General features: G+C 35.0%; 2 protein-coding genes across 2 annotated transcripts; both read right to left on the bottom strand.

Annotated features, from left to right (window-relative positions):
- Positions 1-8,889: 8,889 nt before the first annotated feature.
- On the bottom strand, positions 8,890-37,137 carry LOC124368158 (NADH dehydrogenase [ubiquinone] 1 beta subcomplex subunit 3). Its single transcript, XM_046825437.1, has 3 exons — positions 36,965-37,137; positions 16,553-16,687; positions 8,890-9,133 (listed from the first exon to the last, which is right to left on the bottom strand). Exons 2-3 carry the CDS (start codon positions 16,684-16,686, stop codon positions 8,959-8,961), a joined length of 309 nt encoding a protein of 102 aa, XP_046681393.1. The 5' UTR covers position 16,687; positions 36,965-37,137; the 3' UTR covers positions 8,890-8,958.
- A 23,558-nt stretch (positions 37,138-60,695) lies between these two features.
- On the bottom strand, positions 60,696-131,313 carry LOC124368152 (protein Rae1). The gene is made up of 9 exons (XM_046825429.1): positions 131,183-131,313; positions 113,084-113,246; positions 100,502-100,594; positions 98,991-99,164; positions 80,082-80,153; positions 68,138-68,291; positions 62,424-62,554; positions 62,007-62,201; positions 60,696-60,875 (listed from the first exon to the last, which is right to left on the bottom strand). The coding sequence occupies exons 2-9, from the start codon at positions 113,237-113,239 to the stop codon at positions 60,789-60,791; spliced, it is 1,062 nt and encodes a 353-aa protein (XP_046681385.1). The 5' UTR covers positions 113,240-113,246; positions 131,183-131,313; the 3' UTR covers positions 60,696-60,788.
- Positions 131,314-144,179: the final 12,866 nt, after the last annotated feature.

The following is a 144,179-nucleotide window of genomic DNA, read 5'->3' as shown; positions in this document are numbered from 1 at the left end:
CTCTGTAGAATGTGTGACGAGCAGGAGGAAACTGCTGGACAACTGCTCTTTGACTACCCTAGCAATTAGCAAGGAAGCGGTACGCCATATGTGGTAGGTTGGACAAGGATGGCGAATTTCCTCAGTAGGACCTAATCGGTTGTTTCTGCGGTTTGTAGAACTGCTGACACCGTAGACTGGTCGGCCTCACGTTTTGCTTCCAGGGTACGCAAAACAATAATGAATTGTTTGCATGAACAATAATACTAATATATTGTTTGCAGTATATTCTGTAATATTGTTATAATATACGTATATCACACCTTATTGCTGTAAGTAAAATGTAATTTAATTTCAAGAAAGATTATGTAGCCAAATACTGAACTTATACAAGTCAGCATTATTGGTAAAAATTAAGATTTCTATAAAACTCAACAAACTTTCCATTAGATAAAGCAGGATTACAATTAATTTGCAGAATTTTTGTGTGAATGCTAATTGAAGGTAAAGAGAAGGTAATAATAGTAAATAATTTTTTTGTTCCTATGTGCTATCTTTTGTACAGAGAACAGAGGTGATTCTTAACATTAAAAAAATATTCATATGTATGAGTTAGATAATAAATAACTCATAAAGTTAGAAAACTTTTTAAAAATGTGTGACGGACAAGGTGTTTTAAGTTTATGAGGATGTATTACAACACATTTTATATTAAGCTGGACAATCATTTGGTAAGTGATCAAATTAATTGAATCTGTGTATATTATATATGTAAAAGCTTAATTATTAAAAACTCAATACGGTAATATAATGTTAAGCAAGTTGTAACTATAATAAAACATATCAAATGACAAAACATTTAGGCTACTATAAAACGTGTTACAAATATTGAGATATGAAAAAGTATTTGGGTTTCTACTGTAAGAATGGTCATCCATTCTCAATATGAATAACTGCACTGCTAGTAATCAAAACCGTCGTTTTATTAAAGGGCAATATGATTGTCATCAACAAAGCAGGAAAAAAATGAGTTGGCTGTAATCAACTTACATTTATAAATATATTTAGGGTGACTTAAATAAAAAGACATGAACAATTAAATTAACGTAAGGTAAACAAACTACTGAGGAAAGTAGTTATACAACATATTTTTTTAAATTAAATGTCTTGATGCAGCCACTTGTATAATGCTACAAACGTTTTGGCTGTACCAAATTACTAAATTACCGTACCCAATTAGAAGAAAATAAGTAACTTAATCTACTACACACAAGATTAATAATTAATGCAGTCGTTGTTATCTTTGAATTTTTGAAAAATGAATGAACCACTTCTTGCCGGTTTATCAGATGAGTTACAATTTCACGCTACACATCTCTATACCTTTGAATGGCATTTTGAAATGTTAGCAAGACGGCCTATTGTAATTGTTTTTGTTCTTACGGTAAACATTTAGTTTATTTATGAATTGTTTAGATACGTTTTGCTTACTACTGTGGGCAAAATTATCAATATATTTAATAAAAGTAAAGTAATGATTAAATATAAAATTTTGACATTTTAGCAATGTAAATATAAACAACTATAAAATGATATACAAATAGCAGTTTACAGGTTTCTCGCGCAATTATGTAGCCTTTGCATGTGTTTGAGCACTTCCAGTTCTAGTGAATTATATTTCCGACGTCAATGTTTAAGATTGATTGATCAAGAAAATGCGTGAAAAATTTTATATTTATAGCCATTGTAACTTATCCAGGTCTTGGCATTTTGTTGACATTGTTGCTTTGTCTCTCTGACCAATATATATATATATATATATATTAATACATATATATATAATATATATATATATATTAATACATATATATATATATATGTATTACAATATATATACAAATATATATATGTAATAATGCAATATGTTTTGCAAAACTGTGTGGCAGTAAATGTGCCCTATTTAAAACCTAGAAGTAATGTCCAAGTGAAAAGCTACATTACATCATGTAAAGATTTGACAGAACCCAAATAGCCTTCATAACGAAGAAGATATTAATTGTGGCATCAGTCTCCATGTACGAATTTTGGGCCTGGCTGTCATTTGATTTTCTAATTTAACACCATATGTTTGCATTCTTCAATGTTGATATCACTCTGTAAAGGTTTATTTTTGTTTCGCTTCAAATAAAGTTAATTATTTTTCATTTGTGCATTCAAGCCTAAACCTGTATTATATATTTTTAACCTCTTTTCAATTATTAGCATTCTTTTCTAGCTCGTTTTTCTCTTGTACAACTATTATTAGTAAAGTTTCTTGCAAAAAGTGATGGAAGATCAATATCAGTCTTCTACAACTGATAAAGTACTATATAAGAATTTACAGATCTATAAATACACTAATACAGTTATCACATTAACATCAAGGTAACCCAAAATCTTCTGATACAAATAGTTCAATGAATGTTACATTTGAACATTTTGATAGTAGTGTTGAAAATATTACTTCATACATCCAAGGTCTCAAGAATTATTTAGAATTAAGGACAGTAGACAAAACCTGAATATGGAGAGGAAAAATAATTGCAAACATTTATCTTGAAACAAAAATTAATTTGAATCATCAATGTTTGGCGACTCATATCAATTATTCCCATTCCGTTCTACATCACTAGTCATTGGTTTAGAGTCTGTTGTAATATTGAGTTTCCATTTTTGATTGAAATATCTTTAGACCGTGGCAAAGTAGAATGATTTAATGCTTCAGTCCTTTTCTCCTGAAGAATTGTGATTAGAAGTTTGTCATTGAAGTATAAAATAAGGGGCATTTTGAAATTCACTAATACTATACTCAGGTGATGTGAGTAACATAGTGTTATAAATTCATGGAATAAGGTTATAGTATCTTATTTGGTTCACATGTCCTTCAACTTAATTCCAGTAATAAAGTGACCCAGTCAAGCACGTTACAATAATGTTTTGTACACTACTGTATTCCAATGTACTTTTTCAAACAAAACTTGTTATTGAGGATTGATCCAAAATGCACTTATTATAAAACGTATTTTAAATAAACTAATGTGATCTCGGTAATACAACTTAAGTCTACACAGCCTTGATAGCACGAACTTACATTTACTAAAACTAAAACAAGGATTACTTCTGTAAACTAAAACATGTTTTCCAAATTACCTTGAGACTTTTTCTATTCTACTGTGTACATATTTTATATGTGAGTAAATAAATAATATGATGAGTCTAGCACACTTTGAGAGCCAACATAAAATCTCTGTCCAAGCACAATAAATGAACAGAAAATTTTACTTTTCACATCTGTGCTACAAAAACAAAAAAGATGTCAATTTAAAATTTTATAAAAGAAATTAATGTAAAATATGTAAAAAAACCAAATATAAAATAAATTTCTACTTTATAAACATACTATCCTCTAAAACATTTCAAATATATTAGGGAAACCCATTTATTACCTTCTAATTCTGCAGTAAATGTTAAACCAAATTTAATTGAATTTTCTCACAATTTTATACACACACACACACTCATATATTTATAATATATGTATACAGGGTGAGTCAGAAATATGGTAAAATATTTTAAGAGGTGATAGTAGAGCTAAAAATAAGAAAAAAAAATTATATAAAGGTAAGTCCGGAAACGCTCCATTAGTGAGTAATGGCTGGCGAAAGATTTTGCTTTGTTTTCAGTTTACCTGGTGAAATTAAGTGATTCTGAAATGTTTTGATCTTACTTTTTAACTAAAATAAGGTGGATTTATAAGGAAAATCACCTGAAAAATCAAATAAAACCACTCTAGAGGTTGTAGTGTGAACAGTTTTTGAGAAAAGGTATGAAATTTGCCAAAAATCTAATAACAAAAATGCCGTCTTAAATGTTTGATGTCCAATAACATTGTTAAATGACCAGTAAACAAATTGTTTTTCCAAATACAGATTGTAGAGAACCATTCTGAAAACAACCATAATAATCAAAGTTAACTAAATGTGTAAAAAAGTTATGAAATTTACTCCATAGGTATTACACTACACAGCAAACTTTTGCTGTTTTATAATAAGGAATGAGTATCTGATTGGTAACAGGTGGTGAAAAACAAATATATTTTTGGTTAAGGATTTTATTTTGAAATACAATAAACATATCTACAATCGCTTTAAGTCTCACCGGAGGATTAAAGATTATGCTCAAAATGACCTCCGTTGTTCAAAATGCACGCGTTCGAGTGTCGGACCTGTTCAAAAACTCCATGTGTCTGCTTAATGGTTTCTATTTTATTAGAAATGTTTAATCGGAGTTCTTCAATGGTATCTATTTGGGGAAGAGTAAACTAATGTCCCGAAAGGTAAACGTCCAATTTAAGTCCGGTGATCTTGCTGGCCATGAAACTGGTCCACCTCGGCCTATCCATTGATTTGTGAAACTCTCATTTAGGTGCCCACGAACAGCCAGAGAGTAGTGCTCAGGTGCCCCATCATGCATAAACCATATGTTTTGTCGCAAATATATATATACAGGGTGTATATTATGTCTGGAAACACCCCAAATTATATCCTTTAATAATTTAAATATAAATTTGAAACCTCTTACAATCGTGATAGAGATTGGGCATCTACTTTTTGGAACAATGTTTTGTTATGTCACACCAACGGGGGGACGTCCTGCCGAGGGTATCGTGAATATTCTTAATGGAAGCCTATACCTTGTGATACATAATTTTAAAGGTAATAGCTTACTGAAATTGAATGCCACAAACCGCATCTCAAGGGGAATTATTCTATCAGAAAATAGAGCATTTTTAGTATTGAAAATTTACTGATGTTCAACAATGTAATTTTAACATGGTTCTTGCCACAAAATGTGTTACACTAATTTTTAGCATTTTTTTAAATGTTCAATTAAATAAAACAAAAATTTCATTTTAAGCTGGTTCTATTAGCACAAATTTGCCAGTTTTTATTACAGTACAATTATGGAAATACTTATGTTATTGATTTCTTATTACAAATAACAAATAATGTATGCTGTTAGAAAAGTCTTACAACAAACGTTTTTACCTGCATTTGGTGTCAAAGCAATTGTTCGAAACTGTGTTCCTTCTACGGTTTGACAATGAGGCCAATCTTGTGTAAAAATGATTCGACAGAGTTGCCTAACATTTCTTCAGTTATCAAAGCAATCTCCTCTATAATCCTGTTTCTTAGGTCTTCCAAATTATGAGGCTTTCTTCTATAAACATTGGATTTTAAATGACCCCATAGGAAATAATCGATTGGTGACAAATCCGGAGATCTTGGAGGCCATTCGATTTCTCCTCTTCGGCCAATCCATTTATGAGGAAACCTTAAATCCAAATACTCTCTTACCTGTCTCCCATAATGGGGTGGAGCACCATCCTGCTGAAAACCATACATTATCAAAGTATTCTCTTGATGCAATTCGTATAGCTGGGATTATTTCATTTTGGAGCATATTGTAGTAAAGTTCGGCATTTAAATTTCCATTGATGAAAAAGGGTCCAACAATTTTGTTACCTAAAATTCCACACCATACGTTCAGTTTTTTGTGGTTGCTGTGAATGGGACTCAGTAATCCAATGTGGGTTTTCACTAGCCCAGTAAAGGCAATTGTGCCTGTTAACATTGCCATTTAGGAAAAAAGTTGCCTCATCAGAAAATAGTTTGTTGGTCAGAAAATCTCTATTGTCATCACATTTGCGCATCACAAGTTCACAAAACTCAACTCTTCTGTCGTAATCATCCTCACTTAACTGTTGGACTAAATGAACTTTAAATGGTTTGTATTTATTAATTTTCAAAATCTTACTCACAGACATAGGGTGCATATCATGTTGCTGTGCAGCTTTTCTGAGCGATGTATGTGGGTCTTCAATAAATGTTTGCAAAACATCTAGTGCATGTTCTTCATCTGTTGCAGATTGTATCCTACCCGACTTTGGCCGATTACGTACACTCCCTGTCATTTCAAAACGCTCAATAGTTTTTGATATTGTTGAAACACTTATGGGATTCCTTTCTGGGAAAGTGTCATTAAACAAATTACAAAACTTCCCGATAAGATCTTTGACGATCGCCATATCCTCGCATCATCAACAGAGTAATTCGTTCTCTTTCAGACAATTCCATTAAAATGCCAAATAAAAAACTGAACTACTGTAATTAGATAACTTGTTGACAGCAATGCTTCAGAGACACTGATTAACTCGACAGGAATGATATGACCTTTGTCCATTTGTAATTCCCAAGCTTAGACCTGTCTAGTGAAAGCTCCATGCGTCAACAAACTGAAACCTGTAGGACCAGATGATTAATAACACAATAATGTTTCTCATAGGCTAGTGACCTTTGTCTCTTTAAAACCTTCCTGCTGACTGGAAAACACCAAGTACAGATTCATAAGTAATCAGAGAAAGTGACTCATAAGTTTTATTTCATTGTAATAAAAACTGGTAAATTTGTACCAGCTTAAAAATAAATTGTTTATTTTATTTTAATTGAACATTTAAAAAAAATGCTAAAAAATTAGTGTAACACATTTTTGTGGCAAGAACCATGTTAAAATTACATTGTTGAACATCAGTAAAATTTTCAATACTAAAATATGCTCTATTTTCTGATAGAATAATTCCTTGAGATGCGGTTTGTGGCATTCAATTCAGTAAGCTATTACCTTTAAAATTATGTATCACAAGGTATAGGCTTCCATTAAGAATATTCACGATACCCTCGGCAGGACGTCCCCCGTTGGTGTGACATAACAAACATTGTTCCAAAAAGTAGATGCCCAATCTCTATCACGATTGTAAGAAGGTTTCAAATTTATATTTAAATTATTAAAGGATATATTTGGGTGTTTCCAGACATAATATACACCCTGTATATATACATACAAAATCCAATTAACTCTTTATATTATTAAATATTAATTCCACAACTTGGTTTTTATTCTTTTAAGTCCATCTAATTCGAAAATATTTTAACATACAGATATCATTTCAAAAGGAGCAATTCCAAATTTGTATAGTTCAAGTTATTACCACTATTTCGGATGTTACGTTTATGATTATAAAGATTATTGTGGAAGACAGAGTCTTTTTTATTGCTAAAGAATAATTTTTGAAGATTTAGATAGTATGGAAAAAATATGTTATAAATGATTGAATTTCTGCAATTTGATTTTTAATCACCTCATACGAATAACATTTTCAGAAACAACATAAAAGGTTGAATTTGTTACAGCATTTAAAAAATTATATCATTCTTTGAACTAGAAATATTTATTATACTTTTCGTTGTATCCATGACATAAATTGGTTGATCATCTATAAATTATTTTGGATTTTAATAAATTTCCATATTTAATTATAATATATATATATATATATATACTCTTCGAAGTACTTTATAGTGTACACAAAAACAGATATATATATATATATAAAAATACAGGGCTGTTGAAACGGTCTAATATCTTCTGTACTCAAATATACGAACATAAAACTTTGTATGGTGATATAGGGCATAAAATTTAACTTTTTGATGCAGTCAGCTCTCCACCACCTCAGGAGGATCGCCCGTAAGGAACCGGTAGAAAATCTTAAATGTAAGCATACGTCGATGTGCATACCAATTTACAGGTCTTAAAAAGTTGAACATCATGCCACAAATTAGACCTCATAAGATTAATCCTAAACAAAATGGCGGCGCTCAAATTTTAAATACAGATTTTATGTGAAAGTTCAAAAACTGCTGTTTTAAAACACATTCAATTTGTATGTTTATTTTCTATTTTTTTTTAATTTACTTGGTTCTGAATAGTAGTCTATTTAATTAATACATTACAATAAGTTATATTCAATATGTAACAATGAACATAGCTGCAATTACTCGTAAAATATGTATTATGAGTTGCAATTAGCAGTGAAAGGAAACCCCTGTAGTCATTTCTAAGTCAAGGTTGCTGTTGAGGGTAGCAGCGCAGCGTGGCGGCAGACAGACAAGCAGTACTTAGTAGTGGAACTAGGTTTACTCCACTACCACATAACAATTTTATTAAATGAGATCCAGGGTGGATAGTCTACGTAGTTCCTGCCACAACCAATATGTCCACAGAGAAACAAAGTAACTTGCTCCTTTAACCCCCTCTTAACCCAACTCAAATAAAAACTTTGTGTAATTTCAATTCTTAAAATAAATATGAACAACAATTTTGACATAGGATTGGTAGATTGTTATTGGTTACTTCTACCCATCGATAAAAACAAAGACGAAATCATTGAAATAGTTCCGATCAGTTTAGTGGTCGATAGTTTCTTATTCAACATCATGACAATTAACAATTTTATAGTAAACCCATTTAAAATCATGCACAATTGCTTGAATAGGGTCTCTTTACATTTCATTACAAACATGACAATACATGCCTACTTGGTTAACATATCAATTGTAGCTGAAAACTTAAAGGAATACCCAGACAGAACTCATATAAGATCACAATAAGTAGATGCTTCCTTGTTCATTTCAATTTTTACAGCCTAATATACAGAGAAATATAGTCATGTGCATTACTAAGTAAATGGCAGAAATGCATAATGGTAGAAAACCCCCATTTTAATGCAGTCCGTTTAGCCATTTTTCAAAGTTTTGATTCTCCTTCTTGTGACATTCTGAATCTTCATTACTTGCTATTTAAAAAGAGTTTGATCTATGCCTTTCATATGCAATGATAAGATGTTTGGGTCCAAACTTGAAATCCTGAATACAATGGAAATGCCACTTGTTGATAGGGATATGACAGCTCGTAGGAGTACACTTTACAAACATACAACCCTCTACGATTTAAAGGAATATTTAAATAATGTAAACAATAACTAAAGTACTTTATTTTACAACAGTTAAAGAGCATTCTAGCAAGCATGGGCTTTTTAAATTAGTGATGGTCGTGTCCATGGGGCATTTCAGGACTCATCATGTCAGACACAGTTTCAACAGCCAGAGTCACAGCGAACGCAATCAACCCAAACCTGGCACCCCGAGCAAACATTGAAGACACTCTGGATGAGTAAGTCCCATACTCCTTGGTGTTGAATCTCCACACTTCATTTCTAGAAAATAACATTTTATTAGTAATGTTTGTTGAACAATAAATCTAAAGACATTCAAGCCAGTTCACTAAAAGTTTTCTGCTGTACCAGTTACAACATAATAGCACAGAGCTTTGTTTGTATACATTAGGAAGAGAGAAGAGAAAATAAAAAGGTCAATGTATATTTATTTTCATATAACAAATAAACACAGTTTATTTCATTCACCAGGAACTGGCAGTTTAGTTTAGCAAATCCCGCACTTTACTTGAACTGTCTCTAAAATGTTCTCAATATGTAAATAAATAAAAAGCGATGGTAAAATATCTAACAAGAAGTGGTTATTTACACCAACCTAGGCCTATTTCAAAACATGAGTTAGGTTCAAAACAAGTCATTGATAGGTTATGGGCAAAACACCAACACTTCTGTCTCAAAAATTTCAAACATGCAGTAAATACAACTAATACTGAAAAGTGATGACAGATTTTGAAGACCAACTTATTTTACACCATCGTATTTGAACACACAGCTGATTAATGAGATAGACTTTGATACGCTTACCGGCAAGACACCAACACTTACATAAAGTTTAAATTAAAATAAACAATTACATAATTATATTTATGTTACACAATCAAACTGAACAATATATCGTTCTTGAAGTAATAAGTAAATCAAATTCAATCACCGCAATACATGTTTTACTGCATGAAAATAAAAACACAGTAATTGTACACTCAGTTAGCAGACAAGAATGATAACTCTATAGTAACAAACCGATACTATTATAAATAATAGCAGTTAAGACGAAAGAATAAAAACAAAAAGTTTTGTTCTGATAAAACAACTCTTTGTCGTTTCAATGGTACTAAATGTCGTTGCTATAAACTTGATTTAAAATCATTTGATGACATGACGTTCAATTTTGAATGACTGTCACTAAAGTGGCGGTCTGTGTCGTTCAATAATAAACAAATTTAAACTTAAAAATTAATCAATCTCCTTAAAAATCAGCTTTATTCCAAGAGAAAAATTCTAACTGAGCAAATACATTTTTCAGATTTAGATTCCTTTATTTGTCATTACACATTACAGAATGCAAGACAAGTGTCAACAACAACAACAATAAATTAATAAGTTACAACAATACTGAAGAAAGTTTATGTCATATTACTCTTGAACACTGTACAGACATTCATCCAATAAAAATAAGCTTAATACAATTCTTAAATTTATTTACAGGCAGCACCTTAAGATGTTATGGTAAACTATTGTACATTTTAATCCCTTGTTAGACAAAACTATTTTGAGTGAGAGTATAACAACACCTCTTTTTCACCAAATGTTGCCTGTATCTTGTGTTGTGTTCATGTACTGAGGTATAATCCTCAAGAGTGGACAAATTGTTTCTTATATACATTAAAACAGACAATACATAAATAGATGGCAGAGAAAGAATTCTTGATTTATGAAAATGACTTTTTTGCAACACAAAAAGTCTCTGAGCCCCATGATAATTGCCCCAGAGGGAAGTGCCATAGGACAATAGGCTGTGAATGTATGCATAATAAACACATAATAAGGTATCTGTGCCTACACTATCTTTTAGTATCCTAAGTACAAATATACTCTTGCTAACATGAGTAGATGTTTATATGATTTTCCCATTTTAAATTAGATTGAATATTAATTCCAAGAAATGTTAAACTACTGGTAACATCAAAGTGACTTAAACTAACAGGTAAGTCAACAACCTTCTCCATGTTAATACAAAGCTTGTTAGCAGCGCACCAATCATTTATTACTCTGGTTTGCTGGCTTAAGACTGATCTCATGACTTCAAGGCTCTTTTTTTAACATACACACCCAAATCATCAGCAAACAGGTAACTACTAACACCAACAGAACTTAAATTAAAAGGCAGGTCATTTATGTACAAAATAAACAGTGTCGGACCCAGAATTGAGCCCTGTGGTACGCCATGTTAAACATTTAAAGACGGAGAAAATGAACCATTTAGAAACACTGATTGATATCTATTTGTTAAGTAGGATCTAATAAAACTTCACAGTAACATCATTAAAGGCATAAAAAACCAACTTATCAACTAGAATGCTATGTACAACAGTATCAAAAGCTTTAGACATGTCAAATGATCTAAACATTGAGCAGTCTTTATTTTAAACTCCATTTAGACAATCATTTATTAATGTTTGAACTGCATCAATAGTACTACGTTTCGCTCTGAAGCCAAACTGTTTAGCAGATAACAGACAGTTTCCTTCTACATATTTTACAAGTTGAGTATGCACTAAGGATTCCAGTATTTTAGACAAGGTACAAACTAGTGGTGGGAATGTAATAGATTTCTTCCCTGCCTTTGAGTAATTTGCAAAAACATCCGAATTAATATCATGCTCATAACTTGGAATTCATATGTGGCAATTACAATTGCTCATTATCTATGGTGAATCTACTTTTACTTTTTAATTAGGAATATTTTGGATACAGATATCCATGGTATAAGATTTTGCTAAGGGGGAAGAAGAAGAAGAAGAATAGTGCTTTATTAAAGTTTTACAGGGTACGCAGATGATATTGTGATTCTTGTGAGTGGCAAGTTCAACACAACAATCACGGAACTGACCAATGCTGCTCTGAACAAGGTGGGAAACTGGTGTGATAAGGTTGGTCTCACCGTCAACCCCACCAAGGCTGCCGTGGTTGCCTTTACCAGGAGGCGACAGATGGAGGGCATTGGTCCCTTTCTATTTAAAGGCTCACCCGTTGAGCTGAAGCCTGAGGTCAAGTACCTGGGCGTGATCCTAGATAGGGTTCTAAACTGGGGACCTCATCTAGAAAGGGTCATTGCCAGGGGTAAGTGGTCTCTAATGCAATGCAGACGTGTGATAGGTGGGCCCTGGGGACTGAAGCCGAGGCTCTTGTACTGGCTTTATGTTTCCGTTGTCAGACTTGCACTAATGTACGGAGCTGTCGTATGGTGGCCAAAAACGGAAACCAAGACTGTGGTAGCACGTCTGGCAGGTATCCAAAGGATGGCCAGCCTTGCTATCACGGGGGCCTTTCCTAGTGCGCCAGGCGCGGCTCTGGACTGTTGTCTTAATCTCGCCCCCCTGGACATTGTCATTCGAGCTATGGCCAGGAAGAGTGCCTACTGTCTTCAGCAGACGGGATTCTGGTCGGGCTGCAGAGGTGGGCACTGCAGAATTGGCACTCTGATACAGGAGGATGTTTTGCACATGATCTCTGATCAGATGCCACAAAAGTTTTCCTTTGACAAACCCTTTAGGATAATTTTGCCCTCAAGGGATGATTGGTCAGAGGGGAAGCAACCTCTTCCACCAGCGGAGCTCAAATGGTACACAGACGGCTCTAAAACAAAAAGCGGCACGGGCGCTGGAATTCTGGGAGTGAGACCATGTAGGGAGCTGGTGGTTCCTATGGGTCCGTATCCGACAGTCTTTCAAGCGGAGGTCGCAGCCATTATGGAATGTGCTCGTGAGAATCTTCGTCTGCGATATATGGGCAAGACGATTAACATTTTCACAGACAGTCAGGCAGCACTGAAGGCGCTGGATTCCTGTGCAATCAAATCCAAACTGGTTTGGGATTGCTATCAGACCGTTTCCTCCCTTGCCAGAATCAACAATGTAACCGTCTGTTGGGTTCCTGGTCATGAGGGGATTCTTGGGAACGAAAGAGCTGATGCCCTGGCCAACCAGGGCTCAGCAACAATTATGACGGGCCCTCAACCATTCTGCGGTGTTCCAAGGTGTGAATCCTCTAGGGTTGTCTCGAAATGGATTCGCGCGGAGCATGGGAGAAGGTGGAGGTTGCATCCGGGTTTGAGAGTGAGTAGAATGGTATTACAGTCACCTTCCTCCAAGGTGGCCTCGGACCTTCTCTCATTAAACAGATCAATGTCTTCTAAGGTCATTGGTCTCATTACGGGGCATGGTCACCTGAAGAAGCATCTACACAGAGTTGGCGTCCTTCAGGAGGATCCGCTCTGTGGAAGGTGTAATGAGCAGGAGGAGACTGCTGAGCACCTGCTCTTTGATTGCCCAGCAATAGCAAGAGAGCGGTATGCCATCTTTGGTAGCTTGAACAGGGGTGGCGAGTTTTCCCAGGAGGACTTGATAGGTTGTTTTCGGCGGTTTGTTGAACTGCTGAAGTTGTAGACTGGAAGTCCTCATGGTGTTTCCGGGGTGCGCAAAAGGCCCTTGAGGCTTAAGTGCATGGCAGTAGGCCGCCCCAGGGAAAAAAAAAAAAAAAAAGTTTTACAGCATCTGGAGTCTGCGTAGAGCAGAGGTTCCCAAATGGTGTGCCGTGAGGCCGGCCAAGTGTCCTGCGGAACTCAAGGAAAATAAATTAAATTAAATTTAAACGGTCCAACAAAATAATGTCTAGCCGATGGCTGAGAAATTGGGCTGACGAGATGGATTTTGTTTATAGAACTGATTGTACACGTCAGCTGTGTGCACAGCTGAGTCGTGCCGGCGCTGTGGCTACTTGCTACTACCAAACTCTTCTTCTTCTATGGGGCGGCCTATTGCCATGTACTAGTAGAATGTGTAATAAGCAGGATGAAACTGCCAAACACTTGCTCTTTGATTGTCCTACAATAGCAAGGGAGCGGTATGGTTCCTCATTCACAAAATGTTGACCATCTATGTCAATTAATTGTTAGGACTTGTCATGTACTACTCAAGTTTATTCCAGATGCTAGACATTTCTCAACCCTATGAATTTTCTTCTTCTAACAAAAATGTACAATTTAAGTGGACTGAATGTGAAACTTTCACATTCATAAAAGTTAGAAGAAAAATAAGTAGTAACAGATTTTTTCCACTCCCTACAACCAAGAACTACCATTGCTTCTAGCCAAAGACCCCAGTCCAGTGGGCTTAACTGGAGTATTAACTCATGCCAAACCTAAGGGTGGTGAAAGACCCATAGCTTTCATTTCAACATTACTACTAACTAGTGCTGAATGCAGTCAGTTAGACAAAGAAGCAACTGCCGTTTTTAGGGCATGTAAAAAGTTTGTTGGCTAAATATATGGCAGAAAGTTTAAATTAGTGATTGATAATAAACAAATGATATCCATTCTACAGCTAGGAAAAAAGCTTCCTTCTCTGACAGCATCTAGAAAGATGTGGTATACTATGTTCTTGTCTTGTTTCAACTATAATATTACATGTCAAGATCTAATAATCATAGCAATGTAGATACTTTTCAAGAAGTTCATTGCCATTACAAAGAAATGAACTTCAATAAGTTGATGAAGAATACATTCTTGTGAATAGATCATATATGAGATTTCATCCTTGAACATTAATTCAAAGGACAATCAATCTGAAACTTCCAAAGATACGAAAGTCTTCTGATAAAAAACGAACCTCTCAATTGTAAACAAAAAATGTGTACATTGTGCAGGGTTTGAATCCCTGAGAATATGGTAGTGATCAATGACAGATGTCAGACTGGTCACTGACTCTATTGTTGCTGTTACATGTGTCCTTCTTGCTGCTGCAGCACCTGGTTTGTCACATGTCATGTCCATGGACAGTTGGCCACCCAGGTTACTCATGGTCGTGTTCGATCCCTCGGATTCAGCTGAGGGATTACCAAATGCCTAAATTCAAGCTCAAATGACATGAGCGCTCACTAACTTTTTGTATTTATAATATGTACTTATCTATTTTTATAGCCTACTAGCCGTTACCCAAGGCTTTGCATGCAATTTTTAGAGCCGAAGTCCTTATATTACTTAGTAAAAGCAATTATGATGAAATATGATGGGAGTCCTAAAAAAATTTTAACATACATCAGGTAGATATTATTTAAGTTCATGGTAAATAGTATCAGAGTTTAACTTAATTATTATATCATGTTTGGCACGTGTAGGAGCATTTCTGGTTCTAATTAATTATGTACATAACGTCACAGCTGAATTTGCCTTGTCATCCCGATCAAGAAAACACAAATCTCGGATCACACGTTTCGGAAACTTACTTCGATCAAAAAGCATATATTTCCAGTCCATGTCATATATTTCAGGTCTAAGATATTTCCAGTACCATAGGAAAGTTTGCCTTGTTGTTCTGACAAAAAAAAAAAAAAAAATATTTACTTAGGTAGGACAGAGATGCCTACTTCGGTTAAAAAGTGCCTACTTAAGACCGTTTAAATTCACCTACCTACTATGTCACAGTTTAGCTTGCCATATTGCCTCGAACAAAATACTATATACGTTCGATTATCTAGTTCTCAGAAATCTCTTTTGGTCAAAATCGTGTTGACATAGTTGAATTTGCCTTGTCCTGATGAAGAAAATACACACATCAGTAGGACTGAAGAGTCTATTACGACCTAGGGGAAGTCCTACCTACTTCTTATGTACTTTCAGTATAAGAGGGAAATCCTTATTAAGGTTATGCAACATTCCAAAATAATCGTTATTAAAGTTTTGCGTTACACTTGATTTTTTTACTGTAGCCAGGGAAATAATGAATTGTTGAGGCATGTTAGTATTCATTTCTCTGTTTTTCCATAAGCCATTGTTAAAATGTAATATCATAATGTCAAGGAAGCCCACCAGTTTAAATTAACTTATGTGAAAACATTCATAACTTTGTTCATTAAGGTTAGTTTTATAACAGTATTTAATGCAATAGATGATTTTTATTTGTCACTGGTGCAATATGGAGTAAAATTTATATATTAATGTTTTATTTACTATCTGCATTACACTACCGATCAAACACTGTTTACTTATTATTGATAAAATTTAAATGTAAACAGAAGTTTCAGAAAGTTTGTCGAACTACAGTTGTCAACAGCTGTTTAGTGCCAGTCTAAAATAGTGGCCTCCGGATAATACCAAAGTATCGTCCTATTTTTTCTGATGGATTTGGATTTTAAATATAAATCTAAGACTTTTTATTCTGGGTGTTATTTTAATTTATTTCCCTGTTTAGTCACTAGAAATGCAGAATAATCATTCAATAATTATTAAAGAGACAAGTTTTATCATTTGCAAACAATAAAAGTGATTAAATACATTTTTTTATATAAATATAAGTGTTTTTTTTAACATTTTATGAATATAAATAGCTTACATAGTTTTTATTTATCATTAATATATTAATGTTTAAGATGTAAAACCAGTAGAATTACATTGCTATTTGAAATATCTATTACATAATTTGGTTCAACATTTTGTTTTCAGTATTATTAAATAGTCACAAATATCAAGGATTTGAAAATAATTAATATTTATGATTCAATAATCATAATTTGATTGTGATGGTGGCCGTTTATTACACTGTAGCCAATCTAACTTCATATGCTTACGTCAAGTCTAATTATGACACAAGCTAGTGCTTGCTAAAAAGGCCACTGGTAACTAACCTGAGCCAGGGATCCTTCAGACCTTTCCTCGCCAATTCTTGTTGTACTCTAACCAATTCAGGACAATCTTCCACTTTGTATATTCTGTAGTCTGGAACTTCCACCTTGTGATGATGATGGTGATCTCCACCCATCCTAAAATGATAAATTTGGTTCAAAATTCAAAATACAACACTTAATTTATATCACATTGTTAGTATAGTGGGAGCCTTTAGTCCCTCTAATTAAATGTATGCATAAATTAAACTTAACTCGCAGGAGAGGTCTTTTGAATCAGAGCCAATTGTCTTGTACATGTTTGCCACATCGAACGGCTGGTCACTGATGTCAAAATATGTTCAAAACAATTAATTCAGACACAATAACTATCGGAATATAAGACCTGAAAACTCACTGAGCTGAGCTCATGTGGTGTTTTGACTTAACATTGGGATCAGTTTGCTGCAATCATTACATTTTAATCTTGGTCAATAATAATAAACTTCAGATTTTTAAATAAATTCAATGAAACATGTTCCACTTAAGACTATTACCTGGTTTACTGTTCAAACGGCTTGTATCATTACTAACATGATTCAAATCTTGAGTTATTTTATGATATCATCTTTTTATAAGGCGTAAACCAGAAAAAAATAAATGATGTATGAAATACCATTTTAGTCCATGCATTTTCTTAATTTCCTTGTAAATGTCATATTCCTAATTACTAATGATACCACAACCTATATTATTCACTAACACCATTACATAATAACGTTTTATGCTGTTATTGTACAGTTTTATTGCACAACTCTAAGCTGTTTCTTACTGGCATGAAAGGCTGTTTCTGTCAAGATTGAAAGATAAGAGTTTATGTCATTTGTTAGAAGCTTATAGATCATTTAAAGATCAACTTCAAACCAGTAAAGTGAGTTCTTCAAAACTGAGCGTAGGCCCAAAAACTTTGTCCTTTCAACTAACAGAAAGTTATCTTTCTACATACATTACTTTACAAGAGTACTATTGAAACCCACTTCTATTGATTGCAATTTGAGGAAGTGCCCATCCCGTCCTAGAAACAAAGAAAAAACTATTTTAGTCCTTTGACCGCCATGAGCCACTACAGTGGCTCTGTTAACGTCGCATCATCATCGTTTTATTTTTAACGTGTTATACATAAACTATATATTGGATTACTCAGAGAAGAACACTTTATAATGTGATATGCCTTTAATCATTATAATACGCACTACAACATTTTATTATGCTATGGAAATGAAGTAATTTGTAGGCCTGTGGAATCAGCTGTTCTAAATGTGTATATAGTAAAATATATAGTGTAGTTCTATGTATGTATATATATATATATATATATATAAGTTTGTTATATTTTAACACGTTCATGACGACGGCAATTTTACGTGTTGTTACATATTGAGCATTCATATTATATAACACAAAATCTTCAAAATAGGCGTGTTAAACGTTGTTTTCCATAAAACCATTCTATAATGCATAAATAATGCATTTTTGGTTGAAAAACAATGATAGAATGTATATGAATAAGTTAAAACCAGTGTGTCACCGATGGCACACGACGCCTATACATTGCCCTTCGCTTCAATGGGCGTCGTGTTGTCACCGGTGACACACTGTTTTACTGAACCTAAACCTACTCTATGCTACGATCAGCTGGCGGGTGGCGAGCCACATCACTACTTTCCCGCGTTTTTACTTGTTGTTGTTCTCTCCGCGCAATCATCCAAGCTAACCTAGTCAATCGCTTGCGGCTGCTCTGTTCTCTTACGTCTTCACGACAGCTTGTGTTCTGTTTATCACAATTAGCTCAGTGCTACTGTTGTGGTGTTTTATATATTAGTTGTTATTGTGCAATTTGAATCTTAGCTTGGGAGATGGATGACAGTGACATTGAGAACGCTTTGGACGATTTTGATATAAGTGAACTAAGTGATTTTGAGTACTCAGGAAGCGAATATGTACCTTCGTCTATCTGCTCTGACGACAGCAGGGCAGAATCTGTAGGTGATATGAGTGTTGTGGAAGATAACCGCTACCTGTAAGTAATTCAACAGCTTGTAAACATTGACTTGTAGCTAATCCTCAGGCCCCCCCACCAGATTGTAAATAATTTACATGCTGAAAATAATCTACAAAATGATCATCACCCCAATAATAGGCCTCAACGACAAACTGAGATTGTAAGAGTTTGGGGAGAATGCACAGAAAAAACTGTTAGGCAGTTTCCATTTACTGGAATATCTGGCTTACAGCTCAATGTTGATGTTTCTGATCCTATGTTGGTTTTTGAACAGTTTTTAAATAACGATGTACTGGACCTTATTGTGGACGGAAACAAAACAAGTTTGCAGATCAGTTTTTGACCAATAAACGATGTAAGCCGAAGGTCTATGATGCGTCACTGGCTTCCAGTTGACAGACACCAAATAAGGCAGTTCTTAGGTATTGTTATGATAATGGGTATGTGTCCTTTACCCCACATGAGATTATACTGGTCATGTAAAGATATTTACAAAAAAGACCTGATCAAAAATACAATGAACAGGGACAGGTTCGAGAGTATTTTAAAGTGCCTTCATTTTAACAACAATGATGTTGTTGATACAGTTGAACCTAGGCTCTCTAAAATAAAGGAGCTAACCAATTTACTGAAAACACTTTGTTCAAAAACATATATGTTCCTGGGGAAGAAGTCGTCATTGACGAGTCGATGGTGCCTTGGAGGGGAAAGACTGATCTACCGCCAGTATAACCCTCAAAAATCCCATAAATATGGAATAAAACTTTATAAAATATGCACAACATCTGGCTACACACAAAAAGTCAAAGTATATGCAGGAAAAAAGTGATGATACGGCCAAACGTTGGTCATGCACAAAAAGTTGTAATACATTTGATGGAAGATTTGCTGTGAATAGTGGCCGTACCTTATTTTGCGATAATTTCTACAACAGTGTTCCTCTTGCTGAACAATTACTAAGCAAGAAAACCTATGTATGTGGAACACTGAGACAATATCGACGAGGTAATCCCAAAGAGTTGTGTGCTGAAAAAAATGAGGAAAGGGAATGTGCATGCGAAAAGAGAATGAGTTTGGGGTTAAAGTAATTAGTTGGAAAGACAAACGAAGAGTTCTGATGGTGAGCACTCGTCCAGAAGATGTCGATAACCTTATACCAACAGGAAGGCGCAACCGAAGAGGTGAGGAAGTACGGAAACCATCAGCTGTACTTGCTTATAATGCTGCAAAGAAAGGTGTAGATTATTCTGACCAAATGTCTGCATACTACACGTCTCTAAGAAAAAGTACAAAATGGTACAAGAAGGTAGCAATCGAGCTTCTGTTGGGTACATGTGTGGTCAACGCTTATGTAATATTCAACGAACATCGGCAGAAAAAAAATTAGAAATGTTACATTTCAGAGAATCACTGGGTAAAGTCACTTATAGCACCAGCCGCAGCACCTCAGCAACCTGTTCGGAGGAGACCATCACAGAACCACAAATTTTTGCAGAGACCAGGACCAGCACGATCATCACGAAAACGATGCCTGCCGTGCTACGAGAAAATGAGCAGTGAAAGGGGAGCAAAAGAAGCACGAAAAAAAAACTCTAAGCGGGTTGTAACTTATTGCAGTGGGTGCCCAAATGAACCTACCATGTGCTTGAATGTTACAATGCGAAAACATATGTAATTTTTATATATCAAACATAAAATGTTGTAGTTGTTTTCTTCATAGTTTTGTCAACAGTGTGATTGGTTATTTTTAAATACACATTTTTATTAATACTACTGAGACTTTACGTATTTTTTACCTCCCAACCACAATCACTTTATATATGAGAAAAACACCAAGCTAACTTTTATTTTTAACCGTATTTATTAAAACAAACATTATTATGATAGGCGTTGAACATTAAAACATGGCCTCAAACTCTGGCGTAAGTTAACAATTCATCATAACAACGTTTTTATAGCGATAGTGTGTCACCGTTGCCACACTCCGCACCAGTTGTAACCTATAGAGTGTGTCACGGTGACACACGCCGGCATTCTGAACGAAGCAGCGTGTGTCACCGGTGACGCACGTCGTCGTGAACGTGTTAACAATGTTTTTTAATATTATGTTTTACAATAATAACAGAACTGGATCAGATGTGTTTCCAATAACCAAACAAATTTTCTCAGTCGATTTGAATTATCTTCCAAGGTTGTACATATCTTAAAAATTTAAAAAAATTATACAAGGACCAAACTAATAAAAATTAATAATTTCATTAGTCTTATGCATAATTACAACAATAACATATTAGATATTTACTTGTTTCCATAATAATGTGAGTTTTCATTCTAAAGTTATTATGAAAACAAAGAGTTTTAATTGTTTATGTAGAATATACGTTTGTAACTTTTGTTACATGCTCAAACCAATGTATACATTTAGTTAAAAATATACCATTTAGATCAAACTTATTGTTTGAGATTGTTTTTGCACCTAATACTTAGTTTTTCAAAAATGTTTAAAATCATAACAATGCATAAACACAACTAAAAAAATCTCTTACAATTAAATCTAACAGCAATTTGATACATCAATATAAAGTAAATTTAATTCTCTAAAAAACAAAAATTAAGGTGCTAGCACAATATTTACAAAAATTATGTAATTTGATAAGTAAGCAAGTAAAATCAGGTTTTTTCATTGCGGCAGTCACAGTACCTTACAGCAACAAAGTGGTTAGAAGATTTTGAGGAAAGTTTGATTTAAAAACTAACTTTTTGCCAGTGTATTTTTGCTAACAATTGCAACTTAGAAACATTAGTTAATAAATTTCTGATTTTATTCATCTGTTTTATGAAAATCTTTGGTCTTTAGTTAGACATGATTTCATGATGAATGAAGCAGCAAAGCTTCTTCATGAACAACGTCAAGGAAAATCTAAAGGACTCAGATTTTTTCATGGTTTGTTACAGTTTTCTTCTTCAAAATTAACCCCTGCTTCCAAAGAATACAGATAGTCTCCATTAAAAATAAGTTTGTCACCAATAAAATATGATAATACTTTAATGGGATGACAGGTTAGAAAAAAATTTACAACCTAGCAACTTAGTGTTGTTATAAAAACTGTTTTAACAGTAGCGTAGCCAGAAATTTCGTTCGGGGGGTGGGGTCCGAAAATTTGGGTCTGAAACCGGGGGACGTTTTGTGTGTTATTTGCCAATGAGTTCACTGGTAAAAGGTAAATACCAAAAATATGGAGCTTTAGTAACTACGCCATGTAGAAAGTGGAAAGATGTAATAAGTAAATTCAACTTTCACAGCAACTCTAGTACCACAAATTTTCTTGTATAGCTACAGAAACTTTACGAAGTTTGATTCTGGCCGAGTAGAAGGCACCAAAGTGATGTTGGATTCACTGGATAAGAAAGAAAAAGAACATAACAGAGCTTCACTCAAGCGTATAATTGACACAACTATATTCTGTGGAGAAAATGAAATACCCCTTCAGGGACATTGGGCCACTGACGGCCGAAAACCCTTTACAAAAGGAGGGCAATTTTCGAGTGTTGCTCGGGTACAGGTCAAACTAACGGTCAGAAAATGCACCGGAAAAACTCTACTGATTAGAAGTTCGGCTACTTTGGATTTCACTGATTGAAGTATTTATGAATGAGTTATAATGACGATTTTTTGTATCATTACACTGTAGACGAGTATATAATTATCGGAAAAAAATCACTTTCGGTCGGAAATAAAATACACCTGAAAAACTCTAATGATTAGAACTTCAACTACTTCGGACTTCAGTTATTGAGGTAAAGCATTTTTTATTGAGTTAGGACGACGATTTTTTGTTATCATTAAACTGTACTCAACTACCTATATAATTATCGAGAAAAAATCACTTTCGGTCGGTAAATACCGAAGAAAAGCTTTCTGCAGATTCAAGTTTTGACGATTTTGGATTTCACTGGTTGAGTGGTTGAGGTAAAAGTGGTACTTATAATTATGTTAGGACATTGATTTTAGGTACGGTATTAATTCAACACCGACTAATAAATGTATAATTATCGAGAAAAAAAACAAAAATAATCACTTCCGATCGGAATATACTAAGGAAAATGAAATAATACCTCAGTCAGTGAAATCAAAAGTAGTCGGACTTCTTTGGAAAATCAGTCGGACTTCTTATCAGTAGAGTTTTTCCGGTGTATTATCCGACCGGAAGTGATTTTTTTCAATTTTTCTTCGATAATTATATAGGTATTAGTCGGCGTTCAATTGATACCTAAAATCGATGTTCTTACTTAACCCTCCATCAGGCGCTTAAAATTAGAAACACCATCAGGCGCTCACGGAGGTTTCCTCCAGGTTAGCGAATAATGGATATCATAGCCGTTTAAACTGTTTTTATTTGTTTAAATATTCATAATGATTTAATTGCAATGTAATATATTAATTTTTAGAAATTAAATAAAAATTACTCTCTTATGTAATGAATTTTCCAAATAAGAAATTCAAAATTAAAAAAAATTGTATTGTATAATAACAACTAATAATGATTTATTTTAAGGAATAATGCAATTAATTGTAAAAATGTTTAACCTAATGTAATAATATAAGGAATTTAACTCAGTGTTTAACTTCTTAAAAAAAAAACTTACTTCAATTCTTGAGATATTATACAATTGTAATGTCAATTATTACTCTAAAATCAAAATTTATTATTTACTAAAAATTTGTTTAAACACTACACAAAGTTTCAAAACATTTTCCTTCTGGTTCTTATAACGACAATGTTTACTCCATAAACAGTACTGAAATGTTCCCTAGCACACGGGTACTGTACTGACAAGTCTCTCGTCTTCATTCTCCATTTCACAAAATTCAAATAAAATATATTGTAAAACTTAAAAAGAAACCATCACAGGTCACACATTTAGGCGCACACGGATTATTACTCCATAAAAACTAAACACTATAAGGCGCTCACGGAGATTTCGTCCAAGCACTACAAACACAACATCGGGCGCTCACGGAGGAATCGTCCAGTCTCGCACGGAAGTAGACCTCATACTGACAGATTTTGACAAAGATAAGCGGGAGGCTATTGTTTCGCTTCCCCGAAAGATGCTCGTGAAGTACACTGTGGGAAACGACTGCCAACATCAGAAAAGTAGTACTATTTTTAATAATACAAAATACACGGAGGAAAACTCCGTTTAGCGCCCGATGTAGGGTTAATTCTAAGTACCACTTTTATCTCAACGACTCAACCAGTGAAATCCAATATCGTCAAAACTTGAATCTGTAGAGAGCTTTTCTTCGGTATTTACCGACCGCAAGTGATTTTTTTTTCTCGATAATCATATAGGTACATTGTTCAGTTTAATGATAACAAAAATCGTCGTCCTAACTCAATCGAAAACACCAAATTTACCTTAATTACTGAAGTCTAAATTAGTTGAAGTTCTAATTAGTAGAGTTTTTCAAGTGTATTTTCCGACTGAAAGTGATTTTTTATATTTTTTTTCGATAATTATATACACGTCTACAGTTTAATGACACCTAAAATCAACGTCGTAACTTAATTCTAAGCAGTCATTTTACGTCTTCAAGACGAATTTGAACGAAGTGGTCGCTAATTTAAACTGTTCGCCGTGTTACGGTTCAGGTTACTTTGCGACGTCACGTGACCGCACCCTATAGAAATATAGTGATTACACTACACTATCCGAAAGGCCGAGCCCAAAAGTATCGTTTGATACCTTATGATTTAAGCGAAAGGACAATTATATTTTTAAACGGTCACTTTAATCAATTAAATCAATCAATTTAATGTTTGTAGACAAGAGTAATGATAACTCTCCTTTTTTCTCCTGCTCCATGCTTTATTTTTTAATGTCTTAAAATTTCGGGGGGGGGGGTTCAGACCCCCTGGACCCCCCCTTTGCTACGCCACTGTGCTTTAACATCAATGCTGTGGAATTTTTCTGACACTGAATACGAAATGGGGCCATTTGATGGCAATGATAGAAAAGTGAAAGGTTAGCTGCCCAACCCAATTTATAGCGATACTGAAACAAATCAAATTAAAACACACCATTCAGTTTTACGAGTTAGCAATACAGAATATCTTCACGGCAAATTTCATATATGAAAGTCAAGAAGAATGTGTATAAATACAGACATTTTTAAAACTAAACTAAACAAATCTCAAAAAATACAAAATACATAGCTGCAATGTTTATTCCCATTTCATTGAGTAACTCCAAAATAAATGTGGTGTTTTCAGAATCACATGAATTAACTATTGAGAAAGTAACAAGTGTAGAAGACAGACTACACCTAATGGGTATTAGTGGATATTTAAACCATAATATATGAAAACAATACCATAATAACTCATATATGAAAACAATTTATGGCTACCATAGAGAAGAAAAAGGAGATGAAGTTAAATGATCTTTCTTACATCCAGCTTATCTTCAAAAAGATATGCTGTGGTTTCATATAAATCATGTATTATGTAAAGTTGATCCAGTAATTAAGACAGGAAGAATATACAATTTTATAGAAAAAATTATCATCTCAATAAGCATTACTGTAGCTTTAAGTATGACTACATTCAGGATATACTGACTATCTGATATTGCTGTGACTATCCTTAAAAACAGTTTTTGTGGGTTTTATATAAGTTACATTTTAAATATCTTAAATATGAGTAGTAAACACTGCAGTTATGTCTTAAACGTATTGATATTGTTTTTTATAACCAAGTTTTACCAACAAAACTGTTAACAGGCTTATTATGAATTTAGATTTTTATAACACTATATGTTCATATTATAAGGATATTTTGTTATTAAATTATACAGGACAACCGTTTTAAAATGTGTTTAAAATTTGTTTGAAGCAAATTACAAAATAAAGATTTTGAGTTTGATTTCAAATAAATACTTCCTCATAAAATTTACATTGTTGTATTTTAAATTAAAGGTCTTCCAAAGTGCTTCAAACTATCTCAGAACTATCTTGAGCCATTATTTGAATTATTAAATGGTGAGTAAGGCATGGTGCTATACATGAACTGCAGATTAATATAATTTAATAAAATTTGTTATTTTTCTTAGTCTATTCATGCCAAGTTTTATTGAAATCTGATTGGGTGAGGTAAAAATTTTAAATAAATTTGTACTGAGTCATAAAGAAACCCATACTTGAGGACCAAGCAACCAAACCGAGAGCAAATCAGCCTACCCAAGAGCCTAATCGCCTAACTGAAAACACACCAGGTAACCAACTGCCACAATTTCTTCATTTTTTTATTTTAATGTTTCCTCATCCTAAATGTTCCCTTTCAACATTAACAACCTACTTGCTACAGGATGTGTTCAGGACATTCCATTTCAAATCATCCAGTCAGGTCGTCCATTTGTTCTGAAGATTGTAATGACTCATTTCATACGCCCATCTCACATTCATTTCAATACTTAGGCCTAATATAATTTAGAAATTTGTTAGTAATAATAATTAAGGAATAATTATTTATAAATTGTCTCAAATTTTAATACAAACAATAATAAATACAAAATTAAATATATCAAAATTAATCAAAATTCACCTTATTACATATAAAATTCAAAAGTTATAAAGTGAACTAAAGTCAGTGATACAGTGTGCAGGGATGATTGTCGAAGAGAGACAGAGCAGATATTTGAAAGGTGGAGAGGAGAGAGGGATCTGGAAGAAGTGAAGCAAGATTATTATTATAAAGAAACTGGTTACATTTATTCAGCAGTATTTGAAAGGTTACTTTATTAAATTCTTATTATCACTGAAGTACAAAGAAGCAGAAGACAGACATTGGGTGAGAAAATTCCTTTTAAGTTTAATAGTGATTCATTGGAAGAACATAAAACCCAGGAACATTCGATTTGGCTAATAATTCAAAATTAATATAATTAAAATTTAACAACAATTATTTTTCAAAATTACAATATCTTTTATAAAAAAAAACCCAATATTTCTATTTCATTAAGCCAGCACGACCACCCTGCCCTAAAAATTAAGAATTGTATTTAAAAATTTACCATTATTGTATCCTCCATCTTGTTTCAAAATTCAAACTTGTATGTCAATTAATTTATCATCATTAAAGTTCACATTATATCATACTGAGTTATTTGTTATTTCTAACTATAATCAGAATACAAATTAAGTTTAACCATTTATTTAAAGTAATAATAGAAGTAGGATATTACAAAATTGGCGCCCAACGTGGGGCTTAATGAAATATTAATAGTCTTTGATTTGAGACAATTTTCTAGATCGTAAGAATAGCCTAGACATAAGTACTGTACAGTACGCGCGCTGAAGGTTCGGCCCTGTCGTTGCCCTACTAACCAAATAAAAACATTGAATGATCCGTCACGGACGGCAATGTTTAATTCTCGCTCGACAATCAACTTATGGTTAGACCAACTTCCTGTACAAATAAAATTCTGAAACTTCGCAGATCTATTTTCCTGTTTATTCCAATGCTAATGGATGTATTAAGTTTCAATGTTTTATTACTTTTCTTCAATAAAATATATTTTAAAATTAACTGTGCCAAAATTGCGATACAAAAAAGTTTGTATGTGAGGATTTTTTTTATTATTTGGTCAGGAAACTTTCACCAACGGGAAAGTTTTTCTGAATGAACTGAAGTTAATTTTAGATTTAACTTTTTTCAGATACATAGTTTAGGTTAGCCGTAACTTAGTCTGAAGTGGAATGTATCACCAACACCGCTGCCCTACAGTTTATGGCCCATTCACGTAAATGCAAAACGGCAATACCATTTAAAAGTTTAACATTGAATCACTTTGCAATAGTTTATTTCTGAAAAAAACAAAACACTTTAGCCATAGTGGTGATCTGTGATAAACTAAAAGTTTAAACTTTAATGAAATTATGTTGAATTTCATTGTATTATATTCGAATAGAAAGTGTTTTGGGGTGTATTGTTTATACACTAATTTTATGACAGATGAATGAATACGAAACACTGATGTATAAAGAATCCTGAGAACAGGGACAATAAATATTCAGACTGCAGCGGGCCAAACATTGGCGGATGTCTGCAGAACAGTTGTTATATGAGCCAATCCACCTGTCCCCCGCCATAAGTCTGCTCGGTTGACTCGGAGCCGAACCTTCAGCGCGCGTACTGTACGTAGTTGTCATTTATTCATATTGTCTGTCAATAGGCTGTAGGTTATTTAATAACTCACCGTATAAACATTTAATTAACAAGACATTAGTCCTGTAATATTATTCATATCTTTTATCACAATTAATGTCCCGTGATTTTAATTTAAGATACCCTAAACGGTATCCATTTCCAACAGATAATATGGAAAATAACCAAGTGCTAAACGTAAACAAAGACGCCATTAATCCCGGTATCGAAGATGAAAACGGACAGAGAGAAGAAGCAGAACAAACTCCCACAATTCCTCGCGCTAACCAAGTCAACATTCGCACAGCGGTCGACAACCAATCACGGATGAATGAAAACAGTACTACCAACACGTACGCGGTAAATTTCCCTGATTCCCTGCAGAGACGTGAATATGGATATACTGCGCCTTCCACACTAAACGTTGTAGTTGAACATTCTCATTATACTCAATCAGTTGATGCCATTGGCAGTGACATGTCAAATAAACAAACCGCTGACGAATCCCAATCGACAGCTCTTCATGCTATCATGAACGGTTTAAAACAACTTAATGAAAATTAACACTATTTATCTGAGTTAAACGAAAACCTAAACGCAAAAATAAACGAAATAAGTGATTGTATTTCTAAAACTAAAATCGAACTTAGCCATGAAATCAAATCTTGTAGGGAGACACTCGAGACACAAATTAATGAACTGCAGCATAATCAAACTGAATTCCGCAATGAATTGAACGCTATAAGGGACAATCAAGATCAATTCCGTGAAAAAATAGACCTGAAAATTAAAGAAACCACTGACAGCATTAGAGGAGAATTAAATCATAGTTTTGAAGAACATAAGGCATTTGTAAACCAACAGATGAATAACCAACAATCCAAGATATTAGAATCGGTACAAAACAAAAATCAAACTCTAGAAAATAAAATTGCTTTTGAAATAAAAAATGCTATAGACCAAGTACGACATGAAAACGCGGAAACAAATAAAATACAAATTAAAACCATCATAAATGAAATTCAACCACAAATCCAAAACAATCATGATAGAATAAACAATCTAGCCGAGTGTATTAATAAATATGAATGTGAATTAGAAAATATAAAATCTAAATCTCAAATTGAGACGAAATCATGTGGACCATTGCAAGTCATTTGTACCGGAGGAGATTCTGTAGACAGACAAGTGCCAAAATTCAACGGACGTTCTACCAGTCCAATGGAATTTTTACAAAAAATTAGAAGGTATTAAGAAAAAAATATAGATCGTGTGCAACTCACACACACATCTAACACTGAACATCTCATTGACATATTAGAAAGTAGTCTCGAAGGTCACGCGTCACGATGGTTCCAATTAATAAAACACGATATTAAAAACTGGGAGGATTTTGCACAAGAATTTACTACGAAATATTGGAGTAGTGATGTGCAACGCGGCATACGTGCAAAAATAGAATCAGAACATTACAAGAATAATGGAACATTGACTCGTGCTGAATACTTCACCGAGCGTGTTATCACACTACAATCGATTACCCCACTAATAACCGAAGAAGAAATCGTCACCATTTTATCGGAACGGTTTGAACAAATTATTCAGGATAGCCGGAGCGTTCAAAACATTAACACCATTAAAGAGTTCGAACGATTACTACAACGAGAAGACATCCGAGACGGCCCAAAACGGAACAAAATAATTTCATCCCAAAATCACAATTCATCTGGTTATAAGCCAATACACCAGAAACCTCACCAATCCCCAGTCACACCACATAATAACATTGAACAAAGAGCATATCAGCCAAGGAATCAATATCACGGACAAAATCAACATTATAATGATCGAAACCAACATAACAAGAACTATTACCACCCATACAACAGTCGTAATGATAATGAATTCAAGAGTAAGACACAACCATACAAAGACCACTACCAAAATCGACAGAATACCCATTACTACCCAGGAAACGACAGACATCACCCCACCACAGAACAGGCACAAGTATGCACTATCGTGCGGCAGGGAGAAAATGCTCGAAATCCACCTTCTAGTACCGGCAACGACCGCAGCGAAGACTTCCCAGTGGCGGGAAACGGCTGCGCGCTGTAGAACGGAACCGAGGAAACATAGCACCAGGAATAAAATACGAAACTACAGCGCTAGGAAATAACGACCTCGGATATTTAAATCAGAATTATTCTTCGAACTATAACCCTAGTAGTGAATTTCAAGTTAATAACATAATATGTGATAAAGATTTCCTTTTTGATGAAAAAAATAGAACATCCACTAATAAATAATCCTATACAAATAAGATGTCCAGAAATTAACATCAGAATTAATAATGTAGAAACTAATGCCTTAATTGATTCTGGATCATCTATTACTTGTTTGTCAGAGTCTTGGTTTATGGACAACCAACAATCATTAAAGCCATTTGAAGAACTGCCCCTAGCCAATACTACCATTAAAACTGCTATTGGAAACATTTCAAAACGAATCAACAGAGTCATATATGTACCTGTCACAGTAGCTGACGAGACTACTCACATACAATTCCTTATAGTACCGCATCTTGTCAAACCAGTGATTTTAGGAATGGATATGATAGTATTATGGAAAGCAGAGCTAAACTTTAATAATAATACAATAAATATGAAAATAAACAATACAAATGTTATAATGAAGTTTGTAATGGCAATAAATGAAGGGCACTTGTGTGAAATCACCACTCAACAAGGCGTTATGCTTAGGGAAGACTTTAATGACTCAATGTCAACATTTAATGAGTATGGCACTATAAAACAATGGGAAGATAACAAGATTAATAATGAGAATAATGATTACATTGATGCACAACACAATATATCATCCAAAGATAATATGTCGGTGGAAGATATAATGAAAACTCTAAGCCCTAATAACTACATAAATGAAGAACAAAAACAATGTTTGATCAATCTACTATACCGATATAGGGACGTTTTCTCAGACAAACCCGGATGTTGCACTAAATATGAACACGAATTAAATATAGAAAATCCTAAACATTTTAAATCATTAACCTATCCAGTACCTCAAGCATACCAAGACGCTGTACAAGTTGAGATTCAATGCATGGAGAACCTTAACATAATCGAGAGAAGCAAAAGTACCTACGTAAATGCTATCATCCCAGTAATTAAAAAGTCTGGAGAAATTCGATTGTGTTTAGATGCCCGCAAAGTAAACGCAATAATTAAACCAGATTTCGAATGTAACCGCAGTGTTAGCGAAATTCTGAGTAAATGTAGAAACGCAAAATTTATAAGCAGTGTAGACTTAACGGCTTCATATTGGCAAATCCCACTTACTAAAAATTCGCGTCAATACACCGCATTCCAATTTAGAGGCAAGACCTACCAGTACAAAGTCACACCATTTGGAATTTCTACCTCCCAAGCTGCTTTAGTAAGAGCTCTTGATAACGTGTTTGATGATGAGATAGAAGCTTTCACAGCAATTTACGTTGATGACATATGTATCATTTCCCCCGATTTCAATACACATCTACAAAACACAGAATACATATTCAAAAAGCTAGCTGAAGCCAACATGACAATAAACTTTGAAAAATCTCAATTCTGTAAAGATTCTGTACCATTCCTAGGTTTTACTCTAACAAATGAAGGTCTTTGTTTGGATAACAGTAAGATTGATCCAATTCTAAATTTCCCAACTCCCAGAAGTCGTACACAATTAAAAGCATTCCTCGGATGTATAAATTATTACAATAAATTTATTCATAAATTCTCTGAAACAGTCCAGCCACTATTACGACTAACGTCAAAGAAGGTTAAATTTCATTGGACTAGAGATGATGATACAACATTCAACAAAATTAAACAGCTGTTCATAAAAACTAACACTCTAACACACCCCGATCCATCCAAAGAATTCTACTTACAGACCGATGCGTCCGAATTTGCAATTGGCGAACATCTATATCAAATAAAAGAAAATAAGGAAAAAGCTGCAATTATGTTCATATCACGCACATTACAACCAGCAGAACAGCGTTTCACCACAACCGAAAAGGAATTATTGGCTATAATCCACTGCCTACAGAAGTGTCGATACATTGTTATGGGCGTTAAGTTAACAGTAATTACAGATAACCACGCCTTAACCTTTTTGAAAACCTGCCGTTTGCTAAACAATAGATTAGCAAGATGGATATTGGCTATACAAGAGTACGACTTTAAAATAATCCATTGCAAAGGGACGGACAACATTACTGCTGACACTCTCAGTCGTATATCCCCACAACACATGTCTAGCGATGCAAACAACCTCACTGAGTTATCTATTCATTACATCGAGAGAATTCCCGACCAACATCTACAAGATCAACTCCGAAACTTACCTCAGCTTCAACATCAAGACCCTAAACTACAACCACTTATAGAAATCTTACAGTCACCTATGGAAACAAATGAATTTCAACAATTATATACTAATTATCGTTTATATACACTTTACTACAAAAATTTAAGGGCAAATGGTTTATAGTCATCCCAGTATCAGTAATTAAACCACTAATACTAGAATGCCATCTCTACTATCTACACTGCGGTGCAAAAAAATGTTTCCTGTTACTGCGTGAAAATTTTATTTTCAAGAACATGCATCGAACAATCAGGCAACTGTTATCATCATGTGATAAATGTCAGCGCTGCAAAATCAACAACCATCCACTCAACAGTCAAGCCAAAGGAGTTAAATGCAGAGAGAAGAATGACCAGTTAGCAGTTGACATCATAGGTCCCTTACCGACTAGTGTAGGAAATACAAAATATATGTTAATTGTTATTGACATATTTACCAAATTCGTTAAACTTTATCCACTGCAAAGAGCAACAACCAGAAGTATATTACATAAATTATTTCACCATCACTTTCCTAATTACGGTTTTCCTAAACGAATTCAATCAGATAACGGAACCCAATTTAAAAGTAACGAATGGATCAGGAAATTTGAATCCCACAGCATACAATTAATATACAGTCCAGTGTATCACCCCAGTTTTAATTTGGCAGAATGGCCAATTAGAGAAATAAAGCGCTGTCTTAGAACATATTGTTCACAGAATCATAAGAGATGGGTGAAATATGTACCTGTTATAAATGAATGTCTTAATGAAATTTACCATGAATCAACTGGATTCACACCAAACGAACTACAGTTTGGAACAAGAAATATCAGATTTTGGGAAAAATATGTATCAAACCCTCTAGCTGAAGAAGTACCAATCGAACACAAACTACTGATTGCAAGGCGTAAACTTGAAGAAAGTAGAAAGAAGAGATCTGATAAGATAAATGAAAAGAGAAAACCAGTTTCTCTCCAAATTAATGACCAAGTATTGGTAAAGTCCCATCACCTTTCTAAAGCTATAGCTGGTGAAACATCAAAATTATTTGAAGTGTACGAAGGACCATTCATAATTCAAGAAATCCTCGGGAAATCGACCTACCAAATTTCTGATTTATCCCAAGAGCATGTATATGGACCTTATCATATATCCTCTTTGAAGCCATATAAAAACTCGGTCAACAACGCTACAGAAGATACTGAAGTTGACGCGTTGGGACGTGTATGAAATTAATACTATTTCCCCAAATAAACAGTGCAACTATACACCCAGTGACATAGACACTTTTAATCAATACTATATAAACATTTTCCTATCAGGAGGGGATAATAATTTGTTAGTGGAAAGTATACCGCTATTCGGTACACAATTCATTAAATGTGTATTTCCAAAACTAAACTATGTCCTTTGACATTGAGTAAATATTTGCCATTGATCTAATGTTTCTCTATTGTTTGTTTATTGTATACTAAGAAACTTGTAACTTTGTTCGTTGGCTTAGCTTAAATACTACCTAACCCTAATGTTAATTTTGTTCTCTTTTTCCCTATTGTTTGTTTGTTAATTCAATTTATTAAATAGTATGTAAGATCATCAATTAATTCACTCATTTAATGTGGTTCATCCTTCTCTTTAAGTATCACAAATCTATATGTATCATTTGCTATTCATTCGTCATTGTATCGAAACCATGTTCATTTATGCGGACAGACAGACATAAACAAAATTTTTCCAGGTTCTTTAGTGTAACATTTGCTAACACTGAGTCAACTAGTTTACTATAGCTTTTATTTGCGACAAAAAGTCTCAAATGTTTTAACGTTTTGCTTCAAAGTTTTAAAAGCTTCAGTTTTGTTACTGGAAAATAACAACTAAGATGTGGGAGGAAAGGGTTCTAGCTACTTTCATAGTAACACCAGGCCTAATAATAATTTAAATACATATAAAAGATTTGGCTGCAGTATAACTTAATAAGCGGCCTCACCATGCCTCTGCCAAATCTCTCCATCATAATTGGTGAGTACCAATTTTTCATATCAGCATGGCTGTCCCTTACATCGTCGCACGGTTTTTTATAAATAAGCATTTCCGCTGCTTAAACAAGCATTTCCTGTTTGTTCATCATCAGTGTCTGGGCGGATGTGCGTATCCACTTACATCCGGAGGATGTTTGTCTCGAATTGTAATACAAGACTTCCTTTCCACCAACTATCTGTACATCGATTCTATGAATTTTATTTTACTAATAATTACGTATGTCTTACAAGGCGCTAAGCTTTGATGTATATTTGTCTTTAAAATACATTTCTGGTTGAACTTAAAGCTTGCGTGTTAGACCACTTTACAATAAAGTACATTTACGTAGACAATGGCTATAAACATACACGTTTGACAGATTTTCTTGATCGTGAACAATACAAACTCTTCATCGTCGTTGGAAATATAATTCACTTGAACCAGAAGTGCACATACACGGGCAAAGCTTACGAGAAGCGTGAGAAGCCGCGGGAAACAGGTAGTTCTAAATAAATATAAGTATAATATATTTGTATTTGGCATTTTATGGGTTTATAACTATAATTGGATACCCTGATTTGAATGTGGTGGTGGCCGCTTACTATCCTGCAGCACCTAACCTTTGAACTTGAGCACTGTCTCAAGTATATTTCTTGTTCATTTCAATAACCTTTTCCATAAATTTCCCAAGGTTTAACTTACACCAAAATGGGTTTATTTAATTAAAACTCAAAATACTCTGCTATTTATCAAAATTCAGAGTATTTAACCTCGGTATTTATCCCAATTAATAAATGCCTAAGTATTTTGCAGGCTGCAGTATAATTAGCACCCAACACTAGAGTGATCAACAATATTGAATCATTGATATTCATGAGTAAAGAATCCTCGCTACAACTACTTATACCAAAGTGTAGCGTACGATAAGCAGACCCTATGTATATGTAGGATATGTATTATTAAAATATAATAAGCAAAAAACAGTTTACATTTACATGGCGAAAAGGCGTGTAGTGAGGAGACAGGTAGTCTGTTATAAAATGTTACAGTACACTGTACTGTACAGTACATATGGTTTTTTGCCAACATTCTGATTGATAATCTTTTGTACGTAACATACATACAGTACTGGGTAAAAGCAGGAAAAGAAAGCATTTATTTTTGGATGTTTATTTAAGCAATTTCTTTCAGAGGAAACAGAAACAAGGGAATTTAACAGTGATGACCAAGAACATGAAACAGAAGAAACAGAGCCAACTCATTCTGAAGCGTATGTAGCAGCGGAGACACTGATGTCATGGCTAAAGAAACAAAACAAGAGCTCACCCACTCAACTGATTCTTTTAAAATTAATTAAGGACTTTGCTGCGAAAAAAAAAACGAACCACTACTGCAGTTCAAAAACATATTACACTTTTTTTTTAATCTCAAATAGTGTTTGATGTTTTTACTGTACACATGTTGCTACTAACAAATTACAATACAGTGTTTGAACATAAAAGATGTTTTTGATTAATTACACCTCTAAACCCTTAACTGAATAAGAGGAAATATAAAATTTTAAAATGTTTGTGTACTTAAATAGTGTATACTAGCATTTTATAAGGTTATTTCGGTAATCCGGATAATTTGATAATCTGGATGGGGTCCAGTCCCAATTAATCTGGATTATTGACGAACCACTGCACTTGCTGCTGCTATTACAGATCTGCAGTATTAGTGTCATTAACAGGTAATTCAGTGGCACTAATACCTATTACTGGGATACTTTTGTTACAGTAACAGCTGCTGAGTGATTTGTTTTCATACAGATTTGTTTGGTTTTGGGTTACTCAGTAGCCTGCAACAGCTCAAGCCATTACATGCAAATCAGTAAGGCATATATTAGCAATGGATATATTATTACTACAGTATGCAATGTACAACGTGATATAATAGGTTTAGATTAGGTTATCATAAATATGTTACTAGTAGTAGCAAAATTAAACATAACCTTTACAAGTGCTTGTGTGATCTGAGCTTGAATTTGGGTACCATCTAGAGGGATGTTTTTCGTAATTCGCTAGCATTGTAGGGCGGGCTCTGTAGCACACACTGATGGTCAGAAGCATTTCCAATCAGTACTTTCCCGATCTTAGATTATGTCTTACATCTTACGTGATCTGAGGTTGGAGAAGTTGGGACAGTCTGGGACATGATCTGAGGTCAGGAAAATACAGATCAGAAATGCTCCAGGCCATCAGTGCAGGCTCTGGTGGCACCACCCCGCACTTCTGGCAAGATAAGTAAAACATCTCTCGAGATAGTACCCAAATTCCAAGCTCAGATCATGCGAGTGCTTTTTATGGTTATCTTTAACTTTTTTGATTTATAATACATATGTATTAATAGCCTAGTAACAAATAGTAGATAAGGACTTAGTAGTATCCAATAATTGTTTTGTATAGAGATATTTTGGACCCGGTTTTTGGTTTTTTTCTTATCGTACCCTACCCGAAAATATTAACTTTGAGTACACACCTTAACCCACTTTAACAATCTGTCTGTATCATATACTTTCATTTCCAGAAAGAACACTAGAAATTATAATTATTAAAACACACAAAATGGGCAGGTAGTTAACAGCAAACAGAATAGTAATATCAACTACCGTCTTGTAAGGGTAGGCATAATTAATAAATATTGTATTTTAGAATTACAATGTGAAGATCAATAACATTCTTACCTCACGAATTAGATTTCAGAAAATTGTTACAGAAAAGCAGCAACTACAAATACAGCGGTGTTGAAGTATCACTGAGACTACTAATATAAATTTGTGAAGTCCCTGAAATAATTGAAAGGTGAAACTGACGACAGATAATCAGATGTCAGATCACAGACATCCAGCTTTTGTTAAAAAAACTACTTTGGAAAAAAAGGTAAATAGTTAGCCATCGTAGAGACTCGCGTATCGCCAATTATACTATAAAGTGAACTATAGTGTAAGTTGTATCTTTATTAAGAAGTGGAAGTAGTGAAAAAATCTATCCATCAGGTACCGAAAAGTGTGTGTGTGTTGGTGCGAGCGCATGACAGCCAAATAGGCAAAACATATTATAACTTACTGTCCAAACATTTCTTAATAAGAACATTAGATTTCTCATTATGAGGTCCTCAGAAATGATATACTGTATACTTATTTATATTGCATGAGGGTATGGCCTTCATAGTATTCGTACATCAAATTAATATGTAAAAATTACTTAAGTTTTAATGTGTAAATAAACTATTATTTTACAGTTACAAATTATATTACGCCAAGGGTAGATTCGGATGTCTGCAATTTTGTAGAAACACTGTTTGTCACGTGTACCTTCCTTCTGTCCCCTAATTGTGTCATTCCTACTTTCCCCCTTAGTAATTTCATGTCGACATCAGTTTAGTAGCTAAAGATATATTCAAGCGAACAGAGATCTCGTCTCTACAACCTTTTATCGCCTTTGATTTCATATTTCAGTTCAAATGTGCATGTATTTTTCGGTCTTTTATGAAATGTTTAAATTTAAAAATATAATTTGGTAGGTCCTGATGAAACGGTGGTTGTAAATAGTTTTTTTTTATAAAATGAAAAGTTAGGGATCTCCTTTCAGTATCCTGAATAGTTAAGTAAACAAAGTGAGCTTTCCTTAGAATCCTCAAGGATTGTCAGTTAAACACAATGAAACGGCTCACCCTCACACCTCAACCTGTTATTGCTTGCTGCTCTTTCTTTACCTCTGACACATGCAATTACTGAAGATCAGTTGCGGACGTCACTAAAGCAGGGCGACCACTGCGACCGGAAAAGCCTAGCCCGGATTTTGTAGGATGTCAAGATACACTTAATCAAATTGACACCCGACCAGGCCCGGGCGGACTCGACCCAAGCGGCACCGGCTAAGTCGCTTCAAGGGTCGACCGAGACCGGATAGTCCGTATCGGGCTGGGCCGGGCCGGTCGCAGTGGGCAGGTGTCCATTTGATTGCATGCATTTCGACATCTCGTGAAAGGCCGAAAAGGTGGTAATAGTATGGTGGGTTGGGGAGATACACTTCTACAAAGTTTCCTTTATCTGTTCAGAGATTTTTGCCACTCTCAGAAAGAATCTACAACAGTGCAGATCGTTGTATTTGGCGTTTTGAGTAAAATGGCTAGTTGCCTGTATTCAGACGAAAAACTTATTGAAACAGTGCACCTTTAAGAAATTATAGTAAAATATAACTAATATTATAGTCATTCGTATTTGAAATACACTACTATTCTCGAAATGCTAAGATGTTGCATGCCAGGAAGACTGCGTTGTGATGACTAAGGTAACCATCACCACCACTACTCAGTTGAAACAACCTACATATTTATAGCAATAAAACTGTATTCTAGTGCCCACCAATCTTATAACTAGTACTTAAATAATCGGATTTCAGACATTTGCTATTTTTACGTGTTACAAAATGTAAAACACAACGTTGCGAGGATTGGAATCTATCCTCTTCGCCAAGTGGGGAAGGTATTAGTAGGTACATATAAAAATAAAGCACAGAAAGAAGAAGATATATTCCCATCCTCGAAACGTTCTGTTGTACATTTGGTAACATATAACGATGGCAAATGTCCGAAATCCTGTTATCGTGTCAACCATTGATTGCTGAACCGGGAAGGGTATTTCTTAAGTAATAGAGTTTCCCAGATACAGCTTTTAATCTTTTTACCAATTTGTTTATATGTAATTCCCATTTCAATTTGTGGTCTATAGTGATGCCAAAATAATTTGTTTCCGTAGCCACTTACTTTTAAAATTTGACACAAACAACTGTTTTCATTATAGTTATACAGGGTGATTCAAAACTAAACGGCAATCTCTCGAGAGCTTATTCTATAGCTAAAAACAAGTAAAAAAGTTCATATAACCATATGCCCGGAAACGCTTCGTTAGCGAGTTACGCCTAGCGAAAGATTTCGCCCGGATTTCAGAACCCTTGGTGAAGTCAGGCCGTATAAAAATGGTAAAGGTAGTTACAAAGATACAAATACGATTGTTTTTTATGTTTTTATATCTGACAAATTTATTAAAATTCGTCCCAGAGCTGTAAATGCAATACTTTCATAGATATCTTACGTAAAACACAAGAATTGGTGCAAAGAAATAACACATTTTTGTGTTTAACGTAAGATTACTTCCATAAATGTTAAATAAAGGTCATTTTTTCTTAAACAGATTTGTAGAACATTTAATTCTGAAAAGATTCATGTGAATTACTTAGGAAAAAAATTAATAATAGGTATTGAAATTTAGCTTTATTTAAAAATAAAACAGACGCACAAAAATGCATATTCTTATCTGCATAAAATATTAACTAATGTTTAGGTTGTGAGTAACAGCTGATCATTTATTCAACACTTTTTATCGTCATATTTTCTTTGCAAAGGTTGGCAATATCAGCTGATCAACAATTAAGTTCATGAAGTAATATTTGAATAACCTTTATGGAGGTTTTTGTATTGTGGCGTGTGAAGATTGTATTTTGTGAGATCCTGTGATTATTTGGAAATATTTTATACAAGTGTATAAAATATTTTATAAAATATTTATTTTTAAAATATTTTATTAAATATTTTTATAAAAGTGTATGTAATTATCTTAGTAAATAATGGCAGATAATGTAAATGGTATGTATTCGTTTGAAGAGTATACGGACATGATACTGATTTACGGCAAAGTTAACAAGAATGGTTTAGCTGCAGTTCAGGAATATCGTGATACTTTTCCACATCGAAGAACACCTGATCGCAAAACGTTTGAAGCTGTGGAGAGACGACTTAGAGAAACTGGTAGCTTTAAACCGAAGCGAATAGATACTGGTCGTCAACGTAGCGCAAGGAACTATAATAATGAACAAGCAATAATAAATGCTGTAGAATTATCACCAACCACAAGCACCAGACGATTATCACGTCAGTTAAATATTTGCCAGTCAAGCGTATGGCGGACACTTCATGAAGCACAGTTGTACCCATTCCATATAACACGTGTTCAAGACTTATTACCGCAAGATCTTAATAAACGGAAGATGTTCTGCCGCTGGTTAAGAAGAAATTGTTTACGACATCAGTATTTTCTTCGGCGTATTCTCGTTACTGATGAATCATGTTTTACTAGAAATGGAATTGTAAATTTTCGTAATACCCATACTTGGGCGTACGACAACCCACATGAAACTGCGACGAGGCATTTTCAACATACATTTTCAGTCAATGTATGGCTTGGTGTTCTGGGTGATAATTTGATTGGTCCATTTTTCCTCCCTAATCGACTTAATGTAGTAGCGTACTTAAATTTTTTAAGAACAAACCTGCCTACCCTCTTGGAAGATATTCCTGTTCAAAACAGAATAAATGCATGGTTTATGCACGACGGAGCACCTCCACATTTTTCTAATGATGTGAAAAACTATTTAAATGATACATACGGTAGACAATGGATTGGTCGAAATGGACCAGTAAAATGGCCACCACGTTCTCCTGACCTCACGCCAGCAGACTTTTTCTTATGGGGTTGGATGAAGTCAATTGTTTATTCAAAACGGATTAACACCATAGAGGAGTTACGTAATCGCATTACAGAGGCGGCAGAAACTATCAAGAATGCTCCAAACGTTATGAAACGCGCTAGAAAAGAGTGGATTCGTCGTGCGAAAACGTGCATTGCTAACAACGGAGGACACTTTCAGCAACTATTATAGGTGATTATTACAGTTTTATAAAGGTAAATACATTTTATATTAATGTTCAGTCTAGAATAAATGATCAGCTGTTACTCACAACCTAAACATTAGTTAATATTTTATGCAGATAAGAATATGCATTTTTGTGCGTCTGTTTTATTTTTAAATAAAGCTAAATTTCAATACCTATTATTAATTTTTTTCCTAAGTAATTCACATGAATCTTTTCAGAATTAAATGTTCTACAAATCTGTTTAAGAAAAAATGACCTTTATTTAACATTTATGGAAGTAATCTTACGTTAAACACAAAAATGTGTTATTTCTTTGCACCAATTCTTGTGTTTTACGTAAGATATCTATGAAAGTATTGCATTTACAGCTCTGGGACGAATTTTAATAAATTTGTCAGATATAAAAACATAAAAAACAATCGTATTTGTATCTTTGTAACTACCTTTACCATTTTTATACGGCCTGACTTCACCAAGGGTTCTGAAATCCGGGCGAAATCTTTCGCTAGGCGTAACTCGCTAACGAAGCGTTTCCGGGCATATGGTTATATGAACTTTTTTACTTGTTTTTAGCTATAGAATAAGCTCTCGAGAGATTGCCGTTTAGTTTTGAATCACCCTGTATAAACAAACACAGTCATGGCTTTTAACTATTGGAGGTTGATCAGGAGTATTATGAGAGGAATGAAAGTTTATTACCAGGTTTTTTTTAGAATTTATAATTAGTATTCTGTCGTGTGCCCATCTAAGCATTACATTATAATCAGAAGAGATGAGGGACTCCTTGGTTAGCTACTCTGTATGAACTATATTCATTGGAAATTTTAACAGAAAATGGTCTATTTTCCAGGTAACTTGCGAACCACTTCAAGATGTAGGATTCAATTCCAATATGTTTTAATTCATCCAGAAGTATTGTTAGATCCGGTCAGAAGGACCCAAAGGTTATGTAGGAGATCCGGCTTGGCGGACCGCAATTATATTCGAAGGACCAGTAAAATGTCTAATATTTAAAAACTCATACTTCGATAGCTGAGCAGGTGGAGCCCATACGTTGATTTTCTAAGAATAACTATTAGTCGAATGGGAAAAATAAAAATACGAAATGAGATCACAAAACATAGTATTAGAAAAAGGCACACAATTAAAGAAAAAATACAGGTGTTAAAATGATTTTCGTTTTCTATTAAAATGTCCAAAAATGTCCGAATTAGTTGAGGATTTTTAAATCTTGGTTGAGAAGAGAATTGTCTTTAGTTGGAAGGGATAAGAATGATGAAACACTGTTACCTTGCACCGTCCATTGTCTGACACCTCGACACACATGAAGTTGGGTTGATTGTAGTTCGACCTGGGTTGCTTCCAAGGAACGTTGAGCAGGGAGAGTCCTTGTTGATGGATGAAGATTCTACCATGAAGATTCCACCTTCACTTGACACTGTTTTCGGTTCACTCACGAACGTTGAGACAAAGTTACTTTTGGCTCGTTAACCAAATAATGTCCGACAAAGGACTGTTAATTGCCATAGAACGGCTTACGGTTCACAAGAGACAAGACAAGGGGGCACGGCCCGAACTTGGTTAAAGCTGGTGTTGACGTACAACCTAGCGAGACGGAGTCTTTAGAAGAACTGGAGAGATGCCTAGGGGAGCTTTTCTTGTCCGGCGTCCTGGACGCCTGATTGGTCGACAGAAGTCACCTCATACCACGTGACAATCGGACCACTATAGATTTGGAATGCAGGTGTGTGTGTGTGTGTGTGTGTGTGTGTGTGTGTGTGTGTGTGTGTGTGTGTGTGTGTGTGTGTGTGTGTGTGTTCAAAGATAAGTGGAAATAGATGGCTTATAATAAAAATGGTATCGAACAATGGTGGGCAAAGAGCAGTTCTAAATAACATACAATTCTGGTTATTAGTAAAAAGACTATATTAATGCGTAAAATTTTATTAATTATTATAAGTAAATATGAAAACCTAACAAGTGTGGCATGGTCAAGTGTATCGAATGCTTTTGAGTAATCGACAAAAATGGCTAAAACCTGCTTTCTGGAATTTAAATGATAATTAATTTATAAAATTTGTAAAATCAAGCAACAAAGTTTCTGTCCCTTTATTTTTTCTGAAACCATGCTGGTTTTCACAAATTATTTTATTTTCTTCCAAATATTGATTTAAATAGTGTGCAACATATTTCTCAAATATTTTATCCATGGCCGATAAAATAGCTACAGGCCGGTAATTTGAGGTTAAGCTTCTAGATCCTGACTTAAAAATTGGTCTTATAATAGCAACTTTAAGATTGTCTGGGAAGATTCCTGATTTAAGTGATAATCTTATAAGGCTGCATATTACATCACAAATCCTTTCCTGCGCCATTTGAATGTCCTTTACTCTTATTCTATCAATTCCTGGGGATGTTTTATCGCTTAGTGACTGGATAATTTTACGTATAAATATATTATTTGGCTTAGGTATGTAAAAGTTTTGAGTAGGTCTAAAAGAGCTAGTTGAATGTTTTAGCTTTGCTGGGGAAACATGATTGAGATCCTTAACACTTAAAAAAAATTGTAAATTGGTTTTGTATGGTATCCGGAGTGTCAACGTTCAAAAAAGCTCGTGATATGTTATCGTCTAGATTTTCACGGGATTTATTTCCAAGCATAGGATTTATACAATTCAATTTGCTTTTTCATATCATTTCGGACGTTATAAAATTTGCTAAAAACGTAATCTCTTTTTGTTGTAAAAATCAATCTATTTATTTTATTTCGAAAATTTTCGCAGTCACTACGATATTTTAAATTCCTTGGAGAATGCTTCCATTTTTTAAACATCCTATCTCGTTTCTTTATTTTCTTAAAAAGGAAGTCAGTCATCCAAGGTTTTTTTAACTCTGAAGCGAGATGTTTCTGAAGACTTTGTTATTATTACAATTCTTTTTACTCCTGTCATAGACATTTAAAAAAATTTTTAACACCTTTTCGTAATATGAATTTGGATCATTATCTGTATGTACAGTTGGCCAGGTTACCTTAGTCAAAAGCCTATAAACAGAAACATTACTTAGAATAGTTTGCTTCGAAACATCATGACCTCCAGAACCGTGGTCGTTAACCATAGCGCATCCTATAAGATAGTGGTCTGCTAATTTATAGGTAATAACTGCTGGAAATATCCTCCAAGGATCGGATCTAATGTAAATATGATCGATGCAAGATTTAACTAAAACGTTATTTCGAATTTCTTCTCTTGTAACGGGTGACACAAAATAACGGGAATTTTTGTAACGCGTCGTGGCAGCCGTGAGCAGGTGGCAGCACTGCGGGACAGTGACAGTGACCAAGTAAACAAGCCGCCATTACAGTAGCTATGGACCAGTGGAACGGGCAACAGTGTGCGTTAGCTATAAAAATGTTTTATAAAAACGGTGATAATTTGAAAGCTGCCCAGATTGAGTTCCGACGTTTTTACAACTTAGGACGTCATGATTCTGTTTCATCAAAACATGCCATTAGAAGTTGGATTAATAATTTTGAGGAGAGTGGATCAGCTTTAAAGAAGATACCAACGGGATGACCAAGAAGTGCTCGTACTGCACAGAACATTGATGTTGTACGCCGATCTGTATTGAGGGGTCCACGCCGTTCGATTCGTAAGCAAGCAGCTGCGGTTGAAATGTCCCGTGAGAGTGTTCGCAGAATTCTTCATTTAGAATTAAAATTTCACCCCTACAAGCTGCAGATAGTGCAACAGTTGAAGGAAAATGATTACCACCGATTGCAATTCTGCCAACAAATGTTAACACACATAAACAATGAAGATGAATTTCTAAGCAAGTTGTGGATAAGGCCCACTTTCATCTCACAGGTTATGTTAACAAGCAGAACTACCGATACTGGGCAGACAGAAATCCTAATTTTCCTAAGTTTCCTGGCCCCCTAGATCGCCAGATTTGACCGTGTGCGATTTCCTTTTGTGGGGCTACCTCAAAACTAAAGTGCTCACAAATCGACCAAGAACTGTAAATGAGTTAAAACAGAATTCGGGATGAAATTAACAGTATTCCAGTTGAGATGTTGCAGCGGTCAATGAGGAATCTCCACCGCAGATTTCAAGAATGCATTCGTAGACGAGGACGCCACCTAAAGGATGTTGTTTAAAAAATCATAAATTCCATCAGTGTTTCATAAATGGCAAGTTTTGACATTTCATTTAATACAAATAAAACCATTTTCTTCCATCACTCTTAGTTTTAGAATTTTATTTTAAAAATTCCCGTTATTCTGTATCACCCTGTATTAATATCGATGCAATTCACGAGACCATAAGAGGTTAAAATCGATTCATATTGAACTATACGAGATGATGCAGCATGATTTAAATTAAGATTAATGTCACCGACTAATATAAGTCTCTCCTTGCTATTACATTGACTCAACAACATATCTAGCTCATCCAAAAACGACCTTTCATTGGTGATTGGTGGTCTGTAAATGTGTAAAATTTGTATGCATTGGTTTTTAAAAATGTTTACATTAAACGCCATGAACTCACATTCAGTTATTCTGACATCAGACAAAATCGGAGAAACAGACAATGTTTTATGAATATACACCGCCAGACCCTCTCCCCTTCTTGACTCTCTGCATCTAAACCAACAGTTATAATCTGGTATTTGGAAGATAGCAGTTAGCGATGAATCGATATCTATTTCTGATATTAATAACACATCAAAGTTACACCCACCTAAGAAAACCATTAGGTCGTCAAAATGCTTCCGAATAGAATATTTATGTGTAATATTAGTGGAGAATCAATGAGCGCTTAGTTAGTTGATAAGAACGAATCAATATCATGGTAATAACGGCATTTATCTATGTTTATATCAGAGAGTTCATCGTCGGTAAGTATGTGGCGTCTGTCTGTCGTGTAATTTAGTTATCTACCGACCTTAGACGTGATCGTGTCTCTGGTGCCTGTAAGTGAAACATACATATATACGAGTACCTACTCATTTGAATCTTGGCAACCTTTCCTATTACACACATAATTACAGCAATACATTAGGTATGGTATAAACTATTTTAACGATAAACCTTTATCATACATTACACTAAAAACAAATATACATTTTCTTGTTATTATTTGGACAAATTCCTACATAAATAGCATGAATACATTACTAATATTCGTCCTAATTTGATTCGTACTTGAATTTCAGTAATAAAGGAGATCAATCTGCAAATAATCATTAGACTATAATTTACAGCATCGTACAATTGTAAGCCGCCTAATTGAGAAAAGGCAAAACTTCCTCTATTAGTTACAATAATACTAAGACATATACACCAACCCAGACATAACACTGAGTAACACCTCACAATCAAGCCATCTGCATAAGTACTACCTGAGCTAATTGTAAACATTAAAGGTAAAAGAATAAAAATAAAAAAACATATGATTCAAATGTATAAATAGTTCTAACTTATACAAGTTTGTCCAGGTCGCTTTTAGATTTAATATGTATAATTGAAGCATTTTCACTTTTTTCGTATAGATTTTTCCGTTTTTCACCCACACAAATTTATAGTCTCTGTCTTTGGCCTTAAGTCTGGTTTCTCTATGCAGTTTTCTGTTGTCCACTGTCAGATTTTCATTAAATATCTTTATTGTATCTTCCTTATAGGCGTCTTGAACTCCACTTATTTCCAAGTTAACGCGTCTGTTGTATTGATCTATGTTACTTGCAATCTCAATTCTTCTATTTCACCATCCCTATCCTCTACCTTCCTCTTCACACCCACTATCTCATGCTTAAAACTTTGGTTTTGCTTTTTCAGCTCTTTTATTTCATTAAGCATCTCATAATACATACCTGATATAAAATGTTGACTGTCTTTTACTTCCTTGAGTATGCTTTCAAAACCTTCAACCTTACTGGTAAGGCTAGCTATCATAGGCTTAAGCTCATTGTCACAGTTCGAGGTTAGGCCTATTTTACAGGAGTCTGAATACTTGATTTACTACTCACGGATGTAGACCTTCCTTTACACTTGTGCATACATCTCCAGGCTAATTTCTTTTCTTCACTCATTGTTCTGAAGGTCGTTTCCTTACACTACATCCAAAACAATAATGGTTACCACGATACTCAACATGATCACATTCCGGTTGCAAAATATCATCACAATAACCGCACCGCACCATTTTCCAAGAATGTTTAATAAACTTCACCTAGTTGTTGAATAACAAAATAAATCAATAGGTTAAGCTTAGATAACGACTTTAGGTTATGTTGCGGAATAACAACGAGTTGCGACCGACTGCCTCGAACGCTGCCAATCGAATGGCACAATGTCTTTTTTAAATACAGTGTGTAGTGGTTGATGACAACAAAAATGTGAGTGAAAACATGTCACATGTGGTGTACCTCAAGGGTATATTCTTGTTCCCTTACTGTTTGTTGTACTGTATGATATCACACAGCACCGACTTACACAAAATTTCACGCTTATGCTAACGATCTACAGATATACGCTTACTGCAACGTAAGAGACTTTAATCGAATAATTAAAACGTTAATGTCTAAGCATTCAAGAGATAGTACAAATGACTAAAAAGCACGGGCTAAAACTTAATACATACGAAACAAACCCCATAATAATTGGGCATTCAAGGCTTTTGAACAGTACTAACTTCATGAATCTACAAGGAATATTAGTGAATGGTACTGTCTTACCATACTGCAATAGTGTGAGAATCTTGGGATTGACTATTACTAACACAATGGACTGGACTGAATACGTCGTAGGTAAAAAGGTATTTGCATCACTCCATACGCTTAATAAAATACAAAAATTTGTGCCCACTCATATTAAGCTCATTCTCCTTAAGTCACTTGTTTTCTCTCATTTCCTCTACTGCTGTACCGTGGACAATTACATGACTATCTCTTTGAGCAATAGATTACAGAAGGTACACACTTGTTGTTTACGTTGCTTGTACAATTTCAGACGAGGTGAACACATCTCACGTTCTAATTATGTGCAACTTGCAATGTTAAAGTTGGATGATATGAGAGATTTCAGAATTTTTATTTTTCTATTTTATAAACTGAATTTCCAAAATGTTTTCTGAACGATTTTAAATGTATTGTTGTTGGTGAAGGCGCAAGAAACACCCGCACTGGTTCGTCTACGCTGCGAATTCCTCACCTTAGAAGTATTCAACAAGTAATTCTTAGTTACTGCATGTCGTACGTTTGAACTCCCTTTCAAATTCTATCAAATGTTTGGAGAGTTGGGATCGGGCTTCTTCGGCTGTCGAGATTTACTTCTTGCAGCAGATGGCCGCGGTCATGGGGTCCGAGGGTGACTAGGCTTGGTTAGCGGCAGGAGGAATGAATGTGTGAGTGAATGTATGATTATGGCTGCTCTTCATCTCTAATTAAAGTTTTTTATTTCTTTTTTATTTATATTTTAACTATTTTAAATTTTGTATATACATGTTCTATATTATGATCTTTTTTATATGTTTAAATATAGAATTATTTGTATTTTAGGCAATTAATCAAGTCATGTTATATTTTTTCTTTTTATATTTACGAATAAATGGTTACATTTAGTTTTAATAATCACATATACATATTATTTCTATAAATTCTTTTAGAAAAGCAGTTATAATACTTTTAAGGGTACTTTGGGATTATACCGACCACACCCGCATGAAGAACACAAAAATATAAATTTATAGAAACAAACATGATAGAACGAAAAAACAACTCTTTAATTACAAACTTACAAGCATTTCCAGGTATTGTGATCGGTATTGCTGTCGCTGTTATCTTATCTTTCTCGAGAATCCCGATTACGGCAGGTCGCGCGGCATCACACGATTATTTAAGTTTTTTGCACGGTACATAATTGCCTTTCCATTACAATTTAATTTATATTTCTGATCAGCCCCTCTAGAATTTGATATTTTACTGATAGGTACTATCTCGAGGGATGTTTTTCTTTCGTTGACATCAGCGCGGGCTTCGGTGCTGCCGAAGCCCGCGCTGATGGCCGGAGGCACTCGAATTATAGGTGGCGGAGTGTGATCAAGAATAAAAATAAGTTTTGAGTGTTTTTTTTTTTTCAATAAAGAGTTTAGTTTTTGTTTGGTAATGTTTGTTTTCGTTGAATTTTTGTATTTGGAGAAATGTAGGGGTAAAACACGGAAGTATAACAAAGTGATGCACCAGCTGAACGGGCGGCGAGACTCTGCAATCACGTTATGTACTAGACCGCTCGACTTTGACCTCTGTCTGAGGATGGGGAGGGGTTTGCGATAAGACAATTCCTGTTTTATATTGACGAAATATTGTTGTACGCTAATCTAGTAATCAGTAGAAGCAAAATGTCAAATAACGATTCATGTCTGGGTGTGGTCGGTATAATCCCAAAGTACCCTTTTAAGTTTAATTTTTGTTTTATTTTAATGATGTTTATTTCTCTTTATTTAGTTACTATGCTGTTTACTATCTATAATTTTTTTAGTTACAAATAGTTCTGTATTTGTATTTATTAACATAAGTGTAACCTACTGGTCCTAACTTCGCCTGCCACAATAAAGAGTTTAACCAATCAATATATCATGTGTATATATGAACTTTTGAACAGAGGTCATTTGAGGCTGTGTAGTCATGTTTGGTGAGTTATGTGGAAATTCTCTTTAAGTAGTACGTGAAGACAATTGCAATAAGCTCATTTTGAAAAACACCTACCACTAGTGATACAGCAATGTCCTGAAAACCCGGCACTCGTTAACCGCCAGTCCAGATACAGTAACTCGGTCAAACCCTGACGTTAAGGACTCCACGGTACAAGCTGCAAAAATATCACATAGTGAGGGACTAAGAGCTGTATTAAAACCGTCCTTAAGTATTTTGAACAAGGAGCGTCGGTAATGGACTCACTGTTCCTTCTTCGTCTTCGAGACGAGACAGCAAAACGTATAGTGTAGTGCAGAAACAACAGGATATTAAGTATTTTATTTTAAAAAGTAATCAGTGCTTGCAATTAATTTTTATTATAGACAGCTCTATGCCTTCATAAAGTAAGTACTTTTCATTTGTTTAAGGGTATTTGGACAGTTTATTCTCTGCTGTATTCTCAAGCAAATAATACATACAACTACATTACTGTATTTTTTGTATTTTTCTTTTTTTATCCCGATTCCCGATAATCGGGCATTTTCACAAACTCAGTTATCCTTCGATCCACATTAGGTCGTTTTCGGGACTCTACTGTACAGTAATGTGAACACCGAGCTCAGAGCTGGTTAGTGCAGTGTCTGAAATCTGAAAATTAATTGGTGGCAGTCTATTAAATCATTTAATGCTCACAACCTTGTGGGAAGACATGGTTTTACTTAGCATATGATGAGGGACACAAATTAAATGACTAGGCCTGGTAAAGTGGATATTTACATCAGTAGCAAGGAAGTGGCCATCTAAGTTATTTTTAACTTGACAAACGTACAAATATATACACGTTGATCACAGTTAGGACTTTTTCTCTGACAAACAATGGTCTGCAATTGTCAATAGGCCCAGAGAAGGTTAGGGTTCTTAATGCTTTCTTTAGTATCAGTAGTACATTTGATATACCAATGCCATTTCCCCAGTACATAATACCATATAGATTTAATAGATTAAATTGGATAAAATATGTTTCGGCTGAGTGAGAAAGTCAACTGACTTCATTATGTACAGGGCGAAAACAAGTTGGCCAAGTCAATGGTACCAACTGCATAGCAAGCAATTCCATTCTCTCTTTGTCTTACTTATATACATAAAACTGAGATTTAGCTACTTGTACAGTAAACAGCATTTTATATTAAATTATAACTGAAATACTAAACATTCCGGCCTCCTTGAAGCATTACAGGCTTCAGTAAAACATAAGGGAAGTTTATTAACAAAAATACATATTCGTAAAAATAAAGAAGGAGTTCAGGAAGTTAATTAATTCAGAGGTAAGGGAGTGTGAGGTGTCCAGTTGGGGTCTTGATCTCAACGACACAGACAATTCCATCTTCTCCTGGGTGGAGTCCAGTTCAATGGTGCAGAGGGAGTGTGCATAAGCACAAAATCTCCTATCTTTAGATTTTCTGAATAGAGTTGGTCCATTTGGTATGTTGCAGTTGGGGGTATTCGAGGTTCCATTGCTTCCAAATCCTTTGGTGAAAAGCCTGGATGAGTTGCCAGTGTTTAAGACGGTTTGAAGAAATAGTTAGGGCCTGAGGTTCTGGAATGGATTCTACAGGGGCACCAATCAAAAATGGCCGGGGATCAAGGCAGTAAGGTCAGCAGGATCACTCGAGAGGGAAGTGAGAGGACAAGATTTAAACCAAAACGAGTCCCCAAGGCATGTGTTGATTCAGAAAATAATGTTCATGGGTGAGTAGTTTAAGGAACAAAGGAACATCAATGCGTCCTGGCAGTTGTAATGTTGGGTCAGCAAGAATGTAGCATTTAACGCTAAAACACTTCCACAGAGACCGGAACTCGAGGGAGGTCAACAGTCAGATTGTCTAATATAAGCATAGGATGCTGAAGATAAGGACCACTACTAGTGTGTCAAGGTTGAGGTAGGTTGCCCTCTATTAAGGTAATTTTAACCAATAAATTGCCCAGGAGGACTGTAGAAAAATGTAACGTTGAGCAAGGATTACCTTGAGAAGTTAAGGTCACTGAGGAATAAAAATACTACCTTTACCCCACTGTCAGCTGGGAGTGAGGTTTGACAAGTTTTGTCATCCAGAAGTCGGGTGTTATAAATAGCATGGTTGCCCTGAGAAGAGGGTAAATGCAACAATGTGTGATGTTTTTGTGGCATATGGATTTAGATTGACAATCTTGAATAGCGTGGTTGACTAAACACAAGATACAACGCCGATTTTGCTTAACAAGCTGGTGCCGGTCATGAAGAGATTTTTCATTAAAAACATCACAAGCATAAATTTTAGGTGCACAGCAAGTAATAATTCAATTCCATCTTTGTCTTACTTATATACATAAAACTGAGATTTAGCTACTTGTACAATAAACAGCTTTTTATACTAAATTATAAATTAAATACTAAACATAAATAAAAAGGAAATTATGTTCTCTGGTCCAGAATCACTCAAGGAGGACAGCTGGACTGATTCCCAATTTTTTGTTTGTTTATAATAATACAAACAAGATTTTTATGGAACGATAAATAAAAAAAATGGAGAGATATACATTGAAACGAGCAATTTCTAGCATTTCAAGAGTAGTAACTGTAAATAAATTTACCTGACAATAATATTATTTAGCTTTACTATAAATTGCAACAGAGACAAATTCATACCCCCTTAGTCTATTCTGTGTATTACTTTAACATTGCTATGAAATTAAATTATGCTTAAATATTAAAATTATTAACATGCGCATGTAATGCACACAATAGAGTTCTCTTGACATTGCAGCACAGAATATTTTCAGAAGCTGAAAAAAAATAAGAGGTACGAGCAATAACAAAACTCAATGAGCCACTGATCATTCCACGAGGAATCACAGAGCATTATACCAGACGCAAAAAAGCATTTTTTTTATGGGGAATCATTGAGGGGTTTTTATGGGCAAGTGTGTTTTGCACTGATGAGGTTTATATAAGTTGATATTATTCTTAATGAATCAAGGAAATAGGATAATATAGTAAACAAATATCAAATGCAAGGACTTGTTGCAGAATAAAATATCAGGTTTACAGATATTTATACTTTCCAAGAATGAAAACTAAGGATACAAACAAATATAGTGAGACGGGTGATCCGCAAAGTAGGCAAATGTTTCTCAAATATTCTTAGCGCTCTTTCACATTACACAATAAGTGCTCTCATTAAGTGTTAAAACACTGAAGACTTCAGGATCCTCCTCCTGCCCTAAGAAAGTTGAAGTACTACTGAAATCTTTTGAGCTGTTCAGTAAAACATCATGGAATTTTGTACGGAAATTATAGTGGGAATATCTTCTTCAGCCATAATCACTTGCGATGTGATTTAGAAAACATATGCTCTGTGATTGAGCAAAACATTGTAAGCGAAGCAGTGAGTAATAGCTAGTATTATACAGGATGAGGTGGACCACCCGTCCATGACGTATAGTGGCTGAACCAAGAAACCTACCTCCGTTTTAACAGAAACCCTCATATTTCGACAAGAAAAGAATTCGGGAAAATAATTTTTAACATCCAAAAATTCTACTCAAATGTTGAGATAGGTTTAGCTGTAACTCATTTTAAAGTTAATTCACTGATCATTTTGAGTAAAACGTTTTAATTTATTTCACATCTTATAAACAGGTTGGTCCAAAATGTCAAAGTTGTATGGGTTCACAGTTTTTTCACTGTTACCTCATTAAAAACTTTTGCACATCCAAATTTTTATCCAAGATTACCAAAGTAGTCTTTTTTAAATCTGTTACAATTGTCACTTTTCAGAACATTTCCAAATTTTTAACACATTTCAAATTTAGGATATTCTAAACTTGTAAAACCTAAAATATTTAAATAGCAAGGTATGATTTTCATTACAATTATCAATACCTGTCTTTAAAACTAAAATTTTTATATTTAAAGTTTGGTTTTATATTGGATGGTTGAGAAATGGTGCCAAAATTACATTACAAAATCGCATTTAGTACACAGTGTTGTGTTCTCTAATATTTGCCTATACTTGTTTTTAAAACACTGCCCACATAATGAGACATGCCTTAAACTATAAGTATGAATTGCTATCAAATTTAAATGTTGATTACGTTTGATCTACATTACCTTACACATCTTACCTGTGATAAGATTTGTTTAGTAACAAACCAAATAGCAATGCCAGCTATGTTTTAACCTGTTTTGAATTTATCTAAACACGTGTTTGTACGTTCAGTTATTTTTTACTGGTATGGACAAGCTAATCTTCAACTACTGAACCTTTTTGAACAAGTTTGGGAGAAATGATAAAAGATGGTAATCATGTCAAGATTTTATTTCTTTTAGTTAGTCAGCCAGTTTTCTGCTGTGTCCATGAAGACGTGTATTGTCTATCAAATATGCCATTCACGAATGAGGAAGCTTTGTCGATGTTGATGCTGTTAGGTGAATGTTTACGGAACTGCACAGCTGCTGCTGCTCTGTACAATTTTCCTTCCATAATCTACTTTAAATTTTACAACAATAAGGGAGATATTAGCATTATTCCTCGTAACCCGTCATGATTGAGACTAATCCACTTTTGGCTTTCATTACCACATAATCAATTAAACTTTGAGAGGCTTCCATTTCCTAACATATATTTCTTTATCAGTCGGATTTATGGCAGTGTTTTCCTGAGAAACACCTTTAAAATGAGATATAATTGAACCTATGCTTACACCTATAATTTTCACAACTTCTTCAACAAGACAATAGACAAATTCTTTATTCGTAATCTTAGAGATCAGAATGTTGTCACAATACATTAATATTTTCAATTTGTTTAAAAGTTAACAGATACATCTGGTAAATAAATAGTTATATATATATATATATATATATATATATATATATATATATATATATATATATATTTTAATAGTTTAAAATCTTCTAATTTGTAGGTTTTACAGTAAAGTAGTTTATTAATGTCAATTTTCTTCTTCACTTCTTCAGTTTAAGAACTCATCCAGTGAGTAAAATGGCAGTTCTGTACGCCATCGTGTCAAGGCTGATTTCAGTCCTTTTCCTTACAGTTCTTTGGGTTCTTCAGGAAGGTTAACAAAATTTCCTGTCTGCATAAGATTTCTTCTCAAAGAGTGCAGTATGGTGTAATGGAAGGTGGAAGTTTGATGTATGGCGGGTATTGTATGAGTGAATGTTGTGGCCTCGTACTAGTTGTTCTGTCTGCGTGGATGATGACTTCCCTGATATATAAGCCAATAATATGTTATCACACACTGGCGAGGGAATGCAATCATACAGCTCTCTCTTGGATTGAGGTTTGGCATTATCCTGGCTGATCTTTTTTATAATAGTAAGATTTTCGTAAGTTTCCTGCTGTTGTACCCCTGAAGTACTAAACCGTATCTTAGATAAGACTTGAATAATGCGTAGTACGCGGTCACAGTACACTGACTTGTATTATCTTTTTTAAGATGTATAAGCACAGGTTCAATTTCTTGGAGAGATGGTCAATATGATGGTTCCAGGATAAGTTGTTATCTATAGTAATTCCAAAGAATTTCACCTGGCTTTCCATTGATAGGTAATCCTGGAGTGTCTTCTTGCCTTCTACCAAAAGCTAATCGTTCAGATTTTGCTGTGTTGACTACAAAGTCATTCTCATGACAGTATTAGTAGGCCATAATTAACAGCCAAGTTGTTGGATGATATTTCAGACACTACAAAAAACCACAAGAGAGTGCAGTTGAGGGAGGAGCCTCTTAAAATACTGTTACGCTCGAAAGAAATGTTAGAGCTGTCTTGAATTAATTAACTACGTATTACAAAATGTAATTTTATGGTCATTTAAAAAAAATACATCTCTGTAGCTTATTTCCATGTTGAGTTAAATGGACTGAAATAAATTATTGTATTATATTACTCATATACGAAGATCGTAGGATTAAAATCTTTAGCTTAAATATAAATTAAAAAGAAAACATAAAAATACCGCAAAAACGTTAATTTCCCCTATTTAACAGTTAGATAATGCCATTATCACTGATATATAATAAGGCATTACATGTTTGCATAGTATAATCATGTTATGTTAAATGGATTTTCAATTTGGTAAGAAAGTTATCAAATACATCTGAAATATATGTTCTTTTCCATAAATATACTTATTCGGTACATAACGGTGGGAATTGTTGCCGCAACGGTTTTGTTACGCACTTCATTAATAAACTATACAAGTAATTTAAATATAATATAGCAAACTGTCAACGCATTTTAAATATTGTTTTTCAATTATACTGATAAGTTTTAAATGATCAGTATCAGTGTTAGTTGTGACAGCACAGCGGTTTATCAGCCACAATGCGCCAGCCGTGCCGGGCGGCAGCGGCAGTTGTGTGGAAACGTCGCGCAGGCCAGTCCATTCTATTGGTCGCCGCCAACTGCACTCTCTGGTGGTTCCTTGTATAAGTGTGTCATGTCATCTTTGTCATGAGGAAAAAGGACTGGTCCCAGTACAGGACATCCCTCTATAACAAAACATTGTGCATAAACTGACCAAACTGTAAGTAACTACAGTTAAGACGCCACCTTAGAATATAATTTTATTCATAAACAAAATATTCAAGTGTTCTCAGAATTTTTTCTCAGACACCCAGTATATGAGTGAAGATTTACATTAACATTTCATTATGATGTTTTTATTAAAAATTGATTACCTATCACATACAAAGACAATTGTGTTGTCATTTTATAACAAAGGATTTATGTTTTGAATATAATTTATTTTTATTATATACTTTGAAATTATTCTTGTTGAACTAATGTTACTAAAAATTATTTTTTTTATTTATAACTACTTAAAACTTTTTGGAACCGGTGCCAAGAATACGAAGTTTTTAAAATTCAATAAAAATTTGTTGGTATTTTTACTAACAAACATGTAAACGCACATAATTAGAATACAAAATAAACAACAAGATTACACTTTAGATATTAGGATGGAATAATGGAATAAATGTCTCTTTAAAAAATGCTGTATACTACTATTGTACTGAGTACAAAGTTACCCTATGTACACTACTTAAGTGCCAGCATAATTAATATCGTAGTTTGACGTTTATTTATAAGTATTGTTTCGTGAGGGGCATTAATATTAGAACATGAATAATAAAAGATATACAATTATAGGGCACTTAACATAGAATAAAGAAAAATATTTAAAGTTGAAATGGGTTCACAGTACCATTAGATCACTCTGCTCACCACTAATGCGAATCAGAGTCCACATCTGGGAGAGTGGCTAAATAGATTAAAGAGATGTAGCACTGAGAGGACAGATAATAAACGCATAACACACATTGTCAGTTCACAACAGCCACGTTAGTTGCACATGGAAGTGTTCATAATTGTTGTAGTTAACACTTGCACAAGTCTCTGTTTGAAATGGTTACAAAGGGATTTTAAAAAGTAATACTGTTTAAAATTACAAAGGGAGGTTTAAATATACAGTTACTTTAAGAGGGAACACATAAAAGCCGTCTAATGCGGTGGGCTGAGGAACTGATTATAGTAGATACATTATACTGGACATCTGAACAAGGGCTGAGGGGTGGCGTCAGTACACCTGGTTATTTTAGGTATTGCTCCTATAGGGGTAAGCATTGCCTGACTCTCTTTCTCTCTCTCTTACTCCGGCTTCATATTATGAACACGCTACTATATGCTCAAATCAATGTCTGTTAAATTAGACTAACGCTAATAAATTATAATCTTTCTAATTTAGTAGAAAGATTATAATTAGAGTAGGAAGATTTTTGGTAGTTTTCTAACAGTAGTTAATTCAAATATACTAAAGTGATAAGTCAATATTTCCCAAGTATATTCAATGCAATCAAAGATGAAAAATGGAACATAATTTGTGCAGTTGTTATAAATTGTGAATTTAATTACCATTCAGTTTTTAGTGATAAATTTCCTAAAACAAAAGTGAAAAACTAAAAATACTATACTGGCAATATGCCAATAGTTATTCCGGAGCGGAAAGGTAATTGCCGTCACAATATCTTTGGTTCTCAACGCTGTTGTATTTGACCGGTGATAAAATGACAGATGGTTCTAAAAGTGATTTTTGGAATAGCCTCTTTTCACATGAATAATGGGCCTCTATAAATGACCTAACTGGTCTTCAGAGAGTTAAAGACCATTAAAAACAACTCCTGTAAAATACCAGAGCGTACCAAATACTGTTTTATAACATGACTAAAATAGTAACAGTAACTAAATGACTTTAATTTCAATGTATTTGTAGGTTAAATATTTTAATAACCCTTCAGTTGACAAGATTGTTTTTGTTCATTACTTACACGGTTCTACAAGTTCAAATGACGAAATTTACAATTTTCAAATCATATGTATTAAAATAATTTTTTCTATAACCCTTATATTTCTCAAATAGTATTGGTTTTTGGTAGATCATGACAGAACATCCTATTTGGCATAAAACATATTAAATTAATAATAAGAAATTACTCAAAGAGTTGCATCAAGCAAGTTGGTAAATGGTACAAATAATCTATACACTCAAGATACAGTAAGTCTCTCAAGGAAGGATATACCAAGCCCAAAGTCAATAGCCAGCTGAGAGGACAAGACTGGGCCCAGCTGCTCAGGATCTCCTGCCATCACCAGTTATCCAGAGATGTGCCTCTTCCTGGTGGTTATCAGACCAGCAATGGCAACCAGACTCTCTGGTTCAGATGCTTGGCCACACTCGTCAATATACACAAACTTGAACATCCCTTCTGCTCCTCCAGTCACTAAGTAACCTGCCTGCTGTCATAATTGTGACAATAATTATATCATGCTCCAAGATCTTCTTTAATTCAGGGAAAACGACCCAACCAGATGTACTGTCGTAGTTTGAATTGAACAGGATAGATTCAGATACATCTGACAGGTCTGCAGAGTACGAGAAGCGTCTGAGAATTTTAGCCTTTGGCAGTGAGTTGATGAGTCGTTCTGTAATAAGGTTACAAGAGCTGCATTAGACGGCGCACATACAAGCTGCTTGGACCGCTTTATCTCTGTAGTGAGCCATACCTGAGCAATGGCCTCCACAATAGTCACAGTCTTTCCTGTGCCAGGAGGTCCAAACAGCAGGTTTGGAGAGTCGCCTGATGTCTTGTTGACTACTTGTTTGATGGCGAGTTTTTGTTCAGGATTTTGTTCTATTAACGGATTAACCCAAGGGCTGAGAGTGGATGTATTGGGTGCAGGATCAGGCTCACTTTGTTCGGGGAACAGAATTGAGAAAGCTTGGTGTTTGCTCACAAGTGATAGTGCCTAGATGCATATTCAAAATTGGAAATCAATTCACTGTGAATCTGACATCCACTTTAGGTTTCAAACCACTATCCATCAATTTTGTGTATTCCTCTTTAAACTTTTTGTGGAAGCCAAGGACTAAGCCGTCCTCCTGAACCTCATGAATGATTCCTTCATATGTAACTGTTGTGTCTTGCTGCAGTCTCACATGTATACCTTGTTACTCCTGGAAACAGACGGCTGCCCTTCTGATAGATCTGGCACTTTTAGGAAGAAATTGGTTGCAGAAGGTTTCAAAGTTTGATTGCACATATCATAATTTTTGATTTGGTGTTCAAAGTCAAAATATCCTTATTTACATTATATACATGGGTACAATAAATAGTGTCACTACAACTAAGTTACATAATTGGTGTTGTAGTTGCAATTCCTCCAGGTCCAGAAGTAGTGCAAATCTCTCAGAGTAGGAAGGAGCATTCAGAGTGCCAATGTAGGGAGTTTTAGTCTGGCCAATATGAATCACGACTTCCCGGTACGATATCTGCCCGCACAACAGCCCCAGGATGTTTTTCAATATAATCTCTTCACGCGATGACATGTTTTCAAAAGTTTCAAGTTTCTTGAGTAGTAATTTATTGTACACATTAAGCACATTATGAGGCACATACATGAGAACACAAGTTGTTTGCAATTATTCAGTTGTTCACAGAAAGATCACTGTGTGAAATAGAGTGTAATTTACAAAATTGGAAATACAAAAAGCAATATAGAACCTCTTTAGTGGAAATTAGCCCAGCAGCCAACCAATGTGCATTGAAACATTGCAAGAAACCCTCCTACATGGGCATGAAGCTGCACAACCTTCTACCTGAAGAATTGAGATGCCTCACCAGGAGAAGACTGAAGACTACTCTTACTGACTGGCTAATTAACAATCCTTTTTACTCACTTAACGAGTTTATTGAAAGAAGACAATGAACATTGCCATTTGAAAAACTTATTTTTGAAATTGTAACAACTGTTTGTGATGATTTTATTTGATGCTATTTCAATACTTAATGTATTTGAAAATAAAGAATATTTGTATTGTATAAGCACACAACCTAGTTTTTCGTGATTTCGATAGAATAATTTTGTGTAAGAAAGAATTGATTGTCAGCCACAATAGTTTTGGTGAGGGTTGAAATGGGAGGGTATCAAAATGGTTAAAACATATATCAAACACATTATTTTATCAGTTCAGAGTTCTTGGATTGACTCATTTAAACCAACAATCAGACATGAAAATGAAGGTTAAATCAGATTTAGTAAATCTTATAGACTAAACATTTGACTGAAAGTTGAGACTGAGTCTCTTTGTGTCCAGTCTGATACTGATATTATTATTTATGTGTCTGTTAGTTGATTTTAAGCATATAAGAAAAATATATTTTATCAGACTACTATGAGTACACCATGATATCGGAACGTTAAGTTAAGACGTACAGGTACTCAAACATTGGTACTGGAGTCGTCACCAACCTCACAGTCAAATACTAATACCAAAATAACATTCTTTTTTATTTTTATTAGAATTACACACTATGTATAACTAATTTAGTTTATTTTATTTTACTAACCTAAAATAGTATTTGGGTACAGAATTCACACACTATATTATTTATATATTTATTAACAAATTAATGGAATAAAAAAAAAAAAAAAAAAATCAAAATATCAATGACAAAAAATCTGAACTATAAGATTATTACGATGATGTGCGTGGCTTCAGCTCATCGTAGCATGATCTCAGGAAAATGTAATTCTTCTTTGAGGGGTTATAGAACTCGTGACCCTGTTTAGGAACAAAGAAATGATTAATTATTAGAAATAGACTGATTCCAGAATTTGTTGATTCTAATTTAAATAAAAAATGTTGGTTTTAAATCTAAATATGACGAGATTTTAGTGTATTTAAGGTACTGTTTATTACATCTAAATTACAGTAGCCACAGATTTTATTATGAATGGGCAATATGATCAGTGACAGTTTACAAACCTTGGACTGTTTATTTAATTATTTAAACACTATATCCTAAAATAGTTAAAATTTGCATCAGTTTTTATTGGTGTAGTATAAGGAGAGACATTTACATTGCATATATTAAATATAAAAAAACCCTTAATTCTATGATAACGACGTTAGTTTTATGAATAAAAAATTAAGTCTCCTTTTTGATATGCATTAAAAATAAAATTGCTTTTGATACTGTGTATTAGTTGGACAAAATTGACCATAAAGTACTAACAATACCTAAATTTTAGTGTTATCGAGTGATTTCAAAACTAACCCATCATGACACAGGTGTCACTTACTCCTTTGTGCGCTGTCACTATTTCATTTATTACAGTACAAAATTCATTGTATTGATGTGATTCACGCACTACTGGAAACAATTATTTCTAAGCTGTTTAATGACGTCATTTACTGGAAACAATTATTTCTAAGCTGTTTAATGACGTCATTTGCAATATGCAAACTGTATGAATGACTTAATAAATCACATTTATTTTGAACTCGACCGTTTCAAGTTTAATGTATATAAATACATAAATAATATCCATCTGTGTTAAATATTCATTTACTAAATAATGTATGTAGATAGCATATTTTGTTTGATTTACCATCATAAAAGATACTGAATCGGTAATAATCAATTTAAAAACTGTTTTTTAGGGATATTCATCTTGGAAAACACTTATTTTTTCTTTTAATACAACAGATATTAATAATGACTTATACAAGAATCTCTTTAATTTTGCAGAACAAACTTTTTCTTATTTTAGTGATAATAAACTAACCTATTTACATAATACGAGAAATGAAACTATAAGACTTTTTACTTGAATAAGATTTGCTTAAAATTTATATATCCAGATTAATAACTAGAATTAATCTCAATGCTAGAATTTTAAGAATTGGTACCTTAGACCAGTCGTAACTGACTGAATAGGCAAATATCTGGCCGTTGTGATTAAATGCACACTTGGTGATGGCCTGCTCCATTGTTTCAGAGGGTTTCAGTTTAGTTCGAGCATCTTTGTCCCAGAAGCTGAAGGTGCCATCAGAGCCCACAGTGGCTAGAGTCCCATGAACCGGGTGGAATGCTATGTCGTTTACCTGAAATCATTGCCACAGAATAAAGCAATACTAAGTAACAGTAATTTGCATACTGGAAAGTCAGTTTGAGTTTTATAATTTACAATCATATTGGGTACTGCTTATAGTCCTTTAGTTTTACTTTTAGCTTTTATTTGATTTGCTTAAAATTACTCATGTTTGAAATACCACTTTATTCATCTTTTTATTAATATAAAACTTTTTAAATGAAGTATTTCTTACAGCGTAGATATCCTGATAACCTCCTTGAGCTCCATTTGACCTGTGACATTTAAAGGTGAAGTTTTCCTTGGGATTGGTTGGGTTGACATACTGTATTGCCACCCGTCCCTCCACACTGCCCAGAGCATAACCTGAAATAGAAAATGGCAGTAGAGAATAAACTCTTCAGAATTAGAGTCGACTAAAAAATAAGGACTGGAATTCTTACAACAATGTACTGTGAGAGTGAGTAGACTAGCATGGATTAATGAAACTGTAGACTAAAATTCACCCTTAGATGGAAAATATATGTAGATAATTACTTATTTTAGTCTAAAGTGATAATGAGTTTAAGAAAAACATGTAAAGTTATAATCATACCTTTGAGAAGGGATAGAACTTTGATGTAATACTCAAACATATCAATTGTGGTAAAACTGGTTAAGTCTAACTAAATGTTTGTCTTTGATATGTACTGCTATAACTAGACTATTTCAGAACTATTTTAATCACTATCGGCACATCCACAAACTGGTGAGATTGAACCCAAACAACTGCAGTGCTTGCCAAGTGCACTAAACAACACACGTCACACACACCGGGTAAGGTAAGAGAGAAAATACAATCACTATCGGCACATCCACAAACTGGTGAGAATGTAACCAACCAACTGCAGTGCTTGCCAAATGCACTAAACAGCACACGTCACATACACCAGGTAAGGTAAGAGAGAAAATACAATCACTATCGGCACATCCACAAACTGGTGAGATTGAACCCAAACAACTGCAGTGCTTGCCAAGTGCACTAAACAACACACAACACACCCCGGGGAAGGTGAGAGAGTAAATACAATCACTATCACTACATCCACAAACTGGTGAGAATGAACCCAACCAACTGAAGTGCTTGCCAAGTGCACTTAACAACACACGTCACACACACCAGGTAAGGTGAGAGAGTAAATACAATCACTATCACCACAACCACAAACTGGTGAGAATGAACCCAACCAACTGCAGTGCTTGTCAAGTGCACTAAACAACACACGACCTACACCCCAGGGACACGACCTACACCCCAGGGAAGGTGAGGTAGGAAATAAAATCGCTATTGGCTTATCCACAAACTGGTGAGAATGAACCCAAACAACTGCAGTGCTTGCCATGTGCACTAAACAACATATGTCACATACACCAGGTAAGGTGAGAGAGGAAATACAATCACTATCCGCACATCCACAAACTGGTGAGAATGAACCCAAACAATTGCAGTGCTTGTCAAGTGCACTAAACCCCGTTCGGGATGTGTGTTTGTAGTACTGGTAAGGGACACAAGTGTGCTCAATGTAGTTCATCAGGAGAATAGACACCTGGATTATTATTTAAATTTTCGATTTAACTGTCCAAAAATTGCATAATATATTTGACAGAAGAAAGAGTTTGTTACTCAGATAAATAAGGATTAATTTATTGAAGAGTGCATGTCCAGTTTTGCCTGACACAAAGTAATCAGCCAGTTTGCCTTTGTTGGACCCCAAAAAAATAAAGAACAAAGACCTCTGATTTTCGTTACTTCTTTTATTAAACTGTATTTATTACATAATAACAGGTTTATATGAAAACTTTTTCAAAAATAGTTAATTTAGTGCCTTTTTTTAAATAATACAAATTTTATGAATATTAGAAGAAAGAAACTAATATATAATAAACAAATAATAACAATCCTTGAAATACATAGTTGTGTCAAACATGATCAAAAACATATAAAACTGACTAAAAATAGTTATGAAAGTAAAAAATTTATCAGTTTTTTATGGTTTGATATACAGTTGTAAGTATAGGTGTATGCATAATGAATGGGAAATACCTATGAAAACAAAATATCATATAGTCCATTTAAACAGCGTAAGAAAGCAGCATTGTTCAGTAACAGGTGCCTTCACCATTAAATGCAAAAAATAGCTATAACTTTTTACAAATAGAAGAAACCAAGCGCCTAGAATCGAATTTAATAAAACCCTTAACTATGATGTACCTGCACTCTATTTGGATCATTTCCAAATTCTACCTTTTGATTTCTTCTTTTAAGAAGAAATCAAAAGGTTGAATCAGATCTTATACAAAATGGTAGTGATGGGTCGAAACCAAATCCCAAAACTTTAATAACGATTCAGATTCGAAAATCAACCGATAGGTTTGACAAGATCTACAGTGTCAAAAATTATCAGCTAATGGTCAGTAAACAAACTACCGATCGTTAAAATGTGATTTTGCCGTACTTGGAATTTTCAAAACCACTAATACCAAGCCTAATTAAATAATTATCATACTTTAATAAGTTTTTTAAAATTTTTAGTATTTTCTATATTTATGTTCACTCAACACTGTGAGTCTGCTGCTTTTATTCATGGACGGCAGCTAATCATAATTATCAATATCGATCATGAAAACATGTTTTTTACTGTACTTAATATTTGAAAACTCGCAAAAATTCATAACAACTTTAACAGAGTATCATTAAATAATATTTTGCTTGCAGTTAGTAGTATTTTCTATAATTATTTTTGTGCATTGCCGTCAGTCAGCTGTATCTATATGTGGGAGACCGCTTTCATTTGCAGTTTCTATTTCTATCTTTAGGTTTGTGTAAATGCCAAGCATTTGTTGAATGCATGTTTGGATGTAGACAGCTAATATCGGTTTACTTCACAATTTTTGTAGTTGTATAAATATTTACTCTACAAAATATATTATATTTGTATTTTAATACTTTTTTCGCATGACTACGGGTGGTTTGGAATATTCATACATTCTAAGTTAAAAGTATGTTTAACCCTCTCCCGCTCGCAAGGCATGAATCGGCACGGCCACTACATAGCCACTGCAGCTTAAACGGCACAGATCGGCACGCACTGCTTTACCCAACAGAGCCGATAAGTGCTGCTCTCGAGTAGCAATAGTTTGTACTACTACGGGTTGTTTGCTATCAGGAGACCATTTACTTTACTTTTACAGTAGATTTATTCCATTATTTTGCTATTTATATTAGTTGTGAGGAAACAATGGCGGGTTGTAGTCGTACACTTCGTGACAGTGAAATTGATCTCGTTATTAGTAGTGATTGCGACGATTCAAGTGAGTGTAGTGATGTACCAGAGCTTTGTGAAGTGGTTGGTGGCATTGAGGATGTAGTTCGGAGTGATCACAGTGGCAGGGGCAGTGACGGTGAGCCAGACAATGACCTTCACCAAGTAACTGCGCAACAAACAACCCGGCGCCCAGCTGTCCGGGTGCCCCCTCCCTGGTCTCGTACAATCAACTTCATTGAACTAATATATAGTAAAATAATTAATATATATAATTATAGTTAATTACAATGACAGAACGTCTGTAAGTTAAGGCGCCGCGTATTTTGACCAAACGCGACCGGCAGAGCGAATTAATTGAGGTTAGAAGCACCATGAGCGCCTGGAAACAATGCGAGTGGGAAAGGGTTAACCCTTTCCGGGCCAGGCGGCATAATATTGCCACCATAGATCGTGTCTGAAAAGTGCCAGGCGGCAATATATTGCCGCCTTGATATTCGTCGTTTTCTTAAATAAATACGACGTCAAATGATTAAAGTTTTATGTTTTTTTATTCCCTGGTATATTTGTAGATAGTTAATATGAATATAATTTTTATTTTGGAGGTCTATGCATTTTTATTTCGTAATTGTCACGTGACATTATCAGGTGACTCGATCTATTGTTGTTAATTCTTTATGCTTTAGTGTAATCATACTATTGTATGCTGGATTCTTCTTCATTATTTTATTTTGTGGTTGTAAATATTAGTAGTGTTACCTGCTTAGCTATTGTGTGTAGTAGTTACAATGACTGACAATTTGCGATCTCACGGGAGTGAAATTGTAAGTAGCATATTTGTAAATAGAAAAAGTGTAAATAAATTTCAAATAAAATTGTGTAAATATTTCTTGGTAAATAGTGTTTTTAACTGTATTGAAACTGCTTATGGATCCTACAATCATCTGTTTACCGGTACATCCATAATGTGAATATTTATTTTAAGTTTCTTGCAGTGTAAGAGTCAGTTGCTTTATCACTTGTTGCGAAGTACAATTATGCGTATTTATACAAAATGTGTCAAAAAATTTATTTATGAGAGAAATAACATAAAATTTTGTATGGTTGTTCCTTTATAAATGTACAATATAATAACATAGCTTCCTACATTAAAATTATTTTTCCTTTTTTAGTTATTTACTAAAAAAAAATAAAAAAATAAATTTTTTTTATGTAATCCATTAAAATATTATTTTTTAAAATTTTAAATTACTTAAAACTACATCTATATATTTTTTTGTTGATAGTATATATCTATACGAGTAATTTGGTGCAACTTTTAGGTCATTCTCTAATGTTTATGAAAAGTTATAAATTTTAATCTAAGAGACTGCAAAATCGCCAATTTTAGCCTGGCACTTTTGACTAGTCACAAGGGGATATGATATGTGAAAAAATTTTGCAACACCTCATATTTGGTCCTGGCCCTGAAATGGTTAATAAGTGATACAAATTTATACCCATACTTTTTGTAGATTAAATGCATATATTTTGGAAGTCCATAATATAATCTACTAAATTAAAGTAGAAAGTAGGGGACATGATTTTACAATAGTTTGGTATTTGTGGATTACTTTTTACATTATCAGACAGTTTACAAAGGTTCAAGAATGATATATATATTGGATCGATAGTGATTTAAAAAAAATCATATTTAGGTTTAAAAAATGCTATTAGGATTTGAAAATTATGGATTCGCCCATCACTACAAAATGGATACACTCAGTCTGTCATAAATAAGTGTAAAAAAAATAATGGGAAACACCTTGAGTCAGAAAATAAAGATAAAGAAGAATTTACAAGTCACACATTTATGTTATATTCAGTTAGTGCACTAACAAGTGTTTAATTTACCTGGAGAGATGTCGATCAGAGTAGATAAGACTCCCTAACACTGAAAGAGAAAGTTATTAGTCTAGTCTAGACCTCACCCACTTTCACTGCAAAGACTAGACAACTCTCTTTAGGCAAATGTCACTGCACCCTAAAATGGTTTAAAAAATGCTATTAGGATTTGAAAATTATGGATTCGCCCATCACTACAAAATGGATACACTCAGTCTGTCATAAATAAGTGTAAAAAAAATAATGGGAAACACCTTGAGTCAGAAAATAAAGATAAAGAAGAATTTACAAGTCACACATTTATGTTATATTCAGTTAGTGCACTAACAAGTGTTTAATTTACCTGGAGAGATGTCGATCAGAGTAGATAAGACTCCCTAACACTGAAAGAGAAAGTTATTAGTCTAGTCTAGACCTCACCCACTTTCACTGCAAAGACTAGACAACTCTCTTTAGGCAAATGTCACTGCACCCTAAAATGGGTTAAAAATATCTCATGGTGAAAGTGTCAGAATGGTAGTCCCTTCCTCCATTACCATTTAACCCCATTTATTTAAAAATTAACTATAAAAATCCGTTTAAAAATTGGAAAAAAATCAAGTCCCAAGTGCACTGTCCAATTTGAATGTTCAAGTATGTCATGAGTCAAGAACAATCAAAAAGGCTTTTCCAAAAGGATAAATAAAAAAATATAAATAAATTTTAAATTAAATTAGAATAAAATTAAATAAATGTAATTAGTTTTATATTATATCTCACTTGCCTGTGGGTACTTTCTTCTTGTCTTTAAAGATGGCGACACAACGATGCTGGTACTTGAGAGGAGAATCAACTCGTTTGTACTCACGAGGTGTTCCATCTAACTGGTAGACAATAAGGCCTCGCCCAGCAGTTCCTACCACTGCCATTGGGTAGTCCTACAACGTACCATAATGTGGATATGAAATGTATCCCTTACTATTAAGTTTTCTAGAAACATGGCACTTTATTATCACAAGGACTTGTACGTTTTTCAAGGAAATCGATTTATGACAATACAGGAATAGTTTATTGAACCAGATTTGATAATTTATAAGTAATATACTGAGTGTCCCATGAAGAGGTTTAAACGTTTGATTTTATACAGGGCGTCCCATGAAGAAACGGAGAAACTGTCAGGACTTGTTCTTACGGTGAAAATAATGAAAAAGGTTCATATACACATAGGTCCAGAAATGCTTAGTTAGCGAGCTATACAAGGTGAAAGATTTCTCCCAGATTTCAGTGCCACCGTTAAAAGGGAGCCCTATTAAATTATTTTGGGCGTTACCCAGGACGTAAAATTTAATGTATATTATGCAAATTGAACTGAAAAATTGAATAGAATTGGTACCAGACCTCTAGCTGCAGTAATTTTTAAGATATCTGAAGAAATACGCAACATTCGGTGTCCAAAAACAAGTTTCATTTAGGTTTCAAGTAGATTAACTTTGTTAAATGTGTAACAAACACGTAAAATTCTTTAACAAAACTTGCAAAGAATTAATTTCTTAAGATAATGATGTAAAATAAGCGAATAAAAATTATACGTAAACTTTAAGAAAATCAATTTTTAATTAAATAAATAACGTACGAAGAATAGACAAAATCGGTTACACTTTTTTTCTTACTGAATGTACATCTTAATATTTGGAGGAAACATGTTAATTATTGAAAATATTATTGAAAATAATTATGTATGGATTTTATTTATAGAAACATTCTTCTATTTTTATAATGAATTACATACTAGTAAAAAAACTTTAGTGTCATAAAATCTGAAACTTAACAATAATTGCAAATTAATTTACGTTATTCTACAACTTTTATAACAAAAATATTATTTTCATAGGTTGGCAGTACTAACAGCTGTTCAACAATCACAATTACGAACTTTTTTTGAATATTTTATATTGAAGTGTCATACAGATAAGTTAAGTGTAAATATTGGTACAGTATAAAAGTTAATATGCCGTTTCAATTTTCTAATGAAGAATATGCCGACATAATGTTCTGTTACGGATATGCTAATGGAAATGCGGAAGCTGCTCGACATGAATATCAGGAATGATTTCCTGCAAGGCGGATTCCAAATGCGAAAACAATTTCTTCAGTGTTTCAGTTTTTATGAACGAATGTATCATTTCCAACAATTTCGTTTTCGGTTGAACGGCAGGCACATCATCGCGTTAACGATGAACTTCAAGTGATTCAACATATTCATCGTAGCCCGGGTACTAGTACGAGGCGAATTGCGTATCGCACTGGTTTATCGAGAAACAAAGTGTGGCGCATCTTGCGTAAAGAGAGACTTCATCCTTTTCACCTGCAAAAGGTACAACATTTGCTGCCGACAGATTACCCTTTACGGTTAAACTTTTCTCATTGGCTTCTAGGCAATGCTGATAGGGTGAATTCAATTTTATTTACTGATGAAGCAACTTTCACGAGAAACGGGTCCTTCAATTGTAGAAATAGTCATTTATGGAGCGAAGAAAATCCACATGGTACCGTAGAAACCTTTTTCCAACACAGATTTCACATTAATGTTTGGTGTGCCGTTATTGATGACAAAATTCTAGGACCATTCGTTTTTGAAGGAAACCTCACAGGAAATATGTACGAACAATTTCTGAAAAATGATTTACCGGCTCTTTTGGAAGATATCCCTTTACAAAAAAGATTTTAAATGATTTTCCAACACGATGGTGCAACTCCTCATTTTTCTTTAGTAGCTAGAAATCATTTGAATGCTAATTTCTTGAACTGGATTGGGCGTGGTGGACCAATCAACTGGCCACCACGATCGCCTGACTTATCGCCTCTTGACTACTTCTTATGGGGACATATCAAAGCTATGGTGTATAAACGTAAAGTTGATACCAAGGAAGAATTACTCGTTAGAATTCGCAACGCATTTGACAGTATAAGAAACAATCCAGACATAATTCGCAGAGCCACCACAAATATTTTACGTCGAGCAGAGTGCTGTGTGCATTGTGAAGGAGGGAATTTCGAACAGTTACTAAACTAAGGTTAGTTATTTTGTTAGCATTTATTTTTTTGCGATAGTAAGTGAAAATAAAAGTTTATAAAAACATGTATGTTCAGCAAGAAAAAAAATGTAACCGATTTTGTCTATTCTTCGTACGTTATTTATTTAATTAAAAATTGATTTTCTTTAAGTTTACGTATAATTTTTATTGGCTTATTTTACATCATCATCTTAAGAAATTAATTCTTTACAAGTTTTGTTAAAGAATTTTACGTGTTTGTTACACATTTAACAAAGTTAATCTACTTGAAATCTAAATGAAACTTGTTTTTGGACACCGAATGTTGCGTATTTCTTCAGATATCTTAAAAATTACTGCAGCTAGAGGTCTGGTACCAATTTTATTCAATTTTTCAGTTCAATTTGCATAATATACATTAAATTTTACGTCCTGGGTAACGCCCAAAATAATTTAATAGGGCTCCCTTTTAACGGTGGCACTGAAATCTGGGCGAAATCTTTCACCCTGTATAGCTCGCTAACTACGCATTTCTGGACCTATGTGTATATGAACTTTTTTCGTTATTTTCACCGTAAGAACAAGTCCTGGGTGTTTCTTCATGAGACACCCTGTATTACTTGCCCATTTATGCACCGAACATTTTCAAACTCTACACAATTCATTAATAGGTTTTAAAAATATTCTATGAAAATTTCAGCTCTCTAGCAATTGTTGAAACAAAATGGTGGCATTTTGAAAAACTATACTTTAAAAGCAGTAAAAAAACAGTATTTTTGGTTTTGTATAATTATTTATTGTCATATTCTAGAGAAATAAAGTATTTCAATCATAAAACTAGAACATACCCTATTAAAAAAAATACAATTAGTCCACAATTATTCCAACTGTATTCCATCCACAGCAACACACAGATAACAGCGCTCAACAAATGAATCGTCAGCTCTTACAAAGAAATTCTGCGGTATCCAGAGAAGTTCTTCTTCAATTGATTGTTTTAATTCCTCATCATTATTGAAGCTACGAGTATAAACTTGTTCCTTTAAGTAACCCCATATAAAGAAATCACACAGAGTTAAATCTGGTGATCAGGATGACCAATCTAAAAAAATCACTTCCACAACCAATCCAACGGCCATGAAGGTTGTCATTTAGTAATCACTTGATAGGATTTGTGAAATGAGGAGGAGCACCATCTTGGAAGATTGCTCGATCCATTTCTGGAACAGTAAAATGAGGCAAAACTTGTTCATTTAAAACCTGCTCATACCTATTCCCAGTCATTGTACTGTCTAAAATGTCGTAAGATAGCACCCCATTACAACTGACAGTTGCCCAAACAGTAATTTCTTTTGACTTGAGCAGAGCCTGTTCAAGAATGTGTGGATTACCGATGTAGTAATAATTACAATTATTCTTATTTACAGCACCATTGCGGTAGAAAGTGGAATCGTCTGAAAAAACAATTTGAGCACGCCAATTAGGATCTAGCTCATGAAACTCACTGATACGAGAACAAAACTTCACTCTACTGTCCGGATCATCTTCAAGAAAATTATGGAATAGATGACTTTTGTAAAAATTAATATTGTTTTTCTTAATTATTCTGTGTACTGAAGACTTTAGAACACCAGTTTCAAGTTCAACCTTCCTTAGTGATTTCAGTTTACCTGGAGAGCGTTGATTCTCATACTAGTACTTATCTTTCCTCATTTGATCCTCTAGAGTATTTTTTTCCACAATTCCACTTTCTAATAAAGATTTTTCCACTTAGATATTGATGGATTGCTACACGGTTTAACTCTTAGCTCGACAACCTGAAATTGTCTAATTGCTTCTGTAATGTTACCAAAAGCAATAGCCCACACACAACACTTCACTTTTTGTTCAACATTAAAAGCCTTTTCTCGAACTTCAATATCAGTAAAACTGTAATGGAGGAGTTTAGGTTATTTTTCATAGTACAAGCATTATTCTTCAATCAAACAGCTGTTTTCAACAATGAATGTTATGTAACAGCTGTTCTTTAAAACTGCAATGCAGTAATCATATCAGGTATTTCAAGAAATTAATTTTTATAGGAAGCAAAATGGTAAAATTTTTAATACGTCACCATTTTGTTTCTACAATTGTTAGGCAGCTTTATTTTTCACAGAATATTTTTAAACCCTACTTTATTAATTGTGTAAATTTTGAAAATGTTCGGTGAATAAATGGGCAAGTAATATAAAATAAAACGTTTAAACCTATTCGTGGGGCACTCTGTATACAAACAACATGTATTTTATGTAACAATATTAGTAAAGAATTATAAGTTTCTTTAACCATGCTCAATCTTTAACCAAAAAGTAAATTTACATGATCTGTAAGTAGATGTAAAAGTGATGCATAAGTAGATACATTATTTAAAATAAGAGGGAAAATTATATTGATTATTTCAGCAAAGGGTAAAGAGATAAGTCGTTAGTCACAGCCCAGCTCAGATGCAGAGTAAATAAGGACTCCACCCACCTGGGAGCTGAAGTGTAATTGGAGTAACATGTCGTAGTCTGGCAGGTGGTATTTTCCTGAGTCCTCATACTTAACCATCACTTCCAAACAACACCGATCCAAACACCACTTTTAGTTCATCAAAGTGCTTGTAAATACTACAGATATCAATATGAAGTAAATTAAGTGAAATGTTTAATGATACCAAATTTAATCAAAACTGAGAAATATGAATATTAAAAAAATATGATTTAACATATTTACTGGAGAAAAAAAATACATATGTTCATCACACACCTTGTTGAACTGAGTTGCAACACAGAAGAGATCATTTCTTTTCTTTATCTTTCTATTGCACTAAACTAATTGCTTCTACCATGAATGCGTTTTGTTTTATAAACATTGACATTCAACCCATAAATCTACTCTTATATTTATTTGTTGAGAAATAAATGTTTAAAAAAATACAGGTTACTTATTAAGACTCTGATTGCATTGATGCACTGCAAAGTTATATTGAGTTGCAAGATAGCACCAATGAAGAGTTTAAATCTCTGTCAAAAAAAGGAAAGTAAAATTAGTAAAAACCAAGCCACACCGTCTTCTCATCCAGTTTGGTTGTGGTTGTAATCTTTAAATTCCCTAGTTTTGTAACTATTAAAAGTTTATTTTGCATAAATAATGTGAGTTTATATATAAAGTGTAGTGTAGTGTTTATACAGTGTATTAGACAATAGACAATAGACAATATACTTTAATGACATATTCTTTGAGAACAGTACATCAATTCAGTAGTCATTAGATTCATAAAAATAAACATGTTTAATTGTCACAAAATTCCTTTTCTGTATAGTAGGGGTTGTCTTGTAGCCATAGATTTAGCTTTCTCTTGAGTGTCTTGACTGGTTCTTCTTTGAGATGGTCTGGTAGGCGGTTGAAATATGCTGCTCCCTTGTATGAGGGCTTCCTTCCAAACAGGCTGAGATGGTGAGTTGGTAGTGTGAAGTCTGCAGCATGACGAGTATTGTGCTGGTACATGTCTCTATGCCTGAGCTGTGCTGTATTAACAGCATATAGAATCACTTCTTGAATGTGAAGTGATACTACTGTGAGGATCTTTAGCTCTTTAAAAGCGTCTCGACAGCTTTCTCGTGGGGCGATATTTGCAAGGCATCTGATTGCTCTTTTTTGTTGTACCAGAATCCTCTCTAGATTGGTGTTACTTGTGCCTCCCCAGGTTGCAATACCATACCTCATATGTGATTCAAATAAGGCAAAGTATGCTGTTTTTGCTGCTTCCAAGCCACTTATTTGTTTTAGTCTCCTAATGGCATAAGTGCATGATGAGAGCTTTTTGCAGAGGCCGTCTATGTGCGCTGTCCAGGACAGGGAAGAATCTATTGTTATTCCAAGGTACTTTGTGCTGTTTTTTAACTCTATATCTGGTAGTGTTATGTTAGTGTTGTTTTTGTTTCTGGTAGTAAAGGTTAGCTGGACTGTTTTCTTTTCATTAAGAACCAGTTCGTTTGTTGTGCAGTACTGTTTGGTAATGTTGAGGGCGGTGTTGGTGTTTCTGGTGAGTGTTTCAAGTGATCTATGTGCCAGTGTGATGGCTGTATCGTCGGCGTACATTACTGTATGGCAAGAGTCTTGTAGCCAGCTTGGGAGGTCATTTGTCAATAGAAGGTACAGTATGGGGCCCAGGACAGAGCCTTGCGGAACTCCTCTATGTACACTGATGAGTTCTGATTTCATCTTCTGTTTGATGTTGTTATTTGTGTACTGTATCTCGACAAGCTGCCTCCTGTCATGTAAGTAGCTGTGAGTAGCTGTCATTTTTCCGTTGTCCCTGTCACACCTAGAGCTCTTAATTTGGAAAGTAGTCTGTTATGATTGAGACAGTCAAAAGCCTTGCCAAAGTCTTATTATTAACTTATTATTTTGATTATAAAAAAAACTTTAATATGCCTTCTAAAACAAAACTATGTTTGGCAAAATTTACTAGCTACACAATCCTATTCTTTGAAGGATTATGTACTTTTTTACAGAATTACAAAAAATATACTTCAGGCAAACTTATTGTGTACCTTATGTAAGTTATTTGAAAAAATTTCTAAAGTCATCACTTAGGGCATTTCTTTATTTGAAGTTTGACCTACCTCAGTAATGATACAGACAAATTTTTCTTAGGGTCAATTATAAGCTGGAGTATGGATTATTTTGTAGGGTAGTTCATATGTTTTAAATTTGACTATTTTAGTAGTAATTCAGAAATAAATTATGAGATTTATAATTAATGCTAATATTAGAGAACATCCATTTTGTCAGTTATCATATTTTGCCCCTAGGATACTTATACCTTTTTAAAGTTTCACTAACGTTTTTCACATTAAGTGGTAACACTGGACCTGTTACTGACAACAATAGTTTTACTAGACTTAATAATCAACAGTGTTTGGGATTACCTAAACCAAACTGTTCTTTATTTTGTTAATGTTTCGTGTTTTTAATTTAGGTTTTTAAATTTAATTCCAAATGAAATTAACATTAACCCTTTTAGGACCAGACCAAAATTTGACATGTGCAAAGAAAATGTTTGCGTTTTTCTGGCCATGCTCCAAGAACTGTGCATATTAAAAATGTGCAATTTTTCAAGCGTTTGAGAGAAAAATCATATCTTCAGAACTAATTACTGTACAGATTTGTTTTTAGGCTTAAAATGTTTATAATTAAATTGTTCATTGTGAAAAAATAAATTTAAGTCATTATATAGCAAAAAACAATTTGATTTATCTGTTTATCAAATAAAAAAAAGAAAACAAATTGAGTTTGATCTTCAATAACTACCAAAAATAAGAATAAATTATCTGTGGGAAATGGTATTTATTAGTTCTACATATAATTCTCTATAACTGTACAAAATTTGAAAGCCCTGGAATAAAAAATAAAAAGTTTGAAAACGAATTAAATTTTTCTGTAACACTGGTTAAAACACACTTTTCAGCATTAGCCTAACATACAAAACCTTACAGGCTACTGAGGATATTATTCGGTACTTTGGGATTATACTGACCACACCATTATGAAGAAAACAAAAATATACATTTATAGAAACAAACATGATAGAATGAAAAAACAACTCTTTAATTACAAAATTACAAACTTACGATTATCAATTGTTAATGGGGTCAGATTCCGTTATATGCCCCCAACGCTTAAACTTTTTTCAATTAACTTAGAACGTTATAAAACGATGTAGTTGAGTAACATAACTAACATTCCATCAATCAACAAGCATTTCCAGGTATTGTGATCGGTATTGTTGTCGCCGTTATCTTATCTTTCTCGAGAATCCCGATTACGGCAGGCCGCGCGGCATCACATGATTATTTAAGTTTTTTGCACGGTACATAAAAACAAGTTTTGTGTGTTTTTTCAATAAAGAGTTTAGTTTTTGTTTGGTAATGTTTGTTTTTGTTGAATTTTTGTGTTTGTAGAAATGTAGGGGTAAAACACGGAAGTACAACAAAGCGACGCACCAGCTGAACGGGCGGCGAGACTCTGCAATCACGTTATCTACTGGACCGCTCGACTTTGACCTCTGTCTGAGGATGGGGAGAGGTTTGCAATAAGACAATTCCTGTTTTATATTGACGAAATATTGTTCTATGCTAATCTAGTAATCAGTAGAAGCAAAATGTTAAATAACGATTCATGTCTGGGTGTGGTCGGTATAATCCCAAAGCACCCTGACAACATTAAGATGCAACATGGCCGTAAAATATATTTTTTTTCACCAAGCTGATGATTCCAAAGACGTTTAAAATTTGATATCATAGTAAGAAACATACAGGGAATAGAAAAATAGTATATTTATTCCATATAGAAGATTAAAATATCTCTTAAAAAATATGAAAAGTCCGCCGGCGATAAATCAGACGGCTGGTCCTTTTCGCATAGTACGCAGCCGGCAATAAATCAGACGACTGGTCCTTTTCGCATAGTACGCTGCCGGCGATAAATCAGATGGTTGGTCTTTAACCCTTTGAGGTCTCGATAAAAATTTCTTCGACTGTCCTCAGGTCATATTTAATTTCTGTTAGTTTACAGTTCTTTGACAATACACAAATGCAATTTTTAAATCCCTTTTTCTGCAACTTTTTTATTTTTTTCTCTTTATATATCAATGTAAATAACCTAAAAAGAATATTTACATTATTTTATAGTATTTTTTAAAACTTTAAGTAACATTTAAAAAATATAAAAAAGAAGTATAAAAAATATAAAAACATAATTTTTATTTTTTTATACATATGTAATAAACCAAAATTACATGAATACAGGTGAAAAGGCACTAGGATCTCATCAGATACATGTTATTCATTATATTATATTATATTATATATATATATATATATATATATATATATATATATATAATACATTATATATATTATAATTTTGCCTTGGTCCAGCCCTAGGCCTACTTTGGGTAACATGTCTAGCTCTTCCTCTTAGTCTACTAGTTTGTAGCCTAGGCCTACCTCTATTATTTGCATCTCCTTGTCCTACTTCTATCACATTATCCACGAATTGATCAAATTCTTCCCCATCATTAACTAAAGTTTCCAATAAAAACACATCACTTTCATTGTCTAGGTTACTGGCATCTAGGTTACCGTCATTTACCACAATGTTTTCAGAAGAATTTTCACTATGATTCAACTCACAATCACTATCACGGTCTTATTCAATAATCTTTTGTTCATTTTGGATACTAATTTCACTGAAAATACTATTACAATCATCTAATTCATCTAATATTTCGTCATCGTCAATAAAACTTGTACTTGGACCAGCCATATTTGTAAACACGACGCAAGTGCAGACGTCTGTTGTCTTCTATTTTCACTTCCAATGCCTCCTATATCGTGAATAAAGATCGACGTAGCATTCACGTAACCAAAATAGAAGTCCAAAGTACCGAATAACTCAAATACCGAACAGCAATAGGTTAGAAATGGCCAAACAAGCAGTGACATTATCCGGTCGACCTATTGTTGACATGCGAGCGTTCAGCGAAACTGCCGTGGTCGACCTATAGTCGACAACCGATCGCAAAGGTTTAAAGGGTTAATATATCTATCAATTTACAAAAAAGGCTGAACATTTGGTTGTTGACTTAATTACATTAAAACATAAAACCAATATTTAATACTTTTATTTTTTGTGAGGCCTTTCGATAGCAAGGCTATCTTCTTCAGACACATCAGACACTTTTGTGATGTATCTGAAGAAGATAGCCTTGCTATCGAAAGGCCTCATAAAAAATAAAAGTATTAAATATTGGTTTTATGTTTTAATGTAATTAAGTCAACAGTAACCAATATAAGCTCCATCTACAACATTTGGTTGTTGAATTAAAGTGGTTTTGATGTTAAAAATTTATATTAAGTTATTCAGTAAAAATATTTTGTTCTTACTTAATATAAATGTATGTTTTTATATTGAAAATGGGTTGCATGTTTCTAATAAATGTGTTATTTTAATGGTATAGAGTAATTTCAGTTTCTAAAATAAGATAATCTAAAATATCTGACAGTGAAATTATATACAATAATACATTATTGAGGCAAGGCATATTTTTTTTTAATTTAGTAAAAAAAGGTTTTCAAAGTGCAGAAAAAGGTGCCTATTTTGAATTTGTAATGGAGTACCAGATCTCATATTAATAATTTAATTATGTTAAAAACTATTTAACCCTATGAGTGCCACAGCGTCGCTAATTTTGACGGTACGAAAAGTGCATAAAGTGCCAGCGTCGCCAATTTAGACGTTTCGTTTTATATAGTACAAGATTATTTTGGTCAAATAACCAGACAGCTGTATTCAATAGGTTCCAAACTATCAATAAATACGAGTTTTATGTTGTTTCTCTACTATTGTATCTGTGAAACTTATGTTGTTTGGGTACTTATCAAGAAGCCACTATTTTTGGACTAGTTTTCCTTATCGGGGACAAAATAAATTACAGTATTAAAAACAACTGACTTTATTTAACCTATTTTGGAATTTACAAGTTATTATGACAATCAATGAAATCAAAAACTATAAGAATTACGTTTCATTATTTGAAAATGTCAGGTCATTCGTGTGTCTATTTGGAGATAGGAAGTATGACTCGGAGACAATTTGGATATAGAAAATACGACTCATCGAGTATTTTTCTATTCATTATGGAAGAAGGATGTATAATGAAGTTTATTTTGATCTCTGATAAGGAAAACTCGTCCAAAAATAGTGGGCTGTGACAATACCGAAATACCTGCGCGATGATTCTGTCTTCCAGTCACGCATAGCGGACGAGTACCGTGTTGCGTAACGGCCTTTTTTTGTTGTTTATGTGCCAATAACCAAGCATTTGAATAAATACAAAATAAAATAGTAACTTATACAGTATTTTACTGTATTTCTTTACAAAAGTAATGTAGTGATTTGAGTTTTGTCCCAGCGAAAAACGTGAATTTTCAGTGTAAATATTATTAGAGTTATTATTTAGTAAATGTAAACTTTTATGTAAATATATTAGCAAGTATTTGTTACTACATTTACTAATCATATTTATTTGTGTTATATTGATGTTTTATTAGATTTATTGGGAAAACTACATCATTACTAAGTAATTTCTAAACTCTGACAAATGAAGTACAGTTTACAAAATGTCGGTACCGGGCAGCATTTTGTTAATACATATAATGCCATGTTTTTAAAATTCTAGAATAAGATATTACACATGGGTTTTATTTATAATTATATGGCCTTTATCATGGTATAAAGAAAAAAAATCTTTAAAATACTGTATACACTCAAATTAGGTCGAAACTTTTTATTCAAAAGTAAAAAACTCTTCTTATAAATACTGAATGGAAATCTGTTTGGTAGTTATTTTACAACAGCTTTTTTCCCAAAAGCTTACAAATATGCGAAAAACAGTGTGGCACTTTATGCATATGCCTTCGGAAAATACCCGTGGCACTCAAAGGGTTAACACAGTGTTAAACAAAAAACTGAATGACGCCAGCTGCAAAGTAAAGTGACAATTAAACAATCAATAAGAATAAAACACTTTTTAATTCAACTATCTTATCAATAATAATCTTATCACTTGACATTTATATTACTCACCACATCTGCACAGTAACAACGTTCAGGTAACTGGATTGTCAACATTGGGTTTGGACTGCGAGTATCCCAAAACTGTAAAACAATAATTCTGTTATAATCTTGAAGACAGAGCTTGAATTGGTTAATTTATTTGTACATAATTTAATTTAGAATTAAAAAAAAACAAACCAATAACTATTCTTTTTATTTTGTTTCTTTAAGTTGTAAAATATTTTGTTATGTAATATACAAGGTGAGGCAGACCGCATGTTCGCGATGTATAGCGACTGAAACAAGAAACGTACCTCCTTTGTTTTAACAAAAACCCCTACATTTTAACACCAAGAAATTTGGGAAAATAATGTTTAACACCCAATAATAACCCAAATTGGTACTTTTGGGGAATAGGGGTCAGTTTTACAGATTTTAAAATGTAAAAGTAGGTCGAGTATGTGGGTTGAGTTGTATTTAAAATTTAGCTTTATACGCTATGGATAGTATTTTTGGTGCCATTTCTCAACCATCCAAGGTAAAGCCATACTTTAAATACACAAAAATATTAGTCTTGAAGAGAGCTATTGATAGGTGTAATGAAAGTTATACCTTTCTATTTGAATTTTTATGTTTTATGAATTTTAAATGTCCTAAATTTGCTTTATTAAATATAATTGAGAATGTGCTAAAAAGTGATAACTGAAACATATCTAAAAAAATAGTATTTCTTTGGTACTCTTGGATAAAAATTTAGATTTTCTAAATTTTTAGTGAGCTAACAGTAAAAAAAAAACAAACAAAAAACTGTGAACGGAACAACTTTGACTTTTCGACCACCAAAAAAACAGTTTTAGTTTGTACAGAAGCGTAAACTAAAATTTATTTTTTTCAAAATGATCAGTACGTTAATAGAGGGCTGCAGTATAACAAGCAGCCACCAACACAATTGAATCAAGATTAACGGTTATAAATATCAATCCTATTGAAAACAAAATTTGACCTATGGATATTCATAATTAATCATTGCCAGCTGTTTTTAATTCCTTTACGTATTGAGTAGGCTAGTGAAATTGGCAAGAACAATGGCAATAACATGCAATTATTTTCTCAAAATGTACAAGGGCTATTCAGAAAGTAAGGAACGTTTTGGAATTATAAAGAAACCAAGTACAAAAAATTTTTTATTATATACATGTGAAAGAGGCACTACAAACTACTTTTCTACATAATAATCAGCATACAAATTCAGGCACTTATAATAGTGGTGAATAAGCTTTGAAATTCATTTGTCATAGAATTCTGTTGCCTGTGATCTCAGCCACTCAGTGATGTGTACCTCCTCATCATTGTCAAAACATTGTGTTGTTAGCCAGGTCTTCATTTTAGGAATAAGTGAAAATCACTTGGAGCAAGGGAAGGTCTGTAAGAGGGACGAGGAAAAAGTTCCCAGTTGGACGAGTTCAAGAGTTCTTGCGTATGGTTTGCCATCTGAGGTCGAACATTGTCATGCAAAAGCAACATTTTTGATGAAAGTTTTCCTTGGCACTTGTTTTGGACAGCTCTCCTAAGATTTTGCAATGTTTGGCAGTACCTCTCAGAGTTTATTGTTGCACCACGCTCTAGAAAATCAATAAGAACCTCAGTGTTTATGGAAACGGTGGTATTCATGAATCATTTGGTCAACTTTGGCGACCAGTTCGTCAGTCACAATGCTCGGACATCCACTCTTCTCTCCGTTTGTTCTGCCATTTTTAAACTGAACGCACCACTTCCAAACAAAACTTACAGTTAGAACCACTTACACTTACAAATCATGTTTGTAGAGAGCATGTGCTTTTTGTGCTTCCCTGTATGTTACAAATATTAGTGGTAATATATAGTTGTTTAAGAAATTTTTTGATAGGTAAGTGAAGAGATAAATGTTATCTATATGAATGAGTAAATCGTTGGTGTGAAAAACTGTTATCAAAGAAGTAAACTAAAACTAAAGATATAAAACTTTTTGAGAATTCAGGAATGAAGTGATTAGGTCCAGTTGAGATCAGATAAGAAGGGACTAGATCAGGGTGCAAGTTTCTGACCTTTGTACCAGCAGATAAAAGCAAGCTGCTCTGAAGGATATAATAACAATTCAATGTTTATAAACATTGCTATCACTGTTTCTTCTTTCCCACTACTAGATCATATATAAGCCTCTTATAAAGTATTATTTGCATAGAGGTAGCTTTATTAGAAAAAATCTAACATGGCGCCTAGTAGGAACAGTAGTAAATGTAATGAGTGTTCTAAATACGTTACAAATAAAACTGGTGGCATTCAGTGCCAAGGAAATTGTGGTTTTTGGTTTCATTTTGAGTGTGCCGGTAAATCTAAAAGTGAATATCGCTTTAATACTGGTGAAAAATCAAACTTTACTTGCAGTAAGTGTGACAAGGACCCTGAAGAGGTTATAGCAGTAACTGAGAGTAAGGCTTGCCATATAGGAAATAGTGACAATGACGATTGTAGTCAGTGTAGTCTCCATATTAAAATCTTAACAGATCAAATTTATGAAATTTCTAAAAATCAGTGTGATATGAGAAATCAATTAACGCAACTTTAAAATGAGAATGCGATCCTAATTGAAAAGCTCAATGAGGCAGGTATATTAGAGGAAGCACTTGTAACCTTTGAAAGAAACCAGGTCTCATGCGCTGACAAATTAAAACCAAATGCTGTAAAACAAAATATACATTCCCAGTCTATGAGTCTTAATGACTCAATTGGGTCTAACCTATCAAATGGTAGACTTAGGCCTGACAACAGCCTAGTTTTGACTTCTGCAGTTTCCAATCTTCCTTCTGATGGTAACAATGGAAGTGAAGGTGACTGTCAAATTCCCAAGACAACTGCAGTACATTTGATGTCAGATAGTAAATTTACCAAGAGATCGGTGAACAAAAAATCTATTACAAAAAAGAAGTCAACCCCTCAGCAGAAACCTGCCTCCTCCGCACTGGTTTTGGAAGGAAAAAAATCTCGGTTCAGCTCAGAGACTGGTTTGACTGATGTTAAAGGCAAACCATGGCAAAATGAAATGGACAGTGCTGGATTTGTTGAGGTTAGGTACAAAAAGCGAAAACAACCTAGACTATCTGGTTTCATCATTGGGAGAGCAAACAGTGACGATAAACTGAAGGTGGTTGATAAGCTTAGATATCTGTTTGTTTCAAGAATAGCGGAACAAGTGGACAGTGACTCATTGAAACAATATATTAACAAGCAAGTGGAGGGTAATTTCGAAATAACAAAGTTGAGAAGTAAGCGGCCTGGCTACAGCTCTTATAAGGTAGGTGTGCCTGTATCTCTGTGGGAGAAGATCTTCTCTCCTGACTTCTGGCCTTCGGGAGCCTTTGTGAATCGATTTCGATACAACCGTAAAAACTTTTCTTCTGGAAGTGACTTCTCGCATTCTTTTTTGGAACAAGGCGATCAAACAGATCCAAGGAGCTAAACTTGGGTCTTAATACAAATGTGTCTCAGTGTAGTGAGGCTGGGCCTAGTTCGCCCAATCCCATCAAGTGGCATTCTGATAAATCTGGGTCGTCTGATCTTAGGCCTAACTTTAAGTTGCTGTTTTGGAACGTGCAAAGCATAACTAATAAACTTTTAAACATTTAATTACTAAATTGCCAATACAATTGTGATGTATTGTGTATTGCTGAACATTGGTTGTCCAAATCCGATATTAAGAACTTAGGAGTGCCAGGATATGTTATGGCGGATTGTTTTGCCAGAGAAAAACATTCCCATATGGGTGTACTAATTTGCGTCAAGGAGGGATCTGAATTTGTTCTTCTAGATAAAATTGCTTGTCTCTCAGAAGAGATTACTTTTGAGTTAGCGGCGATTTTGCTGCCTGCCTGGAAGACTATAGTGGTAGCTTTCTACAGGTCTCCAGCCGGAAATTTAAATCTATTCCATGAGAAATTGAGTGAAATGTTTTCTATCTTGTGTGGCAATAAATTTAATCTAATTATTGTTGGTGACTTCAATGTGGACTTTCTCAAGCAAAGTGGTGATACCAAAGAGCTGCTAAACTTGTTTGATAGTTTTGGACTTAACACTACTGTTTATGAGGTAACAAGACCTGGCATAAATGATAACACGGGTAGCTGCATCGACAATCTGCTTACGACTGTGCATCAAGATAGGGGACAATCCTCTGTTATTCATACTGCTGTCTCAGATCATTGTGCTCTCTTTTTTGAGGCTAAATTGGAACATGAAACATCAGAAGCTGTCACTAAGATATCCATCTCTAGGCCTATGTCTGATCGTGGTACATCACAGTTTCTATCTTATCTTGCTCTGGTTAATTGGAATGAAATTTACAGTATGGATTCAGATGTAAATTGTAAGTTTAAGTTATTTTTAGATAATTTTCTGTGGGTTCTAAATAGGTCTATGCCTCTTAAAAGAAAACCAATTAAAACTAGGCGTAAAGATGTTTCCTGGTACCATGATGGCCTAACTCAAATCAAGTTAGAGTTAGACAGACTTTATTTCATAATAAAGAACACAAGATCTGAGCTAAACTTAGAAATAAGAAGTAATTACAAAAAACTAAAAATAGTCTATAGGAATGAGATAAAGAAGGCTAAACTTAATTTTAATAATGGCCTAATTGACAAAGCAAAAAATAAAAGCAAGGCTGCTTGGAAGATAATAAACCAATCAGCTAGATTAAATAGCCAGTCTAGGCCTATAGGTTCATCTATCAAAATAAATCCAAATAGTTTTAATGAATTTTTTGTAAACTCAGTTTCCGAGACTTGTGACGGGATACCACCTAGCAATAATGACTACTCCTTCTATTTAAATAACTACTCTGTTTCATGGCTCCCAGCTGACAATTTTAGTTTTAAAGTTTTTAAAGTGGAAGAAGTCTATGCTGCTATCATTAGTTTAAGTAATAGTTCTTGTCTTGACTGTTTTGGTGTTAATGCCCCTATTTTAAAATTAGCTGCTAGTTTTGTTTGTGAGGTTTTAACTTTTTTGTTTAATGAATGTATAATGTTAGGTATTTTCCCTGATGTTTTAAAGACCAACAAAGTAATTCCTGTGCATAAGAAGGGTCCCAAGGATCAAGTGTGTAATTATAGGCCTATATCGCTTGTTTCAATTGTGTCAAAGGTTTTGGAACGGCTAGTTCATGGGCAGTTCAATCAATCAATCAATCAATCAATCTTTATTTACATATACATAGAGTATAGTATTGCGTCAAAAACATTACATTGTAAGAAAAAAACACAGGTTTACATTTACATACATACAAAAATTTTACTGTACATAGGTAAAAAAAGTGTTAAATTTCAAGGTTTATGATATAACATCATAAAAGTTTGCTATAGTTTCTTTTTTTTTTTGTCAATGGGTTCTCCAGTTCAGGAACTCTCGTACTGTGTAGATGGATCGGTCCAGTAGCCAGTCTGACAGTGCGGTTTTTTCAGTTTTTTTCTCAGGCAGCCTCTTGAAATTCTCAGGCAGTCGATTTGTAGAAGGTGGCTCCTTTATAGGAAGGCTTCCTCTCGTATAGACTAAGGTGGTGAGCGTCAAGCAGAAAGTTGTGTCTGTACCTGGTGTTATAAGAATGCTGTTCTTCCATTCTAGTTTGGCCCGATTTTACTGTAAAGAGCACAGTTTTCAAGGATGTAGAGTGAGGCCACTGTCAGTACTTTGAGCTCCTTAAAAGCCTCTCTGCAAGAGTCTCTGGGGGCCCAGTCCGTTTCAGAGTTCTTATTGCTCTTTTTTGTATGATCAGTACTCTTTGCAGATTTGTGTCACTTGTACCTCCCCAGGCTACCAGTCCGTATCGAAGCTTGGGACTCAAAGAGTGAATAGTAGGCAGTTAGTGCTGTTTTATGGTCGCTGATCTGTTTCAATTCTTCTAATAACAAAGAGACTGGAGTTCAATTTATTGCATAACTGGTTTATGTGAGGTGTCCATGTTAGGGTATTATCTAAAATTATGCCTAAGTATTTATTTATACTGACAGTTGTGATGTCTGGGAGCCCCTGATGGTTGTTTGGGTTGTTGTGAAGATGAGTTGGCAGGTTTTGCTTTCATTTAAGACAAGGTCATTTTGGTTAGCAGTATTGCTTTGCCATGTTATAAGCCACATAGGAATTTATTTCCAATTGTTCTTTATTTTTGTCAGCAACAATCAACGCTGTGTCATCCGCAAACATGACCGCCTCGCAGAAGTTTTCTAGGTATTTTGGAAAATCGTTTGCTAGAAGAATGTACAGACAGGACCAAGCACTGATACCTTGTGGCACTCCTCTAGTTATTGGTAGTACTTGTGATTTCATCTTTTGTAGGACGTGATTGTCTTCATAGGTGATCTCTACCAACTGTTTCCTGTCACTTATATAGCTTTGAAACCATTGTGCTTCTTTTTCCAGAAATAACCGAGAACCCTTAGTTTCTTTATTATCAGTTTGTGGTCCAGGCAATCAAATGCTTTGCTGAAAGTCCAGCAAGATTGTTGAGGCAATGTAGCCTTGTTCTAGCTTCTCTATGAGGCCTTCTATGAGTTGCGTAATGGCTGTTGTTGTTGACCTGTTCTTGATGAAGCCGTGCTGTTTAGAGGTAAAAAGGTTATGCTGATGAAGATGCTCTGTGAGTCTGTTGAGAACTACTCTTTCAAGAATTTTTGAGAAGTTTGGTATTAAGGAGATTGGGCGGTAGCTGGTTGCTTCAGTGTTTTTCCACTTTTTGTATTTTGGATATATTTTAGAGACGTTTTTAAAGTGCTAGGAAATACTCCTTCGTTAAGAGAGATTTATTTATTAGGTTTGTTAGAGGGGGCTGCTAGTTCATTCTTACAGTATTTAATTAATTTAGATGAGATCTCGTCTTCTCCAGCCGAAGTTTTGGGTTTCATTGAATCTATAGTTTTTCTTATCTCATCTCTTCTTCAGTTGCCTTGTAAAGCTGGAGGTTTTGAGCCAATATATTTTCAACAGGGTCTTCTATTGTGCCATGTTCTTCCCTTTCGTTCTGTTTCAGTGTTCTATCTGCAATTGTCACAAAAAACTGTTTAAGTAGTTTGCTATTCTATTGGGTGAGCTGTGCATGCCTCCTTCTATATTCAGGTTTTCTAAAACTGAAGTCTCACTCTTTTTCTTCCTCCTCTGAATTTATTACTTTCCATAAGGCTTTTGATTTGTTCTCTGCTTGCTCTATAAGGTGTACATTGTGCTTTTTTCCCTCAGATCTTTTCAGTTTGAGGTCATAGTTTTTTCTTTCTGAGAGCTGTGTTATTTTTGTCTTCTATATTACCAGTGAGGATTTCTCGGTTTAATGCCCTCTAAATATGATCTTTTAAGTTCTTCACATTCGGCATCCCATACTCTTTTTACTCGTGTTTTCTTTATTTGTACTGTTTTTATGTGGGCATATACCGCGTCCAGAGTAAACCGCAAGACACTATCCAGAGCAGTGAAGGCAGCCTCTGTATTTTCTTTAGATATTACATCTGCCCAGTTTTGGGTTGCTAAGATTGTTCGTATTTCCTCCATTTTGGTGCATATTTATAACCCTTTGTTTAGACTTTATTGGAATATGATTGTCAATGTTTACGGTTACACGACACAGTTGAGCAGTGTGGTCTGAAAAGCCCTGTGGTGATCACACTAATGGGATACTTGGTCCTCACTTATGTTTGTGCAGATGGCATCAATAGAGGTCTGGCTGTGGTGGTGATTCTAGTAGGAGTTAGTTTTAATCTCTTAATATTGAATCCCTCTAGAGCTTCCATTAAGCTTTTGGCTTTCTTGACTATCTGTCAGGTTTATCAACATTTATGTCACCCATTATGACTATCGGTTATTTGGATTTGGGATTTTGTCTAGTTCTGTTGAGAGTGTATCAATAGCGTTCTCAAGGTTAGAATGTGGAGGTCTGTAGACTCCCACTAGGTATAGAAAGCAGTTTTTGAGATTTATCTTCAGTGTTATGGATTCACAGATCATTTCACTTGTTGAGTCTGAGATGGATAACTATGCTGACCTTGCTTTTTTAAGTTCTTGTTGTTGAATATTGCCACACCACCTTTCCTATGTTGTGTCCTTGTGAACCCTCCAATGAGTTCATACTCTGGTATCCTGATGTTTTCTAGGTTTTGCGCTGTTTAGTCCATGTTCTGTCAGTATGAAGAATTTCGGGGTTGTGGGAGTGAAGGAAGTGTGTCAGTCGTTCTATTTTATTTTTTGATTCCATCTATATTTTGGTGGGCCCATTACAATGTTTTGGTGTGGCCAGCGTGACCTTGTGTGTTTAGGAGGTGTTTTATTTTTTGAAGCTGGAGTTCCAGAGTGTTCGTGGTTTGTGTTTCACTTTGGTCTTGTCTCTTTCCTTGCTGTGCTGGATTTTGTCTAAAAAATCGTGGTCTGTGGTTGGCTGCTGCTGATGTGGGTTTGTTTCTTGCCTGTTAGTAACTTTGGCCTGTGTTGATTGTTATGCTTTTTCTATTCAGCTGGTCAGTAGTGAGGTTATTTGCTGTGAATGCTAAGAGTTCCTTATTGTCAAGGGCGTTTGTCTGCTGGATCCATTTTGCTTATTGTGTCATTCCTGCATGGTGTCACGTAAAGAAAGGATTTTGGGTGTGTCTAGATAGTGCTACTAAGGCAGTGTGGGAGTGAGTTGTATATTTCCCCTGGGCTACTGGAAGTGCGTAATATACAGCTATATTTGCAGCTTGTTTGCCCTGAAACTCATGGATGGGATGCTTTTGTATCCTCTTTTGATAAGTTCTTTCTTTTCTGCCTGTTTAAAAGCCAGAACAGTGTACTCATCTGGTGTAGCTTTAGATTTTCTAGGCCTCAAAGTTTTGTATATCCAGTTCACCTACTATATCGTTTGTTTGTTTCCATTCCTTGTGGGTATAATTTTGAGAGACAGCTGTCGTAGATTTAGTGCATCTGTAGGATGTGCTTAGCACTTTGACCGTTGTGGCTATTTCAGAGATTTTGTAGTAATTTTAACCTCCAGCTATGTTGTTCTATATTTATGTGGATTTGATTGGTATCACCTATGAGTAGGACTTCTTTTGCTCCGGAGAGGGTTGCTGCAAATAGAAATCTCCCAGCGTGCATCATAAGTGCTTCGTCTATGATGAGCCTATCATACTGGTTTCCTTTCTCGATATGCTGTGAAGAGTTTGATCAGAAATGAGTGTAGGGTTCGAAGGTGTCATTAGGTGTTAATTTAGTTTTACAGTAGTTAGGGTGTGTGTCCTTGAACCTGTTTCTGAAGTCAATTGCTGAGTCTCTAGTAGGAATAGGATTAGATCTCCAGGTTTAAAGTTCTTCTGTATATAGGTGGTTTTTGCCACATCCTGGTACTCCTTGTATGTACTAGGTTAAGCGGAATATCCGGACTAAGAGTAATATTGAGGTGTTTTATGCTGTTATATAGCCTCAGGTCGTTTTAGTGAGCTGTGTGTTATCTGAAACTAGGATGTTGTCATTAATAGCAAAATTGTTAGGGGATAATTTGTAATTTTGGTTTTCGTTTTCTTTGCAGTTCCACTAGGCGTGCACCGTCATACCCGAATTGGTATTGTGTTTGTGTTTTTTTTCTGTTGTAAGCACTTTTCCTGTGCGTATATTTATGATGTCATACTTTTTCTTAGTCTTTTGGTGGAAAAGATCTATTTGGGAGGCTTCTGTCAGGTGGCTTACATTGTACTCCTTGTATATTTTTACAATGCTCTTTATAAGGATATATGTTTCCTTTGATTTCCAAAGCTCTTTTTGTTCGTGCATTGCCCCATGTATGTAGTTGAGCCTGTCGTTTCCAGTTGGACGAGTAGGGTGGTAGGTGTTTGGGCTTGGGAGGGACCCTCGAGTTGTTCTCCAAGTGCTGTATATAGCCGAGTCTCTTGTTGCTACTCTTGATATTTTTTATTTGATTTTTGTAACACTGTGTCATCAAGAAATCCGTCAATTGGTTTTCTTCGTCTCCTTTTCTTGTGTATACAGGCGGAAGCGATGTAGGTAGGCATTGCTGGAGAACTGCAGAAATACCTGAAGGAGCTCTCTAATGCTTGAGGGGCTCAGGTTCACTTCCTTCATGTTTTCCTCTGAATTGATGGAGAAGAGCACTGGAAATTTGATGCATTCATTGGCCCAGCTCTAGAAAGCGAAACAGTTTTTTTCTTCCAGTTGTTGAGTTTGGCGGAAAAACAGATGATTATTTTTGTGTTTTCCATTGTTGTCCCTGAGTTGTAGTGAAGTTGTTGAATGAGATGTTTTTATTCTTTAGTCTCTTTTGAATTGCAGTGACGTTTTGAGTTGATGGTGATCTTGAAGTTGAGAAGGTATCATCAACATTGAAGAGGAAAATGCTACACGATTTGGTCATGTCTTCATCAGTCATGTACTCTGCGTAGTCAATATAGGTGTCCTCTTCTGGTGGGAAAGAGTATGGTTTTAATCTTTCAAGATTTTTAAGATCCTCTTCGAGTAGGTTGGAAATGCGGCCTGTGTTTGGGTTTACTGAGGTGCTCCCAACATACTTGCGGGCGGTCGCTCTTGTCTCTGTAAGTTCTGAGTCTTCGTCATCACTTAATGGAATGTCTTCGAGTTTGCCTGTATCTATTTCCATGATGTCTCCTTTTGTGTTTGTTGAATGAATGTGTTTGGTGTTTGCATGGGATTTGGTGGGTAGTTTTTTTGGTGTGTTGGGTAGTTAGTTCATTATCTTGAAATCTATAATTTGCTTAGCAGCTGTCAGTTTGGTTTTCAGGCCAAGCACAGCACTGTTGGTGCAGTCCAATCTCTTATTAATGATTGTTATGAGGGCCTGGAATCGAAAAATTTAGTAAATTTTAGGTCTTATGACCTTTCCAAGGCCTTTGACACAGTAAATCATGCCATTTTAGTAAATAAGCTTAAGTTTTATGGTTTTAGTAATACTGTTGTAAATTTCTTTGTTTCTTACCTTACAAATAGGTTCCAATATGTTTATTTCAATGGCTCTTTGTCTGATACACGTCTTGTTCAGTTAGGTGTTCCCCAAGGTTCAATTTTGGGGCCTACTTTATTTATTATTTATGTAAATGACCTGCCCTTTAATCTTAATGACAACCGTGTAAGCACCTACATGTTTGCTGATGACCTGGGCCTCAAAGTCTGTACAGAATCAGTTGATGATTGTAGGGAGATGCTTAGTATTAAAACTTCAATTGTAAACGACTGGTGTGCAGCCAACAAATTGTGTCTAAATGAAAATAAAATCCAGGATTTACAACTCACCTTGTCTTGTAGGTCAAGTGATAATGATGACTTGAGTCTTAAATTTTTAGGTGTCTATTTGCAGTCAAACCTAAAGTGGCAAACTCACATTGATTATGTGGCTGCTCAGACTGCAAGGGGCATCTTTTTGATTAGGGCTCTAAATGGAGTAATTTCTATTGATCACATGCTGTGTGTATATTATGCTTATATAAATAGTTTTTTGACCTATGGAGTTGCTTTGTGGGGCCATTCTCATTTAGCAAATAAGCTGTTTGTACTTCAGAAGAAGGCAATTAGGATAATTGGCAATGTACATAGTAGAGAACATTGTAAACCTCTTTTTGTAAATTTTAATATTTTGACCCTGCCGTCCATCTATGTTTTAAATGTATTGTTGTATGTTAAAGATAATTTATTTAGACTTAGCAACCAAAGAGATGTACATAATCATTTTACACGCAATAGAAATAACTTAATAACTCCTAGATGTAACTATACTAGTACTCAATGCAGCTTTCAATACCAGGGTATCAAGCTTTTCAATGCTCTACCCATGCAAGTAAAGATCATGAGCAGGACTAATTTCAAAAATACCATAAAATGTTGGTTGTTAAAATCTGCTATTTACAGTGTCAATGAGTTTTTTCTTGTAGTGCAAAATCTCACAAGCTAGTTTAATGTATCATTATTGACGTTGTTATATACATTCTTTGTATCCTGACAATAAATGCTTTGATTTGATTTGACAAAGTTAAGTTCCCTTACACTTCACAAAGTTCCCGATAAATATCTATTGGTTTTAAGGTTTTTGTCAAATAAAAGCGAATCACACACCGCACTTCACTACTGACAGGATTTTCGATTGCAGCACACATTTAACACTTGAATGTAACAAAAACGGGCAGCGAGAGGGTGTTCTCATTGTAACAGCTACACTCTGACTGAGGTACCGAGCATGAGCACACCAATATATACGCGATTGGCAGGCGCCTGGCAGAGTCAGATGAAAAATGTTACTTTCTGAATAGCCCTTGTATTTTTAAATATGGAACAATGTTTTAAATAGTTACAAGATAATGACATTGCTCCTTTAAATCCAAAGTATCCAGTTTGCAGTTCGGAGATGAAAACTAGAATTAAAGGTGGTGTTTTGCTGCAAGAAAAACCACAACAAACAAGTCGTTGCAAAAAACGCAATTGAGAAGACTTTTTTTGAAAATTCTAAATTTGATACTGAAAATCATATACTTTTTTAGTTTAAATCAAACAAATTATGACTTTTTAATAAATGAATGTAGTTTTGACGGCTTAGTACCTGCAGAAATACCATTTCAGATTGGCTAAAGTAATTGTAAGTACTATACTGCTCAAATATAGTTTAAATAAAGTTTTGTTATTTTATGTAATCTGAAAAAATACATTTCTTTACATATAAAAGTATACATTCACTATAATACAATTTAAAAAACCAAAAACGTAATTCAATTCAACATTATCGCTCAAAATTAATTCAGAGTAAAATCGTATTTGGTTATTGACTAATGGTGGCAAGAACAATGCCGTTCTACACGTATTCTTTGTTTCACAAGGAGTCACACTTTTATACTTGAAAATAGTAAAAGGTAAACACATTTTATTTTTCTTTGTTAACATTTTATAAATATAGATAGTTTTTTTATTTATCATTAATATATTTATTAAAAAAAATTAAAACCAGCAGAAGTATATTGTTATTTGAAATACCTATTACATAATTTAGCTTGACATTTTGTTTTCAGAGTTGTTTTTTTTTTAATGATATTGATAATTCGATTGTTTTGGTCACCACTTATTATACTGTAACTGAATAAAGAGATACCTTTAAAATGATGTACGGCTTGACCTACCTTTACATTTGAAAATCTTTCAAAAATGACCCCTTCCCTTCTCCAAAAAGTGTTATTTTGGAGTTTAAGAGATGTTTAAGAGGTAATTTTGGGTGTTAAAAATTATTTTCCCAAATTCTTTGGGATCAAAATATGGGGATTTTCATGAAAATGAAGAAGGTAAGTTGCTCGGTTCAGCTGCCTATGTATACATTGCGGACGGGTGGTCTGCCTCACACTGTATGTACAGATAGAGGAATTTAGCTGCACTCACGAAACCCAAATACTACCCTTTCAACAAATCTATCTGTGTGGCAGGTTGCGTTTACGTTCTAGCCACTGAAATGAAGGCGCAATAATCTTTTTAACGTCAGTTTAAACTCACGATTTTGATTTGCCGAATAGTATCAATAAATAAGTTATTTTGAAAAACATGTTAAACAAGACTATAAATATTACAAAAAAGTATATGTCCTATTATTGCTATTACTTGAATTTCTCTAATTATTTAATTTTCAGTGAATTCAATAATATTTAGTTAATTAAAATACTGGAATAAATATAATTTTATAATAACAAAAACATAATCGGATTCTCTGATGGCTGTGTGGAGTCGTTTGGGTCGTATCTGTCAGATCGTCAGCAGTGTTAGGTTCAACGACAAAGATTCAAACTGGAAACCTGTGAATCGAGGGGTGCCACAAGGCTCTGTCCTTGGCCCTCTTCTTTTTTCAATTTACATCGACGATTTGATTGCTATGATCAAACACTCATTTTTTTCACCTGTATGCCGACGATTTGCAAATTTACAGTCACTTTCCCGTTTCAAACTATCCAAACATTGTTGCTGACATGAACACTGACATTGACCCTATTGTAATGTGGGCCTTCAAACACGGACTGAAACATGATGAAAGCAAGACTCAAACTATTCTTATTGGAACTTCCAGACTTCTGAGCGGTATCGACTTGAACAACTCTCCTACACTCATATTGAACAATCGTCCTCTTTCATACAGTGACAAGGTTAAAAATCTTGGACTGACTATTACAAACACTCTTAGTTGGGCCGATAATGTTACTGAGACTTGTGGCAGGGTATTTGTTGGTATTCATAGTCTTAAGCAATTTGCTATTTATTTACCCTTGAATTTGAAAGTAATGCTAGTGAAGACCCTGATTTTCTGCCATTTCAATTACTCTAGCAAAGTTATAAGTCACATGACGGTTGAGCTTTCGGACAAATTACAACGTGCTCAAAATTATTGTGTTCGCTTTATCTTTAACCTTGGACGATATGACCATTTAACACCCTTCAACAATCAGTTACATCTGTTAAGTTGAATCTACTCCGTCAGTTCCACATTCTTAGCATGTTACATTCTATTTTGTGTAACGATTATTCCCCTTCTTATCTGTCTGAACGCTTTTCTTTCATTTCTGAAACAAACAATTGGAATATTCGACGTGGAACCTCTCTGTTATCCATTCCTGTTCATAGATCCTCTATTTACAGCAAATCATTCACAGTCTCTGCCTGTCGACTCTGGAATAATCTCCCGGATCATAAGTAGTCGGGAACGGTTTCGGGGGGTGCTTAGGGACCAACTGTTTCGGGCCTCGCCGGGTTGACGATATCGTGGCATACAGTATGGGACGAATGCTTTGTATGAATGGTGATGGGTGAATGTCTGTTAATTTTCTTGTAAGTTTTATTCTATTTATTTATTTTTAGTTTCATAGAGAACCTTCATTTCATTTTATTACTTTATATAACTATAGATAATAATTTTTGAATGTAAAATAGTAATGTAAACTATATTGTGGCTATTGTTTTACACTAATAGTATAGTTTATTAATTTATGGTTAGGTGTAAGAGAGGACTTAATAGTCCTAACCTCGCCAATTGAGTATGTTTTAAGTTGTATTCAATAAAGACATTTTTCATTTCATTTCATAACAAATGTAACCGTCAATGATTGTTTTTCATTGGAGTTATTTAATCCCACAAATAGTCCTCCTCTTCTGGGCCACTGTCACTGCTGTCTGTATCCGAACCATCTCCAACTGATATAATAAAGGATTCTATAACATTGTCAATCTGGGGTTCTGCAGTTGCAAAGTCCTTTTAGATTTTCTCCTCGTGCATGCACTTTGACCACTCTTCTGCGCCCATACTTGATATCTTGTCTTCTTAGAGAGCTTTAGCTTGAGACATAGATATGATGTATTTTAGCTACATAACCTTTGACTTTGACAAAAATTAACTCAATGGATTGAGGTCTAGGTGGTAGGGTGAAATCGTAAGATGTCATGACCCTCCAGCTGAACATTTTTTTCCAACCATCACCCCATAAAACATATATGTGTACATCAAGCTCTTAGACTGAAAGAAACTTATACCCCCAAAGTACCAGACCACAGGAAGTGACCTGCATAAAACCGACACAGCCCTTGCTAAGAACTGAGAATAAATCAAAAGCAATCTGGCAAATAGTAAACAGTGAAAGGAAGAGTACAGATCAAGGCAAAGAACAGCTGAAAATGAAGATAAATGGAGAGGAAACAACTAATCCAAATGAAATCGCTGAAAAGTTGAATGAATTCTTCACCCAAGTTGCACAGCAAACGCTGGCCACCAATAGTCAGCACCAAAAAGGAAGACAACACACAACCCATGTAGCAAATTGCAGGCTCACTCAACTTCACAACACCACTACAGAAGAAGTACAAGCTATGATTAAAAGCATGAAATCCAAAACCTCAGCAAGGCTTGATGAAGTATCATCAAATTACTTAAATATTGCAGTGAAGCCCATACACCCCCCTGGTCAGCATCATAAATAAATCACTATCATCGGGACTCTTTCCATCCGCCTTGAAAATTGCAAAAATATAACCTAAGCATAAAAGTATCTGCCAAAAGACACCTAGCAACTATAAACCTATTTCACTAATCTCCACTTTCTCCAAAGAAATAGAAAAAGTCGTACAAAAGAGACTGATGGACTACCTCAAACAATATGACTTGCTGACTAATAGTCAACATGGGTTTGTGAAAGGCAGATCCACAACAACTGAAATTGCTGAGCTGACAGAATTCATTTGCGATCAGCTGGAAGTGAGAAAGTTTTGTAACTGGCATAATGCTTGACTTCAGCAAAGCCTTTGATTGTCTGGGGCACAAATTTATCCTACAAAAGCTTCAAAGCCTGGGTATTAGTGACTGCTTACAGGTGGTTTAAAAGCTATTTGGAAGAATGCACTCAAGTGGTGGAGTTAAGATACCATAACAAAGGAACAATACAAAACATCTGACCCAAACCGTTACCTGTAAGCTGAGTAGTGCCACAAGGATCAGTCTTAGACCCTGTACTTTTTATTTTATTTACCAATGACATGCCTCATCTTCTAAATACCTACTGCTCTACCTTAATGTATGCCGACAATACAACTCTTCTGCTCTCTGGGAACTCTACAGAAGAACTAGCAATTGATTCATATACAGCACTAAATATGGCTTACCAGTACTGCCACACCAATGACCTAGTAGTCAATATGACCAAGACCAAACAACTGGCATTTGGTAGAAGACGAGATAAAATTGCAGCTCTTCCAGAAGTTGACATGCAACCCAACACAAAATTTCTTGGTGTAACAATTGATGAAACTCTTTCATGGACTCAGCATGTTGACGACCTTTGCCAGAAACTTAACACCAGCCTCTATGTCATTAAAAGAATTCACCACATCAGTAATTTAAACACTGCAAAGACAACTTGTTATGCCCTTTTTGAGTCTTATCTGAGGTACAGCATTGCTATATGGGGAGGCACTACAATCACTAACCTACAGAGACTTCTCCTGATCCAGAAAAAAGTAATAAGAACTCTTAAAGGCTTAGGACGAAGAACAGCTGTCGTGAAGGTTTCAACGATCTTCGCATCTTGTCAGTTGTGGCCCTCTACATCCAGGAAGTGATTAATTATGTTTGCCGACATGAATTAACTCCCTCAGGGAACAGATGTACACCAGTACAACACTCGACATGCTGACAACTTCATCCTGCCAGCACACCATCTTTCATTGTATGGGAGGAAGCCGTCATACATGGGATGCAAGGTTTACAACCTGCTGCCAACCGAGATAAAGACTCAGAAGGGGAAGAACCTGAAGATGGCACTGCACAGATAGCTGGTGACCAGGCCGTACTACACACTGGAAGAATATCTACATGAAACATGACCAACTTAGACATCAAGACTGCTCAACTCTAACTTATATTCTGTACAAATGTAACTTTAACACTGTACGAGGGCCATCCGGAAAGTAGTACCCGTTTGTGAAATAAAGACACAGAAGTAAATATTAACAAATATAAACATTTTTATTTAAAAGAGCATACCTTAAACTACTTCTCCACATAATCTCCAAGCAAATTTAAGCATTTGTCATAACGTGTGACGAGTTTTTGTATTCCAGCGTCATATTCCTCCGCCGCCAGCCGATTGAAATAAGTAGTCATGCCTTCTTTAAGTTCTTCATCGCTGTCAAATCTTTTTCCCGCCAAAAACTCTTTAAGTTTTGTAAAGAGATGAAAATCTGAAGGGGCCAAGTCCGGGCTATACGGTGGATGGTCGAAAATTTCCCAATTGAATTGCTGCAGAAGCTGTTGTGTTACCCCCGCTGCATGAGGCCTGGCATTGTCATGGAGGAGAATGACGCCATCAGACAATAGACCTCTCCGTCGATTTTGTATTGCCCGCCGTAATTTCTTTAATGTTTCACAATACGCATTAGCGTTAATAGTGTCTCCACGGGCCATAAAATCAATAAGCAGTACACCACGTCGATCCCAGAAAATGGTTGCCATAAGTTTCCTGGTGGACAGAACAGTCTTGAATTTTTTTGGTTTCTTTGGTGAATGAGTATGATGCCACTCCATTGACTGTCGTTTACTCTCAGGTGAAGCATAACAAACCCACGTTTCATCACCGGTAACTATGCGATTCAAGAACGTGTCTGCTTCATCAGAATAACGTTCCAAAAATGTGAATGCAGCAGCCATACGCTTGGTTTTGTGCTCATCTGTGAGCATGCGAGGGAACCACCTTGCACAAATTTTTGAATAATGCAGATGGTCTTTGACAATTTCATGAACAATTGTTCGAGAAACATTAGGGAAATGTTCACAGATGTCATCAATTGTGACGCGCCGATCGTTCCTCACGAATTCGTCTACTGACCTCAGCAGTTGATCTGTAATGACAGATGGTCTCCCTGAACGCTCATCGTCGTGTGTGTTCCCCCTCCCCAAGTTGAAATTACGACACCAGCGCCGAACAGATGACTCTTCCATCACATTGTCTCCATACACTTCCTTTAATTGGCGATGAATAACACAAGGTCGAACGTTTCTTGCGTTGAGAAATTTTATTACAGCCCTCACTTCACAACTGGCGGAGTTTTCAATTTTTTTAAACATTATGAACTGCCACAGAAACAACACAGGCAATGCTAGCGTCACAGAACTTGTAACAGAGAAGGCAGACAAGCCACTGAAGTGATCTGACCTTGACCGGCGGCTACTCGCGTCGTCAGCGCCTCACGCGGCGGAAACGGGTACTACTTTCCGGATGGCCCTCGTATATTTTGACGCCAATACATTTCTCTACGAAAATTGTAAATAAAGAGATTCTGACTTTGACTTTGTATCAAATTACTTTGAAACAAAAGACATCTAAGTGAACAGTATTGATTTTTAAAACTGTTTAAAAAGCCTACCTTGAGTGTTTTGTCCCATGATCCTGTCATAATGCAGGAGTATGTTTGGCCCTTGACAAAGTGGCAAGTCTTGACGGGTGCATCATGGGCTGCTACTTGTACAGTCTGATTACTGGCCAGATCCCAGCACTTGACCATCTTGTCACATGAAGCCATCAAAACTTTGGTTCCATCCTACACAATACACACATACAATATTAGATATCATGATTCAGGATTAGGTCTGGACCTTGTCAAAGTGGCAAGACCAAACGGAAATGCCGTGGGCTGCTACTAGTACGGTCTGATTACTGGCTGGATCTCAAAACTTGACCATCTATCAGATGAAGCCATCAAAACTTCTGTGCCATTGTATACAGCACACACATACAATACTAGCTGTTTATCCCACTTTATTAGCCACATTAAATTTGGCAAGAGTAGTATTAGTTATGTTACATTTAAAATGGTTGATAAGAAAGATAAGAAACCATTAAAATAGTTAATAACATATTATTATGACATGTCAAGTGTTAACTAGCTCAAATAACAGTAATACAATCCGTGATGCCATGATGAGACAGTCTCGCCACGAAAATGTAGTTGTCCTATTGTCTGTTATACAGCAACACTAAACAGTCTGTGAATTTCCTGATCTAACTTATCATATTTTAATGTTCCTGGTTAGCATACCTATACAACATATCATTCTTTCTTTAATTGAAGTTAATTGATGTTTGTTGCCATTTTCACAATTATTGTGAGGACACTCACAGCTGTAATAGGTAGAGTATAAATGGCATATTTCTAAAGAAATGAAAGATAAATATTGATCATCTAAATCATTGTGAATAGTAAAATTAATACTAAACATTAAATAATAAATTAATTAAAAACATCTTTTGAGGTGAAATACCATAGTTATATATTTTATATGGGCTTATAGAGTATACAGGATAGTTTTTTTAATGGACCACCATTGTAATCTTGGAAATTAAAAATCTGATAGCTAACTTCACCTTCTTTTTAGAATATAAAAAGATCCTCTACCAAGAAAGGTTTTATTTACTTTCACTTGTTGCACACCGAGGTATCATAAATCGTCAGTAGATGAGTCACCATGTTTCCTCCCCTACAAGGGTATATAAAATATTTCTACCACAACTATCTTTCAGATTTTAACTGATTAGGAAGAAATCAAACTTGTAGCAGCAGTAACATGGCACCCGCTTTTGTGCCAACATCCAAATTTTTTACAGTAAACTGCTGTCTAATCCTATTAGTTTCTTGGATTTCTTGAAATACAAATAATTTATTTGTATTTTGCTTAACATATATTGCATCCAAAATATTTTTGATAATCACTGTTAGATAATCACTTCGAATAAATTTTCCACACTGATAAAAAGAACTTTTGTAAGATATGTTATGGTTTTTCTATGTTACACTATAGAATCATAAAAAAATTATTTTTATTTTTTTAAAGAAAAATGTAATTTTTAAAAAGAGATTCCCGTAGTAAAAATACTTACATCACTCCAACAAACATCCAGTATGGGACCCTGCATCGTCTGCATCGACTTGGGAATTGTTTTTCCAGTTTGTTCCACTTCCCAGCAACGTACCTAAATAATTGTTATATAGGTAATTTTATTAATAAACTTACTTGTAAATAATAAAAATTACTATTATTATGTATGGATGCTTGACACTATTACAGCAGTTTGTATTTCAATAGTTATTGTAGAAAAGTCCAGAACGCTTTATTATCAAGAAAAACTAGTACAGCATTTCAAACATATATTATTGTAACTGAAAGTACTTAATTCCATTACAGCACTTAATACCTAGTATCTAATATATATATATTAATATTTAAATAAGATTAATACTACTTTGTGTAACTATGCTGTTTTTAATTCCTTTGTGTAACTGAAGAGAAATTTTTAAATGCCATTTAGTTTGAGGTGAATCTTTTGAAGTCTGGTTTGTAACATTGTTTTTTGCCAATAAAGATCTTGAATATATATATTCAGCATTTGGATCAGTCATTGTCACTGGTTTCTTGAAGGCTGCTGGTAGGGGAGGTCAGACCAAATCTTTGAACTCATCTTTACAAAAGAGCTTGTGTTTTTATACAGGTATGCCTTTATAAGCTTTCTAAGACCAGGTGGCTGAATTATGTTGGGAAATCCAGAAGGCTCATCTATGTTTGAAAAGATAGTATGAACAAATTATACTCCATTCAAATCAGATTTGCACACCACTTTCCCTTTATTGGCAGATGACAATTCAAACTTTGTAATGTAGGTAGGAAGGGTAGATTTAAATGTTGAATTTAGCTCCAGTTCACCTTTTTATTGCAGTATCTGGTATCTTATGGTGTCTCAGACTTCACTCCTGGAATATGAAGCCATCCATGATTGTCTTAGGAAATTTAAAGAAAGTTGGGCGTGCCCAAAAAAGTGACGAAGGAGCTCAAAACGAACCTTTACATCGTTTTGACATCAGATACACCTATAAATAGGTGAAGTGGTAGTTTCATTGTCTCATCAGGTGCACAATTGAGTACACTATGATGTTTCTGACATGATCTCTAAGCACGGTAGAGCAACCGAGTTTTCTACACATATCTTGCTTTGGTAGGAAGAGTTAATTCTATTTGAGTATTGAAATTAGCTCCAGTTCACCTTCCTTTTATGTACAGCTGAATTCCCACCAGGACACCACCAATGTGATCTTTTATTTATTTTGGGAGGACAGACACAGCAAAACCTTGTTTTTTTTCCCTGAAAGATGTTCAAGTTTGTGATTACCACCTGGAGAAAGAGATAAATGTTGAAGTGCAACGGAGCTACAGTGCCTGTTAACACATTAACTGTGAATGACAAAATTACCGGTGACAGAAAATGCGGGAATTTTTTTTTGTTTACTTACCCAAAACGGAGTCAGGATAGCCGAAAGGGTTGTCCAAGGTATCCCGGAAGCTTCGTTGGCCAGAACGGGTAACATCATGTCCGTGCCGAGTCTGCTCGTCATCCGCACTGGGTGCCGGTCCCCGTGTTGTATGTGCTCGCAGTGCACTAGGTTTCGGCACAAACACTCGCGAATTACATGTATATAGTACATGAATGACACGTAGATAGTACATCAATTACGCGTATTGGGGTAGGATGGCCCACTGGGGGTGGGAGACGCCGCCTTCACCGTCCCTAGAACTGTTCGAACTCGACTCATTGTCTTCATCAGATGAAAAATTATCGTCAATAACATTATCGTCTTCCTCCATTATGAGTACATACACTTACACAGTCAACAGACACTATAATCCACTCACATAATATCGCAAAGCATACACAACAAACGAAAATGGCGAACCGGCGACGAATCACACCAACTGACTCACCGAAACAGGCACACCTCGCTATGAGTGTTACAGCCTTCCCGGGCAACTACTCAGCTCAAACTGAGGCAATATGAAAGCAGCTGCCGCTCGTCCACCGCCCTGCGCGCCATTTTCGCATGACGAGCATGCTCGTCACCCGCAGTGAATGTGTTAAGGAGTGAACAATCTGCAACAATATACTTTTTTTGACTTTGGAGATTGTTGAGTGTATTGGGAACACTATACTATAATAGGAATTTTGTGTACACATATCCAAAATATTGAAGAATTTTGTTTTCCAACCTTTTGATAGGCCTAGGTGATAGACTTGTCTTTGGTATCAACTCCTCCTTATCAGCTTGTTATAATGATCAATGAGGGTAAGCTTTTTAGCCACTTCTAGTAATTTCTCTGTCTTGAGCATGATAACCAGACAAAAACAAGTATATACTGGTTTTCAGGTGGGCTTTTGCTTTTAGCCAGTCAAAGGCACTGGTCTCTTTCTGAAATATACAGATTCTTGTGAACCAAGCTTCGTGTTGAGCACACTTTTTGATAACTCCTTTCTATTTTTGTCTGTTGTGCCTACCACAAATCTGTTGTGTTATAACAAGGTTTGTGCTACAGGCAACTTTGTATAAAACTTATTTGTAAAAACATGATAACCTTTATTCAAGCATTGACCTCTCTACACAACTCTGTGAGTAAATCTGTCGCCTACCCTGAGGAAATAATCTTTACCTGAGTACAGAGTGAATAACGTAATATTTTTTTGATTCAACCAACTCAAACTTTTTATACCATAGCATGCATGCCTTTTATTGGGCACATGCTGGATAAACAAGCACCTGTTTTTCAACCCTACCATTCTCTCGTAATTGCTAAGATTTTAGTAGGGTGCCTTTTGAAGGCGGAATAGGTACGTCCCAAAATGGTTTGATCTTATCCATGGGTCATAATAGCCTGGTTGGCTTCTTTTGATGGACCGTTAGTATATTAGATTGATCATGAATCATAGATGATGGTAAGAATTGCTTGCAATCTACGCAAGGGCATGACCTTATCATACCAAGGAATAGTCAGCTGAGTCTTGGGACCAATAATTGGCAATTTCTTCCGTGAGGTCAATGCCATATTTATTACTATAAAAACTACTTCATTCCCTCAATCATAACGGTATATTAAGTCTCAAGCCTAGAATGTTCTTTCATTTTCCCAGATAACCACATGCACACATATGTTTTTGCAGCATATTTGTTTCTTTAACCATGACATTGATCATGTCTTCGCCTACAAATAACTTTAAGTACTCCATTGGTTCGTGACTTATAGGACAATCCCTACCTCCGGAGTTTCTTTTCGTGAATTTTTCTTCCAAGTTTTGTATGGGTTCATGAGGATAAACTCTTATCCACACAACATTTACAGGTGAAATAAACGTTGTTCAACTTTTGATGGGATGGTCTGGTGTATGATTTCCTTGTGGCAAGAAAATATGTAAAAGTAGGCCTACATCAACTTGTGATTCAGACCCAAGAATCTGTTGTATAGGCCTATTGTGTACCTGGAGTCATCAGAATCAAACTCAAATTGAGGAGTAAAGTTATATTCACTACCAGAAGAAAATTCTAAGAAGAAATTTTCATCATCAGATGGAAGATGACTACCAACACTATCAATGTCACTGTCTGAATCTAATTCATTGTCACTGACTAGTATATCTCATAGTTCACTTGACCTATCTCTAAAGTTCTCTATCACACAATAAATAGCTAATAATTGATTGCAGTAAAGTATGACAAGAAAAAAAAGTAGTAGACATGCTTTGAAAATGAACACCAATTTAGGCCCATTTCTAAACGGGTTCGGTTCAAAATAATTCTTTCATACACTCACCGGCAAAACACCAACACTTACATTGGAAATAAAAATAAACAATGATACAATAATATTTTGTCACTCACACAAGTAATCTACTTTGTTAATCATTCTTCACGCAATTAATCAAATTCAACCATAGAAATAAATGTTTTACTAACTTAAATGAGGACACAGTAATTGTAATCGGTTAACAGACAAGAACAGCAACTAAACACGATCACAAAGAACAGCTGTTTAAAAGGGTAAATAAGAATAAAAAGATGTTTTGTGATGAGAAAACAACTCTTCGTATATTTATATTCGTAAATATCGTCGCTAAATTTGATGTTATAACAAATTATTCATTTGGCAACGTTCAATTTTGAATGACTGTCACTACAACGGTGGTCAGTGTCGTTGAAAATTGAACAACTGCTAACTCCATGGTTGGAGTCTAGGGGATGGGCTGTCCTTAGTTCAGGTGATTCCCAATGAAAGAACCCCTCAAGGGGTGACACTAGTTGCAACTCAAGACCAAAGGGGGATCCGATTCCAACCAATGGTTGATCTCGGAAAACGCTAGTTAAGCATCTATCAAGAGGTGGCCCTGCTTTCGACTGAAACCCAGGATCTAGGCTAGTGGCCCGATTGTGTACTCTACATGGTGGTTGCCCTCGGCGCCGCGCAGTAGTGGTGACAGGTCGCTCATGACCAGTCTCGACTGTTCCGTATGGAATCGTACCACACACTGCTTTTGCGTGACTGAGGACCCCCCAATCCCACAATCTGAGGCGACCCGTACCTAAGGGATGCATGACGCAAGGGTAGTACATCATGAATGGAGCCCTTAGGGGTTGGGCGCTCTCCCAAGCGTAAATAGCCTTACCTGGTCATGTGGGCCTCTGACTGGGCGGACCTTTTATTTCCTCGTTACTCATCGATCCTGAAATCAAGAACCCAACAGATCATGATCTGGAAAGGTTACAGCAGAAAGCTGCATCTGGCAGTTTGGTTTTGGGTGTTTCTCTCCCTGTTCATCACCCTAAACTACCATCGACGAAGATTCAGCAGTTGGTGGTGTTAATGTAGAGGTCAAGTAGACCAGCTGAGGACGCGAGGTGTTACAACTAATCATGAGAATCAAGGTCCTGCAGGTCAATCTGCAGCACAGCAAAGCTTCTTCAGGTGTATTCTGCAGATATTTTTGGCAGAAGAATTTCATGTGGCTCTGATACAGGAACCCTGGATTTGTAAAGGTATAATATCAGGGCTTTCCATGGCAGGAGTCGAAATTGTTACTGCCCATGTTAATAATGCCAATGAGTTTGTATTGTTGTAAGCAACAAGGTGAACAGCATTCCTGTTCTGGAATTTTGTTCCAATGATCTTTCCACAGGCAGGCTGATTGGACGAACCCCGTTAGTTACATCATCATATCTCCCATATGATGATGTGGATTCCACGCCCTCCAGAGAGATGACTACCTTGGTACACTATGTTGGGAGGAGTGGTTTGGAGTTGGTGATTGACTGTGATGCTAATTCACACAATGAGGTGTGGGGCAGTACCTACACAAACAGCAGAGGAAAGTCGCTCCTGGAGTACCTATATAATGTCCCGCAGTCTGGTGATAGCAAATGTGGGTAATAGTGGTATGGAAGCGTATTTTCTGCAACGCTTGAGGAGGGACGAGAAGGATGAGTTCAAAGGTCACTGCGGGAATTGCGAGTAGCCTGACCTTTGACCGGCATTGAGAGCAACCACGTGTCGACACACACTTGTACACAGCAATGCAGACACGGTAACCGTGGTAGCGGTAACAGAACAGACACGTCAGTCGATTACACAAAGCGGAGCGACACACGGCGGCGGCAGCGGTAGACACGTGTGCGCGAAGTGCAGCGCTGCCCGAGTTACACACAACGCGGTGTGAGTCAGCAGTAGCACACGCGCAGTGGACGGTGACAGTCTGGTGCGCGGTGGTTCAGGTAACAAGACGCGAGTGGTGACTGTATACGAAACGTGTTAGGTGTCCTTGTACCGTATGTGAAATTCTTGTCGGGCAAAGCGTTTGGCTTGGCCTCTTCCGCAGTTGGAAATTTGACGATAGGTTCTGGTGGTATATTTGGCTCAGACTTTATTTTCTTGATCAACACGTTTTCGATTTTATTTTGGCGTATTTGGTTTGGCGTTGTATTGGCGACATCTTGAATAATGTACCACTATATTACTAATTATTAAATATTGCACATGTACGTTATGTATAGCGTATTACAGTAATCCAAATAAATTTGCAAATGACAAGACGCAGTTCAATAAACGGTGATATGTTGTTTTAAAAAATATTTGCGTATATCATCGTTAATGCAAAAACGGTGATATGTCGTTTAAAAAAATATTTGCATATATCATCGTTAATGGAAAAACGGTGATATTTCGTTTAAAAAATAATTGCATATATCATCGTTCAACGTGAAAGCCGTTCCTTACTCACGGCAGCCGTGTCCATTGTCGGTCCTAATGACAAAACGTTGTGTGTAGTACTGCCGGACATTCCGCCATTTGATTGTTTTTTCATGTCGTCCACGTTGTCGCTTTGGACGGTGACAAGTTGCACAATCATAAGTCCTGGCACCCTGTTCCATTGACACCGCGCCGGACAGGACTGTTGTCCTTTGTTTCTAAATACGCTTCCGGGACGTGTGGTTCGCGTTGATCGGTGTCTGTACAGCCGACAGTGTCGAAATGGACAACAGCGGTGAAGCTATGACGGCTTTGGAGGACGCGGTTATAGACGCGGACGCCGACTGTTCGGTACTATCGTCCTGCTCTTGAAGTTTAGTTGAGCGGTCCACTTGTCAACTTGTTCGTTTTTTGTGGCTAGTCGGATGTCCACTCTGTTCCGGTTGTTTTCCATTGTTTTGCCGAAAACGCTGTTATTCATGAGCTTGAAGAAATCTTTCTCAAACTCGTTCCTGGCTTGCGTACGCATCTGGGTGTTCAAGTCGATGTAGGGCTTGAACCAGGCTAATTGACTGAAGCTCAGCACTCTGTGGACTTTCATAAGTTTCATTCCGAGCGACAAATACTGTTTTAGATTCCTGTAGTGGACAACATATTTTTCTTTTTCAAACAGTTTGGTGAGGAGTTTCTCAACTTTCGACCCCGGCGGTACTCGACGTTCCGGTGCAAGAGGAAAGTCAGAGTGCAAGTTGTGCAGTTTCTTCAGATACGCCAAGTCGACTTCTAGAATATAGCCAGTTGGTGAATCGTCCGGAGCTTTTGTAACGTCAAAGTTGGTTTTGGTACTGACTCATGGCCAACCGTAGAGGTTATTAGCGCCCAAGTACGTCAGATAGGAAGTCGGTTGCTCCTCATCGAAATCTTCCATGTACGAGTTGTTGGCTGCAGCGTACCGATTAGAGCACTGTGACACTCCGCTCGAATGCCCTTTCCGATCATCAGAATCATGTTGTAATCAGTAAGCAGATCGAGTTTGATGCCGGTGGTCTTGACCATCGCACTCCACGCGAGTCCGGGAGCTGCGTGGTACCAAGCAGGGTCGAGCTGGTACGTCTGCATGCAAACGTCGCGGAAGTTCTCCATGACGTCCGCCAGTAGTAGTACGTCTGTTTGGTTGTACAGCATATTCTTTCATATTCTGAACGTCAAAGGTGTTCCACACGTTTACCGCATGTCGGTAGTATTCGGGCTTTACGTGAGCATTGTTCAGCTTGTTGTAAAAGTCGTTCTGAGCGGGCAGGGACGAATGTTCAAATTTCTCCATACTGTCCATTTAGTCGTAGGGATAGACACCCTTTTTAAGTAACAGTTCGTTTCTCTCCGTCAGAGAATTTGGAAGTGTGTCTGAATTGATCGGGAGACAACTTCTTTGCTAGTTTGTCTAGACTGCTTCCCATGAATCTCAACGAGTCCAGGAACCGTATTTTCACTCCACGCTCAACCTCGACAGTAGGAGATGTAAAGTTCCTCGTTGTTTGCTATTACCTTGATGGTTTCGTTATTGAGCCCAAACATCTTTATGAACAGGTGGGTGTCGTATCTGCTCAGGTTGTGAACAAACACCGGCAGGAAATGTGGTTTCTTGTAGTTGAGGTTGCAAGAGTTGTGTTCCATACCTCTGAATTTGCCAGTTAGATGATCGTGATCGCGAACTTCGTAATCATCGGGATCGTTGAATGACTTGCCACAGATGTGACACTGCCGAGCGTTGGCTATTGCATGTAAATCGTCTTGAGTCTGCTCCATCGGTATGGCAGCAGCTCTAGAGTACAATTGGAATATTTCCTTGGTGTCTTTCAGAATGCTTTCCACGAACACTTGCGCAGCATCAGTTCCAAAATCCAAACTGATTTGGACTCAAAATCTCAAAACGCTCCAAAAATGTATTTAGCCAAATCAGGAAGGCAGCCTCAAAGACTTTACTAAATACCGGCAGGATTGAAATCGGCCGGTAATTGCTCATTTGCCTGGAATCATCTTTCTTAAAGATCTGTGTTAATTTTGTCTTTAAAATTGAAGGGAAAGAGCCTTGACTGAAAGAAAAGTTTATTAATTTGGTTAGTGGTGTAAATACATGCTGAAAGCATAACTTGAGCAACCGCATTGAGACACCATTTATGTCGGTCGACTTTTTTGATTTCAATCTCTGTATGATGCAGGCCACCTCATCCTCGTCAACAGGGGCAACGACCATGGATGTCAGCGGTTCCGGATTTCGACCCGTACCGCAGCCGGACCTCCCACAAAACGGAGCAGAAGACACCGAAGAGAAATAGGCACTGAATTCATTCGCTATGTGTTCCGGCTGTGTAAAAATTTTATCTTCATTAACAATTTCCGAACATTTAAAACTTTTTGTGGACTTTAGTTTGGCGGTTTGGTTAATAATTTTCCAAGCAGTTTTTTAGAAATTGTCACAGTTCCTTAGTTTTTCATCAATTTCGTAGGCTTTAGCCGCTCTTATTACTTTTTTGTAAATTCTTTTATAATTCCTAAAGAATATTTTAAACTCATCATTTTTTGTTTTTATAAAAATTGAATGATAAAATTTTATTTTTTTCCTGGAGTTAAAATACTGCAAGTAATCCACGTACTCTGTTTGGCCATTTTTTTTTAATCTACTGGTTTTTAAAGGACATGACAAATTCAGATAAAAGATGAATCTATTGTTGAATCCATTAAACATGTCATCTAGGCAATTATAATCGTCTAGGAAATCCCAGGATTCCAGCGCTAGATGCATTTTCAATTAATGAATATTTTTTGGTCGTACAACGCGTTTGTATTGGAGCTCCGATGCCCCATCTCCATCCTGCGGACAATCGTCAATAAGAACCTCCTGCGCGAAATGGTCTGAGATGGCCGCATTCAAAACAGAAACAGACATTTGAGATATTAGTAAATACGTTGTCGATGGCTGTTCTTGTCAAAGCGGTTACCCTAGTCGGCGAGCTCACTGACCAATTAAGTCCAAAAGAATTTAGAATGTCCCATAGCCGCTGGGTTAAGGGGTTGGTTTGGTCTAGTACATTTATATTAAAGTCGTCAATTAAAATAAATGAATATTTGTTTGAAAATAAAAAATTTAAAATCAAATCCAAACGCTGGAAAAAGGAGTTACTGCAGCCATTGGGTGAGCGATACAATCCAATAATTTAGAGAACTTTTTACAAAAATTGCCACACCAACCCCCTTTGTTACGTCTCCTACAGAAAATGTTTGCCAATTCGTAATTTTCTAGTTTGAAAAAAGATACTGTTTCCGGCTTATACCCATGTTCCGAGATGACCAGTACATCAAATCAAATCAAATCAAATCTTTAATTGCTTGCAACAATTTGTTCACAATGTATGGCAAACGTCATAATTATTTCTAAATTTTAAACTCTCATACCACACAACTACCACATTCAAACTTACATAATCTTTCATACATTCCAGTCTCATTCATCCTTCGCCAATTTCAACCCACTTATAGCGCTGGAGTCAGTTATCGAATTGGGCGGTCTCCCAGTTAAACGCCAGAAACTCATCAACGCTGTAGAATGCCATTGACACCAGAAAGCGCTTGAGACGAGCTTTTGACCCCTTGGGCGTTTTTCATAGAATTTGGCAATCTGTTGATGAAGTGAACACCTGCCTGCGAAGGTAAGTGCTCATAAACTACCGTTCTGTGTCTTCCAGTTCGGTAGTTATCTCTGCCTCTAGTCTCATACCCGTTTATGTCACGTCCCCTGGTAAGGGCACATTTAGACAAACAGAACAAAGATGTTTCTAAAATGTAGAAACTGTTTCATTTTCAAATTTTTGAAAGCTGTCCTGCACGACTCTATGAAATTCAACTTTGCGATAATACGAATCGCTCTTTTTTGTAATTTGAACACCCTCAGGAATTTATTGCCTGCACAGGCCCCCCACAACACCACCCCATAGGAAAGGTGAGAGTGAATTAGCCCATAATATGCCGCAATCAATACCTGACTGGGGCAATACCGGGCCTCAAAACATATATTCCTGAGGACAGTTTGGTACACACATGGTCAATGTGGTTATTCCATGTCAACCCTCGATCGAGGAGTATTCCAAGGAATTTTGCGGAGTAGACTTCTTCCAATATGGAATCTGCCAACATGACAGCTGACCCAAATTGGGAGTCCACTGGGCGCAGTGCGAAATTTAGCACGTTGGATTTCGAAGAATTTGTTTGAAGGTTGAGGCTGTTGAAATATTGAACACAATTGTTGATATCGACAAAGGTTTGTAGTTCCAAACCTTCTTGTGAGTTATCTCTGAAACAGAGTCGTGTCATCAGCATATTGCACAATGTTCCCATGCAGCAGCGATGAATGGATGTCATTGACATACAACAGGAAAAGGATTGGGCTGAGTATAGAGCCCTGGGGAATTCCATAACTCAGTTGGATTGGTTTGGAAAATTGGTTTGAGATCTGAACCACTTGAGCTCTCTGACTTAAAAATGATTTAAGCCATAAGAGCGGCACGCCTCTGATGCCATGAGATTGTAGTCTGTCAAGCAGTATTTCATGGTCAACGCAGTCGAATGCTTTAGAAAGGTCTAGGAACACACTTAATGTGTGATCCTGACGTTTTAGCCCCTCTACAACCATATCAACCAGACTCACCACTGCGTCTATTGTCGATTTATTTTTCCTGCATCCAAATTGGTGTTCAGAAAGCTGGTTGTTTTTATTTAAGAAGTAAAGCATTCTCGCTAGAAAGTTTTTCAAATATTTTGCTTAAGAGAGGCAAAATTGAGACGGGCCGATAGTTATTTATTGAACAGGGGTTTTCTTTCTTGAAAATTGGATACACTTTTGCAATTTTTAGGAGTGAGGGAAAAACTCCTGAGTTAAAAGACAAATTGACGAATTGAGTCAGTGGTTTTACAATATGCCTTGAGCATTTTTTTATTAACCACATGGATCTCAATTCTAGATCATTTGATTTTTTGGCTGGGAGTTCTTGAATAATTCTATCGAGCTCTTCCTCAACTACGGGAGTCAGAGCCATTGAGGCTATTGGGCTCTGTCTATGCGTGGAGTTCCCATGTGGCTTTGATGGAAGAGGGCCCCGTCCACAAGCAACAGACGCAAAAAAGCCATTAAACTCGTCAGTAACCTTAGAAGCATCACTCACAAGTGTGTCCCCAATTTTGACTGTGATTTGCTTAAATTCTTGATGTTTATTGTTAATGATGCCCCATACAGTTTTGGAAACGTTTTTTGAAGAAATAATTGATTTTGAGACATCATACGCTTTTGCAGCTTGGATCACCTTTCTGTAAATTTTTTTATAATTTCAAAATAAGATTTTGAACTGTTCATTGGTTGATTTTTTGTTTATTTCGGAGAAAAACTTGAGTTTTTCTCTCGAAACCAGAATACCTTTGGTGATCTAAGTATTGTTTACCTTCTTTGGACAAACTTTAACCGTTTTTGTAGGGCAACAGGTGTTGAGGTGGAAACTCAAACATTCATTAAAAATTTGGAACTGCTGCTCTACGGGATGTGACAAATTTAGAAAATTCCACTTTTCTTTTGAAAGGGAAGCGTTGAGGAGAGTGATATTTTCTGGCCTTGTGTCTCTTATTGTTTTGATATTTTTTGGTTCTCTCACGATTTGTTTTCCACTAATGACAGCCTCTTGGCCATAGTGGTCCGAGATAGCTGTGTTGACCACCGACACTGTGACATTTTCAATGTTCGTAATGATATTATCAATAGCCGACTGTGTTGTGGCCGTCACTCTCGTTGGAGTTTTGACCGACAGTTCAAGGCCAAATGACCTCAGCAGATCAACTAGTCGCTTGGTGGATGGATGGTTGCTGTCCATCGCATCCACGTTGAGATCTCCCATCAAGACGTAATCGTATTGATGATTAGTCAGGTCAGTGAGTAACGCTTCGAATTTTGAAAAAACTGATCTTCATTTCCACTGGGAGATCTATAAATCCCTATCACAATTAATGTTGACCTGTTAGTTTGTACTTTGATCTCAACTACTTCGAAATCTTTATATATATATATATATATATATATAATGTGTGTGTGTGTGTGTGTTTGTGTGTGTATTGTGTTTTTAGTAACAAATATTTGTTAGGATAACAGTGCCTGGGTGATTTCACTTAAGTTTATTGTCAAGCACAAAATAATTATCACAACATAAACATGTTTTCAATACTAATTATTGATTTAATACCACTAGTGAATTGCGTCACATATTCCAATATTAATTAACTTTTGCTTTGTAAATTATTAAATTTATAAAAACAGAGGGGCATTTGCATGAAATGTAGTAGAAAATAATGTTGATCTTAGCATACTTACATTATTATCCCAGCTGCCAGCAACCAGAAAGTTCTGTGATAAGGTAGCAGGACTGAATGCCAGAGCAGAAATGGAATCATCCGGCGCTGATGTTACTTCAAAGTCTTTCATTGGATTAGCCGTCGATGGAGTTGAGAGACCTTGGTTTGGAAACATGTTGTGGCTGCAAAAAATTGACTTTCTTCATCATCTTTAATTTATTGACTTTGAATTTATTTAATTTTAATTACTCATGACAAACTGTATTACTTTACAAAGCCATAAGAATGTAGATATCTTTATTGGGTGATAGTAAAAATAGTCCATAACAGAGTTAATTTAAGTATTAATTATCTACATATGTAAATATAATTCCTTATTGAAATAACTTTCCAAATAGAGAAAAAACAACTTATGGAATGTTTAATTTCTGTTACAAAATGATCAGCTATGAAAAACAATTTGTCAGTCAGCGATTTTTAGCATTCAGGATAATTTTAGACGTTAGTTTGATGTGATTTTGTATTCTTAATTATAATGCGTTGTTTAATTTACCATTTTATTGTTCAGTTGTGTTATATAAAAGTTGTTACATCTGTATTACTAATAAATTTGCTTGATTATAGAATCACTGTTATTACAAATTTATGTTTTAAGAAAGAAATCTTACAAAAACCGCACAATACACAACAAATTGGTTTTCAAAAGCGGGATATAGTAGAATAATTGAAAAATTGTTCCCAAAAAACTCATTAGATAAAACCATTTGTTTTGTATGTCTATACCAGAGCTTGAGAAAAAGCGAGAATGAAAGCCCTAGTAGGAATTTCAAGAGTTGAGCAACAATTTTAGTGAACAAAACAGAGTTCATTAAATAACGAGTTAGATGATCAAAGTAAGGATTTCAGTAATTTAAATAGTTATATAGATGAACAAAACAAAAGGGACAAAACATTTGAGACACCCACAGACAAGTTTATTAAATTCAAAAATGAAGGAATTCAATGAAAATGTTGAATCACTGGAAAGAAACATCGAAACAAAATTTAGAATTCTTTGTTTAAAGTTTGTTATTGACGATGGAAGGTTTGACAGGATAAGAGAATTTCAGAAATTGCTATCGTTATGGTTACTATAGGTATAACACAACGTTTTGAGGATTGGAATCTATCCTCTTTGTCAGGTAGGGGAGGTATTAGTGCATACAGAAATAAAGAACAGAAAGAACCAGGTCTAGGATGAAAACATAGGGCCGGAAGAGGTTTGCCTTTACCCCTTCCTCCTCCTGACCATCACCATCCTGACCCAATATTTCAGATGACACAACGCAGTGCCATAGAGCCGACATCAATTTTCGTATTAGTATCCCACTTTCATCTGTGTCGGTGTGATGTGTGATTGGGTTTCTCGTAAATGTGACTTACACTCGGGACTTGCATTCTCTGCAGTGACAATGACTGGACTAGACTCCAAGCAGTTTTTGGGTCTGTTTGAACCCTTTACTTTGCCTTCTTTCTTTTCTATATTTTTGAATGTACTAATACCTCCTCCCACCTGACAAAGACGATAGATTTCAATCCTCAAAATGTTGTTTTATTCTTTTTGTAACCATAACGATGGCAAATGTCCAAAATCCTGTGATCCTGTCAAAATTTAGAAATTCAGAAAAAAGATACTGAAAAGAAATTAGAATATAAAATTGAAAAATTTTAAAGACTGATAGATATTACAAGAGAGAATTGCAGTTAAAGATAAGGCTTATAAGCCTAAGGAAGAAGTTCATGTTGAAATAAATTATAGGTCTACTCCAGAAGAGTGTGGAGTATGGTTACATAATTTTGTGTAGTTTTGACAAGGATGGTAAGTTTTTTGGGGGAAATTCACCATCCTTGACCTGATCTGTATTTTCAGTGGTCTGTAGGCTTAAAGGCCATTTTACATTGCACGTGGCTGGATGTACGTTAGTTACGTTTCAAAATATTGCTTCCCTACTTACCAAATGGGACCGTTCACACTGGTTAACAACAGCCTGCTATACTATAGGTAAACCGCTAACAAAAAAACCTTGGTTGATTTGACTTCACGCAGGGTGGGGTAAATACCCCTCCACCACCCCTCCAAGTATCCCCACCACTGCTTAGCGCTCACTCTATTTGATCAGCTGACTAATTCGGCTCAGTCGGTATCGTTCACTGGTGCGACCCGTTCAGTTGAACCGGTCAGTACAGAGTTACTAAGCCTTCCCGCTAGAGCGTGTTGTACCGGTCATCGTGTTCAACAAAATGAACGACTGAACGGAATGACCAAGTGAACGAAAGGATCCGCTTGCAAAAAAGGGTTCGAATATAGGAAGAAGCAACATATCTTACAGTAAATATATTGTTTCAGGAATCTAGTAAATGTAAATATATATTATTACAACTGATTAAAAAAAATAATTGTATGTTACTACATACATTACTAAATATTTTAAATGTTAATACTTATGAACAATGGACATGGTTGATTGATATGCCTTTGATTTATCATAAGGTTATTTCTCTACAAATGTTTCAATAAATTACTAAACATCAAACAGACACATTGCTCGTTTGAAAATAATTAATTTTTATAAATAACACATTTATACATTTAACCGATTAAGTTCCCACCACTTTTCATAATACCCAGGCTGACTATAAGTTTTAACGATTCATTAAAATAATATTACGCACACTACTGCACAGAACGCCTCCTCTCAGATCGACCTTGCACATCGTAGGCTATATGTTACCACGTGATAGCCTTTTAAATACTAATTGGCAATCAATTATTAACAACAGTAATGTCGAATAAATTTAAAACTAGGTCAAAAAAGCTAAAACCTGGATTATTTCAGATTTAGTCCAAGCTATAAGAGAGAGAAATAAATTAATGAAATTGGTGGAAAAGCAACCATTTAATGTGGAGCTTAAACCCCGCTATGTAAATTACAGGAACATTTTAAGCACATATTTAAAGCAACTAAAAATATTATTTTTTTTTGTATAAATTGGACCGAGCTAATGGGGATTTAAAAATATTTTTTTGGGGGGGAGGGGTTGTAAATAAATTGAGTGGTAGAGAGGTTAACAAAGTCTTTTCAGCTAAATAAATATTTGCCAAATACTAAATGATTCAATGACAAAATTAAGCTTGAAGTAGCCAACGAATTTAATGAATTCTGTACTAATGTGGGTCAGAACTTGGCAAACTCTAATGGCTCAAATATAACAATTTTTTTCGATGACCGATCTTATAGGCTTAATTCGACCTTCAACTTATGCACTGCTACAAAAGGTTATACGTTGTGTATCCAGTTTGAGAGGAAATTTCGCTCCTGGACACGATTCAATACCTGCAAATATATTTTTTTTAATCATATCATAATGTAAATATGTCAAAACACATTAATTTTGTGAAAAATAGAATCCGCAAGTACATTTTTGCCTTGGTTGACAATTACGAGAAGTACTCAAAGATAAGGAAATTAAACTCGCCTATTTTACTTTCGTTCAATTCCAACTTTCATTTGGTATTATAGTCTATGGTGCTGCTTTCAAAACTATTCTTGAGCCATTAATTATTGAACAGAAAACAATACTAAAAATAATGTTCTTTAAGAGTACAACATATTCTACAGAATTACTTTTTTTGAGGCAAAACTAATGACTATAAGACATTTGTTTATCAAAGCAATTCTTATTTACTTATGCACTAATTTTCATACTCTTTTTGCGTTGACAACTTATACTCATAACACACGATACTCGCATCAAGTCGGCATTACAGTTTCTATATTAAAAAAACATTCAGCATAACAAATTTGTATTATATTTCTCATGTTTTGTGCCGTAACATGTGTTTGAGTTACAACTTCGCTTATGTGTTTCAATTACCTAATCTTTACTGGTTTAAAAACGCGTGAAGGATTGGTTACTATTGTTAGATGGCGAAGAATTATATAGACTTGTTGTCCCTTATTATCGCTGAACTTCTAACCCTTCCTCACTATTTATTGTTATTCGGTTTGTCCTTCACTATAATTACCATAACTAATACTTCATACGCCAGTGCAGCAAAACTAGATTTATACTCGGTTACCTATCATTATCAATATGACTTATCAATTGCCTGCATGGTCAATGTTGTCATTGCCATCCAGCCGGAGTAAAAGTACATTCTATAACCATTAATTAATAATCTCAAAAATTACAAAACTACAATTTTTTTACTTATAATATCATTTGTTCTATAATTAATTTTGAGTTCCAATATTCACGACCAGAGCCTAGCACATGCCCTAGGCCCATGTAGGCTCTTCCCAGTTAATACTACTCTTCTTTTTCAAATTTTAATTGAATTAAATAGAATTACTACAAGGTTTATATAATAAGAAATAACAAACTACGTATAAGTTCCGTATTTTTACACTCTGATACGTGGTTTCAGGCGTTGTATGTACTATATGCATAGGTTTGTTACACTGTGTGTATATGTACTCGTAAATGTGTTTTATTGTACTACTTTTGGGAAAATAAACCATTTTCATTTCATTTCATACGTAAACACTTGATTTGGAAAAAAGTATCAAATTTATTCAGTTGTCAGGCAAAATTGAACAAAACTTTCAAAGTGAATGGGTCTTTTGAAACACTCTGATCAAGATCACTCGTTCACCTAACTGAACCGTTTGAACTGAACGACACATCTCTAATGGCCACTGCCATTGCACGGCTAACCTCAAAACAAGAATGCTTCCTGGATACATCTATGGCTACATTAATCTGTTTAATTAATATTTTACGCTTGACTTCGACACTTGTATATGCCTACACACAAAAATATATAGTTATAGAACGGGTAAAGTAGCTGCAGTGTAAACAAAACTGTGAGAACGAGATACGATCCACACAGCTGATAAACAGATACAAGAAGGTGCTGGTTCCACTCCCCACCCCAACTCCCCGCCGGAGGGGTCCCCTCCTGTGCGATACTGCTCAGAAATTTGCTTCTGCGCAGGTTTTTTTAATAGCGGTTGACCTATAGCCACACATTGCTACCAATCACTCAGCAAGTGTCTTTTTTAGAAATGTGCCAGACACGTAACTGACGTAAAATTATAAATGATGTATATGCAATGGTAAACCCCAGTACTATATGAAAATCATATCCTTTTAAAGAATAAATAATGGTTTGTCTTCTTTTATATTACTTTGAAGGAAGTGCCTTGAATGCTTCAAGTCAAAGACTACAAAAATTTAAAGTTACCAATAACACACAAAAATAAGTTGGTGCGAAAAGTTTGGTGATTGTCCATGAGGTTTTTAATAGTGAACTGTGCACAGTAGTTTTCGTGAATGTTTTAAACCTCAGGATAACTTCTAATTTACTAAATTTAAATAAGAGGTTTTGAATAAATGAAATATGCAACAACTCTGTAACATCAAAATAATTACAATTGAATAATATATTTCATATAACACAAACAAATGTGTCTTCTACAGCCTTGTCCAAATTTTGCAGAATACTTATCTATCGAATGAAAAGGTTGAGGCATTAATCACTACATAGTATAAAACAAAGTCGCTTTCTCTGTCCCTATGTCTCTTTGTATGCTTAAATCTGTAAAACTACGCAACGGATTTTGATGCGGTTTTTTTAAATAGATAAAGTGATTCAAGAGGAAGGTTTATATGAAGTAAAGTATAAGAAAAGTTACCTGAAATGTATTGAAATTCAGAAAAAATGTACTTTTTACTTTTCATAATCCAAATTAAACTGGCACTAAACAGCTGTTCACACCTTCAGTTTTATGTCGACTGGCTGAAACATCTGTTTATGTTTAAATTCAATCAAATATTAAGTAAACAGTGCTTGATCAGTTGTGTAATGCAGATAGTAAATAAAAGGTTAATATCAAAATTTTACTCCAGATTGCGCCAGTGATGAATTTAAATCATCTAATGCATTTTACATATTATTTAAACACTGTTATAAAACCAACCTTAATGAACAAAGTTATGAATGTTTTCACATACGTTGCTTTAAACTGGTGGGCTTCCTTGACATTGTGATATGGCATTTTATCAGTGGCTTATGGGAAAACAGAGAATTAATACTAACATGCCTCAACGTAACAAAAAACTTTTATTTTTGAATGTTGAGTAACCCTAATAAGGATTTCTCCCTTATACCAAAAGTACATAGGAAATGGGTAGGACTTCTCCCTAGGCCGTAATAGGTCCTACATATCTTTAAATTTTCTTCATCAGGACAACAACACAAAAAAACCATGTCCCTGGAAATATTTTAAACTGAAAATAGATTACAGAAGCCAATAGTAGACGATTTTGAAAAAAGTAGATTTCGGAGAACTGAATAATAGAACTATCTAGAATTTGATCGAGGAAATATTGCAAGCTGAAATGTGACATAGTAAGTGAATTAAAAACGATCTGAAGTAGGCACTTTTTAACTGAAGTAGGCTTCTCGGTCCTACGTAAGTATATATTTTTTTTTCATCAGGACAAGGCAAACTCTACTATGGTACTGGAAATATCTTAGACATGAAATATGTGATAAAGGCTAGAAATTAGACGCTTTTTGACCAAAGTAGGTTTCCGCGACCTGTGTATTTGTATTTTATTGATCAAAATAATAATGCAGGCTCAGCTGTGACATTGCAAATATAATGAATTAATTTGAACCAGAAATGCTCTTCCACGTGCAAAACATGATACATTAATTAAATTAAACTGTGATAATATTCATCATGAACTTAAATAATATCTACTTGATGTATCCCTACTACAATCATTTTACTCATAAGTGCTTTTACTAAGTAATATAAGGACTTCGGTTCTAAAGATTGCGTACGAAGCCGTGGGTATCGGCTAGTTTGATATAAAGTACAAATGTGTAGTACTACCATTGTGTTATATCATTATCGATTTGTATAATACCGCACATTGCTGAATGAGCAAGTGCTATCTTATATATAACTTATATTAATTATTTATGTTTAGCAATATTATACGATATACTACATACTACAGTTAAAAATATATATTTAAAATTAATGTATTTCATAACAGTGTTCAACTACTAAGTAGTAAGAATTTTATTGTTTAAAACTAAGGTGCAACATATATTTTTATATTTTAGACTCCTTCCTATGATATTTAAAAACGTTTTAAACAGAATTTAACAGTTTTTAAACTCAATATTATACTTTGGCCTGCTTTAAAGCAGGTATAAAGAGGCATAAAGCCTCTAATATGTACTTTGAAATACATAAATATAATTTTAAACTTGAAAAGCATAATCAAACTAAGGCTCTTGTGAGTAAATATAACCTTTTAAAGTTCTAAAGTCAATTTGACTTCTTATTTAATGATTTTAACTTACTTTGTTATGATTTTAGGCTATTTTTGTCTATCTTGATCCAGTACCTCAAGAATCATGACTCCTCAGAACAGCTAGATCAAAAGAGGGTGCTAGCCAGAGAGTGGCAGGGATGATACTGATATTGTAACATATTTAACCCTTTTAGAGCCAAGAACCTATGAATAGGCTTAACCTGTTAAGAGTGTTAAGTCATGAAATGCAAAGAACCTTTATTTAGGCTCAAGCTAGGTTGGTGGTGAAACGCCTAGAGCCTATATACATGTATATATATAGGCTTGGACAAGTTCGGACATTAAGCGCCAAGAGCCTTTATTTAGGCTCTCAACATTTTCATGCAGTACACAACCATTTATTAACTAATATCAATAAAACTAGTACTGATTTAGGCATTTTATGTAAAATGTACTATAGCAAGTAGCACTCCATAGACATTCATATATTATTCAATCAAAATAACAATACACACTAAAATGTTTTATCTAACTTCACATAAGTTTTTATGGTACAAGTCAGTTTTATACTTTTTTACTAATCTTATAAACAAAAATGAATCGCAAAATTTGTTAGTAAGCGCAAATCTCGAGAACGGCTGGACCAATTCGGTTAATTCTTTTTGTAAAATGTCCATTGAAATCCGAGGAAGGTTTTTATGAAGAAAAAGTTAAGAAAAGTTACCTGGAATATTTTGGAATTCAGAAAAAATTGTAGTTTTTACATTTCATAATTCAAATTAAACTGGCACTAAACAGCTGTTGACAGTTGTATAGTTCGACAAACTTTCTGAAACATCTGTTTACATTAAAATTTTATCAATAATAAGTAAACAGTGCTTGATCGGTAGTGTAATGCAGATAGTAAATAAAACATTAATATATATATTTTACTGCAAATTGCGCCAGTGACGAATTCAAATCATCTAATGCATTACACAATTATAAAACTAACCTTAACAAAATAAGTTATGAATGTTTTCACATAAGCTACTTTAAGCTGGTGGGCTTCCTTGACATTATGATATTACATTTTAACAATGGCTAATGGAAAAAACAGAGAAATGAATAATAACGTGCCTCAACAATTTATTCTTTCCCTGGCTACAGTCCAAAAAACAAGTGTAACGCAAAACTTTAATAACAATTATTTTGGAATGTTGCATAACCTTAATAAGGATTTCCCCCTTATACTAAAATTACATAAGAAGTAGGTAGGAATTCCCCCTAGGTCGTAATAGGCTTTTCAGTGCTACTTGTGTGTGTATTTTCTTCATCAGGACAAGGCAAACTCAACTATATCAACACGATTTTGACCAAAATTGATTTCCGAGAACTAGATAATCGAACGTATATAGTATTTTGATCGAGGCAATATGGTAAGCTAAACTGTGATATAGTAGGTAAGTGAATTTAAGTAGGCACTTTTTAACCGAAGTAGGCATCTCGGTCCTACGTAGGTATATATATCTTTTCTTCATTAGAACAACAAGACAAACTCTACTATGGTACTGGAAATATCTTAGACCTGAAATATATGACAAGGACTGGAAATATACGCTTTTTGACCGAAGTAAGTTTCCGAGATTTGTGTTTTCTTGATCGGGATGACAAGGCAGATTCAGCCGTGACGTTATGTATATAATTAATTAGAACCAGAAATGCTTCTATATGTGCAAAAAATGATATAATAATTAAGTTACTCTGGTACTATTTACCATGAACTTAAATAATATCTACCTTACCCTATAACCTTTATTCTATATTTCAGCAGTGACAAATTTAAAACATCTAATGTATTGGAAACACTTTTAGGAAATACTATTACAACACTGTTGTAAAACCGTCCTTAATGAACAAAGTTGTAAACATTTGCACATAAGGTAATAAAAATTGGTTAGATCCCTCGACATTGTGATATGGTATTTTTATAGCAGCTTAAAGAAGAATAGAGGAATGAACACTAACATACCTTAAAGAGCCATTCTTTCCCAGAACTATAGTTCTGAAAAACAGCAACACTTCAATAATGAAAAATCTATTACTTACATACATGTTGAAATGTTGCACGAATTTAGTAAGGATTTTCCCCTTAAATTGGAAGTAGATAATTTTTTATGAAGAATTAGGTGTCAAATATAATATTATTAACCAACTTTTCCATACATTTAATAACTTATATAAAACCCATCTTAGTTGTCTTTTAACTATGCCTCTTAAAATATAATAGACCCAAAGGTTTTTTTTTTTACACATATTAAAATCATATATATATATATATGTGTATTTAAGTCAATTTGACATAATCTACATGCAGAATTATTAACACAGATTCAGCTGTGACGTTATGTATATAATTAATTAGAACCAGAAATGCTCCTCCACGTGCCAAACATGATATAATAATTAAGTTACTCTGGTACTATTTACCACGAACTTAAATAATATCAACCTGATGTATGCCTTACGTTTTAAAATTTTTATAGAACTCCCATCATATTACATCATAATTGCTTTTACTGAGTAATATAAGGACTTAAGAGTTCTAAAGATTGCGTGCGAAGCCGCGGGTAACAGCTAGTAAATATAAAAATCTGTAAATTGTTAGTATTATTTTACCAAAAGTTCATAGGTTTTTCTCAATTAAATATATTACACTATAATACAGAGGTTTGCTGATTAAATTTTTTTCAGGCATTTATTGAGCTCTTAATTTACAACAACAAATTTAAAAAGTATAACACTTTTAAAGGTATACAATTTTTACAGATCAAAATTTCATTACATGTTATTGTTCTCCTATTAATAACGAAAAAAGAGACAAAATCATTAGTTTAACATAAAATTTAGTAAAATTGCTCTGGCGCTACTTCGACATACCCAGCGGCTATGCCATGGCGCCCGACGGGACAACACGCACCAGAAACTCTGGTGCTATATGATGCAACCTGCCCAATATGCTTGACGCTAAAAGGGTTAAAAAAATTTTTTTCAAGCTAATTTAATTGTGAAGATTTTGGTGTGTTATAAAAGACACCAACATAACAATTAACAAAGTTTTTTTTTATACTCTGCAAAACCTATATTTTTGTCTGGTGCTAAATGGGTTAAAATTTGCCAAACTTGTAGATGGTTAATCCATAATATCAGAAACACACGCATTCGCACAAATCTATATGACACAGTAGTTAATGCAGCACTGGCCCACAGCCACGGAATACTCAGATAAGAGTTAAGCTATCCCTAGCCGCAGATATACCAACGTACACAGATATTGAGACAAAGAGCACACAAACATAAAAACAGGCCAAATACAGTATATTAATCAGCCACAATGGCAATCAAATAATTTAACCAAATTATAGACTATAAATACCTAAACTATCCATTACAAAAACATTTTAACTACAGACTGTCAACTAGACCTATAGAATACAAAAACATTCTACATATAGTTATTTACAATTAATTATGGCCAACCTTTTAAATGTATTAATTTTGTAAATTTTTTTCTTTTTTTTTACGTGAGGGGGAATGCATTTGCGCATGGAGTGTGGGACTCCCTTACGGACTACCCACTAAACCCCCTACGGGCCACAGAGGACCCAGGCCGGCATGTACATGAGTGGTGACTGCATTCCATGCATCCTCACTCTGCAGCATCAGCTCCACATTGGTGTGTGCCGAAACATCATTGTTAATATTATTTATATTTATTTAAATATTGCCAGTGTATAAATAACACTATTGTTTTAAAATTGAATTCAAAGTAAAATCAGCACTTTGGTATTATCAGGAGGCCATTATTTTTGGCCATTTTTACCAGGGATTTAAAACTACATTGTCAGAAAGAAAATACTTTATTGGACTCCCTGTCTCTCACAGTCCAGTATTATGTGTTTTGCAGTCTCTTTAGACTTATTGCAGAGTCTACACTCCGAGTCCTCATTTCGTAAACCTAGAGTGTTTAGGTGTTTCCTGAAGTGGCCATGTCCAGTGATCAAGGCAATCACTTGCTTAACCTGATCCCTGCCCAGCCCCATCAGCCATCTGGTGAAGCCGTGCTTGTCCTTGGTGACTCTGCCACCGCAAGCGGTGTGTCTTCCTGGACCATTTGTTTATACTTTGGTAAGCGGCTGACTTGCTTATACCACAACTCGGTTCTGGACCGGTGTATGGCATGCTTGCTCCGCTTTTGGCAAGCCTGTCGGCGCATTCGTTGCCACCTATGCCTGTGTGGCCCGGTACCCAACCCAGACGCACAAAGTTGCGTGATCCAAGCTTGCAGAGAGTGTTAAAGCACTCCCACACAAGCCTGGATGAAATGCTGTTGGAGTCAAGAGCTTTAAGAGCTGCCTGACTGTCTGACATTATACAGATGTTCATTCCCTGTTACCCTCTGGTGAGGCCTAGGTTGGCACAGGCTAGGATACCATAGATTTCGGCTTGAAATATGGAGCAGTTCCGACCCAAACTGCCGCAAAGGGCAGTTCTAGGGGATTGACTAAACACTCCATATCCAGTTTTTTCCCTTAATAAGCGAGCCATCCGTGTACCAGACAAAGCTCTTTCTTATTGTTGGGATGTTATCTTGCGATTTCCACTCATCTCTGGAGTAGAAGTCAACAGAGAATGGCTTATTGAATATGAACTCCGTTCTCATTATGTCGGAGACCATTTCGAGAATTGCGCTTGGGTTTACAGCTTCAGTGATGGCGCCATGGCTCACGTTAGACGCGCCATTCCTCCACAAGCCAGCAATCATCAGCCGATAAGCTGACTTACGCGCTTCAGCTTTTATATGGACATCAAGAGGTAGAAGTCCTAAAGCCACCTCGAGGGTCGCTGAGGGACTGCTCCTGAATGCTCCGGTTGCAAAGATTGTGCCAAGCCTTTGTAAGCTTTCAAGCTTGGCTTTGGCAGTTACCTGATTCACCTTTGTCCACCAGACTAATGAACCATAAGTGATTTGAGGCCTTACAACTGCTTTGTAAAGCCATAGTGCTATATGGGGTTTTACGCCCCATGAGATTCCTGCAAGTCTCCTGGACGTCATGAGCGCCCACTTTGCTTTGTGCAGGATATTGTTAAGATGATCATTCTACGTAAGCTTATGGTCTAGAGTCAGTCCTAAATATTTGACTGTCTTTGACCACTCAAGCTGTGTGGATGCGAGTTTCAGCCTAGAAAGAGACTCTAGGTTCTTTTTCCTAGTGAATGGTACAACTACTGTCTTAGAGGGGTTTACTTTCAGTCCCTCTCCCTGACACCAGTTGTGTACATGTTGAAGGTTGGTATTCATGATATCAACAACAACATTTGTATATTTTCCCTGTACCATAAGGACTATGTCGTCTGCATATCCTTGGACATAGATTCCATTGTTAGTAAGGTCCTCAAGTAGACCATCTACTACTAGATTCCACAGTAGAGGTGACAGGATGCCTCCTTGAGGACATCCCCTTGTGGGTGCGATCACAAGCGATTCTTCATTGAGATCAGCCCTGATCCGTTTATTGGACTTACTGTGAATATTATGTCATTATGACAATAAGTTCTTCTTTTCTGCCTTCCAAAGGAAGTAATATCGGTGAGAAGGAGGCCACTCTGTCCCTATTCAATATTTGTTGTTAAGCTATATAAGTAGGTTTAGATTAGGTTATCATAAATATATTCTTCTTCTTCTTTTTCTATGGGGCGGCCTACTGCCATGCACTTAAGCCTCAAGGGGGGAAAATTCACCACCCTTGAACTGCCAAAGATGGCATACCGCTCCCTTGTTATTGTAGGACAATCAAAGTGCAAGTGTTCGGCAGTTTCACCTTGCTCATCACTTATTCTATAGAGTGGATCCTCCTGAAGGATGACAACTCTGTGAAGATGCTTCCTCAGGTGACCATGTCCCGTGATCAGACCTATAACCCAAGAAGACATGGATCTACTTAGTGAGAGAAGGTCAGACGCCACTCTGGAGGAAGGCGACTGTAGTACCATTCTGCTCATTCTCATGCCCAGATGAAACCTCCACCTTCTCTCATGTTCAGCGCGAACCCATTTCGAGACAGCCCCAAAGGATTCACACCAATAGTACCAAAGTAAAAGATATCCTTTACAAGCTATCAAGTGATCTTTATTTTAATCTTTTATTCGCCAGAAGTGCGGAGTAACTATGAACCAAATCCCACAATGATGTCCAGGGGCATTTCCGATCGGTACTTTCCCGACCTCATATCACATATCAGATCGTCCAACTTTACAACGTCAAATCACATGATCTGAGGTCAGGAAAGTACCGATTGGAAATGCCTCTAGCCATCAGTGTGGACTTTGATGGCGTTTTCCTGCATTTCTAGTGAAAAAGGAAAAACATCCCTCCAGATAGAACAGAATTTTAATGTTAGATCACGTAAGTGCTAGTTAAATGTTGATATTTATAATACGTACGTTTGTACCTACTTATATAGACTAAAAACAAATAGTAAATGCTGACGGAGTGGTCTCCTTTCTCAACATCGCTTCCTTTTGAGAGGCAGATAACAAAAACCGATCATCATAATGACATGTAACTATCACAGTAAGTTAAATAAGGATTGTTTTTTTTATAATGCAGTTTTTTTAGGTCCCAAGTAAGAAAAACTAATCCAAAAATAGTGGCCTCTGGATAAAACCAAAGTACCATAAAATCATTTGTGTAATGGTAGTAAGTACGAGGGCTGTTCAGAAAGTTGATTACGTTTTGCGCTGTGGCCGCCAGGGGCGGGACTAGCGCAGCCATCTTGGTGTCAGGACGTCCCACCGCTCAGTGGCTATCCAGCCGTGCTAGCGGGAAGTTCGTGTTGTAACGTGTCTAGTCACAGTGCCTGTTTGAAATGTCTGCCGCAATTGAAAATCCCGCCAACTGTGAGGTGTGCGCAGTAATTAGGTTTTTGACTGCCAAAAACTGTAAGCCTATAGAAATCTATCGGCAGTTGTGTGAAGTTTATGGGAACAACATTATCACTGAAGGTGGAGTGCGACAATGGGTCATTAAGTTTAAAAATGGCCGAACAAATGTTCATGACGAAGAGCGAAGTGGAAGACCCAGCATAGTGACTGACGAACTTGTTGAGAAAGTTGACGCAAAGGTCCGAGAAAATCGACGGTTAACCATAACGGAACTCTCGCTTAGTTTCCCTCAAATTTCACGAACTTTGTTATACGAAATCGTCACTGATAAGCTTGGCTTCCACAAGTTTTGTGCAAGATGGGTACCGAAAATCCTGACCGACGTCCACAAAAACCAGTGCATGGCTGCAGCGTTAACAATTTTGGATGCTTACGACAAAGAGGGTGAATCACTACTCGATCGCATCGTAACTGGCGATGAAACATGGGTGAAACATGTTAACTGCGAGACCAAATTGCAATCAATGGAGTGGGGACACACAAGTTCACCTCACAAACCAAGAAAATGTTTGCAAACGATGTCGGCAAGAAAGGTTATGGCGACGGTTTTTTGGGACAAGAAAGGTGTAATTCTTGTTGATTTCCTGGAACGAGGCACTACAATCAACTCAGAAAGGTATTGCCAAACTTTAAACAACCTCAGAAGAGCGATCCAAAACAAGCGTAGGGGAAAGTTGAGCTCGAAAATTCTGTTGATTCACGATAACGCTCGACCTCACACAGCAAATCGCACACGTGAAGTTCTCGAATCATTCCAGTGGGAGTTGTTTCCTCATCCACCATACAGCCCGGATCTTGCACCAAGTGACTACCACTTGTTCCCAACAATGAAGAAGTGGCTGGCAACGCAGCGCTTTGACGACGACACAGAGCTGCAGCAAGAAGTGACAAACTGGTTGAAGACACAGGCGGCAGAATTTTATGAGGAAGGCATTGTCAAGCTCATCCATCGATATGATAAGTGCCTAAATTTGAATGGCGACTATGTTGAAAAGTAGTATTTAAGTGTGGCTTTCATATGTATATGATAAAAATTGTTTCCTATACTTTGTTAATTTTTAATTCCAAAACGTAATCTACTTTCCGAATAGCCCTCATACAATGAAAATGAACATGCATTATGTGTAACAAGCTCTCAGAAAACGCATCCCTTAAAATAGTAAGTGAAGTAAGTTTTACATACGCATTCGATAGTTTTAGACTAATTATTAAATTATTATTTTTTTAATATAAAAACATAGATGAACTAGACCAAAGACCTTATACTATAATTTTAAATACCTATAATTCGGTTCTACATATGGTTTTTTATTGTTTACTAATTTTAAAAGCCTGCAGACTGCAGTATAACAAGCAGCCACCACTACAATCGAATCATCGATATTCAAGATTATCGAATCCCTGACATAACTACTAAAACTAAATTACATTACAGGTATTTTAAATTATAGTATACCCTATAACTCAGCTGTTTTCATATTTTTTTTTATTTTTTGTTCTCTTAGGACATGAAGTTTAGAAAATTGCACTTAGTCCTATAAGGATCTTTGCGCTGCTTCCAGAGTGACAGGATATTTTGGATGGGTAAGGTTGAGAAGAGGGGACGCCTCCTGTCGAGATTCATGAGGAAAAGTTTAAGGCACTAATCTCAAGTCATGTCCACTCAGAAGGAGAAGCTAACTCTGAACCAGCCTCTCCAGTCAAAGCAGGCATGGAGTGGCACATTGTTATGTCTAGGCTCACAAGAACCTTTGACTCTTATGGAACAAACCCCACTAACTCCAACAGTCATCTCCCACCTATCGAATTACCCTTGTGCCCCTGAATCTTGATATTTGCGGTTAGTGATGTGCCGCTCCTGGACATGGAAGGTTGCCCAGATTTAAGTGACACATAATTTTTTGCTGTACCCAGTGAGGGTTTAATTGGAAGGTACAACCAGCCAGAAGTGAACCCTCCTGAGGGTTTCATATCTTAACCCTTTTACTGCCGACGTCCGACATATCGGACGTCGGCATTTTTGCCGAAAACGCCAACGTCCGATACGTCGGACGTCTGTTTTTTTTATCGTTACTGGCTACTGTTATGTTCAAATGCCAAAATATTCGGTATTTTGGTTGTTTAGGAGCAAAGGATAATGAAAGAAGCCATTTGAAGAACTTTGGATTTCTATTTTTGTCGTCTTTGACTAGAATTGACGAACTACCTAGACAGCTGTCAAAACCAGATGATCGGATTATGTTACTGAAATCTTCGTTCATTGTTGTTGTTTACAATGTTATCGAAAGTTTTTTGAAGTGTTACTTTTGTTGATCAAGGATAAAATGAGTAAAAGAGTTACATCTAACTCTCCTGTGAGTGAGGGAACAATAAGTAAGTGCAAGACGAACTAAGTGACGATTTCCTTCAGAATTTGTCAGATTCAGATGCCGAGAACGAATCTGATATTATTGTTAGGGCTATTGATGACAATCAAAGTGATGTGGATGACACTGATGACGATCTTGACTGTATCTTACCATCAGATAATGAGGAGTTATTAGATAGTGAGGGGGATGTGGCACAGATAAGTTTACCTTCAAATTCCACTGGTAGGCCTAGAGGAGGCCTACCAGTTTTGGGAAAATCCTCATAGTGCAGTTATGTTTCAAGGTAGCACCTTCAAATTTGGTATATGTTCTAAGCAATTGCTCTAGTTTATAATGATATCATGCTCATAATTTTAGTATAATTTTAAAAATAAATTATCAGATGCCAAACACAATTTTTATTTTTTTATTTATTTTTTATTTATATCATTTTTAAAAATAAATAATGTGTTTGTTTCAAATTAAAATGTCTTTTTATTATTTAAAAACAGCATTTAAATACGAGTAAATAAAATAAAAATTCATGCAAATCTAATGAAAAATAAAAAAGATACAGCATTTTTTGTAAATGAATGCACAACAGTGATTTTCCTCCTTGGCAATTTTGACTGGTACAATAAAAAAATGGCCGGCAGTAAAAGGGTTAATAAATAATATAATGATGAATAAAAACTATCTAGGTTGAGTACATTTATAAAATGTAACAAACTAAAAAGTGTAACTAAGTTATTTTTCACTATTTTGAAGGATACCGTTAATTTCTCAATTAGGCCTACTACCACAATATTTAATATCAGAACCCCCAAAACATTTAATAGTTTTGTTCAGGAGGATGAGCTGAAAACATAAGTAACATTGACATTACAATTGGCAACTCTGGTTGTTAATTCCACTAATACCAGAAATTGATCCCCTACACAGTAACAAGATAGAAAGCCCGTCATATAACTTAAGTTCTAATAGTATAACGTAATCACACAAAGGTATAACACATCTAAGTGAAATTTTGTGAAAATATTATGCAACATATTATTGCTAAATAAAATCTAAGATTTTAAAAACAATGATGCAACTTGTTTATTCATACTTTCCTGATGTCAATTAGGCCCAATCGTTTTATTTCGTACACATTCAACCAATTTTGAGGTACTTAATTACAAATCATGTCAAATAAGGTACATTACAATTTTATATTTGACGTTTTCGGCTAGATTTTTAATTATAAACGTGCAGCCACTGATAAGGTACTTGCAATATAAATACGTCCAGACGTGTTCGGCATTTTGTAAACTAATATTAAATCACATTTATTTATACCTTGGTCTTTTGAATTTGAATTCTTTAAATACACAAAAGGTTATTAAATCAATAAAGAAAGTTCAACATACCTTTTGTTTTCAACCTGTGTTCAATCAAAACAATCACTCCCTTATACTTCAGTCTTCAACTCACTCTTACTGATGCCTTATGGGTTTTTTTCAATCCCAATTCTGATGATTCAAACTCAAACCCCTTTAAAAAGTATAAATAATAAGGACTACGGTCAAAGAGTAAAGAAAAAAATTATGGTTGCCTGTAAAGTCGGTTTTACGGGCGAAGATTTTACGTGACAACGTCTTTTTCTCGGTAGAATATTTATTGATATGAATATTATTAAATTGCACAATAGGAACAAGGAATTGAATGAAAATAAGAATTGCACAAATTTTAACTATAGAAATATATTTTGTTTACTAAAACATTGTACATAATTTGAAATTAATTAAAATTTGTTATTGTAAATGGTAAAGTTGAATAAAACATTTACTAAAATTGGAATTTGAAATTTTTGCTAAACACAGTTAAATTCTAACTCCGCGCGTGGTGATTGGTCGGTTTAGTTCGTTTGTTTGGTCGCACTGTTATGACAGGTTAGAGGTTATAATTTGTTATTTTAAATGTTTGACTAGCAATACGCGCTGTTTCTTCTCAATCGACTGAATTACGATTGATTGCAGAGTGATTTAAACTAATAATTTACTTAACACTATCAACATTTGTCAATAGTATGACATAACCTATAAACTCAGTTTCTCAACTTTTGTGTCAATCTAACAATTAATCAATCAATCATAGTTTACGATAATGAAATATCAGTGTACAATTATTTACCTTTATTGTTGTAGTTGTTGTAAATGACGAATCTAAGCACTCCACATTTTCACGAATAAACATAGTTATCTGCTTTATCCCGTGCGGCGGACCCACAGTTATCTGCTTTATCCCGTGCGGATCCCGTGCGGCGGACTCACTGGACGGGCATCGTAACGTTACCGGGCGTTACACTTTTTCATGAGTGACTCCGAGCCGCAACCTAATTTAAGACGTTGTCACGTCAAAACTACTTGTTTTCAGCATAGAGTACTACAAAATGACATATTTCACAACCAGAACTGTTCCGTCTTTTAACAGGTTGACTGCTACACTGATGTTGTGACCCAAAGTTTGACTGCCATGAGTATCAATTACACAGGCTAAGAGTATCATACTCATATGTGATACTCATAGGACTAAACACTACACTACACATAGGACTAAACATTGTAAGTATTTAAATGTAAAAAGTGCTATTTATTAGTTAAATAGCACTTATTAAAACTGTATTACATATATTATTATTACTTATTGTAAGTACTATTTCTTAACCTTAGCCATTTATTTTTTCTGTTGGCAATCCTGAAAACATATGTTTTAGCTATCAGTATCATTTATTTATTTTTATTTATTTATTTCAAAGGTACAACACCAATTTTACAAATATTACTAGTAGCTCCAAATGAAACCAACAATAGTGATAATAAGTATACAATGAAACAAAACAATATCATAATCATTGCAGTTTGTTTGTTCAAGCTTATTTGAGGTTATAACCATAGTAATTAAAAGTTACATTTAATGTTTAAGTTGATTGTTGCGAGAGTAGCAACACATATAAGTTCATTTTCCTCTGGGAAAATCATTTAATTACTTGTTTGATTATATTTATGTTGTATATATTTAGGTTTTGATTTGTTGAAGCGGGATTAATTAATCATGTAAAGTCAGAGCATTAGTTTAGTTTCAATTGTGAACATTCCTTGGTTTGATATATTCCGATTATTTTTATAGGTTAAGAACTTGTTTGTTTATCTTTCTTCTATCATGGGACACAACGCTCATGAACACGAGCATAATTACATTTCCTCATTTAGCAAGAACTCCAACGTATTGAAATTAAGTCAGTACAAATCATCGGATGGTTACATTTCTGGTAACGAATTAGATAATTGGCAAACAGTTAAGTCAAGAAACATTAAAAGAAATATTACTTCTTCGCTAGACCATGGACTCAAGCGCCATTGCTTAAGTCAAGCTACTGGACAAAGAAATGATGACACTATTCGACTAGGTACAGTAATAGCTATGAATTGCTATCCTCTAACAAAGAAACTTCTATGGATGAAGATATCGTCACCAACAACCTAATAAAAGATTGTAAGCCACCTCCCATATTTTGCCAGGAGTGAAAAATGTTTCACCGATGATCAAAACCCTGGAGTCAATGGTAAGGAAAGCCGCGTTTACATCGGAATTGGCAACCAAAAATTGCCAACTCCGATTGCCGACGCTAGTTACCGATGGAAGTTTGCAATTTGTATCTGCAACCATGAACACAGTTTGCTTTTTACTGTAACTTGCAACCAAAAATTAGACAGTATATAGAATATCGAGTGCGGAAGAGGTTGTACTTGCTGCGGCAGCGTGTGTTGTTCAAGTTAGATTGAGAAAACTGAGAAGATTCTGGGTTCGACCTTCAAGCGGACCCGCTTTTTATATCAAAATTGGCAAAGAATATTACTTAATCATAACCATCTATATAATCAATCGATACTGATTAATTATTTTGAATTATTAACTTAAATAATCTGTATCAACAGCTGTAAACACTTTCAAATAATACACGTAAGGTAATATTTAAATTTTACATAATTAACATTTGATTATAAAAAATAACAGTCAATTTTAGAAAACTACAACACATTGCTTTGAAATAAGATATGTTGTGAGAGTAGCAAATATGGTCGTCTTCAGTTTTCCTAATTTTGGTTATAATAATTTGTTTGCCCACTGTAAATATTAAATTAATATTCATATAGGACTATAGATACTTTTATATCGATTGACAGTCTAGGATTTGAGATGCGAATATTAGGTATCGATGGTTACATTCTTCGATATAAAAAAACCGGGTCCGCTTATCTTACCCTACCCGAATATGCATTACTCTATTTCTATTGAAGACCTAAAAATAGCGATTGAAGAAAACGGCCACAAAGTAGGAAAACTGATCAATGTTAGAAATAGAAACACAAAGAAACCAACGTTTTTTATTGATTTGGAGCCTTGTGATCGTAATAAAGAAATATTTCAAATTCAGTATTTATTAAACGCTAAAGTTTTATTTGAACCACCTAATACAAAGAAGGAAGTTGTTCAATGCAAACGTTGCCAATGCTAAATCTAAAAACGTTGGACATAATAAATCATATTGTCAAAATACATTTCGTTGTGTTAAATGTTCCCCAGATCATGATACAAAGGTTTGAAGTAAGCCTTTAACAATATCCACTTCTTGCGTTTTGAGCTCTGGTGAGCATCCGGCGATCTACAAAGGTTGTCCTGTATATAAAGAAATACATAACAAACAATCCCTCCACTTAGAAAGAAGACTTTTGAAACCAACCAGGATCAGTCTAGACGAAACAACCCAACTAATGTTAAAGAAAACCAGTCCTCTCAAAATACTAAAGGTCCTTGGTTACTAAAGGGGTAACTTTCACTCAAGCTGTAAAGAATAATCACAGAAATGACCGTTTTCATTCTAGGGAACGAGAATCTAACAGACACATAGTTGAATCTGAAAGTTTGTCTAATATAATTCAAAAATCTATTGAACGATTTAAAAATATTTTTTCTAAACAAGCAGAACACATTAGTACGTTATCTGCTGGCTACTATCGTTTCTCGTCTAAAATGCATATTCTTCTAAAAGTAGCTTTATGGAATGCCAACGGTTTGACTCAACATAGTCAAGAAGTCCAATTATTCATCACCCAACATAACTTAGACGTCTTAATTATTTCAGAAACTCATTTCACAGACAAAAGTTATTTTAAAATTCCTAACTACACATACTATACCAATCATCCTGACAATACGGCCCATGGGGGTAGTGCCATTTTAGTAAAAGACACAGTTAAACATTATGAACTACCCAGCTTTAGAGAGAATCACCTTCAAGCTTCCAGCATTGTTCTTGAAGATTTGTTAGGCCCTACTACATTTTCAGCAATTTATTGTCCCCCCAGACATGTTATAACCAAACAACAATTTTAACAGTTTTTCACTACATTGGAAAATAAACTTATAGCGGAAGGTGATTACAACGCGAAACACCCAGAATGGGGTTCTCGTTTGGCCACTCTTAGAGGACTACAACTATTAAATGTTCTAAATGATAATCATTACAATTATCTTTCTACGGGTGAATCTACATACTGGCCATCTGTTATGAGAACAATTCCAGATTTGTTAACTTTTTTTGTTACAAAATGTATTAGGCCTACTCAAAACTACACAGATATCAAGTCCTGCCTTGATCTATCTTCTGGCCATTCGCCAATTAAACTTAATTTAAGCACAGAAGTATTAAAAAAATAGTCAATTTAAATGTTACATAACAAATTTACTAACTGGTTCGATCTCGTGATTCGTTAAGTGAAAATTTGAATTGAACATTTCATTGAAAAGTGTTGAGGATTTAGAAAATGCAACAGACTACTTTATTGATTGTTTGCAATGTTCTACCAAAGTGGCTACACCCTTACAACGTTCTTTAAAAGTTGACAAGACAGGGTTATATTACCCTAACTACATGAAGAAAAAAAACGCCGAGAAAAGAAGATTAAGAAGAACATCGCAAAAAGTAGAAATCCAAATAATAAGGCAAACTTCAACAGCGCAGCTCAACATCTGAAAAGATTATTGTTTAATATTAAAAATCAGTGGTTTGAATAGTATACCCAGTCTCTCTCAGCAACCGAAGCTACGGACTATTCGTTATGGAAAGTAACTAAAAGAATTATGCAGCCGGAGATATCCATTTCCCGTATTCTAAAACCTGATGGAAATTGGGCGAAAAGTAATATTGAACAATCTGAGGCATTTGCAGAATATTACATCAATTTTTCAAACCAAATGACGCCTTTTTTTAACAACGAAGAGGAAATACACCAGTATTTAGATTCTTCACTTCAACTCGATTTTTCCCGTTACGATAATTGAAACCATCTGAAGTTCGCTCAGTTATTACTCACAATCTCAATCCTCATAAGTCTCCTGGCTACAACTCTATTACTAGAAAAGTACTGAAAGAACTTCCAAGAAAAGCTATTATATTCTTAACATTCTTATTTAACGCCATACTGAGACTAGAACACATACTCGTTCAATTTAAAAGAGCCGAGCTAATTGTCATCCCAAAGCCGGGGAAGCCCCTCACTCAGCTGACCTCATACAGACCAATAAGTCTCTTACCTATTATTTCAAAACTGCTAAATAAGCTTCTTCTGAGAAGACTACAATCATTAAACGATGAAAATCTGTAGTACTTGCTTATCAATTTGGGTTTAGGCGAAAACATGGCACAATACAACAAGTCCATAGAATAGTTGAAATGATACATACTACGGCAGTCATACGGGAGTGCATAGAAAATAAAAGTTATTATTCGGCTACCTTTTTAGATGTTAGTCAAGCTTTTGATGAGGTGTGGCGTACTGGTATATTACACAAAATTAAGAAGTTTTTGCCTCACTCTGTTTTTTTTTTTTAATACTAAAATCGTATCTTTCAAACCGATCTTTTCAAATAAAATACCATGATGTTTTTACTCAGCTACATTCAATAGAATCCAGAGTTTCTCAAGGAAGTGTACTTGGTCCATTTTTATACTTACTATATACCGCTAACCTCCCAGAAAATGAACATACTCAAAATTGCAACTTTCGCAGATGATACTGCAATTTTGTCAGTCCATAAAGATTGTGTTCGAGCATCCCATTACTTACAATAAAACTTGTAAGATGCAATTGCTAATTGGTTTAAGACATGCAGAATAAAAATTAACGAAACTAAATCAGCTCACTTAACGTTTACGTTAAATCAAAGTTCTTGTCCTCCAGTTACATTGAATAACGTCCATTTACCCCAAGTAACTGAAGTAAATTATCTGGGCATGCGCCTAGACAGAAGGCTTACATGGATATCCCACATTTGGAAAAAGAGAACAGCTAAATTTAAAAACATATAAAATGAATTGGCTACTAGGATCTAAATCAAAACTCAGATTGAAGAACAAGATACTCTTATATAAAACTATCCTAAAACCTGTGTTGTGTGGACATATGGTGTCCAGTTATGGGGCACAGCAAGCAACTCAAATCTGGAGATACTATAACGGTATCAATCAAAATTGTTAAGAAAAATTGCAAAAGCTCCATGGTATGTATCCAATAAAAGGATACATCGATGATTTGAACAATTCAGTCGCATTTATCTTTCAAGATTAGAAGATCATCCAAACCACCTTGCGGTAAATCTACTTGATAATTCTAAAAATGTGTAGAGACTCCCCCAAACTGCCATCCTGGATCTACCTTTTAGGATCTTGAATTAATTATGTTATTGTTAACAATGGTTAACATGTAACTCAATTTTAATTATCAATGTTGCTTTTGTATATAATATTTACTTACTGTTCTTCTCAAATTGAACAGATTGTAAATAAATAAAATGTTGTTAAAAAACATTAAGTTACTGTTTATTGGTTATCCATAGCCAATAACATTGACGATGAATTAAGGTTTAAATGCTGATAGTGGTTCTGTAGACTATGACACTGTCACAACACTTGAGGTGTTTGAAGACAACACAGGTTCAGATCCAGATATTAATGACATTGAATCAAGTGTGATGATGATAATCATATAATTAAAAGAACACATTGTTAGGTCACGGTTTATTAGTAATATTCTATCAGAAGTCTCTCACTGTTATAAACATACTCTCAACAATCAGCATAAGAGAAATAAGTGTTCAAATTGTTAAAGAATATTTTAATGGAAAACGGGAAGAAATGAGGTCCAAGATCAGCCAAACAAGTTTTTATGAAATGTGCAGTGTGTGATGTATAATTTTGTAAATAATATTTCTTTTTCGTCCACAAAAAAGTGTAAAAGATTAAGCTAAAGGCAGTTGATCAAGTTTTATATCAGCAAGTTATGTTCCTTTTTATTTTACTGGTTCTTTGTTTTATTTAGCCAATAAAAGTAAGATTTAACATCTAAAATTTGTAGTTTTCTTAACCTTTATTTTTTTAAATCTACAAACATTTGCAAGCTGAGGCCATGAGTATCAAAATTTATACTCATTATAATTTAAACAATTTTACCTCAAAATCAGTCCAATCAATGCTTATTTATATTAAAACAATATTTACAGGTAGACATATTCTTTTGAAAAAATAAGGTGTAGTCCCATGGTATGGAACCTGAAAATCTCCTTGGCATTTGGCCTTGGGCGCTGAGTATCACATGTGATACTCATGGCAGTCAACCTGTTAACTCATCATTCTGTCGTCGGTACCTCAAAACACTAAGCGACAACGCCACTTGAAATACCAAGAATCAAGCCAAACAAGCGCTCCTGCCCTACCTACAGGAGTGAAGGGATAATTTCTTTCGTAAGAAAAACATTGGTTTTCGTGTAGTTTTTGTTATGTCTAATTACCGGGTGCTTCAAAAAAATGTATACGCACTTTAAACTATCGTAGTTTTCCCGCTCTACAAGGCTAATGTTATATTTCTTCGCCAGGTGGCAGCATAATCGTCCCTTTATGTTATATTGTTAGTTGGAATTTGTAATATCAACATGGCGGACGTACGTTTGAATTTTGAAGAACGTAAGCAGGTTATTAAGTGGTACTGGAAGTTTGAGAATGTAAATGAAGTTCAAAGACAGTGGAGAAGGGATTATGATACATAACCACCTTCAAGATTAACAATTACACGCATACGAGACAAATTCGAAGTTCATGGAACAGTGTGTGATGTGCATAAAGGTCATTCAGGTCGACCTCGAACAGCTACAAGTAAAGAGTCTTCAACGGCAGTCTTGGAACTGTTTCAACGCTCTCCTAACAAATATTCAAGGCAAGGGGCACGTGAAAGTGATGTAAGTGCTAGCAGCGTGCTACGCATTCTGAAGAGAGGCAAGTATCGTGTTTACATTCCAAGGCTGGTGCAACAGCTAAGTGACGACGATCCAGATCGAAGGTTACAATTTTGTGAATGGGTTCAGGAGATGGTGATACGTGAACCGGAATTTATGGGTAGCATCATGGGTCGGATGAAGCCCAATTCAAACTTAATTGAACTGTCAATAGGCACATTTGTGTTTACTGGGCTGAAGACAATCCTCACATTACAATTGAAAAAGCTGTAAATTTGCCTGGTGTAAATGTGTGGTGCGGTTTGTCTTCAAGGGGACTCATTGGACCTTTTCGATTTGAAGGTACTGTAACTGGTATTAATTACCTAACAATGCTTGCTGATTCCATATTTCCTGCCATTCGTGCGTTATACGGTAATGATAATTTTTATTTTCAACAAGATGGTGCCCCGCCGCACTATCACAGGGACATACGAGCTTACCTGGATCAAAATTTTCCGGGCCAGTGGATAGGACGCAGGGGGCCAATCGAGTTTCCAGCACGCTCTCCAGACCTTACACCACTGGATTTCTTCTTATGGGGCACAGTAAAAGATGAGGTGTATAAACGTAAACCACGTAACCTAGACATTCTTTGGAATGAGATTCAAGCTGTGTGTAGAGAAATCTCATTGGACGTTTTGATACGATGTACAGAATCAGTGGTGACTCGTACTCGGGATTGTGTTGATGCTGCAGGTCACCAATTTGAACAGTATTAACATTTGTTATTTAAGTTTCATTTACATTGGACTTTAAGCTTTCTAATTTCCTGAAATTTACTTTGTAGAACGGTAAATAAATTTTCTATGGAAGTTCAAAGTGTGTATACATTTTTTTGAAGCACCCAGTATTTATTCCTCATATTAACAATAATGCCAATATGTTATTTACAAAGATAATGTTTATAAACATAGCAATACATAGAATAATAATATGTACTAATAGCTGTGTACCATAAATAAATTAACGACGAAAAAGAACTTCATAATGAAGAATTCAAAACGCTATAAGTGTACTACTTCATTCAATTATTATCTGGTTAGTGTGATTCAACAGGCTTGGTCCAAGATAGCAGCCAGACGCCAGATGCTCATGATGTTATCAGAGAAGAAGTCTGTCTTATCCAGTTTATTACCAGAGTAAAAAAAAATGGTAAAGAGACCCAGGCAAACAACTATTGAATTCATAGGATGTAGCAAAACAGCGTCGAACCGTATTCTAAAAGCTTTCCAAGCAATTCGGGCAACTCGTAAGTATTCCTCGAAACACGATTTCACAAAAATACCTTAATTCGCAGCGTAGATTAACTTGGAGCGGATTTAAAAGAGCTTCTATTCTATGTATACTCAAATAATTATTTGTCACGATAACACTACGCCACTAACTAATTTTACTATAGGTGGAAAATCAAAGACTATGTGTAAATAACAACTTTTATTTATAAACTCTTATTTTATACTCTATAATAACTATTCATTATTTCACTTAAACTCTTGAACAGTAGCTGGTTCACCACTGGTTCTCGACAGTGGTGATAAGTTTTTTACGACAGTACAGACAAAGACTTTGAAGTTACAGGGGTAAGGATTTCACTAAACAAATTTCAAACAGATATCATCGGAATGTATAGCTCTCCCAACGGAAATGAAGAATATTTCATGACAAAATTAGAACACCTACTGACAGATTTAACAAAGAAAAGTCGGAAATTTGTTGTCTTGGGGGTCTTTAATATTGATTTTATCGATGTGGAGAGCCCTAAGACAAAACGATTCGCTTATTTGTTGAGGTCTCATGACCTCTATTGGTAAATATACTCGCCAACAAGAGTGACTGACTCTTCATCAACGGCGATCGACAATGTTATAACAAATTTGGCTGACGTTGTAATGACTCATTTCATACACCCATCTCACATTCATTTCAATATTTAATTTAAATAAGAAATTTATTAGTAATAAGAATTAAATAATTAAGGAATAATTAATTATAAATTGTCTCAAATTTTAATACAAACAATAATAAATACAAAATTAAATATATCAAAATTCACCTTATTACATATAAAACTCAAGAGTTATAAAGTAAACTAGTCAGTGATACAATGTGCAGGGATGATTGTTGAGTGAAGAGAGCAGAGGTTTAAAAGTTTAGAGGAGAGACGGATATAGAAGAAGTGAAGCAAGATTATTATTTTAAATAAAGAAACTGGTTACATTTTATTCAGCAGTATTTGATTCAAAAGAAAGGTTAATTTATTACATTCATATTATCACTGAAGTACAGAGAAGCAGAAGACAGACATTTGGTGAGAAAATTCCTTTTAAATTTAATTTTCTTAAGTAGATTAATTAAATTTTTTTAAGTAGATGTACAATTTAAACATTTCGAGGAAAACTTTATCTTTAATTTGAACATAAGCTGTCCTTTATGTAAAGGTCCCCAAAAACCGAGAAAGAAAAGTGCACGTGGATTGCCAAAGGTATCCTGGTTTCGAGAGAAAAATTATTATTTTTCTCCGAAATTCATAAACACACTTCAAATTTAAAATTCAAAAGTTTCTTCAAAAATTACAAACGAATTTACAGAAAGATCATCAAAGCTGCGAAAGCTTACGATGTCAATAAAGCACTGCTGACGACAAAAAAATTTCGAAAACAGCATAATGGACGACTCGTCCAGTATGCAGATGACACGACTCTTTGTTTTAAGACAAATTCAATCACAGAACTGAAAATGGTAACATTCACTGAGCTCAACAGTACTATTCAAATATTCAACGAACTCAATCTCAAAACAAATCCTGCTAAATCAACATTCATTCGTTTCGGTCTGAGATAAAGTCAGTCAGATTACAGTCCAACAGTCATGCTGGATGAAATTGATATCGACGAAGTCTTCTCAACGAAATTCCTTTGAATACACCTAGATCATGGGATTTCCATGTAGACAGTGTTTGCTCAAATTTATCCTCAGGAATCTATATATTGAAATAACTATCCAAATATTGCCCAGCCCGGATGTTGATGGCGGCATATTATGGAGTAATCTATCCACACCTCTCCTACGGATTGGTTTTTGTGGGGAGGTTGCACAAACACAAATTTTTTCAGATTGTTGTCACTTAAAGAAAAGCAGTCAGAATAATTGCAAAATTGCAATGGAGAGAGTCGTGTAGGCCAGCATTTAAACATTTTCAGCTGTTGACACTACCCTGCCTCTATATTTTAGAAGTGTGTCTCTTTTTTAAGTACAAATGCGAACATTTAAGAGGTATAGGTGAACCGCTAACAAAGAAACCTGCGCAGAAGCAAATATTTGAGCAGCACAGCGCAGGAGGGGCCCCCTCCGGCGGGGGGGAGTGGCGAGTGGGCGGAGCATCTTCTTGTCAGCTGTTTAAATCTTGTCTTGCTCGCGCCATATTGTTTATACTGCAGTTACTTACTTGGACCGTTCAATTCGAACGAGTCAGTCAGGTGAACGAGTGATCCGGATCGGAGTGTTTCAAAAGACCCGTTCACTTTGAAAGTTTTGTTCAATTTGGCCTGGCAACTGAATAAATTTGATACTTTTTTCCAAATCAGGTGAAATGAAAAATGAAATGAAAATGTTTTATTTTCTTAAAAATTGTTCAATAACACACATATACACGTTTTGCAACAAACGTAAGCAAATATATACAATGTCTGAAATCATGTATCAGAGTGTAGGACGGTACTTATACGTAGTTAATTATTTCTTATTATAATAAACCTTGCATTAATTCTATTCATTCAATTAAAATTTGAAATAAGAAGAATAGTATAACCGGGATGAGCCTACATGGGCCTAGGACCTGTGCGTAGGCTCTGGTCGTGAATATTGGAACTCAAAACTAATAATAGAACAAATGATTTTATAAATAAAACATAGTGGTTTAGTAATTTTTGATATTATTAAATGGTTTTAGAATTTATTTTTAATCCAGTTTTTAAACCAGTAAAGATTTGGTAATTGCAACACAGAAACGAAGTTGTAACTCAAACACACGTTACGGTACAAAACTTGAGAAATATAATACAAATTTGTTACGCTGAATGTTTTTTTTAAATATAGAAACTGTAATGACGACTTGTTGCGAGTAGGCTACCGTGTGTTATGAGTTCTTAACGCTAAAAAAAATTATGGTTGCCTGTAAAGTCGGTTTTACGGGCGAAGATTTTACGTGACAACGTCTTTTTCTCGGTAGAATATTTATTGATATGAATATTATTAAATTGCACAATAGGAACAAGGAATTGAATGAAAATAAGAATTGCACAAATTTTAACTATAGAAATATATTTTGTTTACTAAAACATTGTACATAATTTGAAATTAATTAAAATTTGTTATTGTAAATGGTAAAGTTGAATAAAACATTTACTAAAATTGGAATTTGAAATTTTTGCTAAACACAGTTAAATTCTAACTCCGCGCGTGGTGATTGGTCGGTTTAATTCGTTTGTTTGGTCGCACTGTTATGACAGGTTAGAGGTTATAATTTGTTATTTTAAATGTTTGACTAGCAATACGCGCTGTTTCTTCTCAATCGACTGAATTACGATTGATTGCAGAGTGATTTAAACTAATAATTTACTTAACACTATCAACATTTGTCAATAGTATGACATAACCTATAAACTCAGTTTCTCAACTTTTGTGTCAATCTAACAATTAATCAATCAATCATAGTTTACGATAATGAAATATCAGTGTACAATTATTTACCTTTATTGTTGTAGTTGTTGTAAATGACGAATCTAAGCACTCCACATTTTCACGAATAAACATAGTTATCTGCTTTATCCCGTGCGGCGGTCCCACAGTTATCTGCTTTATCCCGTGCGGATCCCGTGCGGCGGACCCACTGGACGGGCATCGTAACGTTACCGGGCGTTACACTTTTTCATGAGTGACTCCGAGCCGCAACCTAATTTAAGACGTTGTCACGTCAACAGTATGAAAATTAATGTATAAGTAAGTAAGAATGGTTTTGATTAACAAATTTCTTAT

The sequence above is a fragment of the Homalodisca vitripennis genome, chromosome 1, assembly GCF_021130785.1.
Source record: "Homalodisca vitripennis isolate AUS2020 chromosome 1, UT_GWSS_2.1, whole genome shotgun sequence".
Lineage (NCBI taxonomy): Eukaryota > Metazoa > Arthropoda > Insecta > Hemiptera > Cicadellidae > Homalodisca > Homalodisca vitripennis.
The sequence above is the reverse complement of the archived record's forward strand: the minus strand, read 5'-3'. Positions and strand labels throughout refer to the sequence as shown.

Coding starts and splice junctions, on each gene's coding strand:
- LOC124368158 (XM_046825437.1), bottom strand. CDS start 16,686: ATGGGTGGAGATCACCATCATCATCACAAGGTGGAAGTTCCAGACTAC. Junction 9,134..16,552: donor CTGAAGGATCCCTGGCTCAG/GTTAGTTACCAG, acceptor GTTATTTTCTAG/AAATGAAGTGTGGAGATTCA.
- LOC124368152 (XM_046825429.1), bottom strand. CDS start 113,239: ATGTTTCCAAACCAAGGTCTCTCAACTCCATCGACGGCTAATCCAATG. Junction 100,595..113,083: donor CTGGCAGCTGGGATAATAAT/GTAAGTATGCTA, acceptor ACAATTATTTAG/GTACGTTGCTGGGAAGTGGA. Junction 80,154..98,990: donor CATGGGACAAAACACTCAAG/GTAGGCTTTTTA, acceptor ATTGTTTTACAG/TTTTGGGATACTCGCAGTCC.